General features: G+C 39.3%; 1 long non-coding RNA gene across 2 annotated transcripts; it reads left to right on the top strand.

Annotated features, from left to right (window-relative positions):
- The first annotated feature begins 17,165 nt into the window (after positions 1–17,165).
- On the top strand, positions 17,166–97,689 carry LOC109145017. 2 transcript variants are annotated; one of them, XR_002046140.3, is made up of 4 exons: positions 17,166–17,342; positions 79,286–79,365; positions 95,074–96,594; positions 97,570–97,689. It is a non-coding gene; the product is annotated as an uncharacterized LOC109145017 (long non-coding RNA). The 2 variants fall into 2 exon arrangements; XR_002046139.3 differs by lacking the exon at positions 17,166–17,342 and adding an exon at positions 72,331–72,967.
- Positions 97,690–128,246: the final 30,557 nt, after the last annotated feature.

Below are 128,246 nucleotides of genomic sequence, written 5' to 3'. Positions count from 1 at the left end.
TTATTTTGGTGTAGAACCATAATAATCAGTGTTGCTTGGGGCTGAAACAGATGCCCAGTATGATCATCAAGGATATGTTTATGCATACCTTTTGAAAGAAAACCCCAGAGACGAGGACACGGCAGGATTCCATAGCCAGCAGTTCTTCTGAGCAGGTAAGGGACAAGAATGGCATTGCTCACCTCCTCCCTTTTGACGAACAATACTTTAAGGAATAAAACTCCACACTAACAGCAGGAATCCAGCTGATAGGTATTGGTCTGAATGTGCTGCTCAGTCACAGCAGAAGCACCACTTTAGGTAGATTCAGTGCTCCATTTTTCCTCCTGATAGTTGTATCATTAAGATTTTGCTTGAATTTCAAATGTTAAGTGTACTATTGGTACAAGAACACAAAATGATTAATGGCCCATCCCAGGAAACATGTCATGTCAATAAAACTGGTTTTTAATAGCACTGCTGCAATTCCCCAGTTGAAAGAATTTCAAGAGTCAGTTAAGACAAAACCTATTTTTCTTTATCAGAATTCCTTAGGAGTTCTGTACCTGAGCACAGAGGACAGAATGGGCTCAGTAACTACACAGAGGATTATTGCCACTCTGCTCCCATTCTCTCACTCCTTATCAGGGAAGAGAACAAAAAAAAACCTACTGCTTGCAGCTCCTTTCCTATATCTCCCACCAACCCAGCAGCCAAACTAACCTGTGTCGCAGAAAAAGGGCTGGGAACACCCTTACTTCAAGCTACCAGGGAGCTGTGTGCCCAAAAACATTCATTGGAATAGTCAAAAAAGTTGGTTTTCCTTAGTGATTTTTTGTGTGACCAGCAGTAGAAGGCTCTGGGTTCCTTTATTAGACCTTGTCGACTTCTCTTGGGTGTCTTTCACCTGGTCATAGATTGGATTGCAGGTGATGACAACTTCCAGTTTTTGCATTACCCCAATGCTCATTTCTTTAGCCACAGTTTGTGCCCCCAGGAAGGCAGATGCAGCCTTCTAGTGTCGTGTAGACCTGCTGAAGAGAGAATAGTTAATAAAAGGGAAAAACAAAACAAAAAGCTCTAGATCTCGGGAAACGCTGCTGAAAAGCCCCAAAATTATAATACTCAAACTGATTGCATGAAATTTCCAGCTGTTAAAAGCTGATCTTGATTCCTCCTTTAATCACTCTGAACACATAATACATGTCTAAAATTAAAGGTCATCCACTCACCCAGGGCCCTACAAACGTGCTTTGACATTAAAAGGTTTACAATTAAAATCCTCCAGGGCTGGGAGGTTCCAGCAGGGCTGTAGGGATGCAGCAAGGCTCTTCCTGGGGCAGTGAACACTTTTTATTCCGTGTTGGGGCTGAGGGAGAGGGGCTGGCTGGGATCAGGCAGGGGGACCCCATCCTGCTGCTCCTGGGGGTGCTGGCAGCTCCGACCAGCGGAGTGGCCGAGCTCAGGAGCAGGGGCAGGGACGCTGCCCACGGCCAGCCGAGCCTGCAGAGCTGGGGCAGCTCCGAGGAGAGCTGGGAAGCCGGAGCCGTGTCCTGGAGCAGCCGGGGATCGCTGGGACCGCGGTCAGGCACAGCCCCAGCTGTGGCACAGCTGGGAGCATCCAGGCTGCAGCCCAACGGGACAGCGGCAACTGCGCAGCAGCAGCGGGGCTCAGCCCCGGCTCGGGGCACCCAGCTGAGCTGGCTGGGCTCGGACACAGCCCAGAGCTGCCCTACAGCTGTCCCCGAGCCCTGGAAGAAGAGCAGAGCTCTCAAGGCTATTACACTTTGATGCATTAATGTTTAGGAGAAATATGGCTGTTTCTCTACTTAAAATTATTTCTTTACCAGCAGAGCGGAGACGCTCTTTTTCTTTACATTTCTGTCAAAAAACAATTGGTGTGTCAGGTTGCATTATGCCACATCATTTGGTGAAACATGAGCTGACATACTGGAACTGAAAGGTATTTGAACATATCATGTCAGAAACTGGAAGCAGAAATACAGGCTCTTGCTCTCTCTCTCTTGGCAGAAGTTCTTCTTTTCCACTCTTGTTTTAATTCCTCTTGATTGCCAATTAAAAAAAAAAAAATCACTGCGAAGACAAGTGTCCAGTTTTGCTGCCTGTGCTCAATGCCCCTTTAATCTTTCCTTCTGTTCTTTGAGAAAATGCAACAAAGCCATGAAAGCAGAAGAAATCTACCCAGGTGAGAGAATTTGCTTACAAAAATCACCTGTGAGACTCGACAACCTGAAGAAAGATTAATTAAACAGAAATTTGAAAATTAAAGAAACCAAAAACCCCCAAGGAATCAATATGTCAGTGTGTAAGAAACCACAGAAACCTGATGCCAGTCATCATCATTTTATGGGATGATACATGTCAAAGATTGAAGCTGAGAGATTGGCAGGTTTTTTTTCAAGGAGAAATCCAGGGCTGCTGTGTCAGTGTGACAGGATTAGAAACCAGCCCTAGGCATCCTCTTGCTCTTGGTCAATCTGAATTTTTGTGCCCCGACCTCTACTGATATCTCACCCAATTTATATACTCATTCATTCATTTAATTGTGTGCTTTTTCATTGATGTTTTTCCAGAAACTGAAGAAAAGGGAATACAACCTCATTGGTGTTTGCTCTCCTTTCCACCACTTTGTTATGCACTCTCTTTTCTGTCACTGCTGGGTGCTTTCTTCTCTTTTCTGTCTTTCTTCCTTGGTTCTGTTCTTCCCTTTCATAACTTCTCAGCACATTGCACTTTTCCTCACTTTCAGCCTTCCCCTTTCCTGTGTTTCTCCAATCACCTTATGAAACTCCATCCTTTTCCTGTATTATTTTACGTTCTTTCTCACTGGAATTGTCTTCTCTTGTCTTGCTCGGGAGTTGAATTTTGCTGGGAAGGGCTTTCAAAAAGCTGCTGCTTCCCCAGTTTTCTTCTGCTGTGATAGTTACCCGAGATGAGACTGCTTTGGCCTGCATTAATATTTAGAGACTTGTTTTATGAATCTGAAGATTGATTTAGCATGAGAGTAATGCAGGGAAACAGATGAACCATGGAAATGGTAAGGTCTACTTTGCTAAGATTCATAAATCTAAAAGCCGTGCTGAGGTGAACAGCTTTCAGAAGAGCAAAACCTAATGACAAAATCATTGAGTGTCTAAAGTCTTAAACAAGCTCAAAACTTATCTTTCACAGGCAGCAAAAAATGATCTTTAATGGTTAAATACATTCTCCAAACTCTTACAGAATTACAGCCTTTTTCTTTAAAATGCACAAAGTCTAAGGAGTTCAAGTAACAGTAGTTTTCCTAGGCAGTCAGGTGATAAATGTGCTATTTGCTAACATCATGTATGCACTTTCTTACAAAAGCACAGCATATCTTAAAATGTTCTTTGTACTGCCATCCTTTTCTTTTCAAAAATTATGGGCTTTTTTTGCCACTGAGGTTTTTTGTCTTCTAGATACCAAACCCAAACACTTTTCAAGGTCAAACCATGCAGTACAGATTTAATTTCAGCATGGACATGTGAAATTGTAATCAATGCATACTTATTATTAACTTCAACAAAATATTCCCATTACAAGTGAAACATGGAATGACTTTTACCACCCCTCGCTACAGAACTACTGTGCTTTTAGACCAGCCAGTAGAAAGGAACATTTTGAATAAAATGGGATATCCAGAGGTGGGACTGTTGCGTCTCTGATGCACAATAAGTTCTACAATGGAAGCACTACAGCAGAGGATTGAACACATTTACTGCCCTGCTGACAGGGGCAGACAGGGACGAGCTCAGTGTCCGTCACACAAACTTGGTGTTTGAGAATGAGACACGTTCTTCCTCTGGCAACTCTGGAGCAGTGGGAGGGAAGACATCTGAGAAAGGTACCTTGCAATAGTCAAGAAGTTTGCTTTCTCTTTGTGCTGTGTGTTGTCTTGTGCTAGAAGAAGCAAGTTGAGCTCCAGGGTTAGCCTGATGTGTACTTGTGTAATCTATACACAGACACTGCTTTTTACCTGTAAATTCATTTTACTTTAAGACAAGCAGAATAAGCCTTTTTCCTTGAACCACTGAACTCTCCAAACTCTGCCAGTGAGACTTCCCTAAACCAATCAGATTATTTTGATATTTTCTACACTTTGTTTTATGTATTGTGAACACTTCTCCTCAGTTTAGGGATAAAAGCTTGACTTGTAGAACCAAAGCTCATTATAAAAAAGAAAAATCAAAAGCAACACAGAGTGTGCAATTAAAGAGTAAAACTGCAAGGCAGTTCTGCTTTCAAGAGGGTTTTTTCCTATCAACCCATCATGTAAAGTGATGCTTATATGGCTGGTGTGGGTCTCTCACGTGTGCAATATCCACATCACAAAAATAGACATTTTGGAAAACAAAGTGGCATCTATTCAAGATGGAAATGTACGGGAGAAGTCACTGCAGAGAAAAACCAAAAAGACCTGTGGGCACCTGCCCTGGATTTTGAATAAAACTGTGAAACTGGGCACAAAGTATGAAGAGGACTTGCAGCAGCTACACGTGGCCTCAAGCACTGAGGGAAATTCAGCATTAATGAACCATTTTCTAGCTTCATACATTGTTCTCTTGGGAAAATGTGGTGCTTCAGTGGTACTTGCTTCTTGATAAAATTGTGTGCTTCTCTGTTGTTTGTGTTTTGGCAAATAAACCCACCTGCATTCCAGAGCTCTGCAGCCGTGGGCTCTCTGCTGAGCCACACTGCAACACCTGGCACAGCCTCTGAGCACTTTCCGAGTACTGAGAGCCAAGCAAGGAAGTTAGAGTTGTAAAGCTTGGTGAAAAAAACCCACCCAAACCCCAAAACACCGTGAGTACTCTTTGGTTTTGTATTTGTTCTAGATTCATGACTCTGATGGGTAAGTTCTAAGATAGAGCAGGAGGTGCAAATGGTGTATGTGAACACAGAGGTTTTCAAAAGTGTCCTGAACATCACTAAAGAATCCATACTACCAGGAGAGTCTGATCATTCCATGTTTGGTTGTTTTTTCCCTGTTGCAAAATCTATAGTCTTTATCAATATTTGAAGAGTCAAACCATTCCCCTCAAATGATTAATAGAATCCCCTAACATATAGGGAAAAATGTTTAAATTGGATTTTTTTTTAAAAGTAATCTAAGATTAAATTGTTTTCATATAGATTTTTTTCTGAACCTATATTGAAGCATTTGAATTGTGCTCATGGAGCTACATTTATAAGAAAAAGTATTATCTTTTATTAGATCACACAGTATATCTTGAAAAAGAAGCATCTCAGGCTCACAAATGCTTTCTTGGCCCCTCTGTAGGGATATGGAAAATAATCTTGCTGGGAGGAAGAGAGCTCAAGGGAGAATATAGATGTCCTGTTAATCAGGACATAAAAAAGAAAGGAGAAGCTGTGATGTGACAGTGACTGGTGGGAGAAAATCTGGCAAACAGCAGAGAGAAGATTGGGAGATATGACAATTTGGGAAATGTATGTATAATTTGTAAATCCAGACTTATTTTATCAATTTCATGTAGCACTCTTGCTCGGTCTGTATTTAATCTGCCACTTGCTGGCTGGGGCTGTGCCATAGATCACACACTCTGTGAGAGCAGATACAAGAGTGATCTGGCAAGAGGTAACAGGATATGATTTTTGCTCAGCAAAGCACTGGCTATGCTAAATAGACTGGTTAAACTAAAGGAAACTGATGGTCTCAGGTTGTCTTCTAAATTAGAACAATGGAAACTGCCTAGTGAGGGAACAGATGAGGAAACCTGGTCTGTGAGCCGGGGAGCTGTTGGAACTGCAGGCTGATCAGAGGGGCACTGAGGCTTTAATACCACAGAAGAACTGTCCAAAACTCCAAGGTCTTGCAGGGTTACAATGGTCCTGGAGAGAAGGTTTTGATTTTCTGGATTTTCGTTTGCTTTTTTGCTTTTTATTTTGGGAGCTGTAAGCCTGGGTGCTTTCTCTATTAACATGGCCTGGATAATAATATAAATTTATAGACTCCACTTTGTAAGTGCTGTAGGGTCTCACAAGATGAAGCTGTAAGCTGCAGTATTTTGTGTCTGGAGTGGGAGGTTCTCATTCTCCTCGCTCCCGCTGTTCAGACTTTGGTTACTTCCTGCTCATTTTACTGATCCAAAAAGTTCAGGTTTGCCTTTCCATCAGTGTGTGCTTACTAGCAGCACTTTGGCACAATCACCTTCCCTTCCTCCTCCCCAGGTATTACAGCCTTGAAGAACTTTTAAGTGAGGACTGAGCACAAGTTTCCGTTTGTGTCATCTTGTCCTGGAAAGGAAAAATGTTTGGCAGAGCGCTCCAACCCAACCAGCAGCTGCAAAGGAAGCAGGGTATCCTCTCCACACCAGCACAGGTCAGCATATAGATGTTGTTGTTTTCCTGTCTTCTTTGAAAGGTAAATACTGTCATAAGTTTAAAATGTGGGGTTTTTTTTCTCTAACAGGTCTTTAAGCATTCAGGGTCACCAAGGTCCTGCCCCGGTGATCTCAAGTTGCTGTTAGAATACAAATATCTTCCAACATAAATGCAGCACAACTGTTCTGACAAAAATGTGTGCACTGAGTGCCCAGCCTGGCCTGGAGTGACCACCACCAAGGGGGAGGCTACAGCCCAGATTCTCCTTGGTGGCAATGGTCAACCAATTAATGCAAATACAGGATTTTTTTCCATCTCATTATATTTGATAAGATTTTATACATAATTAAATATTCAATTACAATAAAATGACTCTCTTTTTCCCTCTGAGCAGTTACAACCTGCTTGTGTGAGGAAGAGGAGGGGCAGGCTCTGGTCTCTTCTCCTTCATAACCAGTGACAGGACCTGAGGGAACATCATGAAGGTGACTCAGGGGAGGTTTAGGTTGGACATTAGGAAAAATTCTTCATCCAGAGGGTGGTCAGACACTGGAACAGGCTCCTCAGGGAAGGGATCACTGCCCCAAGGGTTCAGGAAGTGTTTGGACAGCACCCTCAGACACACAATGTGACTTTTAGGTTGTTCTGTGCAGGGCCAGGAGTTGGACTTTGATGATGCTTGTGGCTCCCTTCCAACTCAAAATGGTCTGTGATTCCAGCTGTTTTGTGCTGGTTGTATTCACTCTCCACATAGCTTGCCTCAAACAGCCCTTCACAAAATCAGAATTATCTGTATGAAAACTGTTCCTTCGTTGGGGGCCCCTCCTCAGAGGCGCCAGCCCGAGGTGTTTCTGTGCTGCTGCACTGGGAACAAATGGCTTTATGGGACAAGACAGGTTTGTCAGGACAAAAAGAAACCAGATATTCCCAGTATCTGGGGAGAAAACACCCAAAAAGGAATTTTTAAAGGACAGTCTATATTGTGTAGTTGCCCCATATAGGTATGTAGGTAACATTTGGTATTTACCAGATAATTTTAAAATGCCTGGTGAGTTTGGCCTTAACTTCAGAAACAGAACCGCTGTGCTGAAGAGTGAATAAAGTTTTCTAGTAGATGTTGGACTCACTAGTGGTTTTTGAAATGCATCCTCTAAATCTACAGCTGAGCACGGCTCTTCTTCCTACAGTCAATCCTAACTCCCACCTGTGCCAACCGCAAAAGGTATGACAGAGGAACAATGTGCTAATTTTGACAGAAGTGTCAAATTTGTCTTAAATTTTTTTCATTTACCATGTAACATGACTGAAGGAAGCACATAGGAAATACTTTAGAATTGCTTTTCAAAAACAAGTTCTTCTGGCAAATCAAGAGACTTTTGTTCAAACAGTTATTTGCTATTTTTAGTTTCTGTTGTCATATCCACTTTTCTAATTGCCTTTTTTTTTTGTAACAGAAGGAATAATAGAGTCTTTGAATGAAAAAAATTGATATCTGAGGCTAGTCTTGGTTCTTAGAGCTAATCTTACTCAGTTTGTACTACTTTTTGTTTGTTTGTTTATAACAAGAAGTCTTCTCATGCAAAGCAAACATTTATGAAAATGCGTAAACATTTCCTTTGGAAATCGAGGCTTTTAAACCAGTTTCAGTGAAATTATGCTTACATTGATGTGTCAGAGCAGAAATAGCACACTGCATGTCTTGCTTAGACTGGGATATACAACTGCACTTTGGGGCAGCCTCGCTGATTTAATTGTTTCAATCTGAAGGTCTCTTTATTTAATTTTTGTCTTGATTTTTTCAAATTATGCTGGAAGGTGTCTTTACATAGATTCCATTCTAATGAATGTTCAATTTGCATGTTTTGAAAATAATTTTTTCTTTATTTGGAATCTGAAAACTAAACAGGAGAAGTATCAGGCAAAATGCAGAAAGGATCCCTTTAGGTAATCCAGGTGGGCATGTTCCTCAGTACCTGACTGCTCCAATTCCAGAACTCCACTGGACAGGAAAGAAGCAGTTTTGGGAAGTGCTTTATAGTTGTACAAGTACATGGTAGGGGGGCAGTCCAAGGACTCCTAACTCATATCTCATTTTAGTTCTTACCAGCGTGTTAATGAAGTACTGCTGCATTCTTGTAGCTGGTTTCAACGTGGAACACTACAAACCAATATATATTTATGAGATCTCTTTTCTGACATCATAAATCTGTTAAATTCCTGTCTTTTCCATATCTATCTATAATAAAAACAGGCAGATGATTATTATTGTGTCTCACCAATAGGTGTGTAAATTTAAGAGAGACATAAACAGTTTCCTGCTTTTGACTTAGAAATCTAGCTCTGATTGAATTTTTTAAAAGGCTTTATGAGAATGCAGGGAGTCCTGGCTGCCTGCAGCCGTGTCCATTTTCATCTGATGTTGTGCCTGTTAATTGCTTGGCCCACCTCACTGGGGCAGAGCTGCCAAGCCACTATAGCTCCATACAGGCACTTTGCATAAGGTGAAGGGCATCATTTGCAGCTGGAAGAGCCATCCCAGGGAGGTCCTCAAAGTCCTTTGGAACACTGAAGCTCACCTGGTGCCCTTGCTGTGCCAAATGTGACTCCGGGTGGTGCAGGGAAGGCAGGCATGGAAAGCAGGATTTCTCCAGCCAGAAGGGGCCATCTCCACTGCAGCTGGCAGCTTGGGCCTCTTGTACTCCATCTAACAGGAAGACACTGCCTGATTGTGGCTGGAGAGGGAAAATTAAACCACCCAAGACAGAGACTCTGACCTTACTCTGAGGAATCGGCTGATCCTGACACAGAGTGCAGGAGAAGAAACATTGTTGAGTCCAGGTGGTGCCATGAACATCTGGAACTCCTGAGCCTGTGTGGAAGGTCTGTCTCTTCCTCCTGTGTTAGGATTTGGCTTTGCCTTTCCTTTCATCGTGGCCAAGATCTTCTGAGCAAAGTATCTTTTTCCTGAACAAAATTGGAGTGCACTCCTGCTGCAGCACTCAACATCAGGGCACCACCAGATCCTGACAGCAGCCCAAGATGATGTGTACTGAGAAATCACATGACTCAGTTCTCAATGGATGCTTGACAGGTGCTGTAGGCAAATGTTGCTTTAGCTACCAAAAATTGCATTTGAAAGAGTCTTTGGCCTAAGGGATATGTAAGCCTCTGCATCGACATATTTCACTTCAGTATAGAGCAGATGCATTGCTTAGGACATTTTATGTCCTGTTCTATTATATGTTTGTCCATTTATATTAACTCTGGAAATTTTAGAAGTGGGAGAACGTCCTGTGTATTTCTCAATGTAATAAGTGAATTCTGGAGTCAATATGTAATACATATTTTATTTTTTCTTGCGTCTATGCTATCTGCCGACCCCCTTCTGTCTGATACCCATCTCCTACCAGTGCACGTCTCGCAAATGTTTTCTCTTCCAAGCAGAACACCTTCCTCCTGCTCTTTCTGCGAGGTTTCTTTCTCAATGCAGCTGAGTCTCTACTGGAGCTCTGAGCCAGTTCTGAGGCAGCAGTGTCCTCTTGGATCAGGCAGCAACATCATACAGGAAATACCAACAGGGATCAAGAGTAGCTTGTCAACCAGAGAAACACCATCTCGAGATAAAGGGAAGTTTCTAGCTGGTTCTTTTCCACAGTGACCACACACCCTCTGTTCCACTTGGTTTAGTGCTCGATCATCTGGAAACAAGAGGGTGGAGAAAGATCTTTCTTGACTTAAGTGCAACTTTCATTTTACATCTCAGGCTTTCTAGCAATAAACATAAAGAAAGTAAAACACCTGAAAAGAAAACAACATTCTCAGGAACCTCTTGAGAACACCCAGCCCAAACCCCTGCTCAAACAGGGTTAGACAGAGCAGGTTGCTCAGGATTGAGTCCGTTCAGGTTTGAGTATCTCCCAGGGTCATTAAGGAGGTGTTAACACGACTGAGCAGCTGCTACAACCAAAAAGCAATTACTGGTGCAGCAGGACATGGTTTGCTTAACAAGGGCCTTCCCCTTCTTCCTAAGGACTGCTGGAACAGAGGAAGAATTTAGGAGGAGCAGAAGAAACAGAATCTGACTCTTGAAATAATTACGAACTTCTTTATCCCATGTGGTGCCTGCACAATGTGGAACCTGGTGATGGAGCAAGTTCTCAGAAAAGATTTGGGTAAATCTTAAGTCTGGCGATAAGCAACCAGTGCAAAATCTTCCCCCCAAAATGAAATTCAACCATTAAACTCACACCGAGCACTGCAACGTTTGGCACGGAAGAGCAGACGTCCATTTCTGCTCCAAAGGCAGCACGTGAAGCAGCACTTGCTGTTGGATTTGTAACTGTGCATTGTTTGCTTGGGGAGCTGTGAATACATGTTTTCTGTTATTAGAGATAACAAATATCTCTTAATATTGAATTAAATTTCGGTCTTTGCATATTTAACAATCGTATGCACTTAAAAATGCAAATAATAACACTTAATTTGTTCTGAATTTACTTCATCACTAAAATATTTGTACTCCAAACCTGGGATATTTTACAGGTTCTTAGATTAACTTTGCAGACAGCTTGTCAGTGAGTGGGGGTTACATGCGTGGCCTGGTGACATGTTTTTGACAATCTGTTGCCAGAATATCTGTCTATCAATAAGTTTATCAGTAGACTTCATTTATTAAAGAGAAAATTAGTAGCTGGCTTTGTTTTTCTTTTCTGCTTAAGTAAGGATATAAATTGCCAGTTGGCTTGTTTTGTTGTTGTATTTTTCCCCTGTGTGTTTGTGGTGGGGGCTTTTTCACTGCAGTATTTGCAGTTTGATTTGAATTACCTGCAGGAATAAATTCCTTTTTCAGTGACGAGGATTAAAAGAGAGCACCGAGGTATTACTGTAGTCAGGCAACATTGCACAGTGTCCTATATTAAGCATTCCCTGAAAGTAAAGATTTGCATGTTCCACGTTAATTATCCCACCTCTAATTGTACCCCCTTGCCATAATACCCTAATGAAAGTGCTATTTATATTAATAAAGCATTACACTCATAAGAGCAACCCATCACACTGGGCTTCACTCCACATATAAACCATCTAAAATTAAAAAGGAAAAAAAATGAGCTCTACCCCAAGCAGAAAGCAAGTGAGTGTGTCTGGCAGCTTATGGAAACACAGCACATCCACAATCACATCTGACTGCAGACTGAGGGGCATATCATACCTCAGACAACCTCTTTTTCTCCCTCAGGGATATTAATTCTCTTTATCTACTCAATTAGCATGTAAAATTAACACTGTTCCTGAGAATATTAGTGATCAGAATTTTAGTAATGCTCATATCAGTGTTCATCTCACTGCATTTTCCATGACAATTAAGGTGATAGTAGAATTATATTGTAAGAGTCCTGTGACATCCCTATTTGTCAAATATTTGTCCTCTGCTCTTGTACAGGAGACTTTTAAAAAAAGCCCAGACCATTCCACTTTAGAGGGAGAAATTTATTTTTTGCCTTTTCTTAGTGGGCTTACTGTGGTAGTTGACACTTATCAGTAATATTTAATCACGGTGTGGAGTTGATTCAGAGTGACTTATCTGAAACATCTTAGCCTATCTCTTTAAAATAAATCTGTCACATATTCATAAACACATATAGAGGTCAGATAATGTTAGCTGTCAGCTCTGACTATGTCCTGGCTTTTATTTGAAAGTGTAGAGAGACCAATCTTAATAAGAGAACAGCACTGCTGCATTTGAATTACATGCTTTTTGTCCTTTTCTTATTTGAAAATCCTGCCTGCTTAATTTGGCAATAAATTAAGCACCGCTGTTAAAACTGGATTTTCACTGAGACTGAAGGAACAACGTCCCTGCTAAGAGGAAATGATTGCAATGAAGAGGTCTGGTTCATTCATCCCCACCTTAATTGAGCTGTAGGACTCTGGATTTAGATTCCAGCCGGTCTCTTCCTGGCAAGGATCAGTCTCAACAAACAACGTGATTTTAGGATCCTATGAAAAGATGGCTTAATCTGGGTATTCCCCTTCTCCCTTGCTCCTTTCCTACCACTGGGCTGACATGTCTTACCCATGCTGCCCTCTCTTCTGTGGTCCTCCTGTATAAAGTCGGTGGCCTGGCTCTAAAGGAAAAAAAGATATTTATATTAAAAAAAAATATATATACATATATATCTCCATCTATAAAATGAGATATATGTATAATATATCAAGCAATTTTTAATACTCAGAATTAATTTCTTAACAGGAAAGTAAAATTATCTAATAATATACTTTACTAAAGCTGTTCCATGGCAGTGAGCATGATTAAGAAAGAGCAGTTTTCATCCTATAAATTATATTTTAAAATTAAGTTTTAATAACGCAGTAATGCTGTCATTCATGGTTCCTATATTTTTAATAAGTAAATTGGTTACCTTTCAAGTCTTCTATAAAACTGGATTTCTGTCCTATGACAAAACTGAAAGTAGTGCTTTTCCCAAATTAATAAATTATAGAAATTAAAGGGAAATTCCTGAGAGGTTTAATTTTCACTCCACATCTAATCTTCCCATTTGTGTTTATAGAGGTTTTCTCTGGTTCTTGTTTCTAAAATGTACCTCCTGGTGAATATTCATTACTGCTGAACCCATAGAAGCAGACATTTATTGACACTGTTAAAATAAACTCAGTCTCTACAAAAGAGAGCTTGGTTATACATTTTAATATGTCTGCTTATCTTTGTATTTCTGTCCGAGTCAGTAAACAACCTGAACAGCTCTCTTTTATAGCCTGTAGTGACTTGAGCGGAAGAGCTTTGCAATTATTTAATTAATTCTATTGAATATTAGTGCGTATGGTTGCCAAGATATTTATGAACTGGTTCAGTTCACTCATCTTCTGGAGCTCACTCATATTGGAAACCCCTTCTCTCTTTAAGATCAGTGCCTTCCCCTGAAAAATACTTATATTTGTGGTTTATTTTGCTTTTTTGCCATGTGGCAGGAGGAGGAGTTTGTGTCTTTTCCTGCCTACCTGCCTTTTTAAACAGAATTCCTGCAGTCTGGAGCAGTGTGTTATGTGGATCCTTTACTGCATTTAGGAGAGCAAGCACGGCACCACGATTGAGGGGTGTTTCCCAGCATGGGACACTGTTGGATTATCCCAGTTTCAGAGGAATTACAGACAACCACAACTTTCTGAAGCCCCCATCCATCCCAGACAGGGGTGAGCAAGGCACAGCTCGTTGTGCCCTGAGCAGAAATATCACCAGGGGCAGAGCTTGTATTAAACTGTATTCAGCCACTGTTAAATTCTCTTTAGTTTCTACTGATGTCAAACAAGCTGTCCACTGAGGAGCTCTCATTTGTGCAGAATTAACTTCTAGAAGAAGGGCCCTAAGTTGACAGAATGTAAAATATCATCAGAATATCATTCTCAGGGGCACAAACCTCACTGCCCTGTAATCCTCTGACTTCCACAGCACTAGGGTTTGGTTCTCAACCAAAACAAGAAGGACATTCAATTATTTTTATAAGTGGGTAGGAACACTATACAGGACTGTAATTCTTTGAACCTTTGTCCAGGAAAAAAATCCATCCAAAATCAGGTATGTGCAAGGAATTGCCCCTTGTGGGTGAGCTGTGCACAAGGTGCAAATGCTAGAATAAAATGTTCTCTTAAACATGATTTACTCTATATTAGTGCTACTATGGTACAGTCCTGGTCTGAAAATGCATCATGCAAACTCTAAATAGCTCCTTTGGAAACCAGAAAAACTTAGAAAAGGATCTGATATCGATAATTTCTTCCCCATGGCATTCAAAAAGCAGAAAGTGGAGCAGAAGAAAACCCAGGTGTTCAAAAAGTGACCACATATGGTTACTAACAAATCTTATAAGCTCAAATTTGGATAATTCTGAAGAAAAACATCTAAACAAAGTGTAAAGAAAAATTTTGAAAAAAAGAATCCATGGAAATGGTGTCACTGGAATGTGTGCAATTATTTGGACATTGCAGAGCAAAGGTTAAACTTCTGCTGGCAGGAGGTTGGAGAAAGGTAAGACCAGATCAGCTGTTTCATTTGCTAATTTCAATTAGTTGATTTTATAAGTACAGGCTGATTGAGGAGATTGCAACAGCCTAAATATTATTTACTACTTGGATCTGTAAGTTTCATAGCTGCTAATAAATATCGCATTTTATCAACGGTTCACTGTCTTAGAAATCCTGCCAGTGGTGTGTTCTTCTGGAAAGTGAGTTTAGATTGTCAAGAATCTTGGAGCAACAACCCTGAATCAGCTGTAGGAATGGGGTGGGTTTTTTGTAGGCCACCCAGTCAGTCTGTTTTTGTCTTTCCTTCTAGGTTTGCAGACACAATTTAGTCTCTCTGCCAGCTCACCCCTTGACCTTCTGCTGAGAATGACATTATAACACCAGTTCTGATGACAGTTTGGGATGAGGATATTTATCCACTGAAGCTCTGGACCAAACCCATCAATTCACTGCATACAGAGGACAAATTTGTGCCACTGGGCAGCTCTGACTTTCAGCCTTTGCTGTCTGGGGTCAGGAGGGAACTGATGACCTTTCTGTGAACGACACCATGGCCTGTCAGAGAACTCTCATTTAAAATACTACTCTAAAATAGATAAAGATACACCCTAATCACTAATCAAAGAAGAGCTTTAATGCCTCAAAAATGTCGAGCAATTTACAGGCAACAGAATGAATTACAACTGAGTTTGAGCAGTCATTGAAGAAAAGGTTCAGGGGCCATGACAGAAAGAGACCTTGGGACGGGCTGATCCATTATTAATTCAGTCTGCCAGGTCAGGTCCTGGCCATGTATATTTGCAGTGAGTTCAAAATGCCTATTAAACATTTACTATTTTGAAATGTTATTTATACTGCTAAGCCACACTTAGCATGGATTGACACATTTTAGCAAGTTGCTAAAATGCAACTGTATGGCACATGATTAGGATGTGTGTGAACACACATTTGGACATATGTATGTGTACAAACACAGAACTGTGTGCCTAGAGACAGAGCATCTGGAGGTGGTTTTTTTGCCTTTTCTGTTTTACCATCCCTTGCATTACTTTTCTCCCCTTCTGCTTTCACTGAGCCTTGCCAAGGGTAGACCCTGAGGCAAAATACCTACAAGTTTGCCTGCCATTTTGACACTGCAAATAATTCAGGAGGAATACCATGGACTAGTTTTTTCCATTCTCTTTCCTTACTCCCCTTCCACCTTCCTTGCAGTTTTGTTGCCTTTATTAAGGATAAACAGTAAAAAAACACTCTTTGAATTCTCGATTTAAAAAGCCAAACAAAATAGCTCCTTTTTGGAACAACGGCTTTGGGGGAATGACCATGATGTGAAGAAAGACATGAAAAGTAGTTTTTACTTCACTGTTAATTTTAGCCTATGGTTTTGAGGTCAGTGTCATGTGGTCTTAAGCAGATAAATGCAGCTGATGCACAGCAGAGTTGCCAGAGTTTGCCATGGTGCACTTTTCATACTTCCATGTACCAGTGTTTACCTTCATGGAAGTAAAACCTCAGTATTTGCTGGCATTCCAGGTAATCAGTGAAATAAAATGGCAGAGATCCCAAAATTACTTCTTTTTTGTCATTGTTCACCTTGCAAAAGTAAATCTTTCTCTTAAAACACAGACAGTTTTCAGAGTTCTTGTAGAGTTTTCTTCTCTAAAAATAGAAATCCTTATTTGTAAGAATTAAACTATCATACATTAAAGAAAATTATTACACCAAACATAACCTTTCCTTGCAGATAAAAAAAAAATGCTTTACAGCTACAGGTTCAGTTAGTTTATTCATGCATATAAATCTTCCCAAGGATGTGTGCATTTTCAGAAACTTTTTAATGCTTTAATTTGCAGCTTATTCCAGAGTGCCTTTGTTAGAAAAACCCATGCAATATCTTGAGAATCTGGATTTGTGGCATTAAAATAGTAAAAAATTAAAACCAGGGCTTTGTGATTCGGCTTCCACCTGGTGTTACCTGGGAGCAGTGAGAGGAAATGTCACTTCATCTCTAGAAAGTGCACGTGTGACTGAGGGAATTGGCTGCACAGGCAACATGCTCATAAAATGCCCTGGACTTCATTAAGCTGGATTGGCTATCAACGGGTTCCTGAAGGAAGAAAGTGTGGTTGGTATGTGAATGTGTTATCTGTGGAAGACTTTTTTCATTTAACAAGTAATTCACTGTAATTAAAATAAAAATGAAATGGCTTTCACTGTAATATCCTCAGAGAGTTTACCAAAGTGATATCCTAACCCCATAAAGGCAGAGGTAATTTTTCATCCATAAGGTTTTTATGGAAATATGTCTATTCTTTCCCAAAGCAGAAAATGATGCATTTTATTTAAATTACATTTTCTAGGCAGGAAGATTTTTTGTAATAGAATTCTTTACACACTGCATAATTTATGGACTCTGGGAACAGGTGATTAAAATGTTGTTCTCAGTGGAGAAGGTCCAAAGGAACCTTTGACACACCTTAAGATCACTCATATTTACAGTATATTTTTGATAATTTTAAACAGACATGCTCACATGGAGCTTTCACAGGGTGAGAAAGAACAACACTGGCTGGGTCTATTTGTGTTTGTAAGTCTATTCGGTGTTTACAGAGCAGTTTATTTTATGTTCTGCTTTAAAAAAAAGAAAATCAATATGGGCTGTTTTGAAAACAAGCAAACTGTAATTAAAGGCATTGATGGATAGTTACATTAACAGCTCTTCACCAGCTAATCTGGGACCATCTGTTCTGCAGTGGTCTGAAAAGGTTAACAGCGTATGGATGCCTCCACTTGCCACAGCTCCGACACAGCCCTGCCAGGCTGGGGAATGGTGTGAGAGTGCTGGCCTTCTGGAAAAGCACACTGTGCTCCAGCTCAGTTCCTGCTGCCAAAAGTGGCCACACAGGACACGGCTTTGCCAGGCAGGCACATCATTGACTAGTGTAAGTATTATTATTTTTACTTTTTTGGCAATGTGGATCAAGCAGGCTGAATCAGCAAGTGGGTGTGTGTGGAGCTCAGAGGCAGCTAATGGGTGTTATTGAGGTTTTGGGCTTTTTGTTGATGAGAACTCTTGGTTAAAAAGAAAAGTCAAAAAAGAAGACGTTTCAAAAAAATCACCTGAAGGCACTGAATATATTTAGAAAAACCCAGAAATGAATAATGCATTATTTATCTTCTACACATAACGGATTTTTTAAAATTATGCTGCTCTTGATCAGTTTCCAATATATGGTCATGGAATGACCAGCTCAGGCTCTGGGGCAGAGCTGTGGTGTTTGTGTGGGGTCTGGCACAAGCAGCTGTGGTTCCCAGTTAAGCCATGCCCAGCTGTTCCTGGGAGGTGCCAAGGTCAGGGTGCAGCTGTGCCTGTGCCCAGCTGTGGGTGCTGCTGCTCTGGGCTGTCCCGAGGGCAGCCTGGCCTGGGACACGGCTCCTCGCTGGGGATGCTGCAGGAGAAGTGACCCTGTAAGTTCCCTTCTTAGCTTGTTTCTTTATCATCAGCATAGCTTTCATCACAGGGCAGAGAAAAGAATCATGGGAGAGGTAATAGTTTTATCCTTTTAGATACAGTATATAGTTCTTTAATGGCACAGTTCTTAAATTACAGCTAATAGTTCACGAACTCTTCAGAGTAAAATGAAATTGTTTTGGTTATTTCAAGTGTCATGGGGAAAGGTTTCTCATTCTTGCGAGTATCTGGGTAGTGGCATAGCCATGAAGAAAAGTGAATTGGGAAGGAGGTAAACCGTGGTAAAAGCAGGGAAACTGAAAATGCATTGAAGGGATAATTGACAAGTCATCACCCCTGTTATTGATTTCCTCACAGCAGAGAAAGCTTTGTAGCAGATGAAAGCCTGGCTCTTCATTCTCCCACCTTGAAGAAAAGTGATTGTAGGAGAGCATTTGGTTATTGCTCTCAACTGGGTAAAATACTTGAGGGCTTTGTTTGGCTGAGCTTACCTGTTTGACTCTAATATAGGCAGATTCACTGAAAGGGGGAAAATTGTTTAGGAAGCTGAAGAGGTGAACTGTGTGGCAGTGGCTATGCTTTTATCAGTCTATAAGAGGCAGCTAAAATGTGTCAAGAATATTCTGCAGTCCTCCTGTAGGACTCTTCATCCTCTGCAGTAAAAGCATGAACCTGTCACAGCATTTGAACACCTGAGCTAATCAATCTCCATCTCCTATGGAGGCTGACGTGGGACTCGGGCTGCATCTCAGTGATGTAGGAGCTGCTCTGCCTGCACTGCTCTCACATCCTCAGCACAGATCTCTCTGAGGGCCAAAACCAGCCAGGGAACTCCTCACAGGGTAGAAAATGCCATGTATTCGAATGTATTATCACAGGATGAAGCAGAGTCAAAGTCATTTAACAATGAATCATCAAAAACATCTCTGGCCAATTTAAAAAAAAAAATCACTGAAGTATTTCTGAGTGGCTGAGTAACCTCTAGAGCAAGAAATAACACTTGTAACTGTGAAAAGAACCAAGTGAAGAGGGATTATAAATTAGAGAACTTTATTCATAATAATGTCATAAGAGGAACAAGTAGAAGAATAATATTGCTCTATCAAATATCTTGTGTGTCTGGATCCCTATGAAAAACATAAGAAAGCAATTGAAAAATATATACAATGAGAGAGAGGAACTGGAGGTCTCAGCACAGTGTCAAACTTATGATGTAGTTGGTGTACAGAGACTTGAAGGAATAATTCACATAGTATAAATCCTAAATGGAATTTGAATTTTACAGGAGTATGTCTTGCAAAAAAAAAAACCAAAACCAAACGAACCAAAAATGCAAAGTGAGGGGATATTCCCTTACTATAAGAACATCAACAGGGATTAAGTGTCTGTAGAAGTAGGGAAAAAATAGTAAAATCCCTTTGATTTCTTCAACCTGATACAGATCCCAGATATGGAACCCTGGGTTTTAGGGATTTTTTGTGAACATTCATTAAACTGCAGGTTTGTTAGCTCAGTTTAATTTTTTCAGTGTATATAATTAAAATATAGACTATGTTGATTTTTACAGGTTAAGGCTTTTTTTAAAAAAAATCCAAACCAAAACACCAGATAAAGGCATAAATTAAAATTACATATGGGATTGGAGAAGTAAAGAAAGGGAAGGGAAATTGGGACACGAGAGAAATCACCTGGGAGGAACTCGTTGAGAATGTGCTGGTGGGGCACAAAATTGGAAACTGCATCACAAAACAACAGTGTGTGCTCTTTAGGAAAGAAACGAAGATAATGAAAAAAACAATTGATTTCAATAAAATTCAGTGAGTGTTGAGCTGTGCTTCGTGTGAACCCAGATGGGGTGAAATAAGGTTAAAGACACTGTGAAGAAACAATAGCTTTTATTGGTTTTAATTCTTTTAATGGAGGAAGGAGAAGAAAGAGGCACAGAAAGGGTAGCAGGAGGCCAATTTGGATAAATCAGGAGTTGTTAAATCATCCTAAAACTGAAGTAAGGAAGAGTCAAGGTTACCAAGGGTGAAGGCATAGGTACAGAAATAGGAAGGTGAGTGTACAAAAAGGGATGCAGTTCTGTAAAATATTCAGACATTATTTCTGTCTGCTACCACTAAGGAAAACATTTTTTTTAAAATCACATTGAAAAATGAGAAGTTATTGAGTGAGAAATCTCAGATGTACAAGTGTTTGATATGTTTTTCCTGAACTAAAAAGGCCAACTGTGATTTCTTGAATGAAGCAGTTAATTTTAATGCCAAAAGGGCAAAATAGGCCCTAATAGGAGAAGATAGAAGAGCTGGGTTATACATTTTCAAGATAGTTGGGCCGTATTAAATTAACCCAACAGGCTGAATCAATCTCACAGCCATTCACAAAGATCTTAGAGACGCTGGAGGACAGGTGAGGCTGTGAAGACTGAGAGTGGTGTCTGGGATTTTTTTACAACATAAGAGCAGGAGAATTAAAGGTGAGGCAGCTTAATTTCAATTTTGGGAAAACCAGCAAACCGAACATACCCCTGGTTTTTCTTTCCACTTTTCTTGCTCTAGTCCCCAAGCAAATGTCTCATTGAAAGTGTCCAGATGGACAACTCCAATAAGTAGAAGAACTCCTTACAATTAATACTTAGGAAAGTTGTCCTGCACCTTCTCCTTCCCCTTCCCACCCCATGGACAGCCCTGTGTGCTAGCTGGCTTTAATTGCAAATATCACCCCATTTTTATCCTCATGCCTTGGGTTTGCTGCACTGCAGGTCCTCTGGTATGTTTTGAAGTAAACTCTGCTACTGATACATTATTAAGTGGATATGGGGTTAGTGCAGCCTTAGAGAAAATTTTTTCCAAGGGCTGTAATTTCTTCAGCGAGAGGCAGGTTCTGTTTGATTCCAGACACTCTGTAGATAAATATTCTGCAGGGTGAATTTCCAAGTGCTGTCCAGTACCTGGGCTGACTTATGTGCCCAGAGTGAAAGTTCTGTTTGCATCAAGAGAAAGACACATCCTGGTATCCCTGCACAAGCAGCACCATCATATTTTGCGCTCTCTTCTAGGAGGGAAAAAAGGAAATCATATTGTTCCAGTGACAAATCCTTCCCGTCTCAACTAGAAACTAAAGCAGTGCCCTGCAGGAACCTGCCCTGCAGGAAAGTTCCAGCTTTAGTCCCAAGCCAACACAGCTTGTCAGCTTCCTACCCAAAGTTTCTTTGGTCATCAGTGAGAAAGCCCAGGAAGTCTGGGATAAACTTGCACCTTAAATGTGAGCACAGTGCCCTGTGAGTGACATTTGGAGGAGTTTTGCTGCATCTTGTCATTTTAACTTAAATCTTTGACAGCCTTGTTGTGTGGACCCCGAATCAGTGGTTTGGTTTCCTTCCCAAAGGATTTGCTGTGTTTTATTTTTAAAATGCATAAACATTTTTATATAATTAATTATTTAAATGACCAGAAAATGTAAACCTCGCTGTTCAGCTTTTAAATTGTAACACCAAGTTGTCGTGGGTGTGTTTGCTTGTTCCTTCTTCTGTTGGTTTTGCTCTGTTTGGTTCTTCTTTTAACCAAAAGTAGGTCATGGTCTCTGTCCAAACCCCTCCATCCATCAAATTCTGAGGGAAGCTCAGATCTGGATTTTTCATACTTTGAAAATCAAATTAGTCTTCAATTATTTAGGGACTTCAATTTTCCTTATGAATGCAAATTCCTAAAGACTTTTCTTACCCAGAAGAGTGTCTTCCTCATAGATTAACACTACCAAAGTTACTTTAGAGTTTAATTACTGTTTTGTGTAAGGTTTAAAATCAATAATCTTGCAGGAGCTTCTGCACTGAGAACTGAAATTTACAGTGTCTGTATGGGAGGTATGCAGCAATATTTGTATCTTATAAGTTTTTTCTGAACTTGAAATGCCGCATGAATGCCTTCAGCATTGCAGCAGGCCAGAAAAAGCAATCTAACAGAAATATGTCCTGGCCTATGAAAGTCTTTACAACTTTGATTTAAGTACGTTCATCACAATTACAGCAACCCAGCCTCCCGGACTCGTTGCAGATGTTTCTAATTTATAAGCCTTGGGCTCATTTTTCATATGGAGTTTTTAAGGTTGTTTGATTTACTTTTTTTTTTTTTGTTAATAGATTGGTCATCCTCATATCTTAATAAAACAAAAATTGAATTATATGCACCACTAAGCAAGCATGACAGGACTTTTGCTAGCAGATGTAAAGTGTGAAAACCTGTGGGAAAATCCTATTCATTTTAGGTTCCACTTGAGAACGCTGCAGTGCACTGCAAATGGATTCAGTCTGAAAGAGACAGAAGCCAGGGAACAATGGAAATCAATGATTTGAACCTAATTAAAAAGACCTGATAAAAATTCTGGAGAGCCAGATGGCAAAGTCAATTTCTCAGTATAATATCTGTGCAGATAAAGAATATGATTAGCTGTTGACATTCTGCAAGGGTAGAATGATCTTATCAGCGGGATGTCAGAGTATTTCTTTAACAGTATTAGACTGTGCTTTTATGACTATTGTACACCTGACTTAATGGAAATCATTTTTCTTCCAGGAAGTATGAGACATAATGTTTTTCTCAGATGTCACAGTGCAAAACTCACGAGTTGGTTATCTTGATAAAAGCTTTACACTCTGACCGCTGAAGGCAGACACATACATGACTTGAACATTAAAGCTGGAATCAAAGTGCAATTATAGGTGCTGGTGAGCACTTTTGTGAGTATTTCTCTCTACCTTTGTGTTTATAGTCTCCAGCTAATTCTGTTGAATTAGGAGTAAATTTTGGAAAAGGAAGTTTCCTGTACATATGTGTAGTGAAGCAAATGTTTCAGTGCCTTCAGCTGAGATGTTCAGTTTTTGTGCAAAATGCTTAAAAAGACAAAATGAATAAATTATGTGATGGCTCCATAGCTAAAACAGTCACGCTGGAGAAAAGATTTCTGCTATATTTTACCTCCTCCTCCACTTTATAGACTGGGAACAGCAAAGTGTAGACTAAAAAGGGGTGATCTGAGACTTTTCCTGGGAGGAAGAAGGGCCAAATCGAAATGCTTTTACAGGAAGAATTAAATCTAGGTCCTGGATATGCCAGGCAAGAGTGGTCTGATCACATATCTACTGAGTAAAACAGAACTTACGATCATACACCATTATTTTCTCATTGTCTTCCCTTGAGGTGTTGGCTGTAACCATTTGTAATAAAGGTTTCCGTGTTAATTTACTGCTGTATTCAGAGATCTAGAAGGAATGTGGGTGCTAGCAGGATTATGAGCCATTTAATTTTGGTTTAAAAACCAGTCACCTGGGTGTTGTTGATGTTAGGTTTGGGGTAAAGATGACTTGAAAGCTTTGCTTGTTCCTGAATTAAGCAGGCAGTGGCTGGTTCACTGCGGGATGTTCCAAACCCCAGGGAGCTGATGACTGGTGTGAGCTCTTGTCCCCTTCAGAAGTTCTCTTGCCATAGCTCCTGTCTGTATTCTCAAGACAAGAGTTGCAGCATGGGTGGAAAATTAGGAAAAGAAGCGTTTGCTAATTGAAAAGATGTCTGTGTTAAGTGGTCTGGATTTCAAGGGCTGGTGATCAGGTCAGCTGGGGCTGCTGGCTGGTGCTGTTTCACTCTAGGTCCTGGACACCTGAGTGTGTCCAAACTGCTGTTAAGGGTAGTTTTGTGGTCAGCCCACATTGCATTCTTTCCCCTCTCCCTGTGCTTGGTGAGCCATCCTTCATTGTGCAGAGCAGCAGAGACATGTCACATTTAACTTTCCTGGAGTGTTGCTAAATGTATGTCTGTATGTGACTTCCTTATTTTTTTCATCCATAAAAAGAAGCAATCTGCATTAACTGCCTGTATTTCATGCATTACTACATTTTATTACATGCATCAAACCAATACCCACTTCTGTGTTCATAAATATTAGTGTCTCTAACATAACCATTACACATTTATTCTTTTGAATTCAGACAATGTGAAACATAAGTTACAGCTCTTTAAAAAAGCCTCAATAATTATGGACAGCCTGTGATGCAAGCAGCTCAGGTATAAATTTTAGAACAGATGAATCTTCCTTAAACTACACTAATTAAAGTTGCTTCAAAAATCTGGGCTAAGGATAAAGCAGATAATGCTTTACACAAGTAAAACACAAGACTCTCTGACAAGGCTTGCCTGGCACACAGTGCAGGGGGAACAGTTCTGAGTAATTGAGCGTTGAAATCTTCTTTCTTTATAGTTTTCAGATAAAATCAGAAGCAGAACTGCTGACTAGCAATTGGCAAACAGCAATATTCAGATCCTGACTTTAAAGCAACCTAAATTACTCTGTTTCACTTGCATATTTTAATTTAAACACCTTTTAAACACCATCTGAACCCTTTAATACTTTGACTATGTCTCCCCTGGGAATTCTAAAGGACTGGCTGAATATAGGACGTGGCTCATGGCAGTCATTGACTCATGCCCTTTATTGAGATATTAGACTTCATTATGCTAATGTCAGAATTTGTCTCTGTCCATGCTGAACACTGAAAGAGGAGTAACACTTCTTATTAAGTGATAATTGATGAGGTGACACAGATGAGGAGTCTCTCTGCAACAAGATGCAGCTTGGGATAATCAGGGTTCCAATAACTGATCACCAACTGGCTGCTGTGCATAGGAGCTGTCACTAATGCATTATTCTATAGATAAATGCAGTTCCCATTGTCACAGTGTAAAAAGTCACTGTATTGACAGTCCTTTCTCTATCCTTAAAACAATTTAGAGGCCTGGAAATCCTCCTACTGTGGAAACAAAAAGTGTAGCAGAATTTATCTGCTGCCTGATGACTTTCATAACTAAGAGTGAAACTAATAAATTCTCTCTTAAAAACTATACCTGTATTTCCTTCATGATATAGTTCAATGAGGTAGTTCATAGGTGATTGGACCCCATCTAATCTTCCAGGATTTGGAAAGCTCAATTTTTCCTTTTAATCTGTGTTTTGTACTGCATAGATATCAAGATAACATTTGTAATGCAAATGACTTATGCAATTTGTATTTTTGAAGTTGAAATTGTAATAATCATTTAGTCCTCAGAGTGAAAGTCATTTTCCAGCCTTTATTTCTTCACCCTTATGTTCCCCAGTAACTTTATGTGTGTGGTTGTTCTAGATCTGCATTTCTTGATGCTGTAGTTAGTTCTGTTTTATTGTACAGCCCATCTGCAGCACTGCTGGGAGTATATCTGATGATCTCATTACTGGATCAAAGCTTCAGTCTCTTGGGTCACAACCCTGCCTAATGTTCTTGTGCAGACCCCTCCAGACTTCCACTAAAAACAACACTTTGTGCTCATAAAAGCAATTGCTCAGGACATAAGCAGCCAGAAAAGAAAAAAAAATAAAGCACTATAAAAAGTACTTGAGGCTTTTGAGTAAAAAAAAAAAAAAAAAAAGTGGTTTACAGTATCAACTTTTCATTCTATCTACTTGCCACATTGGTCTGTCATGACCAAAAATAAGTCATTTATTATTTTATGAAGTGAAAACATAGAAAAAAATGAAGCTTGAAGACCGTATTTTAAAAACATAATTTATGATCCTGGAATGAGACTCAAGAACATTTTTATTTTTCAGATGCTGTTCTCTTTCTTTTACCTACATTAGATGAACATGGCACTATTTTATGAATTGTAAAAGCTTCCTATCATTAAGCTGTGATGGAATATAATGAGAAAAAATATGGAATCTTTTTTTCCTGTTCAATGGGAAGACTTTTCCAACTCAGCCAGCTGACAGCAGAGGAGCAATCCGTTGTGGAAAGAGGCATCCCTGGGAATAGATAAGCAGGGGCAGCCTTGAGATAATGCAAGCTGAGGTCTCACCTGCACGCAGGAGTGACAGCAGTGCCTACAACCTCGGGTAACTCAAGTAGAGAGCCAGTGCTCCCCACTCCAGGTGAGACTCAAGCAGGATGGGTGTCCCTGCAGCAGCCCAGGCTGGCTGGGGAGTGCTGGGGGAAGGAGCTGTCCCAGGGCACAGGGATTTCTGTGGGACGCAGGAATGGTCACTCCCAAGGGATCCATCACTTCTGGGGCTTTGGGGCCGGCTGTGTTTCAGTGTCCCCCCACTGAGCGCTTCTGTAAAATGATGGATGGAACCCCTGTGTTCCCCAGGAGTGCAAAGTTCAAATATTCTGTCATGGGAGCTGCAGGTAACTCCAAATGAGAACTGGAGTGCAGCCATAGCTTGTGTTAGGACGTGGGATATATTCACACATCTAACAATAACTAGCAGTGTACATCAGTTGGTCATTCTAACAGTAACCTTTGCAAAGATGCCAATAGAAACAGTCTGAGAGTGCTAGGTACTGCCTTGTGAGGAAAGCTAGGCCATCACTGAAATTTGATAGAACCTTCTGGAAATCTGCCTGATGGGAAGAGCACAAAACCATCTGTGTTCCTCCTCAAGGCAGGAACCTGCTGCAATTTTTGAAGGTTTTAGCATTGCAGGACAAAAGGTATTTTTCCTGAAAGTTTGTCTTTGCATTTAGGTGCCTCTTCTACTCTTGCCAGTACAAATATCTACCTGCATTTCCTTACCCTGCATAATCCCTCATTTGGAAAAAAAAAAAGAAGGGAGGAAGGCATGAGAGAGAAAGGGTTTGCAGATCCTCTAGCAAAGAAGATTTTAAAGCTTAAGTAACTGCAATGTGAACTTATTGCCACATGTAATATTGCTTCTTGATTTATCACCTTGGAAACAGCCTGAAGTCTTTGTTTTGTGTAGTTGCTCTACCGTGATTTAAAAGCAGAGGATGAGTGAGACATAGATCTTATAAGATTTAACTCTTCCATGGTAAGAACCTATAATGAGATATATTAATTGCTTGGTTCTGGCCATAGTTTCTGAAATAGAAAGGCGTCCCATGTGAATTAACAGAGAACTTATCACTATATCAAGTTTCCTCTTCATACCAGTAAATTTGCTCTTCTGCCTTTTAAACAGACAATAAAATAAACATGTTAGGATCAACATTTTCACATTTCAGAAATTTTGGATAAAGAAGCTTCTACTGCTTTTCTGAAAATATGTATAACTGGCACTCCTAAAACTAACCTGGTATGGTGCTGTTGGCTCAGAGGGCTGCAAGGGGAGTATCAAAACCAGCTTAAGTAGCTTGTGCCAAGCTAATGGCTGCATGCTTGTGTTTGTGTGCCTGTCTGTTAGAGAAGTGCTTATTAAATAACCCCAAATAACACACTTCTGTGCAGATAGATGGACTCGGAATTTTCCCTGAGTGATGGTATAGGAATCCTATTACCCAGCCTGAGTGACTCTGAATGAACTGGGGGAATCACAGCACATGTCGTTTAATGCTCTCCTATTTTTCCTCCTGATAATTTGTGCAGAAGGAGGATTGATGTTTCTCACAGTAGTCTCTCTTTCGTGTTGCTTTTGTAATCTTTACTGATATGAATTAATATTTAGCCACTTCTCTTTTTACTAAATTTTGTTACAAGTGGGTAGTATCAGCACTCCCCTTAAGCACAATCCTTCTCAGTGCAAAGCACCACATAGCTGTAATTCCTCTGGTTTTCTCTGTGAGCTCAGCCCAGTCAGTGCTTTCAAAGACTGTTCTTTAATTTTGCAAAGCCTCGAATTTAATATTATTTTGACCTTTTTAATATTCTGGGTTTAGAGTGTTCTCCAGGCTACAGTATTTCACCAAGTGAATGAGTGACTACAATTTAGGATTTGAATTGGGGATTTAGGTAGGACCAAAATAAATTTCCTTAATCTGTAGATGAGATAGTTTAAATAATCATGGTTTCCAGGCTGTAATTTTCTGGTTTTCCTCAACAACTCTTGCTGCTACAGTTTCTTCCTGTAAATCAGAGTTTTTATTTAATCGAAACTGTGCATGGAAGTTCTGTTGAGTTGCTTTTTTACCTCTCTGTCCATCACAGTCTGAGTGGTGGGAGGAACTGACACTGACACTGGGGTAAATTCTTCACATCACTGAAACAAACATTCTGTCTTCTTAGATTTTTAGACTGGGGAGAGTTTTGATTTCTCTCAGCTCACTGAGCATTATTTGATTTGGTTGTTCTTCAGATTTCTTCGAATTTGCATGCATTTATCTTTGTGTTTTCTGGAATGCTGTATTGCAAGATAAAGTGAATTATAGATTAACATGCAAGTGGACAATGCAAAATAACTAGAGTATACAAAACATAAGGAAAATTTAAACAGCTCTTGGTGGTTGGAGGGGTCAGGAAAATATTTACCTCAGAATAAGTACCTTTGCAGCAGACATGTGTAAATTAACCATTTCAATTGGTACTGACTTTTCCGCCCCCACTGTGACACATGCACGGGGATTCGGGGGTCAGCAGCTCTTAGGGAGTCCCTAGAAACTGTTTGCTGACTGATCAATGTGTAATTAGGGAACAAATTGGAGGAGGTCACTGAAAAGGGCAGTCCTAATATCAGAGACTGAAGGGGATTATCTCATCTGCCTCATTGCTGAATCAATCTTATCCCCTTTCCAACCAACAAAATTCAATTAACTTTTATGAATTATTTAGCCACACTGAAGCCTTAGATAGTATTAATATTTGTGTTTCAGCCTGTTTTGTGCAAGGAATATAAAATATTGCTTCTTTAACATTAATCAAACTGCAATGTAAAATGTAATTTTCTATTTCACTGTTTTAAGAAATACCTTCTTAATCATGCCTGATGCTGACTGAAAAATGTTACACGGTAGCTTTTGCTTATGTTTAGATTATGAATTGCCTCAGGAGAATATCAGGGATTCTATGTAACTTAAATTATAGATTTCTATTTTTTTTTTTACTCAACGACAGCTTTTTAAACAAAAACTTTTAGAACTTTGATGCTACCAGACAAATTGCAATCTGCTACCACAACCCAAGAAGGAAGGGTTCGAACAATGTTGCTACAGTATTTATTAGTCTTTGACTAAAGAGTTTAGTTCTTATCTGAGAAATTGTGCTCCAGAGAAGCTAAGAATAAAACAGGATTGACTTGTAGACAGGAAAGGCTTATTTTGTGTCTCAAAAAATGAAAGATTGTCAGTCCTTCACTCACTTCCTGCACTGTTCTTAGTATTATAGCAATGATCTAGTCATCAAAACGGAGAAATTAGGAATTTGAAAGCTTGACAAGCCAATCACAACAATGAGAATGTCTCTTGCAAGTACTCAGTGAAATAACAGACGGGCTTGGAGGGGGCAGAGCGAGACTGCTCGAGTGCTGGTGGAGCCACTCGTGTCCATATTGCTGTGAAGGCGTAAAAAATCCTGCACAACTCATTCCCCCAGCTGGTTATTCAAACTCCTGGGGGAGAACTGGAGTCTGCAGTAACTTCGTGTTGCTACCCCACCAGTGGCACTCCCTCCTGAGCTGGTGGCTTAAACTGGTGGGAGGATGTGTGCAAAAAACAGAGTCAGAGCAGGGAAAGTGTGAACTGCAGCTCTAGACCTTAAATAATTTACCTTGGGAGTTTTCTTCTCAAGCTTTGTGGCCACTGCAGTCAGCACTTGTGCATGTAAATGAGTTATCCAGCAGCTGTGTGCTCTGCTTTTGTTTGGGCTGGGACAATATTGCATGACATCCCCTCTCCTTGAACTATCATAACCTTCACCATCCATCAGGCATTTTATCAGTCCCCTCTGTTTTCTCTTGAATTTCCTTTGGCTGATTTAATATTAAATTTTACTCTGATTTTCTACTGCATCTTTTCCATTTACTTTAATTAAATGTCTGAGCCTTGTGGATCAAGATAACTTTTATTAAAGTTAATAAATGGATGGTCCTTATTTGTAGTTCCTTGCAGTTTCTCCTAGGTTCATCGAAGCCAAAGATTTTAAAGATAGAACAAGGTTATAAGAGAGATGGCAAATCTGAATACTGAGGAATTTATGACATGAATTTCAAATGCAAGTAGCTAATTTTTCCTTAAGAAAGCACAAGTAGAGCGTTACCAATGAAGCTGGAGAGATACCTTTGTGAAACATCGCAGTCAATCGCACGTCAAACACGATTGGCTGGGATAAAAATTTACTTACAAAGCACCGAGGTTTCCACTGAAATTTGGCATGTTGATTGTAGATGGTGAATAATTTACAATCTCAGCAGTGCTGCCAACGCCAGTAAGAAATGCTAATTCTTGTACAGGAATGTGCTGCTCAGTAACTTCGATTTTACTCTCTGCTCTTACAAGTGTCTCACCTTTCCAGTGAAGGGAGCTCAGAACTTATTTTTCTCAGTGTCAAAGCTGTGTGTGATAGAATGGCAGCATTTATCACACTGATGGGCTGCTGCTGGAAGCTGTTTGTGTTGTACAATCCTATAAGTTTAGCTCCAAAATGTGATGTAGAAAGATGCATCTGCTTTATCTTCTTCCCTTTCAGTTGTTCTCTTGCATTATATAAACAAGAGTTGGGGAGGAGAAATTGTTTGAAAATCATTTTTTTCAGTTGCTTGGGGATTTCTCACTGTCAGTGTCAATAGAAATAATAGCATTGATATTAGCTATCAAAACCAGAGCTGTACAGGATTTTTTTTATTAATTGCTGTAGACTGTGGTCTTGCTGCTAAAGCACACTGAAGTCAGGCTGCTCCCTTTTTCTCAGCATCCTCCCAACAGTTTACAACTAATGCCTGTTCAACAATATAAATGCTATGCAGATATAATTTGCACATCACTGTTAATTCTTTGATTAGTTCAAGAGGAATATTAATGTTCATTATTAGTGTAGAACTCAATTAAGATTTCTGCTGTTGCTTATAATAGTTTACCAGGTTTTCTGGAATGTACACAAACTGATTGAGATGTGTGTGTGTATATATATATAAATAGAATGTTGGTTCTATTAACCTGCTGATATTTTGGTTTTCTTTTGGCATACTCGTGACAATTTCTGGTAAAAAAATAGAAATAAATTGAAGATTTATAAAGATAAATTTTTATGAATTTATTTTTTATAAATTTATTTTTTATAAATTTATATTTTTGTAAATATAATTTATAAAGATAAATTGAAGAAATGCAGGACTATAGAGAAGTCAGAGGCAACTGTAAGGGATAAACAAGAGAAAACACCATTTTCCACTGCTTATGGAGTTGTCCATTCAGAAATGTAGCTCAGTAGCACTAAGCCAGCCTTGCAATAAAATCCAGGGAATTCAGGCTTCTCGTTAGCACTTAAAAATCTGTCTAGACTTTATGCCACTGCCAAATTTCCTTATGCAAATGCTCACAAACACGTTAATATTGTGCACCTGGCCTTATGGGATGTGTAATTACCCTGACAAAACTGAGGATAGCTTCAAAGTCAAGTATTTGCTTAATTTCAGCAACTGCTGAACCTGATTTATACCTTCAGCAAGTGACAGCCTGTTGAGTTTTAATGGAGGTTTCCACTTAAATAAAGGGAACTGGACTTCCTATACACCCTGCAGAAACAGTGAATAAATGTCCTTTAAGTGGATAGAAGAGTTCTGTGGGAAATATGAACGTTTACAAACTTAAGTTTACATCTGAATCAAAGTTTTTCCCTTTGAATGTGTGGCATTGAGTATTTGTCAGGACTTTATTGTACGTGGCATCGCAGTGCTTAGGACTGAGCAGGCTGCAGAGCCCTCTGCCATCTACCAATATCAGCAAAAGTCATATTTATTAGGCTACTAACTGTACTTGAGCCTAATGCCAGTAATGTTGATGTTTTTAAATCCAGAGAGCGTGAAAATAATTTAAAATTAATTTCCAGATCTTTCAGGCAGAACTCAATACCACAGTGCAGGTCTCCACAATAGCAAAGAAAACTGTTTAAGCCCAGTTAAGGATCTTACAAAAGACTTGTTTGTGGATGAAATATTTTCTGGTAATGGTGGTTGGGCAGTCCAACTTCCCGACTGAATAAGTGGTACTGACCCTAAGCACTTTAAAGTTTGAAAAAATTAATGAAAAATAAGGCTAGAAAACCTGATTAAGAAAGTTTTAAGCCTGCTCCTATAAAATAGGTCTGTTTGAATAAAAACTTTTAAAATGCTGTACAAATAGCAGCAGATACGGCAAATTTTCACAAGATCCTATCTAGAGAGTGATAAGGGTTATAAGATTGCCCTGGTGCAACAAATAACAGTCAAAATTTCCACGTTTCTAAGCAGTTTGCTGCAAAGCAGCTAAAAGCAATTATATAATTTTGATATCTATAAATGCTATAAATCTGGGGAACATGGCACTGATCCAGATCCAGAGCTCTATTTCCATCTGAGCTAAGCAGGTTACAGCATGAGTGCCATTCCCTTTTCCCCTCACTCCTCTGAATGGTGGATTTTCTGTGCCTGTCCTTAGCACATGAAGATGAATAGGAGCACTCTGACTGCAAGAGTGGTGTCTTTCCCTCACATAACCAATGCTTTGAAACCTGAAACCAATAAAGAAGCTTCTCTCAAGGAACAGGAGCAGATTTCAAAGGGGAATATATTTTTTAAGTGTAACTTTTGGAGTAGAATGTTTTGTCCTATTGAGGAGCTTTCAACAGTCCACCAAGGTTTGTTCTCATGGGCACTGCAGCCTGGGCTGCCTGGAGACGGGGGGCTGTGGAAACCTCAGGGAGTTCAACAAGGTCCTGCTCTGGAGCCAGGCTGGGACTGCTGGGGGTGTTCACCTGGAGGTGGGGAAGGTTCCAGGGAGACCTGGCACCTTCCAGCACCTAAAGGGGCTCCAAGAGAGCTGGAGAGGGACTTGGGATAAGGACATGGAGTGATAGGATGAAGGGGAATGGCTTCAAACTGACAGGTTTAGATGGGATATCAAGAAGAAATTGTTCCCTGGGAGAGTGGGCAGGCCCTGGCACAGGGTGCCCAGAGCAGCTGGGGCTGCCCCTGGATCCCTGGCAGTGCCCAAGGCCAGGATGGACAGGGCTTGGAGCAACCTGGGACAGTGGAAGGTGTCCCTGCCCATGGCTGGGTAGGCGGAATGAGAGGATCTTTGAGGTTCCTCCCAACCCAAACTATTCTATGATTCTAAATGGTAAAAGACAAACTGTTAGATTCCAACATGGGATTTTCCCCTAACGTTTCTGGAATTTCTCTAGGTTTGTTTTGTGTTGTTTTACCATTGTAGTGAGATCAGTACAAACCTTCCAAAATCAACACAGTAACCTGTGGAGGAGGAGGGAAATGATTTCCATTCAGGTCCTTTCTGCACACAGATGTAAGCATAAGAGAGGTGACTGAAAGGTAACTCTATTTACTGTAGCTTTATTATAATCCTCGGGGAATTCATTAGCATCCCTCTCAAATGCCAGTGTTCAAATCCTGCTAGAAGAGAGCAAATAAGAAAGGTAACAGAAATGATTTAGGAGAAGATATTTTCCCAGGTTATGCAAATGCAGCTAAAGAGATTCGGCTTTGCTCTGGGTTTCCCTGATTCACAGTAGTAAAGATGTATTATTCGGGTTCCCCTCTTGAAGAATCATTTATCAGGGTGACAGGTGAATAATGAATGCAATTCACTAATATTGCACCATCTCCTCATCGGGGATTAGAGCGAACAGGAAGGAAGATAACTCTTAACGGGGTTAGGAAGGGATCAGGTGAACCACAGGTTTGTGTCTCCTTGTAAATTCCATTTCAACAAGACAATGAGGATGGCTGCTGTTGCTAATAAAGGAAACAAAGGCCGACAATTCAGTTCCTAAATTGCCCCTGATAAGGTGGTCATGCTTGCCTAAGTTTTCTGTGTTTGCAGTAAACCATCAGCAGTGGTGGCTGCTCAGGGGTGTGTATGTCCTGGATGCTGGATAGAAAATCTATAAACAATGCTGCAAATGCTTTTTCAGCTGAAAAATACTCTTTACACTCATCCCTTATCACTCTTTTAAAGTTTTGCTTTTAAAGCCAAGATTCCTTATGACATAATTGTTTGTTGTAACTATTGCTCGTGTATATATGCACATTTTATTTGCACTCAGAGGAAAGAACTCGGGTAGAATGTGTCTCTCTCTTTTAACTGACCACCACTGAAAATTTGGTTTTCTCCAGAGTAATACGAAGGCAATTAATGCTTCGTCCTGGTACTCCTACAAGTTTGCTTTCTCTTACTCTTTGTGCTGGTCTGCAATACTCACCTGCAAATGTCAATGTCTCTGGTGTGGGAACTGTGTTGGGATGTGCTCACCTGAAGTAAGAGATCTCATACAACGCTTAATCCTTGGGCTTTACGAACCCCATGAAATGCAGAGCTTCCAGAACTTTACTGGGTCTGCTCTGAGATCTAAACCCCGCTTTATTCATTGCCACAGCATAAAACAAGAATTCTGTAAGTTACAGATGGTCATCAAATTGACAATGTGTTTGCTGAAGCATGAATTTCCAACCCAATGAAACTCTGCTCCCCATGTGCTCAGGGGGCTCCTGGGATAACACAAAGTGACAATGTGCACGGGTATGCAGGCGAGCACAGGCTGCACACAGCATATGTTAGGTCTTGGTTTCACGTGGAGCTGAAGGGAATTGAGAGAGAAAACATCATGATCTTAGCAAAAGACCTCTTTGGTACAATCAAACCCCTTTCTCAGTTCCCATGGGATGGCCTGGAGATGCAGCTGTCCAGGTCTCTGGTTCCTGTGAAACACCCCATAATTCTGGCCACGTACATGGTGGAGGTTCTGCAGCTCCCACACATCTACCTGTGACCACAGCCCAAGACTAAGACCAGGCCTTTTGTTCATGGCTATAACTCCTGCAGTTCTGTTCTAAATAATGAAATTCTAGGCTTCTGACAGGTTGCTTTAAATTTTACAAGTGTGTGCTTACCCTACAAATGTAAATTCACATTTACATGGTGCATATGGAACTGGGAGATTCTCAGTGGACTGGAAATGAGAACATATGGCTCCTAAAGCCAGGGCAGGTAAGGGAATGTTTGACTTCATAACATCAGAATAGCCTGCAAGTCCATTCAGAGAACCAACACACAAACCTGGGATGTGAGAAGTGCACCCACTCTCGTGTGTTTATATAAACACACACACACACCCCAGTGGTGCCACTTTCTTATTAATGTGAACGTATGTTTCTGAGTTTTACATTCAGCTATTTATTTTTGCTATTCCTCTGGAACATACCTTAGAAACTTGGACTCTGCTGAAAATTTGGTGCTTGACCATCTGGTTTTAGTTGTCTTGTTTTTTAATGGGCATCACTAGGTTATTTTTCCAGCAGTTATTTTCTTACACACGTTCTTTGATGTCAGGGTTGAGGTGTAAGGACAGCAAGGGAATGGATCAGGTGCCTGAATGCAGCTGCAAATAGAATACAAGGAAATTAGGGAAAGTTGCCCAGTTCTGTATCTTTTGCTAACCTGTGATTCTTCAGAATGACAAACTAACTCAAGAATCTTTTTTTCTAAAACTGAGAAGAAACATTTCAAATTTGAGTCTAACCTTCCATTGCCTCAAAACTATCTGGGCCAAAACCACTGAACAATTTCTGAAACTGTTCAGAAAAGCAGCTTTCTGAAAGCTCCTTTTTGTCTTAGACACAGCATTATCAGAAAAAGAGGTATCCTTTCTCTTTCCCAGGGAGATCAGCAGTAATAGCTCTCACCAAGATGTGAGAGACCCAAGCCCAGTTCTCAGGAGGATGGAGAGTCATTATCTATCCAAATCCTTGTCCAAATCCCCTCTCTGAACCTGCTGGAGAGTGGATTTTTAGGTGTATATTCCCCTACCCAGTTAAAGAAGTTGTGAGTAATTTCAAATGGATTTTTCTGAATTTTTATAGCTGGAGCCAGCAAATATATTTGTATGAAATATTTATATAATCTCCAAGCCAGAGAGGGAATAAGCCACTAACTTGGTAACTCACCTAGGAAAATGGGGCACAGAGCTATCAGTCTCTTCTCCAGGCCTTAAAGATTCATGCAGGGTGGAATAACTCCATATAAGATAACAAGAAAAGCATGCATCAATAGCCCACCTAGGGCAGTGTCTCCAGAAACAGTAAATGTGAGCTCAGATCAGTGCAGGCAGAGCCTGCTCTCCCTCACAGGCTGTGGAATCCCCCTGTGGAGTGAGGGGACAGAAAAGCCCTGCCAATATCACATTTATCAATTTAGTCCTGGGTTTTCTTTTCGAACAGGTGCTCAAAAGCTGTTTTTTCATTTCGGTCCTGACAGAATGTTTGAATTTACCTAATTTCTTTTCATTTAAAATCCTCCTTTGACAGGATTCTTTCCTTATTTGACTTTATTTAAGCATTTGTTGCCCTTCTGGTTTATCTGTGAAAAATGAGTATGAAATCAGTTTACCCTTTGGAAAGAATGGCCTCAAGCTCACCTATTTTTAGGACAGCAAGTGAAGACTGCAAATTTGGATGGATATTGTCCCGATTAACAAATACTCTGCTCTTTGTGTCTGGTGGTTTTAAAAAGAAAAGCTTTTAGGGAGATGAAGGAAGAATGGAGTCTGTTTCTTGTGTTCAGCAGTAAGTGATGGTGAAGCCAGTAGAACTCCTTGCCTCCTTCTCATTTCTAATTACCACTTATAACAGAGGAAAGAAGAGAGAACCAAACAAAATCATGGGAGTTTTCTGACTCTCTAATTGCTTTTCAAACTGCAGTGCAAGTGCTTCCTAATTATAAATAATGAATCAGTGGCAATAACAAGATACACCTTGTGCTGGAACAGACATGGCATAACTCTAACCCTTCATAGTCAAGGCAAGGCTCCAGTCTCTCTGGAATTGCCAGGCCTTTGGATCATCTGGCAGAATGTGCTGTAGGAGAAGCACAGCTGGGTCTTTTTCTCTCAGGAGAATCCAATGAAATACCCTGGTGTCAGACTCAGCTGGCTGAAAAAAGCTGCATGCCCCGAGTTGTCTCCCAGTTGCCTGCAAAATGCCTTTTTTCATCTGTCTTGCACTAACTGGAATTAGTTCAGCATTTCAGATTGATTAATAAGTATTTTAATAATATTCAGAGCAAACATCAGTCCCAAAGAAATACAGAGATGTCATGAAAATTGCCATTGGAAATATCAGACCCTTAAAGGTGAAGAATGCTAACTATTTTAAAAATAACAGTATGACAAACTACAGTAGTTACCATAATTTCTATTTTATTATTGGAACAACAAATATTTTAAGCTTTCATTGAAATGATACAGAAAATATTAAAATACAAAAATTAACATTAGCATTTCAAATTTAAAATAAAAAGGGGAAAACTTGGCCTGTCTGACTGCTAGATGGCTTCTGTAGTCCCTGGTCTTGCAAATATATGCACGAGTTTTTAACTTTGTGTTGGTGACTGGTACTGCTGAAGGCTAAGAGAAAGTCTGACTCAAAATTCAGAGAAAAGCCCATGGTGGACTCATCTAGCTTAACTTCTTTTTTCTTAGTTGGGTTAACTTGATCTTCTATTCCTCTGAAACAGTCTGATAATTTTGTGGCAGTACAGCACTCACAATGTGTCATTTTGTAATTGTTTTGACTGGTAGACACGCAGTTTTCACAGGTGCTGAGTATTACCTCTAAAAAACACGGTTTCTAATTGTTGGGCTGTTAATCCAGTTAGTTCAGTGACATAGAGATGGTACTGGCCATACTTCATCATGTAATAATGTACATTATACACTTGGATGACTGTAAAAACTCCAGGCCCCAAACTGTCACTCTTCTGATGTCTTTATCTGGCTTTCAGTAAATCATAAATATTCAGTGTCTATGGATAGGCTTGTAGAACAAATTGATATTTTTTTTAAAGGTGAATTTTCAGCTCTGAAATTGTAGGTATGACTTCCAAAGCCCTGTACAAGGATTAGGTGAAACAGCCTGGATAGAGGCAGATGTTCACCATCATCTTCTTCCATCTGCTCTGAGGTCTGGTCAGCTGGGAAGTCTCTGGACAGCTGATTTTGTAGAGTGAGTCTTCAGATGTAGGTGCCAAGATGCAACTCTGCATCTCCTCCTGTGCTCGTGGCATGTTACTGAGACTGGCTAAACACTTCTGACTGGATTTGATGGGGTTTGTGTGTGGTGTTTGTTGTTTTTCCTAGTACAGTGAAAATGGCAGAGCCTATGAGGAAATTAGCCATGTCAAGTAATAATTTCTAAATATATTTTTTATGGAAATTTTAGTTGCTCAGTGCTGAAATTCAATTACTGCTCAAAATAGCAAATTGAAATCAATTGTGTCACCTCATTCCACAAAGCTTCGTAAAATGAAAGCAGGAATTGAGATCTAGTATGTGTTTAGGAAATATATCAGGGAAATCCATGCAGATTTCCCTACTGCAGCTGGTTCTGAAACCTCTCTGCTCAGAGCACATGTTCTCTCTTACATCTCAGCATCAGGAAAAAACCAAAGCCAGAAAAACTGTGCCATGTAACTATTTGCTTTTGTGAGGGCAAGAACACTCGAGGAGCATCAGGAGCTAAAGGTAGATGAGGAAACTGGAAAAAAAGTACACAATAATGGATTCATTCTGCATTTGAAATGTACACTGATTCCTTTAAAATAAATCCTCACCTTTGCTGTATCGTGTATTGAAAAGGTCTCAAACTAAACTGCACAACTGAAAATAAATTGCAAGAATTCAGAGCTGGAACAGAGCAAAGAAGGCAACTACCCTGGTAAGCAATAGTTTTGGTCTGAGGATAATTACCTCCTTGGGTTGGAATGAATATTTTATGCCAATGAATTTCCAGTATGAACTTCAGGTTTGATTTGGACTGGAAAGCTTTAGAAGTCACTTGGAATAGGAGCTTGCTCCCATTGGTAACTCCAAGGCAGTGTGGGAGTGGGAGCTGTGAGTTTCCAGGCTCCCCAGAGGAAAGGAGCTCAAACTCTGGCTGGATTGTTCCCTTGCATCTTATTGCAAAACACTCTGTTCTGAAGAGTTTTGACATTTTTGCTATCTCGACAAAAAGCAGTCTTTTGGTTTTGTTTCAAAAGTGTATTCATCATTTTTCATCTTTCATTAAATTATTTTTTGTTTACATCAGAAAAGACACCCAATCGTTTATCGAACCATGAAGTTTACCTTTTCCTTTACTTACCCTAGTCACGTGAAGTTGTGAAGGATTTTATCCTGTAGTCACGTATTTGGTATTATCTAGCAAAGCACAAGTTGCAATAAACTCTCTCATTGAAATTAGCTGGTATTTTACTTTATGGAAACATGAACACATTGACTCAAACTCATCATGAAAATACATCAGGCATGAACTAAGCTTTTCAAACCCTTCCAGGGCTTTTAAGAAAATATGTAAAATAACTTTGTCCTAAACCAAACTTAATTTAATGTGCTTCTTCCTCTGAGAACTCCATTTTTATAGAACATATTCTGATATAGCCTTTTGTTGAAATAGAATAACACTGGGAGATACCTGGGAACATATCTCACTGCAGTCATATCAGCTGTAATATATGGGAATATATTTGAGTATTTTCTATATTAATAAACACAAGATTATTGCTGAGAATATGTGGTTAACCATCCTGACATTCACTCTGGAAATATTTGTCCAGGGTATTCATTCCCAAAGAATATTAGCACTGCTTTGAAACAGACCATTGGAGATTCAGCTGTGATTATTCTTTAGATGGGTTTGGTTTCAGGATTACTGTGTCAGTGCCATTTTATCTCATTTTATCATGATGAAACTGTCACATGAAACCTTCAGATTCCCTCTTCTTTCCCAGTTCCTTCCCTTTCAAACATTATTTTTTCTAATATTGCTCAGAATGATAAGAGAGTTTTTTGTGTGTACCTGACTGTACAAAATGCTCCCGGTAATGCAGGTCCCAAAGCTCCCAGACACAGGAGGCATTCCTGGTTTGGAGCCACCTGAAGCCTTTCATGCAGGGCACAGGGAATGGTCTGATGAGAGTTCCTAGAGGTGAAAATCTGGGGATGTCCCACTCACATCACAGCACATCCGTGGCTTTCTCTGGAGGACTAAGGGAGAAAGATGATGGTCCCTGTGAATTGCTCTGATGAGCTGTGCCCAGCCTGGTGGTTCTGAATGGACTCAATTTCAATGAAATGCACACACATTTCCCAACAAGTGAGGAACATGATTAATACAATTATTTACATTTACAAAAAATCACCATTTTCCCTAAGGTATAAAATCTATATTGTCCAGCTCGTTCAGATCCGTTTTGGGAAACTCACCTGCCGTTAAACTTCTTTAGGAACCAAGCAGGGCTCTTTCCTAGCCCTGGTTGCACACTGCCTTGGGTACATTCTAGCTCATTAATTTTTTCACTGAAAGGGTTGCCAAGCACTGGAAGAGGCTGCCCAGAGGGATGATGGAGTCACCTCCCCTGGAAGTGCTCTGGAAACCACTGGATGTGGCATGCAGGGCTCTGGTCTGGTTTGCAACGTGAGGATGGGTCAAAGGTTGGACTCCACAATCCTGGAGGTCTTTTCCAACCTTAGTAATTCTATGATTTGTCTATTTGCATTCACAGAGATTTCCTCTAGAGGCTCTACGGTCTTTGTTCAGTTGTTTCTCTCTCAAATGAATGAAAATGTTACCAAATATTTTTGTCTTATTCAGTTACCAAATCTAATTAATACATCCAAACCCTGTACATTTTTACATATTTTAACCCAGTTATTCCAAGGAAAATAGGTTTGACTGATAATTTTTTGGTTGGTTGGTTGATGGGTTTCAGGGGTTTTTTTGGTGCCTGTGTGTGTTTCTGCAACCACGCCTCACATTTTAGTTCAGAGAAGAATATCACAAGAGGCTGAGAGCCTTAAGTATATCAGATTCCTACAGGTTTAGTGAACAGCAGTTGGGTGGAGGAGATCCCATTATTCCTGCAGGTCACAGAAACCTGGAGTTTCAACCAGAGGCTCTCCACAGGACAGGGCTGCTGTGAGCTGACAGTGCTCCAGCCCTGCACTCTGTGCTGCTCCCGTGCAGAAAGGCTTTATTTAGAACCCATTAGAGATCAAACAATCTCACCAGACACGAGTCTGGATGAGAGCAGGCTTCCCGTGGGTCCACAGTGTGCAGAACAAGCTGTCATTTAGTTCTGTTTGGCTTCTTTAGTGCAGTTTCTATCTCCAGCAATCAAAGCATGCATTAGAGTCATTATCAGTTCTGCTGCTTTCCTTGTACCTGATTTTCAAATTGTCAGAACAACGTCTTTTGTTCTATAATAAATTAATTGTATTTGAATCTTCCAGGATTGGCAGCTGGACTTCTTTGTTTAAATATAAATATGAAGATGCTGGTTTATTTGGATTCCTGAACACAGATTGTATGATAATTGTATCTTCTTGTGAATAATTGAATTATTTTCATATTACGTTAATTGCATTTCCCTTAAAGCCTGCCTGAAAATCAAACTGACTTATTTACAAGTATAGGTGAATACTAATCTAGAATGATCTATTTTTAGACTGAAAAAACTGTTTGCAAAATTCTCCCGTATGCTTTTATGATTGGTGGTGCTGGTAAAAGCACTGCAAATGCAGCTGCAAGAAGTAACATTTTCCCAAAACAACAGCTCATGCTGGGTATGCTGCTGCAATTCTACAGTGCTGGTATTTTATGAATAAATAAATAAAAAACAGGAAAGGACTAGAAATGAGGATTAGGCCCACAGTATACATTTATACATATTGTGCAAAATATGTGCTTATCTAAGAGGGTTTTTAATGGTCAGTAACCTTGGCTGGTGCTACCTATTGGTTGCATCCAAGTCATGGAATATGTTGCAGGAAACCTCCATCAATTTCACAGGCTGAATCCTGTAATGGGAAAAAAGGAAACACAATTCATGCTTGAAGCTGAAATTTTATTATTAGCTGAATTGAAGTCTTGACACTCTAAAAGTATCATTAATTGTGTTATGATGATGCTAATTGTGCAAATTTTATACAGTTAAAATAAACACAAATATTCCAGTACCTCCCACTTTACCTCCAGGTCCTGAGGTCAACAGTTTCACTTGTGGCATGAGCACAGGGTACAGAAAATCAATAGTGCCCTGTGACCTTTGCTGGGACAATTAGGATATTGATACTTTCTTCTTTGCTATGGTAAATTCTGCATCGGTTCATTTTTAATATGTTTATTAAAATGCTGTATATGTTGATATTTCTTCTTTGGTGTGGAATTCCACTTTACATCCAAATTTGCTGCATGTGGTTTGGGTTACATGCATTGGACTCTTGCTGTTTTCCTCTCTCTTATTCCTAAAACTGGCTGCAAGGCTACACTGGCAAAATTTAATCCAGAATTCAAAACCTACACATCTTTTTCATTTTTCATCTGGGAAAAGATCATCTGAATACAAACTCCTTGTGTATCACTTATGTAGTATTGATATGTTTTGACCAGAGAAATTAATGACCTTTCTCCAGTTGGAATATCAGTAAACATAAATTTGTTATGTTGCTGAATACCAGCAGTGTTCATCACTTTTGCTACTTCATGCTATACAAAATAATTCGTATGAGAAGTGGGAATATATTGATGATTAATGCTTATACTTGGTCCTATTAAGTGAAATCTGTAGCATTTGACATAATTTTGAGGTCCAAAGAAGCCTATTGGAGTCTGAGTGGTGGGAAGTGTGTTCCAAGCTCAGTGTGGTAGTAGTAAAATATTTGAAAAGAGAAGGACGTGGGTTGGCATGGCAACACTGCTTAACTCATATTTGTCAAGGCCACTACAATTACTTAGCTGAAGCCACAGGTCACAGGAAGAATGTTATCAGAAGCAAAATTGTTCAATCTTGTCCTCAACTTCCAGGCCAGAGGTTTTTAGATAAATCAAGAAGTGCAGTTTGACTGGAGGAACTCGCTCTCTCTTGCCTTGGCCTCAGCAAAAGCTCATATAAGCACTCTTTTGGTCCTGTGTGTTCTGGATGTGAATTGCAGATTATTTTGGTGGAAGCATCTTTCTCTTGTTGACATGATGAAATGTCTGGATAGGAAAAGTGGATTTTTTACTTGTTTGAGGTGTCACTTTTGAATGTGTTTCAGAAATCACTACTCAATGTTTGAGACCAACCCCGTGCGACAGCGGGCATAAGAATACAAATTTAGTGTATCAAAAAATGGGGTTTGGGGAGAGATCATTCAGTACAGAGCACTGTACTGCATTTATACAGAAAGGTGGAAGGAATACCTGTTCATTTGGGGGCTGAAAGGATTTGATGTTGTAGAACTGGAAGGTGAGCAGAACAGGGTGGCCACTGGATTGCTGCAAGGCTTGTGTTAGATCGTGGTTTAACTCCTCTTAAAACCATGAGCTGCGGTCTCCCATCGTCACTGCTACATCTAAAAATTGGTTTTGTCAGCACAGGGGTTGGATTTTTTGATCAAAGTTTAAATTAACTGATAGCATTAAAGACAGTTCATTGAAAATAAAGGTTGAGAATTTGCTCTCGCAGTTGCCATGATTTTCAGTAGCAGAATTCAGTGGTTGTTAATATTTCTGCCTCTCCAAATCCATTTAGCTTGCTTACAAATACGGAGCAGTAAAGCTTCATAGATTAAACAGTGATAATTAATTAAAATTCTAGTTAAAATAATTAAAATTCTAGTTGATGTTTAAATTTAATTTTATATTTTTTTTCTTTCATTTCCTGAAGTTGTGCACATGGTGTTGTAAAATTTCGCATGTAGAATTTCGCATGTGGGTTATAAGACACACTGTTCCTGAAAAATGGCTTGTAAAAGAAAGGCATTATGGATTTTAATGCTATTTAAGCTTTATTTCTATTTTCTTCTTGGATTTATAATGTGCTTCTTCTATTGATTCATACCATTAATGCCGAGACATGCTACATTTCTTTTTGGAGATTGATCATGCTGAGCATGGTTTGTTGGCTTTAACTGGGATAGGCATAAGGAGAGGACTCTGAGCAGAAGGAACAGATTTTTTCAATGAAAAATTCCTGGGGAATGTTTCTGTTATAGTATAGATTTTAGATACTACTTTGAATTATCAATAAAGATAGAGCCCAGAGGGAAAATTTTGCCTTGTTTTACATGAATAGATTCTCAGTTGGTAGAAATAGGCCTAACTCTTTCCATTTCAATAGACTTACACCACTTCACAGTGTCAGTGTGGGGGAAAAAATATCACTTCCATCAGCCTTCCAGGTAAACAATCCAGTAATTTATCCAAATAGCGTTCTCAAAACAAAAATGTAGAAATGTTCTTGTTGGAGCAGAAAAACAGAATAGCAAGGTTTTCTGAGTTCACACCTTGCTGAGGCTACTAATTGAAAGTGAAAAATCAAAACAATTTACAAGAAAGCAAAAGCAATTAGCAAAAGAATATGACAACAGTGAAGTTTATCACTTGGAAATGATCATGTTTTGTTTCTCAGAAATCTTTATGAATGAAATTTCCTTGGAAGTGCTTCTTTTGCAATTGACTCGTTGAGTTATCTGTTAGTTTTTGGTGGTAATATTTCATTTTGCTCAATTTGCTTAAAATAAGGTCCCAAGGATTTTGGCCTTTTGTGGTCAGGCTGTGGAACCTGCAAGGAATGGGTGCAGCCTGTGGGACACCTGGCTGGAGTCAGCCCTGTGGCACCTCGTGCAGTTCTCCACGGGCACCGTGGTTTGAGGGGCAGCACCTCCAAAGGCCCCTCTATTCCCATTGCCATGCCCCTGCCATCTCCTGCCTGAACTCTGCACAAGGACTTCAATCCACTGCATGAAAATCAGAGCAGATCTGAAATAGTTAATGAGAAAAATGGGGGGAAAGAAGCACCCCCTGCAGTGTGTTTGAACAAATAAAACGTTATCTTCGAACCTTCAGCTCAAAGGTTTGAAGCCACATCCCCCATCCCGTGCATTGTGCTGCTGGTGATTGCCTGGAGATTCTCAGTCAGTTCCAGGAAAAATCTGGGCTTTTGGGCTTATTTGTTTTCTCTGTTGTTCCTAAAATGCTCTGCTGTTTTCAGTATTTATGGCTTGATGTCTGTTTGACTGTCATCATTATCAAGACTTGTGGCTTATTGCTATTGATATAAAAATTTGATTTTCACATTGGGATAATTTAAACTGGGAGAGGTTCGGGAGCAAGGCTGAGTGAATGCTCCATTCTGAAAGAATGCAGTTATCCCATTAAAATATGGGTGCCTCTTAGCACTGAGGACCTAGCTGACCTTTGACTGGACTATTTTCAGTGGCTACACATGCCACTGCTTTTGTGGCAATGGATTGTTTCCTGCTAGAAGTGCCTTTTAATTAAAGATCTAATCACTAATAGCTTACTGGAACGCTCTTGTTCTGCTCTTCTTCTTGAGGTTGCAAATCTTATTTCAGAAGACCAAGGTGTCTGTAACTTTCATTGTACATTATGTTATTAAAAAAATTTACTCCTACTAATGTTTAGCATTTAAAGTTGCATTGACTAAGTAGAACTACGTTGTCTCAAAGCAGTTGGACATCCCTTAAATTTCTTACTTAGTTGTGATGCTGTCAAGTAATAGGTAAGAATTGAGTCTTCCTGACTCAAGACTTCCACTGAGTTGTACCCATTTTGTAGCTGAGATTCCCAGCAGAGGAGGATGAAAACACAGGGTTTAGAATGTACCTGGGGATTTCAGAGATCCACATCTTGGTAGCAAAGAATTAAATACAGAGTTCATAGGGTACAGAGCTTAAATTCCCCTGCTGCTATTTTTTTGTCTAAATGTATCTTCTATTTGCTCTGTGTCAGAGAGAGGAAGAGAGTGGCCTCTCCTGGGAGGTGGGAAGTAAAGGTTTAGACCTTTTTCAGTAAGGCAGAGCTCAAAATTAGGCCTTTGAGTCTTTAAAACTCTCTCTAACCCCCATAACTGCACTGCTTCTACCAGCATTTCCCTTCCCTGAATCTGTGTCCTGTTAGCTCATTTCTCCAAAGCTCCTCTCTGTCTTTAAAGAGGCTTCTGAGCAGAATTGTGCATTTGTACCACAAGCCCAGGGGCAGGATCTGAGCCTCTTCATCTCCTAGGGCTGATCCAGCTGTGGGTCCTGACAGTACTGGGGAGTTTTTAATCCTGAGGTGCTGTTTCTGCCCTGTAAAGGGCCGTGCACATGTCACCCCCTGCTCAGGACTGCGATTTTCAGGCATTGCACTGAAAATTGGTGATGCAACAGAGTGAATAATTGTAGTGTTTGTGCCCTTTATCTGCCAGTTGGCCTTCCTGTGCCTTCATTGTCAAAAAAGCTGATATTTTCTAGCTCGGCACTAAATACCACGATGTGTTTGGCATTAGAACAATACTGCCACTATAAACTCATTATCTACATGTACATTGTGATGAACTCAGCTGAACTTTTATTCACCACTCTGATCATGGGCTTTTAAAAGAAATCACTTCAAGCTGGAATAGGTACAAAGAAGAGCTACTAATATGATTAGAAAATAATTGAATATGAAATTTTTTGGGGGGAAAGTTTCTTGTTCACATCCCAGTTCCTTGCACATACCAGAAAACTTCAGGTGTTTTAAGCAGTGTGTTTTCTTTCCAACATGCACATGAAATTACTGTAATAGATGTGCATTTTTTTCTCCTACAATTCCTTTTATACCTGTTATTACTTATCTCACAGTAGCACTGGTAAACAACAGAGCAGTGTGGGATAGGTGTGATACCTCCTGTAATTATTGCACTCCTACACAAGTCATTTTAGGGTGTGCAAAACTTGTTCCTCTTATTACCTCATCTAAATCAATACTGTAATCTGTTTTGGATGAGAGACAAAGGGCATAATCCTGGTTATTGTAGAGTGTGGGGAATTTATCCAGAGATTTAATAAATATCGCACAAAATTAAATTTAATGCAAAGGTAGAATTCAAACTTGACATTGTTATTGAATATATACCTCCATGTCAAGTGGAATGAGATTTGTCTGGAAGAGAAGAAAATAGGAACCAGCTTTGTGGACAGGGAGAATTTGGGGTTAGCATTTCAGTGAGACACAAAAGCATTATTCAGCTCTTGACTGGGCCTGCCCTTTGAAAGAATCTAGAGAAGCTTTGGATATCTCTCTCTGTGGACAAACTAGTGTTGGGGAAGATGAAGCAGGAAAGCCTTATAAATATGATTGCCTGACAAAAGATTTTGGGAATATGAAAACTATAAGCGACCTCGAAACGAAGGCCACCTTTGAGATACCAAGTCTTAGTTACTGAACAACTGGAAAACAATGGTATGGCCGACTGAAGGTAATCCCCTCTTGATGGAACAATACCCTCTGCTTGCAGGCAGGTCCAAGGGTCAGAGCAGACCCTACTAGCTCAGCAGAAGGGGTCCAAAGAGTAGTTTTTAGGAGTTAAGATGTAACACTCTATGGTAATATAAGAACTCTTATAGGCTGTATGTAAATGCTATAGGATTTGTATCTTGTATTAGATTGGTTAGTGGAAATTAGAATATTCAGTACAGAAGATGATTTATTGTATTGTAACCAGGACTTCTCCATCCACTCTGCTTACTCCCTTACCCGCTTACTCTCTTACTTACCTCCTCTTCACTCACTCTTACTCCACTCTTACCTACTTGCTCTTCCTTTTACTCTCTTGCTCTCCTGGGCCTGCTCCGAGCTGAGTCTGGCAGCTCTAAGCAGTGCCCCTGTACCCACGCCCTTTGCAATAAACCGCATGTTCCAAGATCTGACTTCAGAGATCTCTTGTCTCCGTCCGTCCCGACCGTCCAACCCACCCAAGCTCCTACAAACTAGAAAAGGTTTATTCAGTTCTTTTTGGGGCAAAGTAAATGAATTGCAATCAAGAGATCGTATTTGCCATAGTTGTACTGTGACTTACATGGAAACTGCCAAGTGCTTCGCTGATCTCTGTTTTAAAGAATAGGGGGTTACAGTAATAATTGCATTAATTCAGACATATTCTGTATAATTATGGCATACATAGGAGGTGAGAAAAGATGTTATCCCTACTTCACAACGAATGTGAGTCATAAAATGATGAAGATCATGAAGGCCAAATTTGCCCTGAAACAATTGGGAATTAGTTACCCATGAATGTTCCATGTCTGAACCTGACTTTGTTGCTGAGCAGGGAAAGGAAAACTGTGCAGTACCCAAAGTATCTCAAATTGTAGATTAGCAGTCTGATGGATAAACTGCCCATTGTGGAACAGGTAAAATTTTCTGTCTGTAGATTTACTGTGCCATCACTGCAGGTATTTCATTGGCCTAGGAGGATTCTCCCTACAGAAGTCTCTATTAACAAAAGATCTCCGTGGCTTAATGCTCATTGCCATTTATCAAACCACTAATGGAATTAATTACAGATAACATCATTATATTTCTGCTTTGTGATGTGTGGTTTAGTAGAGAATCATATCTTTTATTTTTGTTTGTTTGATTTTAAAGAAACCTTGCAAAGTGCATCTTAAACACCACATTTTTCCTCATGGCTAATCCATTATTTGCTCCAGCTGCCACTAGCCAAAATTTGGCTTCTGTGGCTGATAGCAAACAAAAAAGAAATGTCAACTTTGAGTCAGAATTGAGAGAAAACAATTTTGAAGGCATAAGGTTTTTGGCAGTGAATCTTCAGAGGTTGTCATGTTTTCCTGGTGAAGTCTTAATAGGAATCTGTTTTTAGAGGCAAACAAGTGGGTCAGCAGCCCAGGCTGGCACAGATAGGTCATCCAGAATGCCTTGAGGGAAAGTATCAGTTTTGGTGTCAATACTTACATGAAGAACAGATACATTTTTAGGATCTCTCTCTATGTTAATTACATTAATTCTGTCTTCTTTGTGGTTTTATTCTAAAATATTTTCTTTTTTAAATAAGTCATTCTAAGGGCAATTCTTTCCAGGCTCACTGTGTATTACATAATATATTATGGGTTTGGCTTTTACAGTTCCAATCTGAACTTGGGAAGCTCTTAAGAAAAAAAAAATTTTCTTGCCTTGTGTTGGGAAGTCTCCTGTCCCTCTTTCCTGCTCAGTTGTACATGCTTCATGCCTCTTAATCTGTCATTACAGCTCATAGAATTTGACACTTCCTTAATCTGACCTCAAAATAAATTTTTTTTTCTTGGTTTTTATTTTTATCTCAAAAGCTCCTGTCTTTTTTTTTTTTTTTTTTTTTTGGTATAAATTTGTAAATTAGCTTTCTAAAGGAAAAATCCCCAGCGATGTTTTGTTTCCTTGATTGAGCAGGATCAGATGGGACAAGGGGAGGGAGCAATAAGGGCTGTGTTCCGAAGTGACAAATGCAAATCCTTCTGTTACCTTGCATTGAAAAGGGCTCCCCTGAAGGGTAACTCGAACAGTGGCTGCATTACAGTGTCAAGTGCAAAACCTTTAATGGAGAGAAATTGCCTCGACTAATCTATTTGTCAGTAGGGAGGGGAAGTAGAAAACTATATATAACTTAGAAGCTGAAAGGTTTTGCCCTTCTCCAAAAGAATAAAATAATATAGCACTGAATAATGGGTTTGATTCCAGTTTTAAATTAGAAATCCAATTTGTTCTTATGAGCTCCCTACTCCATTTCTTACTACTCTCTCAATTCTTCTGGGTGACATTGGGAGATAAAGCAGAATTTGCAAGATTGAAATAGGTAAATTTTTCTTAAAGGTAGACTGAAACATGTCCAGAATGATGTAATATAAATTGTATTGCATTTATTAATAAATGCCAAGTATCCCCAGATAAGATAATTTTTATGCTTAGAGATGTGTTAAATGTGGATGCCAAATCAATTCTTCTCATAATTAGTTGTACCTCTTGTAGGAGCTGAAAAATGGGATTTTTTAAGCTCTCTGAACACAGTCTTGTGTTATGACCACATGAACACAGGGAGAGGAAACAGAACTGTCAGGGGGAAAAGGGCTCTTAAAAGAAGTGATTTATATCATTTGGAACCACTCTCAGAAAATGGTCTCCTATAGAAGTGCTTTTTAATAATTTATCTCTGTTTAAATTGGGATTTGTCTGCTGTGTTGCGTGCTCATCATGCCCTGGGGTGGGAGGGATGAAATGAGTCAGGGCACTACTTAGGTTATGACAAACTGTGCCAAATGGCACTTCCACAGTTTAACTTTATTGAAGTAGAGATCTTCTCAAGAGTGAGATAAGTAAAATTTATTACCTTCTTTTGAAATTATTTTTTAAAGGAAACAATAGAGAAAGAGAGCCCAGGTTTCCGTCTTCCTGTTCTGAAAAATCCCATTTGCATTCAGAGAACTGTAAACTTGGATGGAAGCTGAAAAGTCAAGTGCAAACGGTAGAGACTGGCATCAAAACATAATTGGTACAGAAGCATTTATTGCCTCTATGAAAAGGAAAGTATTTATAGGGAATATTCTAGAGGAATTGTATTTTTTAAGTTTTGCATTATCAGTGCTCTCTTGCTCACAGGACCCCAGAGTCCTTCATTACCTGCTATCTATAAATCATTCTCGCATTTGGTAACACAAGTTAAATGGATTCCTTTTTCTCTTCTGCCTCGTACAACTTTCACCCTCTTCTCATTGTCTAAAATTTCCAATTTGAAAAAAGATCGTTTCAAAATATGAATTGTATGAAGATATAATTGAGTCTGCACTACTTTTTATCAAAGACTTCAGCATTTATTATGGCTCTAATGTTTTCTTTATCATGTAGAGTACAGTACTACAGGGACAGCAGCAAAAACATGGGGACAATGACAGGAACACTGCCTGTGGGGGTCCCTGTAAGCACTTTCCAAGTACCAGCCATCAGTTCTTGAGGCATTTCCTGAGCCAGAGCCGAGTTTTTGTAAATTTCTGGGGGGGAAAAAAAAAAGTTTAAACTTAAATATTTACTTCCCTGCATGGGAAACTGTTTTGCTATTAATATGCAGGAATTGTCACTGAAGGATGTTCCAGATGATGCAGACCAGCATTCAATGACAGAACACACATTTAATCTTCCAGAGGACAAAGTCTACTCTGTACATGAAATTGCAGAATGTTATAGTTCAACAGGATGTTAGTTTAAAAACTGAGGTGAATAGAGGGGTTGGATGAGAACCTCTCCATGTTTTTATTTAAAACATCTTTTGTCTAATAGCACAGTCTGTACTCCAGATACCTGTTCCTAGTGACAGGAGAGGGAAGGATGTCATTCCCAGGGTAAACAGGGACAGTGTTCTTGAGCAGTGTATGGAAAAGCTTAGGAGGGAATTCCTGGGTGATTCAGGATGTCTCTGCAAGGCCAGGGATGGGCAAATGCAGGCAATATGTGTCTGAGAAGAAATATTTTGGGGCCTTAGCAAAAGGCTATTTATTTTCTTTCTCTTGATGTAAGAATACCTACACTAAATTTTTTCTCATCTCCTCAAAACTGATAAGTAAGCAAAGCACTACAACAAAAGCTGTGTGACTCAGGAACTTGGCAAGTGTGATGTACTCACCTTTTAGCCAGTGTGAGTGCGAAGTCTTTCTCCGGGCTGCACAAAAGAGCCAGAAACTCCTGCCTTTGTCCCTGAGCACCGAGTCAGACCCCAGGCTGAACATCAGTCCAGGGGGGACCAGCAGCTCCTGCCAGCTTTCCCATTGCCTTTCCAAAGGCTTGCTGTTTTCCTCTGCACTCTGAGATCAGCCTGGAGGCTGGCATAAGGACATGCCATAAGGAAAGAGACTTCATTGAAGAAATGCTCCTTTTTTCAAGATAGAATTTAATTAAGCCAGTTACAATCCTGCATCCTGTGTCATCCTCCCCATGAGAGCCATTTGGCACTCGCCAGGAGGGTTTGCATTCATGGAATCCCAGAAGCCCAGAATGGTTTGGGCTGGAAGGGACCTTAAACCTCCTCCAGTTCAAGCCCTGCCATGGGCATTGCATCCTCATGTATTTCGCTGTCTGTTTGGAGAATTTCCCATTGGTGCCTTTGCTCCTGCACATGAATTGTCCTCTTTGCCTCACTTTCATCACATGTGGGTAAATTCTCCTCCTAACATCCCTAATATGACATCCTTGCTAATATCTGCTGTGCTTAGATATGTCCCTAATGTAAATTATTAGCCTCTAAGTGCTGGCAGTGTTAGCATATTGTTGCTGTAGGCTAAGTGTAATTCTTTTAATCTCGATGGTAATTTCCTGGTTAAATATTTTAAATAAATACATTTAAATAAATAACTTTGTACAAGGAATATTAATCATATCACTTTAGCAGTATATTTGGATATTCAGTTATTTCTGACTCTCTAGTTTTTAACTTTTATGTCTGGAGTCTAATTTGGCAAAGAAGAAGTGCCTTGTTAGCAATTGTGTATCTTGATCAGCATGTTTGGTTTCTATTGGTATCAGTGCACAGAGTGAAAAATAAGGCACGGTTTGGAATTTTGTTCTTCTCAGCTGTAATCTACAGGCACTGTGGGACGAGAGGGGACTTTCTACTCTGCTCTCTGGTTTCGGAATATTTTAAAACACAAAACTGGGGCAGAAATGCAGGTTTTATGCCAATGCCTTTCACCTGTTAAAAATGAAGGTGAATTGATCAGTGTAGCTAAGATATTATTTACATTCTTGTGTACTGCAATTGTAGCACAAAAGCTTTCATTATATCCAGGATGCTCCTGAAACAAGGGGAGTTCATCTCAGTTTATGCCAGTATTCACAGAAACTTGCTTTGATGATTCCTGGCACATTCACATTAATTTAAGCGCAGGTCAAAGAAAACCAAACAGGTTTTAAGCAAAGAGCCAGCTAGAGTGGATGATTGCTTTGTCACAAACAGTGATAAATCAGCTTTTAAGTGGTCATGAGACAATCAAGGGATGGAATCTGTATTTGTGGCCTTGGCATAGAGGACTTCATAAAGGGTGGCGTGAGGAGTTATGGGTGAGGGGCTTTTCATTTTACCTTGGGTTTTTGATGTTAATGCAGATCTGCTGTGGTTGCTTTTCCTGTTCTCTTCACGAACTCCTCATGTTTTTAAGGCTGACCTGCAAAATGTGAAGTCGTTCCTGCTTTGAAAGATTTCCTGTGCAGAAATGGTTTCTTTATACTCGTTTTAGAGTTTTAAGGAGAAAAATAATAGGAACCGTAGGATTTCCTTGGAAAATTTCTGGATTTTGCTCCTTTGTACCTCACCTTTGAGTGCCTCTCTGAGGCTGGCTCAGTTTGAGTCCCACCACAGCCAGGGTCATGTGGAGCGCTGTAAAATCTGTGTTTGCAGAGTCATTTGTGCTGTTTTTCCTCATTTAATGCTGTCCTTATGAAACCTGGTAGAGCCCAGGTTGCTACAACTGAGTTAAACTGGGACACCATAGAGATAGTTTCTTTTTATGGTGCCATTGCCCAGATATGGAACAACTCAACAGTTTAAGGTTTATTTTTTCACATAACAAAATGCTAAATTTCCCTGAATGTCACAAAAAAGGAGAGAAAAAATCCTCCTCCTACTGGTGGAATTAAACACATACATTGTGTATTTTTATAGATTCCATAGCATTTTGCTATTTCCTCTGGCTTAATTTGATGTCCTTTTCATCGTTCTGTCCTATTTTTCTGGCTTCTCTTTTTGCCTTGCGCCTTTGTAATAATGTCATTTGAATTTCTAGTACCCTTCCAGTGAATGTTTCAGAAAAGCCCTACACTTTGTAAGGTCATAATGGAAATTCTTTAAAAGTTAATTTTAGAAAACCAATTTGTTTCAATCAGTTCTGTATAGACGAAAATTTCCCTGGCTCCGTATCTGGTTTACAAATATTCATATACAATTATGAGCACTTAGAGATTTCAAATAATATTTGTTCTCCTTGCCCCTGTTCCTGCTACATGGGAAGTCTGAACCTTCCTGTTTGAGAAAGCTTTTATTCAGGACTAATTCCCCAATCCAGCTGAAAGCGCAGAAGAATAGCAGACGAAAATACACTTTGAGTGAGAAACAGAACCGAGAACCTTTCAGGAACTGTGAAGAACAACTGGAGAAGGTTTGCACAGCATGTCATTCCAAGCAGTGGATGCCTTCCAGAAAGAAAATTCTGGCTCCAAGCTCTGTTTTTCAGTTTTCAGTTAAATCGAGGGAAGTAAGCCAATAATGCTTCTTTTTATAAAACTTTGAGAGTGTTGAGTAGTGCAGAGAAATGAATTGAAAGAAACATCTCACTTAGGATAAAAACAGAGAGGGAGAGCAGTGGGGAACTTAAAAAAGCTGTTGAGCCTGAGCCTGGGACAGCTCCAGGGGAGAGGAATAACGAGAGGCCAAGGGAATCCTGCGGCATTTCTGTCACGCTGGGATTGACTCCTGGCAAGATCAGTGGGAATCCCGGAGTTAACAGAATTTGCCCAACAGATTCTGTCCAGAGTGAAGCCAGTGTGGATGGTGACAACCCCAACAGCTCCACCCAGAGAAGGGGTGGAACTATTTTAATTCCACAGCAGCACCCTGGGTCATATTTACCTCATTTCTGGATATTTTGGGGCATTGCAATGGGTCTGTGCCGTGCTCTCAGGACTTTTGTCCTGGCTGGCACCTGCTCTGCCAGGATCCAACTCCACCAGACCTCAGAGGGAAACTGCTGCTGCATATGAAACAGGGAATTGTTATGAAACAGATTAATTCAAGAAATGCAGGCTGTACTGGTGCTGTTTAACAGGATTCTGGGTACACCAGCATTAATTAGATGCTGTCATTAGGCTGCTGTCCCTTGCCAACAGTCTGACAGCAGAATTGGAGCAGATCAGAATATGGTGACATCAAAAAGCATTTGGATACAGAATTATTTAGTTTTAAAAAGCAAATGAGTTTTGGTAAAGCACATTTAAACCCAACCAAACCATATCTGCAGAAGTGATTTAAAGTCTGTATGAGACTTTTCGCATTAATTTTTCATGAGACAGGCAAAGTGGATGAATTATCTTCAAATTGGGATTTAGTTGTCTAAGTAACTTGTTACTTACTCAAACTTTTAATTAACTAAACTGTTCTCTTTATAATTCATATTGAACAATTTCCTGCAGCAGTATTTTACAGGTGAAAATCCATGGATTGCTGATTTACTGAATGAGAAATAAAACATGAAGAGAATGACTTGTAAGAAGATTTTAATTTATTGTTTTTTCATTTCACTTGAGCATGCTCTTACTTCTGTCTGTGCAATTCCAATTTTTCTTAAAAGCATTATTTGATGAAAAAATTGACATGTATACCCTCACTTTTTCAAGGTGTGAAATTATTTTTAAGAATTTCAGGATGTTCTTCATGGAAAAAAACACTACTCAAGCATCGGTTTTAAGGTTTTTATTAAGATACCCAAAAGAAATATTTTAGTAAAAATAACACAAATATTAAAAAAAAAAAAATCCAGAAGGAAATCCTTGAAAGAACAAAAGCTTGAGGAAGTCTTGTAATGCCCCCAAAAGAACTGTTGGTTTTTTGAAGGGGTGTATCAAAGCATCTCTTCTTGTGATAACCTGTATTTTCCTCTTATTTGTTTTATCATTAGAGATGCATTTCTACTGGATTATATTGTATTTCAAATGTAGTTTATATATGCAAGAGAACCTGAAAATTTTCTCTGAAATGGCTTTTGAGATCCATCTGAATTTCTCTCGTTCTTGTGACAACCTCAAAAGAAATGAACTCAAATTGCCATGAACAGGGAAATTTCCATCATGTTGCTATAAATTTTAATACCCATTTTGTTTCTTAGAGTGATATTAAAAATGGTCAGCATTTTATCATTCCAGTAAGAGAAAATTATTCATTTTTGCCACCTATTCCTGCATTGCCAATCTAACCCTTCCTCAGTTCCTTTACAAACATACACTTAAAGTAGGTCTAGCTGGATTCTTTGGTGGTTTCCTTTTTAAAGGGCTGACATTTCTTTATGTAATTTAGTTTAGACTGCCTCCAGTTTTTTATCACTTTGTAAATGTCAGATTTGCAAAATGCATACAGAGATTTATAGAAATGTGAAAAATTTGTGTCGTCTAATAATTCTATCATTCTTCCATACTTCAGTCTTGGGGTTTTCCTACTGTCTGTATTTCAACCCTTCTGGTTTTCCCATTGCTCCTTTCATCCTCCTATTCACTGAACTTGAATTTAATATACATGGCATTTTCCCAGACACCCCTCTTTGTCACATTTAATTTGAAGCCAGAGGAGAATTTGGATGAGAAGGAATCACCAGAGGTCTCCAGACACAACCTGAACCTGCACTGAAAAGTCCATGAGGAGAAACACAAGATCTTTGTTTCTTGTGGAAATGATGATTTTTAGCAATAGGGAAATTGAAATTAATCACATTAATCTTGTAATAAATGCTGCCTGGAGATTGAAAATTTGGGATTAATTGAAATAATTTTTGATATATTACTTAATTTAGAGTTAGAAAACCAGGCAAATAGGACATTATAATGATAAAGAAATAGTAAATAAAACATTGTTCTGTGTCAATTAAAAGACTATGTAACATTCTGAATTGCTAATAATGAACCATAATGCAAATGGAGTAGACTTTTAAAAATTATTCTCCAAATTCTCTCTCTGTACAAACTGAAGAACAGATAATGGCAACATCAAATATATTTTCTTTTTTTTTTCCCTTAATGCACTTACTACTGTAATGTATGAACATTTATGCATTTAGAGGTAATATATAACTTTCATAGAAAGATGGAGCTTGCACTTCAAAGTGGCATTTTTTAAGCAAATAAATATATTTTTGTGCTTGCTTTATTATCTAAATGCCTCTTTATTTATTATATACCTGACATGCCATTTACTGCTACGTTATTGATAATTGTATAGACATTTTTATAATGACACAGAAAAAAACACGATTGGGCAGAGTTTGCAAGGGGCTGGTGCAACATAAAACATATGAGGAGCTAAGGGATTCAAATTCATCACTGAATTAGTGAGGAAAAAATAAAGACAAAGAGACTGGGAAGAAGACAGGATAGTGAGAAATGCCATAAAACTGTGCTTCTTTTCATGCTGGAAAGGCTGTGGAGGAAGGAGCATCAATTTTCAGATGTTCATGTCCTTTGTGTTTGTTTCTCTTTGAGGACTTTGTTCTTCCTGCAGAAGTTTTTCTCTGGCCCCACTCTTTGCTCAGAGAGAACTCGTTTCAGACAGCACAATGGTGAATTTTGAGCAACAAAGTCCTATTTCAAAAAGGGAAGAGATGTAAAGATGTAAATAGATGTAAGGATGTAAAGGGAATAGACGTAAGGGAAATAGATGGGGGGTGTGCTATTTTTCTTTCACAATTAACTAAATATAACCATTCTAAGTGCTTGGTATTTGTGTAGCTTTAAAGTATGTTGGTTTATGCTTCTTCTGAAATGCCAGTAGATGAAGAATTACTTTTAAGATATCAGGAAAGTGGTTTGGACCGAAAAATTGACTAAAAGCTGATGCTATCTGTGACATGTAAGAAATAGGATGGATTTTGGTGCTGTGCCTCATCAGCAGACACATTTTCTTCTTCCAGTTGTTACCCACCTCTGTATTTTAATAATTATGAGTAGGAAGGCAGAAAAATTTTGATTTTCCTTTTGTACTCTGAGCTTTCAAATTCTTTTTGCCCCAGGCAAAACTTTCCTTGCCTTAGTTTCTGGTGAATATACTGTGCTATCAAAACACCAAAGAATAAAGTGCAGCTGGGGGTCAAGAAATTAAAGCAAACGTGTTTGTGGGTTGTTCCAGTGACTCCTGATGTCCTGATTTCCCTGTCAGCACACCCAGAGCAGCTTGGGCCAGGGACTGAAATCCTACTCTCATTCCCGTATCCAAACTCCAGCACCTTTCACTAGAGCTGCAATGAAAGAGCTTGATTAAACCTTCTTAGAATTCTATTTCAAGTCTACAGCTCTGAAAGCTGAGTAATAATATAATGAGTAATTAAACATATGAATTAAAAGGTGAACCTCACGCCTTGGGCTGAATCTGTTCAGGTTTTGCAGATCATTTGAGAGGGAAAGGTCATTTATTAGCAAGCTCTTTTTTTTTCTCTGCTAGGTTTCAAAAATTAAATACCAACCTAAGAAAGAGGTAATTTTATAACTCACTTCTAGAATGAAAACTGCCTTTTTCTATTGTACCCAAAATGATTTCAGTAGTAACTGTAATCACAGTCATCTCCATAGGCATTTTGTACAGGTTGGAGTGTCTAGAAAAGTGTTTATGTTGATAAGGGAAAATAAATGCCACATCCTACAATGGTAATATTTCATCCAGATAAAATATAATAATGGGAACAACACAGGACAAAAAATATCAAAAACTGCACCTTCATTATGACAATCTTGAGGGTACAAAAAAAAAGCATTTTGAAAACACTGTCTCCCCTGGTTTGCTGCAGTGTGTCGTCCTTCACAGTGGCACAGTTTGAGGGTTTGAAAGTTTCATGTGCTCCCTTAAAACTGCTTTTATTTTTTTCCTCTTTCCTCTCCCACCCCCCCCCCCCCCCCCCCGGACTTTTTTTGCAGGAAAGAAAATAGCTAGAAGGACAAAACCAAGGTATTGTTTCTGCAGGTCCTGGCCGCTCGGTTTGACCTCCACAGTGTGTTTTTGTAAGGGCATTACAGTAAAATCCCACATATGGGTGGCATTAACCTTTACCGTATCTTTTCTCAGGGGTAAATTCCTTCAGTGGCACATGGGAGAGCTGTGGAACCCTGGGAATACCAATGGAATGATGGAATCTTTCCTCTGTCAATAGAAACTCTGTCAAAATTCTCCTCATGAAAATTCCTTTATACTTCATGCATTTCACTTGTAGGTGGGATCTCCATGACCCTGAAATTCTCTCCTCATATTCACATTCATGCTTATTGCAAATACCAGAGGGACACAAGGCATAAGATGTTCTGATTTTCACCTTTGTATTTATATAAATTAAGGATACTTTTTAATACCAAATTTTGATAAGAAAAATCCAGCAACAAGAACTTTCTGTGTGTGAAAAGAATTCCTGTACCTTGAAAATGCTCAGTATCTTACAAAAGAAATAGAAAAGTTGCATATGAATGAGTCCCAAATTTAGGAAGTGTTGTGACAGCTGAGGTCCAAGTGAATATGAGGACTTTTTATTTTGCTTTAATTTTTGTTATGGATTAACCCCACCTGGCAACAAAGCCCCACACAGCCTTGCAGGATCTTCTTTCCTATAAATTTGGGAAGCTTTGCTTTGCATACGAGGGATTATGTGTGTGTGGTGGTTGCACTGTGACTATGACCAAACTGCTCCTAGTCACTGAGTGATCCAGGTAAATCATTACATTCTGTGCTGAAATTGTAGCTTAGAATTAAGTTAACAACCCATTATTCAGAGCTCGCTCTGCCAAATGCACAAAGTCAATTTGGCACTGAAGACAGCAAACATTATGACTGGGTGTCAGAGAAATTTGGCTCCACAACAGAGAGGTTCCTGCAGCTCGGCTTCACAGCTCAGGCCAGTAGCTGTAGCTGGAAGAATTGAAAATCTGCTCCCTGTTTGGTGAGACAATCTGCAATTTCCCATTCAGTTCCAGGCAGTTTTATGTCTAAAGCCACAAGAACCCAGTCTTCAATCAGTTTATCAAATAGGAATGAAATTAATCTTTAATGAGTTTTGATAGTGGTGATGACTCAGAACATCTGGCAGTTAATTGGAGCGATGAGTTCAGTGTATTTTGAAATAACTTTTAATGTGATTTCTCATACAACATCTGGATTTGGAGTGCAATTTCTGTGGTGTAACCGGGATCTCATTCATAAAACATCCATGAGGGATATCAGTGAGCATAGGAAATTAAAACTCTGATAACTTCTTTTATGTTGTTTTAAGCTTCCACTTTTTATGGATGGGACAGTTTGTATTTTAATAATTTTAGTTTAGCATCAGATTTCTACATGGTCAATCACTTCTGAAAATGAAGGGTAGACTGGTGTGTGGTATTCTTGGAAAACTTCCTTCTCAAGCTTTGCTTTTTCATATAATCTCTTCTAATTCAAGATTACAATACCCCAACAGGAAGTATGAGAGTTTAACTCTCTGCAGGCATTGATTTTTCAATAGCTCTAAATTCAGCTAATGAGGTAAATAAGTCATATTTTTTTGTGATAATAATAAATACAAAATCATCCAGCAACATTTTTAGCCCCGTCACAATCTAGTGATGACTTCCTACATTAATTCTTTCATCTGTGTTACTAGTATTGTTGTTAGTGAATAAAATATTATTAATTCAATCCAATACAAAATTTATCCATCCTTACAAAAATACAGCTCATTTCCTCTTTGGCCTTCCATGTGTAGAACAGGTTTAGTCTTCACAGAAACACTTGTGTGAAAAGAAAAGCCTTCTCCAGTCTAGGAAATGGTTGGCTAGGAGCACTGTTAGAAACAAAACCAATTTCTCAAATGGCCCAGCTGTTCACTGTACGTTAATAACGATCCTTTTTATTTGGGTGCTGTTTGGTATTTGTAGCTAATTAACTCTCTTTTACACCACCCAGCAATCTGCCTTTAGAGAACAGAGAAAACTGATACAGATTGAATTAGAAGCTGTTAAATACATAGGAAAAAAAGTCAGTTAATTTACTGTAGAGCAGTTATTAGCAAAGCACTGAGAGGTGCTTTCAGGTGTTTTTTTCTGTTACTGTGTCTTTATTTTTTAAAATTTTACCTAAAGTGGTGAGTATAAAAACTTTCACAAGTTACAGAAACTCCAGAAATATCCTCAGTTGATTATTAACTTTGAAGAAATGGAGTATTTTCAAGGTCAGATTAAGAAACAGTTTCCACTATTAATGCTGGAGTGTTGATATACAGGGAATGGTTTGTAGCACATGCATTAAACATTTCAAGTACAGGAAATCCTTTGCTGTTTTTCCTCTTCCCTTCCTTTGAAGGGAGTAATTTTTGTTTCAGAAAAGGACAACTGTGGCATTGTCACTTAAATGTAGTGAAATGAGGAATGATGGTTTAGGAAATAGCCTTCCACGGGAGATGGAAATAATTTGGAAATGATTTGCTGAATGTTTGTTCACAGAGCACAGGTCCCAGTTGAATTCCATGGTAATATTCTGTACATGCCTTCCCACCACAGGTTTTGGAATTCAGGTTATACAATTTTAAAATGTCGATTACTACCTGTTTGGGAGGACACTACCAAGTGAAGGAAATGAAGAGAACCTTTTTAGGTTTTCTCATAGGTATAAACCCCAGATAATTTGGATGCTTGAGTAGTTCTAAACCACTTTTTTTCCCCCCTTTTCCTTCCAGTAACTTTTTGGACCAAAATGTTATTTCAGTTTGATGCTTCCAAAGTATTTTTTTTCCAGAAATTGCCATCTGGGGGGGACTAATATAAAATTTTACTTTGATGTGGTTATTTTGGACTGACGGATTTTCTGCTTCTTTTTATTCTTAGTGCTCACTTGCTGCACATCCTTAGAAGAGGCACTTTAGGGTAAATGTTCTACAGCAATTGCATACATTTATACAATCTTGTAAAATGATGTCTTACAGTCTTCCCATTTGTAAAATGTGTGATAGAGCTGCTCATATAAGTATTTTGGAACGTTATTGTTTGAAAGGTTTGTTAATCTTTAGAGGAGTCTTTCCTGCCGTAACAGATAACAGATGTAAGGGACAGGAGGCCTTGGTACCGATTTGGTTTATCTGCAATGAGCCTCTTTCAAAACCAATTTTTGAAGAACACATATGTGATTGCTTCTGTTGTGATATCTCTGGGCAGCTGAGGTGGGCGTGGGAAACCAAAGCAGGAGAGAGAAATCCGAGGCTGGGAGATTCCTGCCCCTGGCTGGCCCCACCCTTCAGCTGTGCACTGATGGTCCCTGGTGGGAATGTCCGGGTGGGCTGAGAGGGATTTGCCTCACAGGGCTGGAGCCTGCCCCTCTGTCCTTGGGTAGAAGGGGAAAGCCTGTGTGTCTTGTATTTGGGAAAGAGTAAATTTCATGGACTCCTGGAATGTTTTGGGCTGGAAGGGACCTTAAAACCATCTCGTTCCAACCTCCCTGCCATGGCAGGGACACCTCCCACTATCCCAGAGTGCTCCAGCCCCGTCCAGCCTGGCCTTGGGCACTTGAGCTTTCCCACAGCTGCTCTGGGAAAATTTCCACCTTTCTGTCCTGCCCTCAGTCAGTGAGACAGCACTAGCAGGAAAATTAGTCCTTGTCATCCCCAGTGTCCCCTGAATGTACCAAAATGCTTTTAAGCCAAACACAGTCCTTTTAGCTCTGCTTACCAGCAAGAAAATATTCAAATGTTATTCCAGTATTCAAATGACAGGTTGTTTGTTTGTGTATTATTTAATTCTCACTGACTTTAGGGCAAGATAATGTTTCTATCTTGGAAGTTTAATAGCACAAGTGGGTGTTAATTCTGATAGAGTTCAGGAGCAATAAAATGCTGCCAGAATTTCACTAAATAGCAAACTGCTGGAAATTTTAGTAATACAGTGCTAGTATCAAACAGAACGAGCAGCCAGGCTGCAGATGAGAGATGGAAACCACTTTGAACACATCTCAATTGGCAATCATTAAAGAGGCATTTTTACTGATATTGCATCTGGTATTCAGAAAGAATTCCTAGTTCTGAAAATGTGTAAAATAAATGGTGTCTATAAGGTAGACAGTCTATTGCATTTTGACTGTAACTTCAGTTAAAAACTCTTATCAAGAATATAAGCATGAAGAAAAATGTATTATCTCTATAATTCTCTGTGAAAACACATCTCAATGCGAATTTGTAAACATTGAGCTACCCAGAAGTCAATGGAAAATGCTCTGCAGATTTCAAATACCTCATTACTTTTATTTCAGGGCTGATATTTTATTTTACTGGGCTTCAAGGTTTCTACTCTCTGACCAAAGTATCAACCCAGGGAACCACTGAAAATGTCATCCTAACGTGGAGAATGACACATTTTACTTAGAAATGTACCTTTCAGCATGTACTTGAGTCCTACTTGTGTGACTCAAGTGAGTATCACACAGGAAGGAATTGAGGTTAAATTCAAATACCTGTCTGAAAGAAACCTTGAGATGGAAGGGGGAGGGGGTTTGCTTTCCATTTAGCAATTTGGAAGTGTGGAGAACTATGAAAAAAATGAATACAGGAAAACAAATACCAAGAAGTGTTTTTTCTTTTCATTCTCTTTTAAACTGTGTCTGAGTGGATTTATGTTACTTGTGAATCAGACACTGACTGTGTGTGTGCTGTCTAAAAAAGAGCCAGTATTTTTTCTTGCTTTTTCTACATATTATACAACCTTTTCCTTGGCTTCCTGATCACTATTATTTGTTCCTCATCCTTTTAATCCATTGACTTTGATGTTTGTTGGCCAATTCCAGCCACATTTGACAAGATATAGATCTGAGGCATGGGGTCCTGTGGAGGTCTGAACGACAGGCTCGGCCATGAGCTGACTCAAAAGCTGTTTATTTTCCTTGCCATTAATTTGGAGGTGATACCTCTCCTGAATCACGAAGCAGCAGCCAGCTAAACAGTCAATGTGTGTGAAGCTGCAAACTAAACCAGAGCAGATGCCACTCAGCAGGCTAAAAAGAAATTGTTCATACACGTGGAATGGGCTGGGAGTCTAGGAAAAAGAAGAGAGAGGGAATGAGGCAGCTGGAGATTGAGGAATTATAAAGGGATGGGTTGTAGATGTGAGGGGCCAGAATAAATCAGGAGTGATGCATAAACTCACAAAAGGCCGGCTTTTGTTACTTCTGCTGCTCAGAGTATTAATTGCTTGTCTTTCCTTTGCTGCTCTTCACAAGAAAACAGAAGTAAGAAACAATCACTACATTTCAACTCAGCTGGGAGACAAAAAATAATTCTTAAGCAGCTCATTCCTTATATTTAATGTATCTCCAAATAGTATTCACTAGAGATTGTTTATTGCCCCGTGTTCTTACACAATTTGGAAAAAACAACCAAATAAAGTGTCTTAAAACTGCTACTTCCAAAGCAGTTTTGAGGTGTCTCTTTCTGGGGGAGATGTTTAGAGTGCAGGTTGCTTACATGTCCTGTGTTAGCTCCTTCTTTGTGAATTAATTTGGTTGATACAGAAACATCAAAACAGATTAAGAAAACCTGCCAAGGTTTTTCCCTCCAGACTTTACGACCCTTGCTTGGTAGGAAGTTCTGTGTAGGTTTTAAGATATGTCTGTGGATTTCAGCATATCCATATTTTTAAGGCTTTGCATCAGATGGAGGAAAAGCAGGCAGTGACAAGATTTGCTGGGTGTATAGTGTATATAATCTGACATTTTCAGGACACGGATTTTAACTAATTTACACCATCAAGCCACACTACTTCAATTCGTGACAGCAAACCATCTTCAAATTTTATATATTAATGTCTTCGTTTTACAGATCTGAGATCCATCAGTTTGGTTCTGAAGAACTTAATCTTCTTTCCTCCTTCCACATTACAACTGAGGATCACTACTGTAGCCACTGCTAGTCCCACCTTTACCCTTCCCCGTGTCCAAGAGCTCACCTGCTGCTCTCAGGCCCTGGCCCCTCCCTTTCACAGAAAGTCCACAAATTAGCCATGGATGGATTCAACCCTTACCTCTGGCACTGTGTGTATCTAATTTGGCCCCTGCTATCTTTTCCAAAGCTGTGAGGGCTTTGTCTCACTCTATGGCACTTTCAGGATGAGGAGGAGGTGTCAATAAAAGCGTGGCAAGTAATTGTTGGTGAGAGGAGACTTTGGCAACAGATTTATTCATGGTAAGTAGTTGCTGTTCCAGAGGGAGGGAGCAGGATCTCTTGACTCAGTATCTCTTGTTGTAGCATATGAGGGCAGTCAAGGGAAAATAAAGCATTTTGTGGGATTACAGAACTGTCTTCAGGTTTCTCAGGTTTGTAGCTAAGCTCTGGTCTCTCTCATTATTATACTCCTTGGCTATGGCCATACCCCAAGCCCTAATGTCAACTGAAGAACAAAATACATCAGAGCAGAAAACACTGAATTCTATTGTGGAGCAGAGAGAGTTGTGTCCAGAATAATTCAAAATGGGAACAGCTGGCTTTGGTCAAGAACAGATTAGTTGGTGAGTTGGTATAAGAATTACTGTGGATCAAAATTTGCACATAATTTCAAATAATAAAAATCCAGCAAGTGTTAAAGATGTGAAATCTCAATAATTACTTGAAGTTTCTGAAATATGCCTTTATAGTTTTATAATTAAAAAACAAAACCAAACCCCTTTAGGAATACATCTGTTTCCTGTAACTTAAATATCACCCCTCCAAAGGACTCTACTTGGATTTTTTCCTTAATGTGAAATTGCCTTCCAGCTTTATAATCTGTTTTATTTATACTCCTGTTGTTTTATTGGTGAATATTTTAATTGCCATGCTGACTAAGCAGGACCAATATCTGACTTTGCTGCTACACTGAAATTGTCCCACATTTAGAGCAGCTGTTCCTCATCAACTCCTGGATGACACTTTTCCAGTGGCCTGGGTATGGAGCTGTCCACTTCCACACGTCTCCTGTGCCATCCCAGCCTCCATCCTGGGCTGCAGTTTAACACTAGCAGTGCCAGGAGCTTTGCTCTCATTGGGTTTGTATGAAAACCTCTGAATCAAGCCAACTCTTTCTGTTTATTATTTCATTGGGAAATACAGCTTCACTTAATGTGGGTAGTTTATAACTTGTATAGGCTAGAGGAAAAAATGTTATCAGGTGCTGCATGGATTAGCTGGGCTAACACAAGCAAGGTTTTGTTCCTCACAAGTTCCATGCTAAAATGACAAGCCTTCCCTGAGATGTGCTGAAGAACGAACTGCACTTTAGGGCATTAATTTAAAAAGATTCCTCCCATGCTTTCATAATATTATATAATGTCATGATTAAAATCTTCCTGCTTGTCAGAGAAAATAAAATTATATTTTATTTAATCTAAGAGTAAACACTTGAGCTGAAATGTTGAGGCAGACAAACAGGCACACAAAACTACCCCAAGCTCTCCAACACTGAAAAATCCCCAAGTGCTCAGCTGGCTCAGTGTCTTTCCTGTGTTATCCCTGTAAATCCCCTCCTTAGCACAGGATGCAGGCAGGCTGGGGGCTACGGGCACTGTGACTGATGTGCACTGGGTTTGTGCAGAGTCACGCACAGCGAAGCAGAGCCACAGGAAGCCACACCAGGTACTGCTGATAAAAGCTGCTCAGTGGCTCAGAACAGCTGGAGCAGACTCAGGTAGCTCTGGCATTAAGGGACTCCAAACATAATGGGACAGTTTCTCTCCCTTTAATTTTGTGGAAAATAAATTGCACTCTGTACGAGCGAGGTGACAGGTGAGCTGAGTTTCCCAGATAAACTCTGGACACCTGAGGCATGGTGAGGATTTAAGTGGTGTTAACCATGGTGGGCTCAAGTTGTCTGCTCAGAATCGTGTGTGAGATGCTCTCGAGAACATCCCCGCTCAGAGCAGAGACTCCTGCTCTGGCAGCAGGATCCCGGAGTGCATCCTTCCAAGGAGATTCCCACCTTTATCCCAGGCTGCCTGTTCTGGGGCAGCAGAAATTGTTGGTGAGGGCAGCATCTCCCACTGCACACTGTCTCCTGTTTGGAACCATCCCCACACTGATCAGTGGTTTCTGCTGCTCCCTGCTCAGGGCCGGCGTCAGCAGAGCAAAAATGGGAGTGCAGAGGAAACTATTTGCAGTGCAAACACATTTTGGGTAATTAAGCTGGAATTGTTTACTGCTGATTTTATTCTGAGGGAGAATACGGATGAAACAAATGTGAGATGATCTCAGTTGTTGAACAGCAACTGGGTACTGCTTAATTCCAGACAAAAAATTATGCATGATTATTGAAGGTAATTGTAATTTTGGATTAAATATGCCTGGGGGAATAAAAAAAAAAAAAAGAAAAAGAAAAAGAAAAAAAAAGAAAAAAAAAAAGGCAATATACAATTAAAGGTGGAAAAGGCATATACTTAAAAGCTATCACACAGCAAAATTAATGTTTCCAGAACAATCTTGTTTGGGCTTCCTTGTGTGAGTGGATTCTGTGCAATTACACACACAGAGGCAATCTTTAACACAAAACCTATGCTTTGTCTTGGACACCAAGATAATGTAATTCACCCAATGAGCAGAGGTTCAATATTTCATTTAATTCTCACTGTTAATTGCTGTTTGTCTGCCTGGCTTACTGGATCCCAGAGGGCTTTGGTGTGGGGAAGGAACTGTTCATCACTCCATTGTCTGTGACGTAGCTCTCATCAATACAATGCAGAGGTGTTTCTCAGCATTCCTTTGATTTATACCTTCTCATACTGCTCCTTGGAGACAGAAGTCTCCTATTTCCACTTCACAGATAAGAAAGTCAAAACCAAAGACACTGAGAACAAAAGCTTTTGCTAATTTCAGAAAACTTGAATTTTATGTGTTTAAATCAATGCTCTGAATTTTCACAGAAACCAAGTCCAGGCCCTGGGGGAAAAACCCATCACCACAGAGCTACTGATTTCCTGTGGGGAAGGCTGCTTAAAGAAGTCTCACAGACTCTGGTTCCCATGTGCTGCTTTTTCCCCACAACACCCTACATCATTTACTGTGTGTCTTTCAGCTCATTCTGTAAATGAAATGGAAATCTTGGGGACAAAATGAACAAAGTATCAAATAAGTAACAGGGGATGAAAATCTCCACTTCTGTAATTCTGCAGAGTTCACTGAAGTTAATTAAAGAAAGTCTCAGACTTCTGGATTTCCTGAATGCTTTGATGGAACCATAAAAAAGTTGGATTTCTCAGGTACTTTTGTCTTCTATAACACCTTTCTTCCCAGTACCTGAATCTGCTTTTAAGTAATCAATTAATATTTGTTGCAGCTTTGGGGAATTTTTCAGATCAATATTAACTGCTGAATAACTAACACTGTAGGAAGGTTAGAAAGAAGAAAAACTGTGGAGAAAAAAAAAGATTTTAGCTAAACTCTTTTAGGTTTCTGTCTGCATATGTTTAGTTACTGAATTGGAATTCTAAATCCATTTCTATAATTCTGGTTTTTGAACTACTAGGTGAAGGTTTTGAACTCATTTAACTTGGTGACAAAGTAAAACAAACTGTCTTGAGGGATATATCAAGAAGGAATTTGCAACTCAGGTTATTATCTTTCACCTTTTATTTATAGCCCAGAAAACTGTAATGGCATTTCCTGAAAAATGAAAGCGTCTCCCTTCTCAGCCCCAAAACTTACATAAATAGTGTGATTTGAACATGAGAGCTGTTTATGAACTGAGCTGAACAGACAGAGCCCCAGAAAATGAAATTGAGGATTGCATTTATGGATTGCATCAACAGTAGATCAACATAAGAATGTCAGGTAGAGTAAATTGTGGCTCAAATGAAGCTGGTGTGGTTTTGGACCTGGCAGTTTAATCGTCCTTGTGGTGTCCAGTATTGGCCAAAGCAGCATTCCTCTGTTTTGGATGTGCTGTATGCTGCTGAAGGTGCAGACTAGCAAATAAAATTAAAATAAAAGAGTAAATAAAATGCTGAATGAGGAGGGGAAAAGGAAATTTATGCTGTTTGATATATCTGATTTTGCACGGTCCATTATTTATTTACCTGTGCAGGTGCTCTCTCCTCCTCCATTTTTCCCCTTCAGTTCCCTGCCTTCTCCCCCTAGCATTATTCATACAGAGATAAATAGATAGATACAGAATTTCTATTATTACTATTATCATTGTTTATATAGATCTCACAGTGTTTCCCCTCTGCCTCACTAAATATTTGTGTTTGAGGCTTCTGGAATAGCAGTGATTCTGGCTCTTTTGAGAACCCAAATTCCGAAAGTAATCCTTCAGAAAGAAAATATTTAGAGTTTAAAGCTTTGCTTTGCTCTTGATCAGATCCCTGGAGAGTGGTGGTGATTGGTTTGGGTTGTTTACTTCATTGTCTTGTTTTGTGGGGGTTGAAAGTCTTTTCTTGGTGCATGAGCAGGGAGCAGCTTTCCAAATCCAGGGGATGTTGCAGCAGTTGGTGCCAATGGTGCTGCCTGGGCATCCCAGTGCCAGGTTTGGTGTGAGCTGGGAAAGGCTTCTGTGAGAATGACCTTGCTGGAATAATTAATGCCATTCATTATTAATAGTTAGAATTAGAATGTGGGTAAATTGTGGTGGATCTTTAGGCCAAGATACTTCTGGCAATGATTGGCTCAGCCCAAAGAAACACTTTTTGCTGTTTTCTGTTCCCTCTGGGAACGTTGCTGCCAATGGAGGCACTAAGGACTGGTACAGCTCTGCCCTCCACTTAAACTCTTATGATACCTGTGAAGGAAGGGCTGGGGCAAAACCCAGCAAACTTCAGAAAAAAAAAGGAATGTGGAAGGCAGGGTGTGAATAAAAGGAAATAAATAGAAGCGTGGAGGCAGAGAAACAAAACTACAAATGCCCAAAAAATCAGAATTGGCAATAAAACATCCAATCTTTTTCACACTTATAAAATCAAAATTTTTTGGGTAAGTTTGCCTTCAACTTTGCATCCATAAGGAACCAGGAGGAACTTAACTTGCATGGTTTCAGACTGGCTGTGTTGCAATAAACACAGATACAGGCTCTTTTCCAGATGATCTGTTATCATTCTTAGATCACAAGTGAGATAAGGAGACTTGCTCCTTTCCAGGCTGCACAGCCTGTATGTCACTTTAAACACCAGGCTTAACCCTAATTTCTCTGTTTCATTTATGTTTTCTGGGTTACATTCAGTCAATCCGCACCAAGAACAAACACCTTCAGGGTCTTTGTTCAAAACAGTGTGAAGGAATTCTGCTTGCATATTTATTCCACTAGCAAATTACCTCAAAAACCAAGAGAATTGTTGCTGAGACATTCCCACAATCATATACAAGGTCTGTTACACAGGAAAGCTGAGAAATCAACATAATGCCTGGTTTTTGTCCTCACTGTGAATACGCCTCTGTCACCTGTTGGCAGCCCAAAAGACAGAATTCTGCAGAATCTTTTCAAAGTCTAGAATCTGAACTTTTGGAGTGTTTGTTAAAGGGAAAACAACACTCTGTTCATGTTTTTTTTTTGTCTAAATACTTTCCCAAATCACAAAATTTATAAACCTTTTATGTATTAATAATTTTTGTCAACGTGCTTAGAAATGGCAAGAAAAGAATCCTTGACAAACGAATTTCTTAGGCATGACAGTGCAGGTCTTAATTAAAAATATAATTCAGAGAACAAGAAGCTGTAGACAGCCAGTGGAACAATTTTTCATTGAGAGAATGAGAACAAAACTAGTCAGTGATATCATTTGAGCTTTTCTAACTCTTATTACTACACAGTCTGATTCTTAATTTTAGATGAATAGAGTATTTTAAGGATCTACAAAGCCTGCTCTCTCCTTCTTCTTTGTCCACCTTTGTTGAAGTTTTAAATTATATATTATCTTTTTAAAATGTAACATTTCCTCCTAATTAAACTCTTCCAAAGGTAAGGAGGTATTCTTGTTTTTATAGATCATAACAATTGATTGGGGGACTGGGCTAAATGTGGTTTTGTAAAATATCAGATTGTCTTCAGGCCACAGGGGAGTCTGTTCTGCTTTACCTCTACATATGAAAAAGAAACCCAAAAGAACCCCAGCTTTACAAATCAGAGTTCAAAATTTCACAATATGTCAATACACAGGGGAAATGGGACAATCAGGCCCCTCTCCCAGGCATTCCTTTTGGTATGATTTCTGTAGCTATGAATTTTGGAGTGTTTGCAGCCTTTATATTTAAAAAAAAAAAAAAAATCGCCAGCCCTGTGTTACTATCCCAACAGGTTTTCATCCCAGCAGGCACATCAGCAAAGGCAAGCAGTCACTAATGAATGACTATCCACAGAACTGTCATGGAGCACCTTGCCCATGGTTGCACAGTAAAATGCTTTGTTTAAGTCACCATGGAGATGGCTCAAATCACTGGATTTTCATTTGAAATTGTTATTCAGGATCTATATAATTTATTAATGTAGCTTGTTTGATAGGTGGTGACTTATGGAGAGAGGATAATGCAGTCATTTCCAAGGATGTGACTGTTCCATTAAAGCTGCTCAGCCAAATGATGAAAACTGAGCCTTAAAATTGGGTAAATAGTGCTGGAGAGAAATGATTGCAGAACTTCTTTTGTCGTATTTGCTCAGACCTTAGATAATCTGAGAGTGATGCTGTAGTTACACAACTATCAGAGAAGTCAGCTCCTCCCTTAAAACACTGCATGAAATCCTTTTGTCGTTGCCTTGCATTGAGTCCAGGACTTGGGAGGTAACGTCTCGCATGTTTGCTCAGATGTAAATTATTATGAGTGCATGTGCAAAATTCCTCAGCTGATTTGAAATAACAGAATCTCCACAATCCAAGTGAGCAGCTGATATTCCAGTGATCATTATCTTCTACCCAGTTGCCTACTGTGAATTTGAAAATCTTCATTGGTGACATACCTATTTATAGAAAGGCAGAGAAATAACGAGTAAGTATCTTTGCTTTTTTTTAAATTCTCTTTCCTAATTTCTCTAGAACTTAGGGTCAAGAGTCCCTTTGTGATGGTCGTAATAGAGACTTACATATGGCTTCCTTTGATAGGAATGTGCATACTTCCCTCTATTTTCTTTCTAAGCCAAAATGAAAAAAACCTCAAACAAAAACAAACAAACAAACCCACACCTAACCCACACTTTTTTCTCTTTTGTGCATGGAAAGGGTAAAAACTTCCCTGATTGTTACAACAGAGGTTTTATTTGAGTTATTCATTAAGACTCGTGTGCATCTCCACTCAATCTTCTCTTCCTAAAACAGAATAAACAATCACAGGCTTGACAATTCTTCCCGGGCTGAAACCCAGGATGTAAATAAACAACTGCTTTAGGTGATTTGATGGTGGCTTTTCCAGAAATGTGCCAAGTGTCACAGGTAAGTTATTTTGCCTCTGGGGATAGGAAATAATAAAGCTTTAGATAAGAGTTCGAGGGAAAGGTTACACTAAACTCACATATTTATATTTGTATCAAATACATAATTGATAAAAATGCATTTCCCAAGTCCTACAGGAGCTTGGACAGTATTCTGCTATTGCTAAATTCTGCTTATCATTAAACATAGATGAAGCTTTGTCACATCTTCCAACAACAGATCCTGGGAAGGCTGGGAAAGTTTAATGGAGACCACTGCCCAAATAAACACAGCAATTTCCTGGACAGGATATTTTTGTTTGAGATGGAGAAAGCACTGCAGTTAAACTCATCACTGAGCTTCTTTCTCCCTCTAAACCAGGTCTGTAGTCCCCTTCTGGCTGTGTTTGTGGACAGCATCAGAATGTGTGACACAGCAGTGCACAAACCTCCAAGTACTGGAAGAAATTAATACTGTGTACCAGGAACATTTCCATAATTACACTGAAAGCACCCAGTAATTAAAGACACTCTATTAATAATGTTACCAAAATACACTTAAAGACTTCTAAAGAAATTTCAGACTGGTTTAAAATTTCCAAATCCCCAAAGAGATGAGGAAGCAGCTAAATCTGCATTTGATAAAAGTCCAAAACAATCTCGCTGCTGCATAGTCAATCTTTAAATTCATTAAGAAACCCCTTGTTTTAATTAAAGTTACACCACATAAAAATGAATCTAAAAAACTCATCGGGTAACAAAGACCTCTTCCTTGTTTGCTCATAAGACACAAACTTCAATGCATATTTTTGACAGAATTGCAGAATTCCTCCCTCTGCATTTTTAGATGTCATAGAAGCCTTTCATAGCAAAAGACTGTAACATCTTGACACCAAAAATTGCATTCTATTAATGCTTTTCTGAATGGACCCAGACTCTTGGTGATTTTGTGCAAAAACCAGACTGATTTTTACTTGATGCTTTCAGCAGTTCTATTGGTATGTTGTTCATTGCTCCAGGGTTTGTTTCTCAGTTTTTTTCTTCTTTTCTTTTTCCCCCTCCTTTATTTCTGCTGGTTTCAGCTTTGATCTTAACTGGGAAAAGTTTCTGGTTCACTCAGATTTCCATGGAACTTTGATAGCCATTGGATGTGCAGAAGAGCTCTTCACAGACTTCCTTGCAGCAATAAAGGTGGATATTTCCCACTCCCTTGATTTAACAAATTTGCGTTTGGGTTGGGTGAGTGTTGGTAGAAGCACCCCCATGTCAAAAGAGTTGTTCTTCCTACCTGGAACTCGCAGGGCTCTTCACTGCAGGCTCTCTGAGGGGGGCAGTGCCTTTGTCCCCTCCTGACGTTGGCTGCTCTGACCCAGCCAACAGAGCCCGAGTGCTCCCTTGGGAGGATCAGAGCTCTTTGTATCCTCTATCCCCAGGAACTGACCTCACCTGGCTGCTGCTTTGCACTGTGGAAGTTTAGAAAACTTTATTCTCAGAAAACTTTTTTCCACCTTTCTCTCTGCATCCTTTTTTCTTTTTCAAGTCCTTTCTCTTTTTGGTAATTTCAGCAGGTCAGGCTGAAGTTTGTTGGTCTCAGACTTTGATCAATACATTTCCCTACCAAATATAAGCTAGCTTTTCTTCTATTTTCAAATCAATACCCTAAAGTCTGAAAAGTAGTCAAACAAGATCAAAACCATGGCATTTAAACAATCCTACCATAACAGACTTTTGTTCGAGTTTAGAGATAAAGCTGCTGCTCACCTTGATTCTGAGTTCAGGGGCCTTTATTTCAAATGCAGTTCCTTCAATAAGTTTACCCAACATTTACAAAAATTAAAATGCTGCTGGTTTGTTTTCTTTTAAACCTGTCTTTATATAAGCTACTTTTTTTCCACTTTTTACTTTTTGCTTCAAGTATAGAAAACACTTTCAAAGTCACCCCAGGGAAAGCTCTAAGCCAGAGGACATACAGCATTTTCACTTTTTTTGTGCTTCAGGCTAAGATAGTTTGACTGTTTCATCATCTGAGTAGTAGGCAAAGTATAAATCATGTATGAAAATGTCAGCTGAAATGTTAGTGCACCTTCATGTCATTAATTGCATTTTTTTAATCTTCTGTCTGTATCATCTTCAGAAATTCCCCAACATAAACACAGTTGCAAGTACTAAATACTCCAGAGGGTTTGTTTTGGTTTGGTTGTAGTTGCTTTTGTTGTTTTGTTTGTTTCTTTCTCTTTTGGAGAGGGAATGTTTGTGGATTTTTGTTTGTTTGGGTTTCTCAGTGGTACAAAACTTGAAGAGATACATACTAGGGTTTTTTACAACTGCTTTGCAAGGTCTGGTCAAAATCTCATCCTCTAGACAAGAAAATCTAGGTAAGATTCCTGAAGTACAAAGGAATTCCTGCGGAATTTCACCGTCCAGCAGAACTTGGCCACTATTTTTAATTAGGCAACATGGCACGTCTTCCCTCAGAACTATTTAAATTCCTGTAAATTATACATGTATCTCTAAAGATACTCCAGTCCTGATTGAAATAAATGTAGTATTTGATCTTCCTCCTTTGTGTGTGAGAGGACAGAGAAACCAGGAAAGAAACTAAACTTATGCTATGGAATTCAGAGATTTAATGTCTTCGGAGAATGTGGAGCCCGGTTGGGTTTGGCTGCATGACAGAAGCTGGTGTGTTTTATAAACATGACACAGCAGACTTGCCTTGCTATTGAACATTTTACTGCTGCAAGTTGGGAACTAAAATGAAACTCTCTCTCTCTCTGCTGGGACTAATGCAGGGGTTTTGTCTGGAAAATCACCTGAATTCCCATATTTCTCTAGATATGTTGTCACTGGATGGACTCTTTCTCTGTGACCTAACGTCTGCCAATTTCAACTATGGAGCCAAAATGTCCTCAGTATTGTCTTTTGTAGTTATATTTGTCCTCTTTCTTGTCTCTTGCTTTTATTAATATTCAATGTAACATAAATTCATTGCTACTTCAGAATCCCCGAAATTGAATTTACTGTTCCAATATTAATACAATTATTAACTTCCTTCTGGAAACTCTTCATCTTAAATCCAAGTTACTGTTGCATATTCCTCTGGCCATGATGCCCTCCTGTTCATTTGCTATTAATATAGAAGTTTTTATGCTTTTTCTTTACCTATGTACTTTTCAGAGAAATGTAACTTTTTTCTAATGAAATTCTCAGACTAGAGAATTTATTATTATTTTTATTCTTCTTCCCACTTGCCTTGGGAAAGCAGAGACTTTGTGAGCAAACTCTGTTTCATTTTTTCATTGCACGAACACATTCATTGACCTGCACTCTGCTGAACTATGTTAATTTTTCTTATCAGTCTGCCATAGAAAGATAAACTGAGGTGTTTATCAAAATAAAATTTTGTGAAGGTTACATTTCTGCATCCTCAGCTCCCTAACTTTATCCCTTCACACAAAATGAAGCAATCTTCAAGTCCACAGGTTAAAGCAGAATAGTGGCCCTTTCTCACTGCCAAAGATTTTCAGAATAAATAAGAGTTATTCCTGGTCTTTGTATCCTCTGGTTCTCTGGAATGCTGCTATTCCTACATTACATCTTGCTATTTGTTTAAATATGTCATTTTAATTGAATCCATAAGCACAGCAGTAACCTTTTCTGATTTTGTGGGTGTTTCAAAAACACTAATTTTATTGACCCTCAGGCCTTTAGTTACCTGGCTCTTTTTTCCACTCCAGTTCATTTTCTTGATAAGAATTAAAATACTTTCTGTTTCTACAGATGATAAATTTTCTTATTAAAAAACACTAAGAGGCTGAATTCCTTCTTAAAACCATAAGTCGTTCTATCAATCAAATAGATTAAAACTGATTAAAATAAGCTTGAGGGGAAAAAGAAAATAAGACTCAAACCTATCATTTTTGAAAATTTAGCCTCCTATTTTGAATTATATCAGAGAACAAACATAGTGACTTTCCACATACTTTGATAAAAAGGCAGCTCAATACATTTAAAGGATATTCCTAAAGTCTGTCGTTCCGAGAAGCAAAAAGCAAAGGAGATTGGAATCACAAACCAATGGTTTTTTCACTCTCAGGAATTGAACAGCTGATCAATTCTCCTTAAACAAAACTGAAATCACATTTTCAATCTGATTTTTATTTTTTAACTGCTATTTAAGAGCATTTGCCATAATTATGTTGAAAAAACATTATTATCCATCAAAAATGCAGAATTTTTCCAGAAAAATATTTTAATTTCTGATTTTAAGATGGAAAAATAAAATCTGTGCTTTCATTTGCTATTTTTCTTCTTAAATCACTTTTATGTATGTTAGAGAGCATATTTGTCTTTCCTTTAATTATCAAATGATTAATTTGTCCAAGTAGTCTGCAATATTTCTTAGTCCAAAATAATAAATTCACAGATTATTGAGCAGGCAAGGCAGCTGCAGATGCTTTTTTTTCAGAATAGTTCTCAGCCATTTAAAGACTCAATAGCTGGGCTGAACTTCTATTGTAATTCCATCACAGTTATTTAGCTAAAAGAAGCAATTCCAGAATTTTCAGGCAAACCCATGATAGCAATTTATAATCCTTAAAATTGTGACACTGATATTACTTTAGACCTTTTTATGGCAAGATTAAAAGGGCTTTAATACCTTTCTCTCACAAAGTGGTGTGGAAATACTGTCTTCTCTGTTTTCTGAAATAGCTGCTCAGACTTGCAATAATTTAAAAATATTATCTTGGGAGTTTTCAGGGCACAAAGTTAAAAGATAAATTCTGCTGCTCGTCCAAATGTTAGGATATGCATGCTAATCTGACATTTCTGAGCAAGGGATGGAATAAAAACTTCCTGGAGTAGGATAGAGGCTGTTGGACAATAGTTGGGATTACTCTTCATGCTGCTCATGAGGAAAACACCAGCATGTGATTAAGAACTACAGATACCTATAACGTCTTTAGAGCTCAGGTTTTGTTTAAGAATCAGGAGAAATTCATGTGCACATGTAATGACTCTCATATAGAAAGTCACAATAGTGCAGACTCTCCTAATACTTTCATTTCTCCTAATACATCTCATTTTATCTCAACATTTGGATTCAATTGCAGTGATTTTATTCTATTGTTTTCTGCTATATTCTTGGCATAAAATTCTTCTCAAATCCAGTAGCATCCTTGATATCAGATGATCCAAACTGACTTGGGTCAGGTATTAAGAATGGACTCAGTAACATCTCATTGGAGATTAGGATGCTCTCATTGAGAGATTGTCGTTTCAGGAATACGTAAAGAAAAGATATAGGGAACTTCTTGTTGGCTGTATGATGAGAATGTCATGGGTGGCAAGGATGGGAGACACGTGTTCATGCCACACATGTTGGAAATTAAGGGAAAGAGGAACATTACAGCACTGGCAAGAGGCACAGCATGCAGTATTCCCTGAAATGCAGGAAAAATTATGGTAAAATATTCACTAGTGAGTACATATGGCAACTCAGACCTGGTGATATACCAGTGGCATACCTGGGGATGTTTTTTAAAAAGCTCCCTGGTATCCTTTTGCAGCACAGCCAACTGCATCATACTGATCTTAGTCTATTAAATTCAGGCAGATAACAGGGTCAGAGCATTCCATCTGTTACAGAGCCTCCAAAAAGTCTGGAGCCCAAATCCAATTCTTACACATTTACAGTATCTCCTGTATAGCCACTGGATAAATTGAGCTTTATCAATTGCTCTCCTCTTTCGTACCTGGCAGTCATTTGTAGTCTGTGTTAATGAGTACCAAAATGCCACTCTCACTAACTGGTTTTATATCATGTTGAATTTCATGGAGAATCTTCCCAGCTTGGGCAGCAGGAATCCAGGAAACCTGTTTGCTGTGTCTCAAGTGCAGTTTCAGAGACTGAAAGGATGGAAAGATAAATATTCAGAGGGACACTCTATTAAGGCTTACACTTTTCTTTTTTGGTTTTGGTTATGTAGAGATTTTTGCAATTACTTCTGATGAACAACATGTACTGACACTTAGCAACGGAACAGCTGAACCTCTCCATCCTTCAGAAGTGGGGAAGGGAAGGATGAATTCACCTTTTCTTTGGGAATCTGCACCCCACCAAAAAAAAAGAAAAAAAACAAGACAAATATTTTCTTTTCAGGAGAATGCAAAACTATGGGGTTTTAAAGTATGTACTGTCCATGAGGATTCAGAAAGAGATGTTCTTTCCCTGTCTTTTGGCTGAGTATCCAAGGGAAGCGAGTTGCTCTAATAAAAAGGCAATTCCAAGCAATTTAAGTTTACCCCTTGCCTGTTGGGTACTGCTTGATACTGAATTTTGCCTAAAGCTAATGAGTCTTGGGATTACACTAGACCATCTTTTTCCAGTTTTTTTCCAATTTACTGTTTATTTGAATATATTTTAATTAAATTAAACATTGCAGTTTCTTCCTATGGTACTTTGGAAACTCCACATTTGGGCACGTTTGCTCCAGGCCCTTGCAGGTATCCCTGGCAGCTGCTCTCACAGATCAACATATCACAGTACTGAATATAGAAATTGCATTAGTTTGCCATGAGTTGTTTAAATATTCTGGCTGGTAAGATAATGATGTTCTGTATCAGAATTCAGTCATCTCCTCAGTGTATTCTTCTCAACAACTGCCGGGCTATCATTGAATATTGAAGGAAAGGAAAGAATTCTAGGATTTTTATTGCTGCTTCTTCAGTTGTGTCAGGTTGTGGAAGTACTCTTTATATCAGTCAGGACAGGGTTTAGCTCTTGATGGGAATCAACAGTAGTTGCCATCACTTCTTTGGCGATCCCTTTGAAAGTCTCATGTACATTTTAGGTCTGATACGATCATCTCTGTGTCTTGGAAGTCAGTTAAGGCACAGAAAATCTTGCTGCAAGTCGCTCCACAGCAAAAGCGCTGATCTTGTCTGACTGCTGATCGTTTACTGAAGAAAACTCCTCTCCCCAGCCTGACAAGTATCAGAAATCGTTGTGTTCTGTAAGTCAGAGATCCATTGTAGATAAAGCTGCAGGTTCTCTGTAGATCATCCCTGTGCTCATCAGGGCACTCATCATCCATGTGATGGTACTCATCAAGAATCCCCAAAATGCAAAAACATTTGTGAGGAGAGGGAATCCTCCAAAGCCAGAGGAGCGCTGCTGTTGTGTAGATGAACCCACACCTGCCTGAGAAAGGAGCTGAGACTGCACAGCCTGAGCCCTTCTGGCCCTGCTCTCTTGCACGTGGTGCCCCACAGATCTCTGCCAGGCCCTTGGTTTTTCCTAAAAGCAATTTATCCTTGTTGGCCGTGCACTGAGTGAGGGATCAAGATTCCTGTACCCCTAAGGCTGACTGGATTCTCTGCACCAGGTTATCAAAGGATTCATTTGACCCATGAGGTAACAAAGCTGTTTGAATACCGGTCTAAATGATATTCTCAAAATGTGGTTTCAGAAATGCTCTTTCTCATTCTTTTTTTTTCTTTTTCCAGCCTGCAAATGGATAGTAAATGGAAGTGCAAAAGCAGAATGCAGCAGCTTATACACAGCAGAACTGGGGAATCTTTTCTGGGTAGGTATTAAAAGCTGTTAGGTCAGTATTCGTGGCATCTTATCCTATTTACTCCCAGTTGATAACTCAGCTGGATGCTGGAGTTTTACTTGATTTCCAGCAACCAAATCAACATTTGAATACAAGTCTGACTTAAATAGACAGAAAATAATTATATTTAATAAGCATGTGTTAAATGAGATGTTGAATGTTCTGAACATGAGAACACAAACAAACTCTTGAGAGAACAATTGCAGAATTGAGTGTTCACTGCCATGATCAGCAACCTCCCATCTGGAACTCTGCCACTGATCTCATTCAGAGAAAAGGTAAGCCCAAAATTAGGAGGAGCTTTTTAAAAAGCTTGTATTACTTTAATTAACCTTTGCTCTTCTCTAGTTTTTCACCATGACAAGAAGATGTAGCAGCTATGCTGTCAGAAAATACTGTCAATAAAGTGTCCAGTGTTGTTGCTCTTGTTTAATAAAGCATTTTTTTTCTGTTTGAATTTTAAGTGTTTAACAGTTTAAAATACTTTCCCAGTGAAGTACACGCAGATTAATATTTCATTACAAGAATTTTATTACACCACGTTCTATCTTTTAGAAAAAATCCCCCAAAAAAGGATGCAGATTTTCTCTCCATCCTCTGTAAAAACAGAAACAGCAGAAATTAGGGCTCTCTAACCCAGGGTCTAGCTGAGAACAAGGGTCTGTTGAGCTGCCAAGTGGAGGCCAGTAGGAAGCATGTGGAGAAATGGATTTATCAGTAATGTGGTGATACTCTACCATCCTCTAACCATCCTCACCAAAGGAAGGGCTCTGTTCCACAGTGCTGGTAGATTTTTTTGACTTGTTCCTCTAATCAGTGCTGTAACTCCCATTGTCTTAACACTCCCTGAGTCTGGAAGCAACAAGTTTCATTGTTAAACTTTGTGTTTTATTGAGAGCTATGTGCCAAATGAAGAATTACCTCTTTTTGCTTGTTTCAAAGCCATCGGTTGTTGGGGTTTTTTTGATGCACTCTGGTTCTTGTGTTCCAGCAATGCTGAAATGTAACTCTTGTTCACTGACTCCATGCCACTCATGACTTACAGGCCTTGATAAAAACCTGGAGGCTTTTGTGCCCACTGGAAAAAGAACTTCTTCAGTTTAGCTGTAAGGAAATACTTCCCCACATTTTTACTTTTCTATGCTACTATATCTTGTACTGTTTTACTGTTTTACTTTTTCTATATGAATAACCTGTAATGCACAAAGGATTCAAAAGCATAGAATGGATTCCTGTCCTAAAACAATGATGTTTTCAATTTTGTTCTCTCTCCATTTTCTAAAAATTCAATTGCTTTCTGTTTGCCTCTGAGCTGATGTGTTTGCAGAATTGTCTATCATAATTCCAGCAACATATTTCTATGCAGCTTGGTCAGAGCCCAACACTGTAGATGCAAATTAAGATTTTTTTTCCCTCATTGTGCATTGTTTTTATGTCTATCAACATCATATTTTAGCTGACATTTTATTGCCACTTTCTCAAATTTGCAATAAAATCTCGTTTTATTGACATCAATAGATGAGAAACAGAAAACCTTGTAACTTAGTGAAGTTTTATTTCCATTTTTTTCTGAATATAGGATCCAGTACAACCATCCTCCACCGTAAAAGCTAACCTAGACCCCCAAACAACTGAATTTATTTAGAAACCTTTAGCAAGGGATGTTTCCAAAGCCCTTTGGCATGGTGTTGTTAATCACAACATCTTCTCTTCTCCTCTGTCCGTCTTATCCGGACTTGTTTCAATTTTTGCCTCCTTTTAGATAATCCCATGGTAAATGATCAGCTCTTCCTCCACTTCCCTTCCTGCAGTTGTGGTTCAACCCCAGCAGCAGCTCAGCCCCACACAGGCACCAACTCACTCCCCCAGAGTGGGATGGGGGAGAGAACCGGAGGGGTAAATGTGAGAAGACTCGTGGGGTGAGATAAAGCAGTTTAAGAGGTGAAGCAAGAGCCAAGGAATTAATTCAGCTCTTCCCATGGGCAGGCAGGTGCTGAGCCATCCCCAGGAAAGCAGGACTCCATCAGGTGTGACATCAAACCAGCACACCACCACCTGCCTCACACCAGACGTGCAGAAAGCAACTGGTCTGGGGAGCAGGAGCTAAAAGTGGAGTCTGGTTTCTTTTGGTTTTCTGTGTTTTGTTCTCTAAATACTCCTCCTCACAACCCACTGACCTCGGCCGTTCCCTCTCCCCTACGGCATCCTCATCAGACACAACCAGCAAAGGAATAGGCCCATATTCCTCTCTCTTCTGAGGCAAAATCTGCTGACTGGACAACACTTTTATGTCAGCAAGTTAGCAAAAATATTCGAGTGGTGATGTGCTAGATCCTGTAAGTGTGAATCTAGTGCAGTGCACAGCACCAAATCATATGGGAGGCTTAGGAACAGAAGTTGCCACATGTAAAATGCACCATTGCAAAAAACCCTACAGGAAGCAAGTAAAAATCTAATCTAAGTAGCTTTGTTTACTGAGGAAGAGTATGTTTTGCAAACAAGAACAGTCTAAAGATAATTATAGAAAAGTAAGAATAACAACATTTAGGTTAACATTTACCATAAAAGAACAGAAGCATATTACTATTGAAAAGGCTTGGAAAACACCTCATGAGAATGTGCCATTGTGGTTTTATACTGAAAGTTCTATAGGTTATCCTTTTTTTCCTGAGCCAAGTGGAAGAAAGATTTCTCTAAGAGTTTGTGTGCCTTTCCATATGCCACAGTTTAACAGACACTAGCAGGTCTGTTTATATCATCATTTTTCTCTCTTAAAAAAAGGAAAAAAATTGCTCTTTGCTAGTTTTCATATGTTCCCTAAAGATTTTCATCTTGCAAATAAAAGAGCTTAATTATTTCTATAATGAAAGGATTAGTGTTCCCATGAGCAGACTCTTTCTGTTCAAAAATCATTGTAGGTGTAATAAAATGCAAGTAGTTCATGACCAATGCAGCTGCTTCACAAATTACTGGAGTTAAAAAAGTAAGGAAATAATAAAAAAAACCCACCCAACCAAAACCCAACCAAACAACAAGAGAAAAGAGATGTTTAAAAGAGAGGATTAAAAATAAAACTAAAGACTAGTGCCATTAATGGATAGGGGCAATCAGGTCAAGACCACGGAGAATAAATTAGTTGAGAAAAGTGTAATACAATAGCTGACACCTAAACAACCCTCAATGTTTTTGTGGCTTTTCACTATACTTTTGCAAGAGAGTTGTAGGGGTGTATAACAGCTGCCAAGAGAATTTCCATATATTGCAGCTAAAGAACATTAAATGCCTTTGTATGTCTGTTATATTTTATTATATATTGACAAATTAACTTGGGTTTCTGTGTTCTCATTTACACTGGTGTAGCTATTGACTTCAGCTGGTTCAGGTTTTACCCCTCTGAATGAATGAGGGTCAGTGTCTAGCTCATGGACAAAAGTCACCTAATGAGTATGGCATCAAAACACTGCAGCAGCTCTGGTTGCCTTCAAAGCTTTGTGCTTGGTTTAAAGGAAAAGCCTGACGGGTTCAAGTCAGTGAAGAAGAGGAGTTCCCAGAGCTCCCTTGTGGAGCAGAGCTCTACCACACAGGTGAAGTTGGCTTCCATCTGTCCCTGCCTGACTGCAGGGCTCTGCTGCAACAACAGGCTGAGGAGACAAAGCACTTAGTGTGGGGACTGCAGAGCTTTCCTCTCCTTCCCTTTATTGTTTTACAATCCTTTCCTGCTAATGCAGGAAGTCTCTTTATGGCTGTGAGACTCTCACAGCTCTAAACTGCTCTTGTGTTTTCTGGGGACTTCACAAGTTCCCAGAACAATTTAAACTCAGTACGGTAAAGGAGATTTAAAAGTTCTCTTCCTTTTTCTTACCTTTCAGGAAGTAGCATCAAACTGTCCTTTAAAAATGAGTCTACATTTATGATTCAATGCAGTGCAGCAGCCCAAGGGCCAGCCCAGAAAAGCTGCTATAAATCATTCAAAGCAGGGAGATAATAACACTCTTATTTAAGATCTCGTTTTATACTATGCATGTTTATAAAACAGAAATAAGTGTCTCTGACTGAGCACTAACATCCCAACCTATTTTCAAAACTCTTTTCTGTGACTTATGTAGTCTTTGATCAATTTTCATCACTATTCAGTGAACAACTTTATGTTTACTTATCTGAAGGGGTTTTTAGAAGTATTTATAATTAAAGTAAATCCAGTATGTTTTAACAGTAGACTTGTGTCTTGCCATTGTGGAAACACTACTTTAAAATGCTGAATTTTGTCTTATGAAACTATAAATCTATACCTAAAGGGCTGGTTTATGCTTTATCTCACCCAATTTAACTGATACAAGAAGATGCAATCCTGTCACCAGTTCCTCCTGTCCCTCTCTTTCCTCTATTACATTCTATTTAGCAGTCATGTAAAACATGAAATGTAGAAAAAACTGAAAACTGATTTAACAACCCTCCCCCCATATACTGGTTTTCCATCGGATGAGTGAACTGAACTGACTTAATCTTTAACATTGAATGTAATGCACTGCAAGCATCAGGGGAAAAAAGAAACTCTGTCTTTCCATGGAAGTTTCCAGCTACTTGAGTTTGTATACGCTGCAATCACGCTCTAAATTACTGGATTGCTAGCAGGCTTCTGACTCCCACTTACTGTGTATTTTAAACTATTCTCTTTAAAAGGTAGAATGCAATTAGAACAGCTTAGTGAAATCTTTGTATTGCCACGTTTAACCTTTCCAGAAACCTTGGTAGTACGCTGTGTTTTTGTGAAGTATTAGTGCTGGCATTAGGAGCAATTCCTGATTTATTATTATGTGTCAGTTTAATTAACATGCTGTTTCACTCCCTCTTCCAGATTGTTAATGAAGATGTTAAATAAACAGGACCAAACAGTGATCCCTGCAGAGCCCCACCAGACACCTCCCACCAGCTTGATACATTGCCATTTTTCATTACCCTTTATTTGCACTCAGCCAGCCATTTTTAAATCCAAGTGACAGTACTCCATGTCCAAGCCAATTTGAATTAATTTTGCAAGTAGAGATTTTGTAAGACACTACATCAAGTGTTTTACTCAGACCAGATATATTACACATGCTTTCATCCACTAATTTTCTAAAGCTATCAGAAAAAGCAATCAAGCTTTGAAGATTACTAGTGCACCCAGCCAGCTTTTTGCTGGTTTATTCACTTACAAAACCAATCTTGGCATTATTAAAGATTTGCCACTCCTTCAGCTGATGACTGATTTAAAACAATGCATCTTTCTAATCCATTACCTTCCCAAAATAACATATAGTCCTGATTATTCCTCCTAAGTGTTATTTTAGGGCTGTATGGCATGTGAGTTTAAATTGTGATTGGCAGACAGATATTTTTCTTTAAAAGGATCCGCGATTTCAGTAGCTTAGCTTATGTTTATTTTACATGCTTCCAGCTGTTAGCTTGTATCAGCAGTTATTCCTTATTCCCAGTATGAAAGCAAGTAGGTCCTATGACATCTCTTTAATTATATCAGTGAAGGAACAGCAGACTGGCAGCAGAGGCAAAAAATACAGTATAGCAGGATTAGTTCTCACAAAACCAGATTTATTTCTTACAGCAGAGGAACATGCCAGTCAAAATAAACTTTCTCTCCCTATTTAATATATTCCTTCCCTCTCTGTTTTATTGCCTACTCATGCTATAAATTGTAATACTTAAGACTTCTAGTCAGAATTGGGGGGTTTTTTTCCCTCTTTTGGCATGTCCATTCCTTATTCTTCTGTCTCCCTAAAGCTGGAACCATTTATTCAATACGTGTTCCCTTCCCAACAACCTCCTGTGGTAGGGAAGTGCTGTGTTTGTTTTCCAGGTGTGGTTTGGGGCACAGAGAAACATGGTGCCTTCAAGTTGCTATAGACTCTTTAGTAAAATTGGGAAGGTTTCAGGCATTTTTTCCTCCCAAAGCCTGGCCAATATCCTGGCTACTAAACCAGGCTTTTTTACAGCTGGCCCTACTGAAACACTTTCCCATTCTTGCCAGTGTCATACAAACACAGTTCTTGGTTATTCCCTTACCTGGGGCTCTGTTCTGCCTCTACTTTGTTGATGGTGTTTTTACTGAAATGAGTCCAAAACATTTACTGCTACATTTCTCTAAATTTTTCATGCTGTTAAGTCAGCTTGTTCAGGGTAAAATTTTCAAGCTGAAATGTCACACTCAGAAGAATGCTGAGAGTTTTGCTGACTTTTGTGAGTTTCGATCACTAGGATCCTACAATCGGTGTATTCTTACTGAATGCGGTTTTTCTTTATTCCTTTACTTAATTTTATTTATCAAAATTAATGGTCTCTTGATTCAAGTCTTTCAGCTCACAGTGGAATGACTGCATCAGAATACCCAGTGCTTAACTCCTTTGCATGTATGCACGTGTGCATGAAGGCAAAAAGGCACATTGATTTTCTTCCCAATGATAAGAGAAACAAAGGTCATAGCTCCTCACACTCTAATTTACGCAAGAGTAATGCACAGAATACAGCAGAGTTCACTTAATGAGGATGGAACATGCAGATAAGTGAAAAAGTGTATCACTTTCAGTTTTTATTTCCCAGCAGAAAGAATACAAAATAATACAATAATATATCTTTTAAAAGTATCTCTGATTAAGACATAAGCAGAGTGTATAATCCTCTTTTGAGCTGGAAACAAGGAACTCAGGCCTCATTTTCCTTTGCTCATCCTTTGGAATATCCTGCATTAAATGCTTCCATGCTTGTGAAAAACTGGGCACATGCCTTGGGCTCCTGCCTTGCTGAGGTTGCACTTGTGGGACGATGCTGTTTCACAGAAATACTCCTGTGCTAATGTGCTGCTGCCTGCTCTGATCTTCCCTTCCCCCTCCCCAAGACAAGCCAGGACTTGTCCCAGCCATGTGCTCTGAGATCCTTTGTTCCAAGCATGGGCAAAGCCAAATGTTACCCAAACTCTTTAGCAGTGTCTGACTGGCCGGTCACCCCGGGTCCGCCCCCAGTCCGCCCCTTTCCCCTTCTCCCAATAAAGGAAGGGCCTGCGACGGGGCCCGCCCTCTTTGGCTTTGCAATCCTTCTGTGAATATCTGTGTGTTTCTGTTTGAAAGCTTCTAATTGTAGGAATTAGCCAAACCGAAGGCTATATTTCTCCCTCTTTGCTTCTGCTGGTGGTATCAGCTTTGCAGCTACCATTTGCCTCTTTCACAGCTACTGAAATGCTGGATTGCCCGTGCTACCTCTGTGGGCTGCTCGAGGCTTTCTAAGGCGTTGAACTACGAGCCTAGCCGGTAAAAAGCTGTGCGTATTCCACACTAATGTGCTTTCATGGCTCTGGAGGCAGACTGCTGGAGAAAAACCAGAGGTTTGTGCTAATCAGTGTCTGTAATCCTTAAAAACAGAGAAATTGCTGATTAACTCAAAGTGATAAGAAATGTCTGGTGTCTACAGCAAACTGCCTGGAGTTAAAAGTCTCTCCACTGAATGACCTTCTGGAACTTGAAATGTGCATTTACACTCATACTCAGCAGTGGTTTTCTAGTTTAAGATTATGTTGTCAGTTGTCTTCCAAGACTGCTTTTTAGTTCCTCTGCTGCTCTGCAGAGCTTTTCCTTAGCCCGGTGTTAGTGACAGAGACACAGAACAGACAAGGCAAAGGACAGAGATAAAAAAAGAACATTGATATTACTGCAGCGAAGAAGTCATGAACAGTGTCTATTTAGAACATTCAAATTTGTATAGTCTGTTGTTGAAAATGAAAGTTCTGCTCTTTGGAAGGGATTTATTGTATCTAAATGGACAGGTATGGATTTACTGTAGGCTTGAAAGGCTAAAATGAGTTTTGCTCCTGTGCATTCACATGTCTGGGTTTGTGTCTTATCTTCATTGGTGACCTGCCTCATATCTGAGTCCCTGTTCTGTCAGCTCCTTCTGAGCCACTCACATAATTAATAGGCAACAAGTACAGAAAAGTTCAGCCATTATTTCTCTCCTTGAAACTGTAACGGAGGCTTTGGAAGCAACTTAATTTTCAACAATGGGGTGCAACTTGCACTCAAAGCAGAAATAAAAATGCCCATTTCACTCTATAATTGAATTTAATCTCCAAATTTGGCACAGTAACTCCTGAGAGGTTAACTGAATTTTCAGTTCACCAAACAGAAGTCTTTAAAATGTTTATTGGAATTTTGCTCAGATTTTCTCATGTTTCATGGATTTTCTGAAATAGTTCAGCCCGATGTGAAGTTTTAAACATCTGCCAAGCATCTGAGAAATAGAAAACTTTTGAACATTCAGTAGTAGCTGCGCAAGTGTATTTCTCTGCATTCATCATGATCTAGTGAGTTTAGACGATTGTTCATAGACACCCACTGAATGTTGTTTTCTGAAGCTTCTAGACATATTTTGATGAAAAAATAATCCACAACTCTGCCTCTCTTTTTAAAACGAAAACATCACAGTTGTTTTTTCTGTGCTCTCTCCTCATCTATGATCAGAGCAAACCACAGGGTCAAGGTAGGGCCTTGTGTGAAAAGTTTGAAGTGAGAAAATAAAGTTGTGATGAGGCATATAGATGGTGGGAATATAAAATTGGAGATGGTGAACACTGAAGGTTATGAACTGGGGATGATGCAGCTGCATTAACATCATTAGCAGATAACACTTTAGGAAGGGACATTTCTATTTGCAATTCTTTAAAGGAATCATGACTATGGTGTTCTAAAGACAGAAATAACTTCACTTGTTTGTATTTGGTCATTACTGTTTAACTCTTACGTTTCACTATTTTTGTCCCAGATATTAGAGTTGGCTAGAAACTTAATCTAAAAAATTCAGCATATCACACCTCCAACCAAACTGAAATTCTTACATATTAGTGTCATTTCAGGAGCTGGAATTGCCTGAAAAAAATACAAAATGAGAAACAGGCAAAAAAATCCTAAAAGCTGCCCACATGTGTGAATGTTAAATCATTCGGGTGTTTAGCCTATGGCATTCTGTGGTGAAAGGACGGTGCCTCTGCCTTCCTGTCCTGCTTTTCTGTCCGGTGGGGTAAGAGATCTGTTTTCACTTAAATTTTGTATGCATTTGCTATCTGCTGTATAAATGGCTAAATGCTGAAAGCAGGTAGACATGGGAGAATCTTTATCATGAGAGTTTTTGTTGGAAGAGGAATGTCTGCATTCCCTTTTCTTCATATGGCCATTTGGACCCAGTTCCATGTTCTCCCTCAAAAGCTCTGCAGTGTGCTCCCAAGTCTTTTGTCTAAAGTTCCTGGAGTAACTTCCCATTAGACTGGGAGGAAGAAATGTCATTCACAGCTTTATTAAAAATATGCAATGCCTATTACTTAATTAAAATCAAGCCTGATATAAACTTAGATTGCATCTGCCTGATAAGAGACGGTCTACAATTCTCTTATCATAGAAACTGTTGTGTTTGACTGTGTTTTCCCTCTATTTTAGAAATGAAATGTTGAATTAATGAGCTTCTTCCTCCCCTTGGAGTCCCAAAAGCAAAGAAGAAAACAATATCCATACCCAAGAATTTCCCGCAGTACTGAAATATATTTGTGCTGTGTTGGCTTTTCTGTATTTTTCATGCTTCTCTTTTGTTTCTAACAAAACTGGTTGCTTACCCAAAATCTTATGATAACTTCTAGCCTACAATCTATTTCCAGCGTCTTTATGAAAGAAAAGCTCTGTCATTATGTTCCCAAAGGGATGTACTAGTAAACCTGAAGTCTGGGGAATAAAATTGGAAGATTACTGTTTCTTGTCATATATTTCTGTTTTATGGTGTTGAGTATGCTGGAATGGCTTAGTGGGGAGAAAAAACAACAGCAGCGAAGGGAAGTAGCTATTAATGTCCTATCAGAGCTTGATGGGGCTTGATATAATTAAAAAAAACAAACTTGTGATATCTCCAGCAATTGTAATTTCAATTATTTGCTAGCTAAAGGCAACTTTCACCGCTCCAAGTTAGGAAATCATGTAAATAGACTAATTAATATAATTTGCCTTGTGCTCCACTAAGAGAACAAAACCAAATATTTCATTCTTTAAGAGAAAAAAAACCCATGGTGTAAACCAAATATTATAAATATTCAGCCCATTCATAAAGCAAACATTCCATATTACAAGCCATCCTCAGCATTTCTAAGGAATTCAGCACTATTTAATGAAATTATGATGGCTTGCTTCAGCTTTCCAACTGCATGACAATGAAAGGGAAGTGCTCCTTTGTGTGGATTAGAGCGAGCTCTTTTACAAAACGCTCTGGAACACATGTACAGCGGGGGGCCAGCAGAGAGAAAGGAGGTTTCATCATCTTGTATCTGCAGCCCTTTAATATCAAGGGACTTCCACAAAACTTAAAATAAGTCTTTGAACTATTCCATGCTGTGGTGGTAGAAAGGTACAATAAATAATATTTCTCTTTTTCCTCGTGTGGAATGAAGAGATAAAGCTATTTATAAAACTGTAAAGACTTACAAAGAATTCTAACAGGTTGTCATATGTTAATGTCAGTGAGAATTTAATCACCCAAAGTAAAAAAATCTATGTTATTTTTCTCCAATCCTATCTTATTTTCATAACTCTTTCTATTGACAGATTCTCTTGTGATGGTAAATTAAAGGAGTGCCCAAGACCACAAAAATGTAAAATCAGAAAAAATACAGGGACTGACCCAGTCAGTTGTTTTTAAACCATGTGGCAGTTTTATTTTTTGTTCTTGTAGCATTTACAGGATCTAATGAGGAGTCATTGTGCTCAGCACTGTACACCTGCTTAACAAGAAAATAAAGAGGTAACAAATCTGTGAAGATCAGATTTATATAACAAGTAGCAGGATTTCTGTATAAACTCTTTTGTGGAGTTGTTGGTTCAGGAATAAGCAGCCTTGCTTAGGAGCAGAACAATTTTATTCATCAATTTGTTAATAAAGACTTTTATGACAGCTGCTTACCCAAAAAGATGTTCAGTGATGGGTTCAGTTTGCCATCTGGGATTGGAGTGCCCTGAATTCTTTGGCTTTTAGCCACTTTCACTCCTGTTAGAAGGAGATGCATCCATGGGCTTGCCAGGTGATCCCATAGTGAATTAGACTTTATCCTCGGAACCAAAGAGGAGTTTTAGAGAACAGTGAAGACATGCATGATTTTTAGATTTGTAATTTTATAATTTTCTCTCAGTAAATCCAGCAGTGGTCAGGTTCTTGTCCAGAGGAGACTGGACATCCAGCATTCCTTGGCAGCCTTTATCCTGCATCCAAACTGAAGTGAGGAAGGCTTATGCCAAGCTTGCCATGCTTTTTGTCATGGTAAGTATTAGAAAAACGAATCCTAAAAATCACCCTACTCTCTCACTCAAAATAATTTTATGCTGTTGATTGAACTGATGGCTCTAGTTGTCTTTTTCGTAGCATATGAGCCATACACAAAATTGAAATGTGAAATTTGACTCCCTCTATTTCCCTTGATCCTGTAAAGCCCTTCTTTGGGTCAGTGACAGGTTGCCACTGCAGAAACCCCTGTCCTGAGTGATGATAAAATGTGAAAATGTCCTCAGATCTGTCTGCCAGCCAAGGAGCAGAGCCCTGTGTGCTGCCTCCCAGTCCAGTCATGTGGGAGAGAAGCTGTAAAGTTTCCTTTCTATTCCTAGAGGTGGCCTGCTGCAATTGAAAATGGAGAGAATAAAACCTCAAACACATAAACTGAGCACAGTGGGTCTGAACCCTTTTGTTTGTGCTGAGGACATTCATCTCTCCCTGGGTTTTTAGAATATGATTTTCATTTCCCTCTCCCTACATTTCACAATGTAGGGTTTCTTTCCAAGCCTTTTAAAATGAGGTTTTTTGCCTATTAGAAATACAGAGGTTGATTTATATTCCTGGGCTCCCTGATGAAAGGCTGGCTGTCTAATGGCGTGGGTTTGGTAGCTGTGGTACAGTGCAGAGTGTTAAGGCCGTAATAGGAAATCAAATAGTTCATTTCACAGCCATCAAGTACATGCTGGGCTGCCTGACTGGTTTATGCTGCTTTATCTTTGAGGACATAAAACCTATCCTTACTTTATGAAAACATACTTCGTGTTGGATAATCATTTCATTTACATATAAAGGTTACACTTAATAAAAATATATGAACCAAAATTGCAACAAAGATACAACATCATAAACCACCTTTTTTAAAGTGTGCTGGTTTTTCCCCTTGAAAGGCTTCATTGCTTTTAAGACAGGAGATATTGCTTCAGAACTAAAGATTTAAAGCTTTTTTCTTCTGCCTGTAGTAAAAGTAATAAAGCTTTTTATTGTACAAAGACTGTAAATATATTTAGCAATAATTTCAACAGCTGGAAGTGTCTAGATGTCTGTAGTGGAAATACAAGGATCATATTTACCTAGACTTGGCCTTGAAATTTCTATAACCCCTTTCTTTCCACCTGAGCAGCACGGAACAGTTATTGTCTGTTATCTTGTAAACACTGCCAGACAATCTCATGGAGGAAATGACTCCTTGCAGTCAGAAATAAGATACTGCTGGAGCAAGGGTGTTGTGGGTATTTTCTGTTGTCATTGTTGGTGACAACTGTTTCCTGCAAAGAGGCATCGTTCCTGCAGCCTGGCACCAAACCCAAAGCTCCGCCAGGGCTCCACAGAGCAGAGTCTGATGGCAGAGAATTCCGTGCCCTGGAACATGCCCCATGAAACGTGACATCCTAAAGTAATGGATATTGCTTTGAGAATCCATGGCAAGAACCACAGAGAATGTGAGGAGAATGGTCTTTATCATTGCTTTTGTTATTCTAAATGCATGAGGTACTTTGGGTCTGGTAGAGTAGCAGATTTAGGGGACAGGTAAAGTTCACTGTCTTTCGAAACAGAGAAAGTTGAGAAGCAAACTTGTATCTATTTTCATTCCTGCCAACACCTCATTGCCTTTCTCAGTAAATATCTCAGCACTGTCAGGGTTTCATCCCTAAATCAGGATTAATATATTTCCATTCTTTCAGTTTCATATGGTACTTCTGTTGACCCAAGAATACAAACATGCTTTCAACTCCTAAGCCTTATTATCCTCTGAGGAATGTGTACAGAGAGACCAAGGTACTCTGTAAGCAGTGGAGCAGTGTGTCTTTCGACTCCATCTATGAAGTAATTACAATTCTTCTATCTTTGTATGATGGGAAGTATAACCAATTATTGCACAGTTATAATCACGAAATAGAAACAAAATGCGTGCACTGGCACTCATTCCTTGTGGGAAGAGCAGGAAGCAGTAGTAAGTTTTGATGAGTGCAGTTAGAATGTCTGTTGAAATTTCTTTGTATCTGAAGGATAAGTACTTGCAGAGTTTCCAGGAAAAGACTTTAAAAATTCCAAAATTTTAGTTAGCTCTTCTGAAGTTGTTCTTTTGGGGATTTTTTCAACCTAGGCCTTTCAATCACTCAGATTTTTCTGGACATAATCTTTTATCCTAGCATGTAGAATGTTTCTTGTGATGTCCAACCAGTGCAAAATCTACTCTTCCTGGTGAGTTTCAGAACATCAGAAACTTGACAGAATTGGGTGCAGTGCGCAGAAAGAGTCATTGCACAGCCCTTTATGAGGAGCCCAGCGTGTCTGGGCTGTGGTGGAGCTGCAGCAAGGGAATTTCTGCAGCCCCCAGCTCAGGGACACTGAGATGGACACATTGGGATCGGTCCACTGATGGAATCCCAGACTGGCTGGACGAGCAATTCCCAGTGTCAGTGCTGTGCCTTGGGAGTGCCATGTGGAAGGTCTGGGTTCCACTCTGTGGAAAGGAACTGTGCTCAGTGGAGCACAGGTGTGGGTGATTCTTGGGTGGTGAGGAAGTGGGTGACCTAAAACGTTTGTTTATTCTCCTACTGAATGGTTTTGATGACCTCCTGTTAGAGATTTCTCTCCTCCTCAGCTGACCTCTGCTCTGCCTTTTGTACCCTGAGATTGAAAAGACTGTCCTGAAACAGAGAAACTCTGATGAACAGAACAAGCATTTCACTCGAGAAATTTTAAATTTTGACTTGTAATACTTCACAGTCCCAAACAGCATGAAAAAATGATATTTTTATGTCTCAAAAGGTTTTGAGACAATACTGAAACATCCAGGTTTTGACAGCATCTTGCCAGCTACTTGAATTTGAAACAGGAGAAAAGTCTGTAGAGAATACAGGAAGAGTGATGATAGTAAGAAGGAAATGGATTGTGTATTGTTAAAAAAACGGATCCATGCAAACGTGCAAGAGTAATGGAAGGTATCAAATCAAGACAAGTGTAATTGTATTGATAATAAGTTAGGTTAAGACACTAAAGTTTCCTAACAAGGCTGGAGGGGGAGACACCTTTCTGATGGATGAGAAGACCACCGAAGTGAAGAAAAACATCTGTAAAATAACACATCTCTCATTTTTTAACAATAGCCATTTTAAAAATTATTATTGAAACAGATTTGAGCAACATCTCTTGGTATCAGTGCTAAATTTTTTTGTAATAGGACCAAAATCTGTATGCCAAGAATTTTTAAATTAAGATATTCAGTGGTACACTTCAGTAGAAAGTAGAAAAGCATTTAAAAAGTAGACATCAGTAGTGATTAGATATGTCAATTAACATAGTGTAAACAAGCATGAGCTTGTGTATTTCTGTGAAATTAAATCATACTGTCTCAGCAGTGGATAAAGTTACTTTATTTACCTCTGAAAGGTAACTGTTCCATGGCTGCTAGATCTGCAGGTGATCTATTACACAAGCTATCAGATATAGACAATTACATTATCAATTACATTTTCAATTTATATCTTAAATCTGTGTAGGATTTACGGAATTTGATTTTAGGAAGCATACACTTGACAAGACCATTTTTCTGGTATCCTTTGGGGATGGCAACCGAGTTTTGGTTTTGTAAAACACAATCACATGTTCAGCTGATAGAAATTGAGGGTGATATTAATGCAATTAGATCTGGTTTATCAAGATTTTATGCTTCTGAGTCTAAAATGCATCAGTAAGTCTAATGTCCACCTGGCTTGTCTTGAAATAATTCAATATATTATATAATACCAGATTTAGGTCTCCAATTTGGGTAATTAAAATCATAAAGATACTATCCCCTAGGAACACAGACCTCTATTGATGAAATATTGATGAAAGATGACAAAATATCAAGAGGAGCTGAAAGCATCTGCACAGGAAGATTTGTTTGATAAGCAGAGACGACTTTGCAGGAGGTTGCAGCAGTGCAGAAGGCTGTAGCACTCACAAGAGCTTGGGCTTGGGTTGCAGGGAATAAACTGCTGAAAGTGTGGCACTGAACAACCACAGCCACCCTAGCACACAGGAGCAGTGGACTGGGGAAGGAATGAAGCAGGTTTAAAAAAAATATTGCAGGCAGGTCCTGCTGCCCCCTGGGAAGGAGTTCGGTGTGATGGGGCTTCATAAATAGATGTGGCTACTTAGATGCAGACTGTTAAAATTGCATAACTTTGTACTTCCTTTAAGGCTTTTAATCCTTCCCTCATCAAAGCAAATTAAAGTTAAAAAGTATAGCAGCTGAAGAGGAATTACCACTGAATAAGGCTGATTGTTGAAGCTGAATGGGTTGCATAAGAATGACCTAAAATACTCTTTCTTTTTTGTTTCCATACCCAGGATAACATGGAATGAGCATTTCTGTGCGTGTTTCCTGCAGAGGACTTTGCTCGCTCCTGCACCTTCGTGCCACAGACAAATCTTCCAGCTCACAGAATGGGGATAATTAGAATGGAAGAAATTTTTATGGTTTGCAAGGAATTGGATCAATCAGTTTTGACTTGGAGACTTTCATTGCCATTTATTTGATAGTTAGAAGCATCAGCATCTCAGAAGTTAATGATCTGCCTAAATAATGGGGATTGTAGAAGACTGAATGTTACTAAATTAATAAATATAATAAATATTAACTATTTCACTGCAAGTATATGCTCCCTCTGAAATTAAAGATGAGAATAATGCTGGATTTTCAGTTCAGAAGTAATGGTTTCATATATTCCTAAGATCCATTCTTTATTTATGATATTGATATTCAGAACAGAGCTGTGTATTATATTCATAATGCCCATCTGGGCTGTGCTTTTATGTTAATTGAGAGACATTAATTGTGCCTCTTAAAGTGGAAATGGTCTCTGTCTTCAGGTTTGGGTTTGTTTAGCAAGTTTAGGACAGTCTGATAAATGTGGAGAAAATATTTGCTCCTTATGTTTATGGTGAAACAGTGAAAGTTTACCATCTCCCCAGGTAATTAGCTTTCGATGCAGGAAATATTTGGGGATGATATAGGATTTACTGAACAAAATGGAAAGTATGATGAGAGATGAAATGAATTATAGACAAGTGAAGGAAATGGGGAAAGTTTTAAGAGAAATTGTTTTATATAGAATAGTTATTATAACACTTAGTCATTAAAACAGCAGTAATAAAATTATATTTATAGCTGAATAAGGAGTCTCAGTGTGATTAAGATATGGAAGTAGCTAATTGGACTGCTGAAATATTAGGATATTGAAGTGATGAAAAGTATACAAATGAAAATAAAAGTGCATAAAAATTAATGAGGAGACTGAAATAGGAAATGGAATAAAGGAAAATAACAAATGAAGCAATGTATAATGAATAAACACACAGCTGGTAGACAAGGAGACAATAAGGACATTGGAAAAGTGAAGGGATATTCAGTGCCTCAGAGCTCCTACTTTTGCAGAGCCCTTGCTCAAGTTCAGCGTTTGGGTTTCTGTGTGTAGAGAAGGATGATTTCTCCCATTCCATAGGATCAGGTTACTCAGTGCTCCCCATCCACCTTGGCCTGGAGCACTGCCAGGGGTGAGACAGCCCCAGCTGCTCTGGGCCGCCTCTCCCAGGGCTCCTCACAACCTTCGCAGCGAAGATTTTCTTCCTAAAGTCTTGTCTAACCCTGCCCCTTTTCAGTCTGAAGCCATTCCCTGTGTCCTGTCGCCCCAGGCTCTTGCACAAATCCCTCCCCAGCTCTCCTGGAGCTCCTTTAGGCACTGGAAGGGGCTCTGAGCTCTTCCTGGGGCTTTCTCTTCCCCAGGATGAACAACCTCCGTTCTCAGCCTGTCTTCACAGGAGAGGTGCTCCAGCCCTTTGAGCATCTGTTTGCTCTTTCTCAGTGGCGAGGTAAGAAAAGCAGTTCTCAGAATATAGTATATTGAAAGGTTTGTGGGTAAGATTATTGTAAATTCTTTGACTTGTGTTTCAATTCTTTCAAGATTCTTATAATAATTTTTTTGAATGTATTTTCCAAGCTTGGAAGATTTGGAAAAATACTAACAATTTGGAAAACATATAAAACATTTACTACGAGAATTATGAGATTTGCTGCACACTTCTATCTGTGGCTTTGCAGTGATAAATTCAATAGAATTGTTACTGCAATTATACACAAAGTTTATGCTTGCACATAAATATGAGATGAACTCTCCTGCCAAGCACTTTAAGTAGCAGCTGATGTTTCATTATATCCCTGATTTATACCAACGAGGTAAGATATTTACTGTTAACTAACTCTGTAAATAATTTTGGCCTCTGAGATACCTTGATGTGAAATATGGTCAGGAATGAAAAGCAAAACAAGGTATTTGGATTAAAAATACTCTTTTATTGCAAGCAAACAGCTTTACCTATATTAATCCATTTAAACTGAACCCTGTTTTATACAGAATTATCTGATTCTCTTCACTATATGTAACTAGAAGGGCTAAGCCCCAAAGCTCCATTCTTACTGCATGTTGTGTTAAACAGACATGGTTTCAGCAATTTCCATTCCTTGCAGGAAAACGTGGAATTTAGATTTAGATGGCCACAGGATCTTTAGTTTTAGATGACTTTTTTTCCCCTGAGAACTACAGTTTTTATCATGACCGGTGTGATATTGTCCAGAAGGAAAAAGTGTCCTACCTGTCAGAAAGCCAGATTACTGCTCTCAAATGTGTGTTAGGAAGTTAGAGAGTACAGAAAACTGGATTCCAGCAGGTGCTGCTGCAGTGTCTGGGAACTGCCAGTGCAAAAGCAGCCTGGCTGTGGTTGTAGGACTGTGTAACACCGTGATGAATTCTGTGCACCCTCACTGTCTGCTGCTCTGTTGTGTTTCAGGTACTCACAGTGCTGGGTATTTGTGAACAGCACCGAAAATTGGGTATTCACTGGTGATATAAATAAAGTCAGCAACTGAACACGGCTCTGAGAGCGAGTGAAATAAACCACGGAACCAGATGTGTATCGACTTCCTTTCTTTCTGATTGTGTAGTGCTGCACTGGAAGGGACATGAAGAGGTCATTTAGTGCAGCTCTCCTTGCTACAACAAGCTGAACAGATCTGTGTCATTTCTGAAAGGTTCTCGTCCAGTTTGCTACTAGGGAAACTATCAGAGCAGTCCTTTGGATTAGCCTTGCTATTAGGATGGTGGTGCTATTAGGATATTTTTCCTCTAATGTCCAGCTTTGAGCTTCCTTATGCCTTTTAAACCTATTGCTTATTCACTGTGGCCATGAGGAACAGATAATTCCATTCCCCTTTGCAACAGCTTTTCATTTTCCTGATGACTGCTATAATGTTGTGTCATTTTTCTGTCTTTAGGCAAACTACTGCAATTCAATTATTGTTTTGGCACAGGTGCTATTGATTATTCCTAAGTATTCTTGTCCCTAGCACTTTTGCCATTTAAACTATCTTCTGTTTTAAGAGCTAATCTCTACCTCAATAAATTTGTCATGTGGAAGTTTAAGAAAACACAAGTATTTTTTTCATGCAACGTGTAAATAAATGATGGAAGACTTTGCACTTTGGCATTGCAGAGGCCAAATTATAAATGGGTTCAAAAAAGGATTATACGCAGCCCTTATGGAAGAATGGTCCACTGGGAGCAGCTGGAAATAATTTTCTAAAGCAACCTGTAGCACAGGGATTCCAAAATTATGGATTGTACCTGGGAGGGATGAACGAGGAAAGGGTGGTTCTCTGCTTGCCCTGTTTCTCGTCTCCTTTCTCTAAGCATCTGTTACAGGATGTTTCAGTTATGACCTTCTTTTGTGGGATTGCTTCCTCTTTAATAAGCTTAGGATGCACTGGTTTGCATATGCATTTTGTAAATTTGTTGGCTTATTATTTCTGATAAAACCCATAAAAGGATTATGGGCCTCTTATCTCCTACCAGATTAATTGTGAGCTAAAACAGCAAAGGTTAAGAGGCTTGCCATTTCCTTTTTTCTCCCCTTGCAAATGGCTGCCTGAGTCTCTCTAAAAACATTTATCCTTCATCTTGTTCATTAGTTGTTGACCTATACCTTGTAATACAATCTTCACTCCTTTTTGAGATAAAGGAAAAACATTATGTAATTATGGAGATGGTCTCATTCTTTGAAATGTCTAATTATTTTTTTGAACTGTCCTTATTTCTTGGTTTAACTTAATTTTTAAGACAGGGACCTCCAATTTTGAATTAGTCAAGAAAAAAAATCATACTGCTTGTTTTTAAGTAGCATCATTTTGGTTTTATTTGTTTCCCTCTTCTTCTTCCCTTTATTTTATTATTAAGAAATTTGGTTGAGATTGGTCCTTGGAGGACAGTAAATTGATTCTGTACAACCTGGATATTATTAGTAGGTGGTGGAAGAGTCAATTAATTTAAAGCCAGGGCTAATATCTCTCCCTTTTCCAGCTTCTGTTTTCTGACTCATTTTGTAATTTCTTAGTAACGCTCATCTTTACCTGGCTTTCAATGTTGTGACATGACCACAGAATATTATTTTTCTTTTATCTGCTCTGGAAAAAGATTGTGCATTTTGATCTGTAATCTCAGCCTTCCCAGGGTGGGCTGCAGATGGAAACAAATGAAAAACTTCAGCTGGAGCAGATTTCCAGTTATGTGACGGTGTGGCACGAGGAGACTGCTTAGTCACTATTCATTAGCTGCTGCTTCCCTCTGCAATGGAATGGAGATTGGTTTGTGTTTCTGTGCTCCTACCTTTGGGAAATAAAGACTCCCAGTGGGGGTTTGAATGTGGTGGTAGGTGTTGATTGCCCTGACCTGCCCCAGCTGGGGCATTGCCCTCCCAGCCCAGCCCAGCCCAGCCCAGCCCAGCCCAACCCAACCCAACCCAACCCAACCATGGCACTCTATGCCCATTTCCCAAACCCATCTCCACTTCCTGCCTTGGCTCTGCCTCATCCCGCCGGGTTTGCCAGAGGATCTGGGCTCTTGCTGGAGCTGCTGCCCTCTCTTCCCTCTGCAGAGCAGGTACGGTGTGAGGGGTTCCAGCTGTGTGGCCACCCTCGGTGTGAGGGGTTCTGCGGTGTGGTCACCTCTGGGAGCCCATCCTTACCCTGCCCTTCTGCCCCTCTCAGCCTTGCCCTCGGAGCTGGGATGAGAGGGGTACAGGGGCTACGTCCTGGGAGTACCTGGATGAGTTTGTGGGGGGTTGCAGGTGCTTTGTCCTGCAGCTTGCGTGGTCCTTTGGCATTTGAGGGTTGGCACAATGTTTGTTTCCTTATTGAAAACTTCTCTAAAGAACTGTTTTGAAAAAAAATGGATTTGGGGTATAGCTTATGGATGTTAATGCCAGCTTCAGTTCATCATTATGTGTTAGATTAACAACTGAGTTGCTCTAGTTTACATTCCTTGTTGTTGCTGATGGGTTGGCAGTAATCTTGGAGAGGGGCAGTGTAGGCAGCTGAGGATGATAATGTTTGAGCTATTTTCGATTAATCTACTTACAAATGTGAGTTAGCTTCCTGAATCACAGGCAGTTAATATTTTTCACTGGCCTTCACTTTGACTTTATTTTATGTTGCTCACCTGCTATGATTTCGAAAAGGGAATATAAATGTTACTCTGGCACTGAAGAGTGGTGAGATGGCTGTGGAATTTTACTTGTTAATAAAAGCTGAAAATCTTCAGTGTAAATTCATAGAAGTGGCTGAAGAGCATGTAGCTAAAATCCCACAATTTATAATTACTCTGTTCTTACACCAGATCATATTATCTGCTTGCAGGAGCCTCAAGCTTTGCTGAGGCTTGATCCATCCATTAATGACCACAATAAAAACACAGTGCAAGTACCTGACTTTAATTTTGTTTTGAGGTGCATTGAAATTAGGGACTTTTGAAAGCAAAACCAAAATACTTGTGCATGAGGTCAAAATGGAGTAGGAAGACTGACTTCTTTGAATAAATGTTGTCGTCCTTGATTTTTTTTTTTTTAACTGATTGCTCTCCTTTTCCCCTGGAGCCGAAAGGGTCTATTTTTTCCTTCATAGTGTAACTCTGTCACAGATATGTAGCAAAGAAAAATGATAACTGATGTATATGATCTGATTCCTTGTGGAGAAAATTCTGCACGCTAAACATAATGCACAAAAATAACACTAATTGAGCGATACATCTTAAAATTAAATGAGTTCTTTTCTTAATTCTTAACAATTACTAAGCATTTTTGTGAGTCAGATTGTCATTCCTTGCTTTCCACAGTAAGTTTTGTAATTAACAATGGAAATAAGTAGCTTCAGGCAAGATCTTCGTTCGTATTTATATATATATTATATCTATATATATGTATGTATGAGACAGTTTCTCACTTACTGCAAAGGAATTTATCAGAGTTGCATATTTTTGCTTTGGCAGGACCTTTATTGCCTTTTATAAAGTTTTTAATATCTTGAGCACAGCAGTAACTTTTCTCAATTGTTTGTGAGCTCATCTCATTTACACTTTACTTGTTAACTGAAGGCAGCGTTGCTGGAGAAAATAAAATGGACATTTCCGAATGGGAATGTGTGTGAAGTTGTATCATCTGGTTTTTTGAAGATAATAAAAATTAAAATAACTAAATGCAAAAGAACAAAATTAATGATAGCTGATCTTATGTAGTGGAATGTTCCTCTCCTAAAAACTTTCAATAGAGACAAAAGTTACAAATTGTGTTGGAAAGCAAAGTCAGGCTTTAAAGTGTACAAGAGGCAGCTCCATGGTCATTACACTCGCTGAACAAGCGTGCAGGCAAACATCACATGTTTCAAAAGATGCAAGAATGCATTTGAAAGGCATCCAGTTCTATCAGACAAATAGCTCTGGATGGAGACTCCAGCTGAGAACAAATTAACAATCGGCCTGGAATGTGGCTGGTGCTTTTGGTTTAATCTAGTACTGAGCTTTTAATGTCAATAGATGGGCTTCATCAAAAAAGTCGGGTTGGGATACTTCCTGTGGATTCCATCATAGAATAACCCTTTGGATGCTGTTACTGTGCAGTGTTTGATGGGAGAAGATGACTGAAACACTGAGCAGCAAATGCAAACATGACACATCCTGACAAAGCCAAGAGGCTCTGGCACCAGATAGCAGAACTAATCTTTCACTGGAATTTATAGTTATTTTATCTTCTTTTTTTTCAATGTGTGGCATTTTCAGAGCTCTTCTGAATGAATCAATATTAGAATGCAAACCAGGGCATATTTCCCCATTATTTTTATCACCAGTGGACTTCACTCAGTAAGCAGTTTGTTACATGATATTTTGTAGATGAAGGTTGCTATTAATAATCTGTGCATCTGAAAATTCTGAAACTGTTAGGTGACAGTAAGAGAACGCACTCATGGATAGGTTTGGTGAATGCACTTGGTTTATATAATTCAGAAATGCAAAAATGTTTGTAAGGCAGTGTGATTCTTTGCTTGAGACTGGGTTCAGCAAGCCCTCACTCTATTTTTTTCCCCTGGAGTGCTGGTTTGCACCCTGGTGTGTAGCAGTTATACATTATGGACTGCCCACCATCCTCAGCCCGTGGGTGATATTTTGGTATGAAAGTTGTTCCTTTGTTTGATTTTGTATCCAAATGAAAGGCATTAGTCCCTTGATGTTGTAGTGCACAGAGCTGGGCACTAATGAAGGGGCTGATACTGAAGATTTTTTTTATCCCCACTGCTGTTTTATCAAATAAACTGTTGTACAATATGTTTGAGTAATGAATATAACATAACAAATGTTGTTACAGTTTCTATTTTGTTGCCAGAAGATGGGTCTCGTGGGAAAGGTTAAATCTTAACAATATGATCACTCGGTGGCTTAAGCACTCTACTGAATCAAGGCCTTCTTTATTCTAATTAGAGAGCTTCAAAATAATCCCTGTGTAAGGATGCAGTGGAAACTTGCAGGATTACAAATGGGCAACCAGCAGGAATTTCTGACAAGCGTTCAGAAAATGTCTTATGGCTGCTTTAAAAGATGAGGGGAATCTTCATGTTCAAGACCAACTATTTCCCTGAAATTAAGGTCATACTTAGAAAGAAATGCCCCTCAAAAAACTCCAAACCTTTGATATCTTCCCTCTTTTTCATAACCAAAACACCATTTTTTGTTGCTTTTCTTATACTTGCCTTATATAAAATCTATATTTTTTTTTCTTTTGGAAAATACGCTGTTTAAATTGGCAAAATACCAAACAGAGCTTATTATCAAAATTAATTAACTTCATATCCTTTGATCTTCAAAAAGACGTCTTCAAGATTGAAAGAAAGAAAATATTTGTTATTACTTTTGCCTAAAATATTTTAAAAATATAATTGCAAATGCTGACCCATGCAGCTTTAGTGGGTGTGTCTCACTGTGAGAGAACTTTAGTTTACCTTTTATTTTACGTGCAGCTAGTACATAGTTCTTGAAATCAGAATTGCTCTTCCACTGTTCTTAAATCTTCAGTGTTTTGAGAGTGAGGATTTGTTCCAGGCTATTTTATTTCCTTTCTGTCCTGATATTATTGAGGAGATGCTGGGAATGTGTGACCCAAGCAGGGGATCTGACTGTACAGCTGTTTACAATACACTTTTTCTGACTCCTACTACTGTTTGTGAAATAAGGGATGAAAGACTTTTAAGAGAAGTTCAGAGCACTGAAAAATCAGCTATCACTTCCCAGAGCCTTTGGGACACGCTCAGGGCAGATGGCAATTTGCCACCAAAGCACTCAAACTTTTGCTGTTATTTAACACTGTTGAGCAAGTCACAGACAAAGTTCTAATTGATTTCTGGTTATTCTTCTGGCTATTATATTAAATGGGCGAAGCTTAAGTGAGGTTTACCCTGGAGAACAGTAGAAATAATGATGCCTTGCTGGAAATACAGAAATAAGGAATCTGTTGGCTTTAAAAACTTTTTACTAAGTATCTCTTGGCACATGACACCAGCTGAGAGAAAAGAGCTATATCCCATTTTCCAGGTGTAAAATCTGCAGTCCTTTCTTTCCCTCTTGAGGAAAGCATTCACGATGTCGTTGGAACTTCCTCCTGTCCATTACAGAAAAAATCATTAGGAGCTAATTAAGGATACTTATTACCAACCTTGGTTCTAGGTATTCGAATTCCTGCATCAGCCTGGATGCTGTGCACAGCACAGAAAGTGCCACATGGAAACACCAGTCTGGGCCCCACAGATGGTTTTTGCTGTTCTGTTCAAACTCATAAGCCTCTTTTGGGAAAGAATCTATGAAATGTAACAGCTCTGTATAGACACACGGTCACTTACATCCTGTAGTTTGTAGTGGGCTGTTTGGATGGAGAAGATGCAAATGGAGCTTATATTAACTTTATTTATGGCTGCTTTTTGTCCTGGACAATGTCACAGAGTAGGAGATTATCCCAAATAGACCTTTTATTTCCAGCAGTACCTGTTCTTCTGTGAGTTTTACTGAGCATGTTTGTTAAGTATTTTTAAGTTTTGAGCAGTAATATGGGAAAGGATAATCTTCCAGACTTTCTCAGCACCATGGATGACAGTTTTGATCAACATCCAGCTGCTCAAACTTCTTAGTGGCTTTAATTTCTCTTTTTTTCTGTTAAAAAAAAAAAAAAAAAGTAAAAAAAAAAAAAAGGATAGAAGACCCAAATACACAAAAAAGGCTCCTTAGTGTTCTGTTAAATTCCATAATATCTAGTTCCGATTCTATTACAAGGTTGAGTTTTCTGGCTTTAAAGTTTGTTCCCCTTATAATGGACCTCCTCAGCATAAGTATCTTGAGCATCTTTTTGCACTGGATGAAGAGCACGCTCCCAACAATTGAGCTGCACATTTCCCCTTCAGGTGGGGGGAGTTGCATTGTCCTTGTTTTTACTCAGTGAATGACAAATCTGCCTGGTTCCTCATTGTTGTGCCACTGGTTAGTGCTAGAAGTATACCTAGTTGTGGATTAAGAAACAGTATTTCTATAAAATATCAAGTAAATGTTGAGTTCCATGTCTTTAATTTGCAAAAGCCAATAGTCTGAGTGGGAGCTACCTAAAATGGGCACTCTGAAGAGCCAAGGAAAAGCTCAAGGGGTCAGCTGGGCAGACTCTTAGCTGATTACTGTGGGTAATTCTACAGAACAAAACAGTTTGAACAAATCTCTTCAAGAAAAACTTGAAAATCCAGTCAGTTTATTCCTGGAGAATGACCTAAGTGTGAAAGAGCTGAGTCAAAACACGTCCTTAAATGAGTCTGATAGAAGTGGTGAAAATAGATACCCTCCTTGCTGAGTGTCTTCAAGGGGCTGTCGAACAGGCAGACACACATGCTGGCCAAACAGCTCCCAAATGTTTCCCTCCTCTTGTGCTGATAATCTATATAAAACTCCATTTCTTCAGCCAAATTTTTATTTTATGAGAATATTTGACAAAATGGGCCTTGCAAGGGAGGAACTCATAGTTTAAGAGTTTCCTTGTGCCTAGGAGTAGACTAGAGCATAGACCAGATGAGAGAATGGGAGATTTCTCAAGCAGTAGAGCTTGGTGATTACCTGACACTGCTGCTGGGAGATTCCAGTGTCTAAAGTGATTCCCAGGCTAAACTTCTGTGATTTGTACAGGTGGTGCACTGGGAGGGACACTGGGAACGTGGTGAAATAGCAGTGGAGATCTGCAACAGCTGTGTTGCTGTGTGGGTGCCTTCATCATGAGCTGGGGGTCACTTCTGTGAGGACCAAGGGGCTTGAAATGAAGGCTGCAAAGACTTTCTTTCTTCTGCATTTTTGTTGAGGATTTGCACTTGGTGCTGGGTGAGGTCAAATAGAATAGATGGATCTGCCCAGCAGACCTTCTCCTTTTTTGGGGTAGGGGGACGTGCTCTTTTCTGCTTTGGTTTGGTTCTTTTTGTGGCTGGCGTTTGTTCTTGCCTTTGAGGCTGGATTAACTGGACATCTGGTGCTGGAGATTTTCTCCTCTTCGTTAAAGAGACATGAGTTGCTTCCATGCCAGTCTTCTGATGTCTGTCCAGAAGATTCCGCAGGCACTGAGACATGCTGAGTTGTGAGTTTAATTATCCTGGCAGGTTGTTAGAGACAAAACAAAGATGGGAATTGCCACTCTGATAACAGAAGCCTGTACAGAAAATTCTCGAAGGAATACATAAAAATGCAAACTGTTTAGTAATATGGCACTTTTTCTGCTCGGGAGCTGCCTAAATGTGTTCCACATGTTTCTGGAAATTCCAGAGTTGTGATTGTGTTTACTTTTAATGCTTAATAGATGCTATAAAATGACTGTTTATGGGGTGAAAATAAAATAAAGCATTTGCATTTGTTGATATTTTCTGTCTGGAAAGCAGGGGATTGTTAACTGATGCCAATCAAATTTGGCATTGGGTTCTATTGAGTTTGATACAGTTATTGGCCATAATATGTTTCAACATCTATTTTATATGTTAAATATTAGTATACAGTTAAATAACCCAGTATTTTAAATATAGTTCATATTATTGCCTATAATTAACCCTGCATCGATAACTTGCCATGGTTAAGCAAGTTGTGGAGGACTTCAAGACTGTCTAAAACTGCAAACTATTGAATTTAGAAGACTTAGACATGATTTTATTAATTTTTTTTTTTTTGAGATTTAATAACTTTCCATGCAGTCAAAATGCCAATGTCTTTTATGGAATTGGGCCGTGCATTACAGGGAACTATTTGATACCACAAAGGAGATGCTGCAGTACAGCCCCTGGTAGCAGCACGCTCTGATTTCAGCTTGCCTCTCACATTCTGTGCAGTCTAGCATTGGCTGTATTGGCTGGGGAACCATTTTCACACAGATCTAAAAACACGAGTAAAGAAATAACTGCTTTTGTTAGTCTTGTATTTCCTTCAGAGCAGAATTACTCTTCCAGGAAGACGAAGTATGATGAATGTATTTATTGTGAAATGCTGGCAAATGCACCTGCAAAGCACATTTGAAGTCTGATAGGTAATGATGTGAAAAGTATGTGCCTGAGTAAAATGTCATGGTTTTCCCCACATTCATTCCAGGTATCCTGGACAGCCCTAAATTTATAAACAAAAATTACAGTTTCCAAAACAAGGTCTTGATATTTCTGATGGCTTATGGAAATAATGGAGAAGAGTGGTTAAAATCCAGGAAGACAGAATGTTAGGAAATTGATAGAGAGGGGAAATAACGTGATTATCTCCTACATGGGCATCTCATAGTGTCTGCTGATTTATCTTTGTCTCAGGGTGTAGTAGAACTGCAGAAGATCTAGAAAAGAGTGCTGCACGATAATCAGCAGAATGGAACTTTTGTTTTTAAGCAGCTCGTGCTGGGAGCTTTTAGGCTGAGCAAAAGAAAACAGAGAGGAAGTATGAATTAGCTGGAGAAAGAGAACAGGGAGAGTTGTCTCTTCCAGTATGAGAATTAAGATCTATCAAGCCCAGCAAGTGGTTGGCTCAGTATGATTAAAGAAAACAGTTCCTCACCCAGCATGGAGTTAAGCTGTGGAAGTTGTTGATCCAGTGCATTGTGTGTAGATAATAAAATTTGTGTGGGTTCAAAGCAGTTGGACAGGAGGTAACAAATTCAAATTATTAAGAGTTATTGTATTCAAAAAAGATTATTTCTCTTCAAGAAGTTCTTGACCCCTGGTTCTTTGGATTATAGAACATTCCCACAGAACAGTGTGTACACTCTGTCCCTGGATCCTTGTCGTGTTCCCACAAGCTTCCTCAGTCATCTCCTGTTGGCAGCTGCTGGAGTATTGAACTGGAGGGATCTTTGGTTTGACCCCGTATTTCTGTTCTTGCAAATTAGATTACTCATGTGTATCTGCTTCAAAAAAATAAGTAACAAACTTTTAAAAACATGAAAGGGGAAAGGGCTTACATCTACTTCCAAATATAAATAGAAATTAGTAACTAAAATCATAGTACATCTTGTGATTCCTTGTTTCTGACTTCTTGGGCAAAATGAAGGCTGCAGCTCAGACTGGGGTGCCACAGTAGATTAACTGGGAGCACTGGCCTCACTTAAGTGGTTTTGTTTTTCTGACAGAACCTGAGAACTCTGTGATAATCTCTAATCAAGACAAATCAAAGAGCAGACAATGTAACACATTTACCATGTGCTTTATTTACACTTATGGAATTGTGGTGTATCAGGGCAAGTGGTACCAAGGTCTCTGATGAGGAGCATGATCTATTTCACGCAGCCTTATACATGTGTGTGTCTTACAAGTCAGTCTTTTTGATTAACAAAGATGTTGAGCTCTTGTGTAAAATTAGAGTTTACAGTTTTCAGACCTGTGAAAGAGATAATTTTTCTCTATGTTCTCTATGGAACAGTTCTGAATATAAGAGTGTCTGTAGCACTGTTTAGCATTTGATTGTATATTCAGCACTTTCCTGGGAAGAGGAAGATCTCTTGCTGTCTACAGAGGTATTCAAAAGGCTTTCTTTCACCATTCTTCAAAAGACCTTGAGGCTATTGTATTTGCCTTCCTATGCAGGAATAGCAAAACAGTCTCTGAAAGTTCATGAAGCAAAGTTTTGAAGAGATGGGAGAAGGGGGTGAACTTTATGGTGCATTTTATTTGTTCATATCCCCCTGACAAACGGCCTTTAAAGTTCAGGGTTTAGGACCCGACGGATCAGCAGCAACTCCTGCACTGGCTCTGCCCATGCCGTGCATGTCCAGGGTAGGAGAGGGTCAGGAGAAAAGGGGCCACGTGCCAGAGCCTTCCCTGTCAGCCTGTTTGGGTTCCTGCCGCTGCCCCCAGGGACTGGGAGCTGCCCAGCTCCGAGCAGGTGTGAGAGTGAGAGCAGCCCCTGAGCTCGCCCATCTCCAGCACTCAGACCCGGGGAACACACCTGTCAGTACTGCATGGCTTTCCCTCATCTTGAGTTGCAAATACCTGTTCTCCTTGAGATGTTTAAGAAGAGAAGTGCCTTGCGACGTAAGGGAATTGATGTCACTATTTCTGTTTATTTTTAGTTTCCATTGCATTGATTTGTGGCTACCACTGTGGGCAGAGGGAACATAAACCCCCAAACCTCAAACCAAACCCTCCCTTGCTCACCCCCAAATAGCTCCTCAATATATGAGAAGGCTACAAAATCAGATTCCTTCATCAGGAATTTGTACAATTTTCATTGGCTTTTTCCTTCCTTTTATGCCAAACCCTTATACAGTAATCTTTTTCTTCATCTATTTTTTTAATACAGTTTCTACCACCATTGACTCCTAACAGGTTTCTACATAGTTTATTCTATTATACATTACAGTAAAATGTGCAGAGCCAAAAGCCATGGGAGTTTAGTACAACCACTAATGGAACATATATCTAATTTGGAAATCATAGAATATTTTTTACTGAAACTCTTGGGAACTGGTTTTTTGCATCAGCTTCTTAATAAATTTTTAGATTATTGTTAATTCATATTTCTTAGAGCTGGAGCTGTTGATCACATTGCTTCACTGTTCTGTTCTTTAATTCACTGAAATATTTTATTTTTTCTTTTTTTCAGAAAATAGTAATTAGTATAATACCTAAAAAATTCATTCTTTCTACTCTTGAATAAAGTCAGTGATAAATGGCCTTTGTCAACTTAGATAATGTTTTGTGTACTTTTTCTAGCCAGCTAAAATTTAAATAAGGAATTACAAAAAATCATAGCTGCATTGTTGTTAGTGTTGTACCTCTGAAAGATATTAAACACATCCTTTGAATGGTACTAAATTTCTGTAATGTAACTTGATGATAAAAGAAAAAAATACACAACTTTACAACAGTTGTTGCTAGGAATTGGCAGCATTTGCAAATTACCAGAACAAGTCAAGACCTCTGGAATAAGAACCCAGAAAAAAAAAATGTTTCAGGCACATTAGGAGAATGTGAGTAGAATTCTCATGATAGATGAGAAGTTTTTAATAAAAGGAGAACCAAGAAGTTTAATGCCCTTAAGTTATTATAACTATTTTCTTTCAACAAGCAGACCAAAGTTGTACAGCAGCCACAGAAATATAGGAAAAAGGTATATAGGTCTTCTATACTGTAGAATGAATTTGATTATTGTATTCTGAATGGAAATTACCATTCACTTGATTTTTTCCCCCAGATTGTCTTTTCTGTTTGACAGAGCCAAACACAGCACCCAGTAAGGAAGGTTGTTTGTCAGTGAGTGTCCACAACACTCTAAATGGACTAGAATTCTATTGCTTTCCAGTTTAAGTCTTAATTTGCATCTTTAGTAATTGTGGTTTCATGCAGATTTATGGCTTTTCTGTTGGATTCTCCAAGAGTGATTTTCGTTATTACATGGTGAGAAGCACGCTAGATTAGGTATATTTTTCTATGATATATTAAATAGTGAAGCAATAACCTGCTTTGCCATAACTTATTTTGTCTTTGTGACCAGATCCCACTGAATTGTTGATGTATTTTTGGGTGAGAAGACTGACTTGTCCTTTTGGTCACAGAAAGAACGTTCATGGCTTTAACTGTACTCAGTAACTGGGCATTAATCCTGCTCTCTCTTCTTTAACGAGTTCTTTTTAAAACCTTTAATACCTCTTTCACAATGAGTGGTGAGTGCTTGTTTAGGGACTAAATATTTCCTCTATTCTCAGTTCTGTGGGGAGTTTTTTGGGTGTCAGTGATGGTGGGGAGGGTGTGTATGGTGGTTTGTGATGAAACAAATGAAGCAAGTGGATTTTTTGGTGGCGTATCGTCCATACACAGAGTCAGAAATACAGTAATAGCCCATAAAAACCATCCTAGACACGCAAACTGACAAATCTGCATGCTTCTTACTTGGAAAATGTTTTGAACAGTTATTTGAACCGACCCAGTTAGAAAATTGTTATAATAGTTTTGCAGTGAAAATTGCCAGCTGAAGGCTAGTTTGTAAAAAGGATTGAAGCCTGTTGAATTACTTTCCCAGTGTAGTAGGTGGGAACTCTTCTGGCTCTCCCCAAACTGCGAGGTAGAGCTGTAAATGTGATGGCTGCATGTGAACTAGTGCAGCAGGCTGCTTGTTTAGCTCTGTTAATATCAGGCTTCTGTGTAATCAGCCTGCCTTTGAAAGAGGAAAGGGATTGCTGGTGACAGGAACCCCTCAGCACAGAGTGGCTCAGCAGGAGGAGAAACCCACCCAACAGTGGCCTGGAGGTGCTGAGTGCGGATTTGGCCACGTGTGTGTATCAAGCTGTCAGACACGTCACATTTGAACTTTTCTGTGCTGTTGTAGCCACAGTAGTAATTCATGACTTGGGCTTTTGGAATCTCTGGAAATAGGAAGTTGGGAAAGTTGCTCTCTGCTCATTCTGCTTTTCTGTAGCCTCTGAAAGTAGACGTTTTACTCTCAGTTTTGTCAACGTGAGCATGTGGAACATGAAGTACTCTTAAGTGTAAGTGAGGTAAGTGGTAAGAGACTGATCCCAGATACAAGTGGAAGGAATCATAGTGTTTTCAAGGTGAACCTTTCTCTTTGAAATTCTCATCTCCTGCTTCATCCACTGTTGTTTGCTTTCAATTCATGCACAGCCTTTTGGAAATGTGTCTATCAAACCTGAGTACAGCAACCCTGAGGAATAAGGATTCCACCAGCAACTCCTGCTCATGCTTTCTCTAATCAGCTGAAGTACTAATGAGTAATCAACAGCAGTGGAAAAATTTACAGCAGGTCTGCGTTCCATGTGCAGCGTGGTGAGCAATATTTTGCTGCTGTTAGGTCCCAGCTTGACATCTGGTGATATATCTCAGATGTTTGAGACAAGCTGAGAGTAGAGAGATGGGCATCTGGGGTGCAGTTTGCTGGTTTAGAAGCCTGGCGTGAGGAAACCTCGGCACCTGGAAGGGAACATTTCCATTGTCTTCAAAGTACAGTGTGAACCCTGGTGTTTTACTATGATGGCAAATGACACCAGCTTTATTTCTTGTTATAAATTCAGATTTTGAGAGCTGATGTGTGACTGAGAATATGGCTGCAGAGTTAGAAGGAATAAAAAGAACTTTCCTGTAAATGTTTAGCCTTAATTTAATCTTCCTAGTGTAAACAATGAACCTGTTCCCTTAGTACATAATTTCAGTAAATATTCTTGCAGACTGCAGTCATCCAAAATAGTTTTGGTACTGATACAGCCAGTAGACCACTAACTCCTAAGCTTGGAAAAAGGGCAGTAAACACTTCAGCATCCAAGAATGTGGATTTTAACAGAAAATGAATAGCTCAAAAGTGTATGCTTTGGCTTTGATGTAGCTAAATATGTTGAACCACAGAGACTTGAAAGAATTTGATAAATGCTCTAAAAGAAAATCAACTTCCTCCAAGCAGCCCAATAAATAATTTTCCCCACTCTCTTTCGACTTGTTTTGCAGAGGAGTGGCATAGAAAGGCTACTAGAAAACATTAAATGTCAAAAACTGAGCCAAAAAAAGCCACGTGAGCTTGAAGCCTTCCCAGAGAGAGACGGAAGATTCTAGACACAATCCAATCCCTTAGTAATCTACATTCTTAATCTCTTTCCTGCTGCCATTGCAGTGCTTCAGCATTGCAGTGTGTGATTTATCAGTGCCAGAAATGGCTGTACAGCATTACAGGAGATATCAGCTACTGGGATTTCCAGATGGATGATATAACACGAGATGAGAAATGATGTAATAGTGGTGAATGTAGAAACTGTGGATAAAAGGGAATTCTGGATTCCTACACAGTGGGGGTTTCTTTGTTGTTGTTGAGACACTGAAAATAGAGTTTGGTTTCAGTTTTGGTGTGAGCCTGTCTACCATTGCCCCTCACTGGAGAATTGGCCTCTGATTCCCACTGCTTTAGCTCCTCTTGTTGCTGATACTGCAGACATTTGTAGTTCAGAGGGAATTCAACCTGCAGGAAGGCAGGGGGGACCATTGCAAGGCCGCAGGAAAAGGTGCCAAGAACTGGAAGCAGGTGCTCCTAATGCACCTTCCTTGGCCAAAAATTGTGTGTGCTATTAAAGGAAATGAGATTTGCTTTGGTTGTACCATTGCTCAGTGGTACCATGGCAAGCAGTTCTCTGGACAACTCTCACAAAGGGCCAGCCATTGCTCAGTGTTGTGTCATTATGAATGTCAGCATGGGAACGTTTCTGTATTTCAAACACTGAGCTCACAGCTGACATGAGAGCTGACTTTCAAATTAATACAGCACAGTAGAGGATTTAGATTCTTAAAAATGATGGTACTCAGGATCTGACACTACGCTCTTAGATCACTCTGCAGGGCCAACCAGCATATAAAAGAAGGCTACAAATGTGAGATTTTTTTTTCCTAAAGTCCTAGAATGCTGAAACAGATACACTTTTTAAATCCACGTGTCAAACACAATACAATAATGGGACTAATACTGAATGAGAAATTGACTTTGTGGTCCCTGATACCCTTCTACTCAGGGTTCTGCAGAACTTTGTTCAAGAGGAATATTTGGAATACTGACCATTAGGGACAGAAGAGCATTTACAATAATTCTGTGATTACCTCTACATGGGGCATGATTTTCTTGTGTTCAGTTACTCCTTCCTGATTAGGTTGTACAGTAAATTTTTGACTTTGGCAAATGTTCATAGTAAACTTGTTATGTGCACCTGAATCAACAAATGAGACATCAAGAATCAAGACAAAGCAAAGACTTCACATTTAAATGTTCAGACAGAAAGCAAAATTGACCAGCATCTCAAGGAAGAATGTTTTCAGGTAGTAGAGTATCACAAGCAGGTAACACGCAGGCTGGAAAATGCACTTATTAGCAAATACTTGGCTAAAAGTTTCTGTAGTATTATCAGCTTTGAAATCTGTCCCTTATTGGTCACAAGTAGCACGTTTGGAGGATTCAGCAGACTCTGAGGTGCTGCTTTAGTCTGTACAAGTGTAAATAACTTGAAGAGTGAATGTTGTGTAGGCAGAGAGATGTGTAAAGCCTTCATTGGATCTAATCAGTGGTCTTCATGGTAATAATTTTTAGGTATTCTGGTACAAGTGGCTTTCATCTCAAGAATTCTTGCATATTACAGATGGATTTAGATTCTGGAACAACCCAGAAGTTTCTAAAAGCAAAGGTCTTGCTACCTGTTCAGAACAAATTGTAAGTATATAACACTCTTAGTTCAGTAGCCACACATGCACTTCAGACTTAAGAGTTAGCATTTGCAGTGATTGTCATATAAAAAGGTTTACTTGGGCATAGGAGTAATTACTGATGATGGATGCCAATGGTTTTAGGTTTCAGTGCATAGAACTTAGCTCTGCTTGTAGGATTTTGTTAACACCTATCACTGAAGATTAACCTGATCTCTGTAGCACAGGAAATTAAAAATCCTTTGACAGTCATCTTCAGATTATGAGTGGGAAGGCAAGATGAAGTGTCTCTTAGCCCCTTAGCATGCACCTTTCTCTTCTATTTCCTAGAGAGAGGTAGGAAAAGTTGTAGGGATTAAAAAGAAAAAGCCAATGGTACTGACAAGCAACACATCTTTCATCTGGGTTATGGTGCTTTTCACGTCTCTGTGTGTTATTCAAGTAGCTGAAAGTGCTTTTATGTTTATAATTCAGCTTTCAAAAATTGTACCTGAGAGTAGGGTAAGTTATTGTAGTTTTTCAAGTGTTTTAATCCTTGGGTAGTGCCCATAAATATTTAACAGTGGCTACTACAACCCTTAGTCTTACTGATGGACATGGGCATTACTGCAATGCAGGTAAGAAATGTAAAACTGGGGGGAGTAAAGAACCTTAATATATTTCTTCCTAATTTTCTGTCTCGCAAAACTTGGTTTTGTGGGACTAAGCCCCATCACAACAAAACTATTGAGGTAGGTTTCTTTCTGTGCTGCTTCTTTGCCTTATCCCAGCATTCTTTCTTACAAAATGGGGTGGCCAGAGGACTTTTGGAACGGAGTGGGCAGGACATGCTGTCAGGGATCACTGGAATGGTGCTGGAGTTTTTTGTCTGGGATACCTTTCTGCTGGTTTAATCAAGAGCCAGTTTGCCTCTGTGACTTTCAAGAATTAAAATGAAGTTGTTTCTTTTATAGTTGCAGATGGAAAGCCTCTTCCTTCCACTTTGTTTGTAAATCCTTGGAAATAATTTTGCCAAGAGCTGGCTTTGTTGCCCTGGTGGCATTGGATGTAGACAAGGTTTATAGGTGCAGGTGAGGCTTAAGTTCACTGTGTGCTTTGTGCCCACTCCTCAGGGCCATGGATATTCTCATTTTGTTTTAATTCAGTGAATTAGAAGCTGCATCAGCTTTTTATGCGTGGAGTATTATGCCTAAAACCTGACTTGTGTGAAGGCTGCATCTGTGCTTTTCCAAAACACAAAGAGCCCCAGGAAAGGGTTCCCCTCACAAAATCACAGAGTGGTTCAGGTTGGAAGGGACCCCTGGAGGTCACCTGGACCAACCTCCCTGCTCCAGCTGCAGGAGCTCACTTTGGGGAAAGAATGGAGTCCCTAAGTTCTGCTTTCAATTGCTGAGCTTTGCAAGCAGAGGTAGAAAGCCTTCAAGGTAAAGGGAGAAGTGTTAAAAGAGAGAAAAAGAAGACAGAAGAGAGTTAGGACTCAGTGCCTTTTGTCACTTCTCTCAAGTCTAAATATTGGATGTTAATGGCTACTAACTTTTGGGTTTAATATGCCTGTATTTTCTTTGTGGTGTTTCCTAGTTCTTCACTTTTATCCGGCTCATAAAAGTAAAACAGTTCTGTGGTGGGTTTAGAGTACTTTGAAAGAAGCTAAGATAATGGAGTGTGCTGTAAATTTCTAATGGAAGGTACTCAGGGCTGTAGGTGTAAAAATGAAGAGGTTTGTTGTCATTAGTCCTTTTGGGTACAAATAAAAAGCATCTGCCAGCTCTTGCTCCTGTAGGTGTGACTGCCAGGATCGCTGTGAGCAAAGCCTGGGCAGAAATGACACTGTAATATTTGGATGGGTGAATTTAGAGAGAAGTGTGCATCTCCTAAGCTGAGTAGTGCCAGAGGACGTATTCAGACACCTGCTTCAAAGTCATGCACCTTCTTCTTTCATCCAGCTTAGAGGCAAATCACTTCCTTGGTAGAAAAATCAAAAGCCTAAAAGGCAAACTGCCCCCTCTGCTGATAAGGGCACTTAGAGCAAAACTCCCTTTGATTTCCTAATGTTTAAAGCTATTTGATACTAGGCTTATTCATTTTCAGAATCCTTTGACTGTAATATGTATATTTTAGTCATAGCCTGTGTCACTAAATCATGAGTTTGGATCTGAATTCTCAGTAATTTTGGAGACTCAAAAGCTAGTGTGGGCTGGCTGTGTTTTCATCCCTCCTGTTTGCCTCTAGTTTTGCTATTGGAATTGCATTCCAGATGGGAACGGGAAGTACTTAAATTCTCCCAAGAAGTAATGGCAAGTGGGTGGCTAAAGGCACTTCCTGACACCTGTAGTATCTTCTGTGCTTCTGCTTCAGGTAGAAAAGCTCCTTTTCAGTGATTATTTGTCCAGTTTCACGATAGGAAGTTCCTGTAATTCATCATGGGCCTGGTTTATATTGTCTTGATTCAGCATGCCAAACAAACCAACCCAAACCACAACAGAAAGCTGCCTGAAATCAGCAGCATCAGAAGAGATGCCATTCCCTTCTTCCTAAATTCTACAACTCTTTCCCTCACACGTGAGGTGCAATTAAATGGAACGAGGCAGGATGAGTATTGCCTTAGAAGCTTAGGAATGCCAAATTCGACTCCAGTCAGCTGCTGTGAAATCACAGAGGGTACAGCAAGCAGCAGGAGTTGGAGAGATAACTGGTGCTGGTTTAAAATAAATAAATACGGGAAAATTTTATTAACTTGAAAGAATTTTGTTTAAGCATCACCTGGCAGCATATGCATCAGATGAGATGAAAATACAGAGTAGAACAAATGGAGAAAAATAAAGGTCTGTGTTATGGTAGTTCTCTACTTTGATGTACAGTGTGTGCTTATGAGATAGTTAATAACTGTTAAACAAGAAGGAACAGAAAAAAATCAGGCTCAAAAGGAAATTAATTTTGAAGGCCACGTTCTTGAATGTCAGAAATCAGATAGATAAGGAGAAAATTCTAGTGTCAACTGTTAGGGGTTTTGTACATGATCTAACTTCAGATTTCCCTGAGTTAATATAAAACTCCTTTATTTGTCATCCAGTACTATTTCAAATGATCTGCTTCTTTATTTCATACCACAGAAAAAGTATGAAAGGAGGAAGAAAATAATTCTGATGAACGAGACAGGAGCAGTTTAACCTTTCCTTTGACATTTCTATAAGAAATCCACTAAAGTTTATTTTATCCAAAAAGTTGTAGAAAGGAAGTTGAAGCTTTGGGAGACAATGAAGGGAGGGGAACAGTCCTGAAGCACGAAAATTTGCCCAAATCTTCTCTTAAATGAGCAGGCTTTGTTGTCTTTAATTGGCTAAGTTAGGAAGAGCCAAGGACAAGTCAGTGTGAAGAGCCCTGTGCCTGAAAGCTCTGGAAATGGAAATCAGAACAGAGTGTGCCAGGGCAAGCCTGACACTGTGTGGACTGGAATCTTCTGCTTCTTGGACCCAGACACTTCTGCAGCAGGGCTGGGGATTTTATCTCTGCCCTTTGGCCACTTGGTGCATTTTAATTTTTTTTTCTAAGCAGAAGTGGACTTCAGCAAACACCCTGTTTTTGAAGAACTTACAGCAGCAAACATTTGAAACCTGACTCGTGGTCCATCATGCAGGCAACGAGCCTGACAATTACAGAATGTAGCATTTATAGCTGACCCAAAACGTTATTAAATTGGAAATCTGGGCAACTATTTCCAAGGTGTATGAAAATCAGATTGAGACACTTTCACTCGGGCCTGACTTTCTGGTTTTGAACAGATTGGAGCTGTAATGACATCACAGATGGCAGCTGAAAATATATTCATTCTCATGAGATATTCTTATCTAGAATTTTGAGAGGCCTGGTTTCTATCCGAAGTGTCATATAAATATATGACTAAGTGGAAAAATGCTTTTAACTACTGAATGTGATCTTTCTTGTTTGGCTCTCACAATTTAAAAAGAAGCTGGCCATGCTGTCAGTCTCTCTATACTTTGGGAATGTTCTTCAGTGCGAGCAGTCACATCTATTTTGCATTGTCTGTGAGAATTTAGCAGCAAAGGTCGATTTTAGTTTGACCAGGCACGTTTAAGGATTTTTTCATTAGTCGCAGATTTTCTTAGGCAGCAGCATGTTTTTTGAATGAACTTTCTGCATTAAGAACAAATCAACTTTCTGCAAGTGACACCAGAAGAAATGATTTTCAACATAAGCTTCTTCTCCAGTCTTTATGAGATGATTCATGTGCAAGGCAGCCAATGATTTGTTCATGGAACCAATAAACTCAATTATGTGATTTTGCAAACACAAACACATTTTGGTGTCAAAACCATGGAAAAATGTACCCTAACCCAAAAACTGTAGAGGTGATTCCGGGATGAGGATCAGAGCCCCCTGCTCTGAGCCACTGGCAGCTGAAGCAGTGTCACAGCCTCAGTTCTGAGCCAGACTGTCTACACTGAAAATCTCTGTCTTGAGCATCTGTCTTTTCTTCATGCTGAGGAAGGCAATCTTTGCTCATCCATGTCCTGGCAGGACCTTTCAGCTAAGGAAGATTGAGAAGTTATTTCCCTTTTTTGCCCTTTGTCTGACTTTCATCTAAGAGGGAATGTCAGAAGAAGGGAAGAGATTGATATTATGCAAAATCCAAGTTAGAAGGTAAAGCAACCATTTCCATGGAAAATTAGGTTACCAAAAAAAGTATAAACAATCTTGTCCAATTTTATTCAGGGATTCTACAAATGGAATTATGTGGGAAGCTTCAGAAAAATAATTATCAATCTTAGTATGATTCTGGCATTTCTGTAGAACTCCACAGAGTAATTATTTCAATAGGATTCAAGTTGCACTGTATTAACACAATTTCAGTTCTAGATTAACTGAAATATGTGTCTGTGAAGCCGGTGTCAGAATATTTAACACTTCAGGCAAATGTCTTCATTTCCTTTATCAAAATCAAGGATTCCCATCTTTTTCAGCCACTGTTTTATGTCTTTTATAGTAGTCTCAAAGCAAATGATACAGGTTGAATTTTTCTACTGTGTCTACAAATGATGAGGTTTTTCAGCACCTGTTAAGTCATGTAAGTGGGGCAGTTTTGGCCAGGGGAAGGCTTTGTTTCTATTGCCTCTTTTCTGCCTGCTCAGTAGCTGTTTAATAAGAGTTTGGTTTCATTTGTGGTTAAATCAATATTGTTAATGATCATATGTGATGGTTATTAAAAAAAAACTCATCAAAGAATCATTTAGGGGGGGAAAAAACCACAACCAAATGAAGACAATTTCACTCATGTCCAAGTAGTGTCTCATTTCATGCATGTTTCAAGGCTCCAGAGAATCTTACAATTCTCTTATTAAGTAAAAAGAGAAGAGGTAAAAGGGAGTTCAGTTGGTGCATGCAGAGTGTTGGCACCTCTGCTAATTGAAGGAGGAGATAAAATAAACGTGTGAAGAAATTATTTCTACCAGTTTTCATCTCTGAGATCATTGAAAGCAGGTTATAAATCCCTGTCTGAAGTTCAGCAATAGTTCACCTTTGAGCACCTGTGTGGAACTTAGGCAGCCACTACTTTAACCATAAGGAGAAAGGGGGGGAATTCCATATTCAATCGTGAGTGACCCAAGGAAATTGGGAAATATTCCTCAGGTGATTTCTTCATATGGAACTGGATTTCCATCTCTTGCCACCCTTTGACAGCAAAAGGAGCAGGGGAGGCACAGGGCTTGTGTTTCCTGTTTAGGCCATGTTTTCCATCCCACCTCCTCCTGGATCCTTGCAGTGGGCCAGGTTCATGTTTGCTGTCATTAATTTCAATTTGGCTGTGTTGATTTACAGTAACAGAGAGTTTGGCTTGGATTTTTAAAAGCTGGCTAACTGGAAGGAAATATCAGTACATATTCAAAGGCTCTTTTATAACCACCATGGAGTAATTGTGAGTATTTTGGTTGCTTCAAAAAAGTAGAAACTCACTGAGGGAATTAAATTAGGCTAATGAAAGAAAGCCTTTTATTTAGAACCAATAAAACATATTAGACTTTGCAATAATCTGTCTGAAGTGGTTTTGAAGCCCTTTGCCTTGATTTTATTTGAAGCTGAATTGGGCAGTACATTTAACATACTGTGGGAAACAATCTTGAACTGGTGTGGGGAACTATTAAATTGGATGTTAGATCTCTCGTTCACTCAACTCTTGCAACCACAGAGGAATTCCTAGAGTCTGAAGAAAAGATGTCCCTGAATGTTCAGGCTTGGCCTGGCTGAGATATATTGACTTTTGTAGGGGGAGGGTGGGGGGAAATATGAAACAAAACAGCTTGTGGGTGATTTCCCAGTTTGGGATCATGAGAGTGATGCCTGGTGGGGAGACCCTTTGCGTGTTCTCTGCCCTGGGTCCAGGTGTGTCCTGGCCGTTGTTAGTGAGATCTGGATCTAAACGGATCATTGACCTCACTTTTTGCATGGTAACTCCTGTGATCTGTGTGTTTTCTTTTCCTTTTTTTCTTCCCTTTAAAAGATTTTAATGCAAAACAACATTGAAAGTGTCCTGTTCGAGTATTAATGAATATTTCATAGAGGACTGTGATGCTGCTTGACTTCAGATTTCCTTTCTCATTCCCCTGTGTCTTTTTCTCTGCCTACAAATAACCTGGCAATCAAAATAAGAAACAAATAATATAAAAAGAAGGTTCTTTAGAACCTAACATTTTGATACCTTTCTGTTGTTAAGATCACCTTTCATTTCAAAAATGATTACAAAATTTTTACAACTTTGTGTGCTTTAAGTGTTTAGTGACTTCTTGGATTTAAGCTACCATTTTGTGTCATCATAATAGATTGACAAAAACTCCTGTAGAAGAATGGCATCCATTATTAAAAATTTCCCCAGGAAGCTTCTAGCAGACAAAAAATTTGCTAGCTATAGCTATTCCTCCTTTGTTCTTTTTAGCTGCGCTTATCACAATACCAAAAATTCATTCTTCGTAATTGGAATAACCATAACTTACCTCCAGTAGTTCAATGTAAAATACTGTCTCAGTGCATTTATTTCATAACCTGTTAAGGTGCTCTGCCTGCCTGAAGGCTGTTTCTGTCATGTCTTTTCTATGAGCAGAAGGCAGAAGATTGGGTTTTGCGTTGTCAGAGTGTTTATTTCTCATTTAATGTGTCACACAGCTTTTTCTCGTGGTCACAACAGGCTCCAAGGACAGTTTGCCTCTAAATTCCATGTTTTTTGCGCTGTTGTACAGAGATTGTCCCCAAACCCAAGGAGGCTTCTCATAACCTCCCTGCCTCCTTCAAGGAAAATGCTTATCTGCTGAGTTTTACTTAGCATTGTTTGATGCTTAAACTCACATTTGCAGATTTCTGTTGAAACAAATTAGGAACAGAAAGTTTCCTGGTAACCACCACCTCCTTCAAGTTCTATCTAACAGATAAAGAGAGAGATGTTTGTTCTGGTGTGCCTGTGGCTTATCAATGCTGTTGTCAGAAAGCAGGCATATTATCAAGCGGACTACAGGTGGTGTTGACATTTATGGATCCCATTTTCTCTAAATAGGCTGCTTTAGAATCAAAGTCATATTCAAAAGCTGCCTTTCAAAACAGTGCTATTTCTCTTTTAAGAGAGAGTTTTGTGAGTTCAGACAATTAGCATTTTTAACAGCTTGCACCTTAGAAAGAAGGTAAGAAAGTCAGCACCCACAGGTCTCCATGAGGGATTAAGTAACTTTTAAACTGGAAGCATGCTCAGCTCTCTGTAATTAGCTCTCCAATAAAACTTTGCTTTAAAACGGCACAAACTTCACCTGGTTTTTGTGCAAAACCCAACCCTCGCTGCAATGCTCCACTGCTCTGAGTTTGGAGGAATATCATTAAATATGAAAGATGACATTGCTTTTGAAAAATATTTTTAGTGATAATTATTACATGCCAAAACAGACAAAACTTTTCTCCCTAGTTCTAAAGGCCTCATTTTCCTGCCAGTCATCCCTGTACAGCTGTGCCTTTAGCAGCAGCCTTGACAGTGCTGCATCATCTCTGTGAAGAGGGTTTGAAACCCTCTCTGGGATTTCACTCAGGGCGTTTATGTGAGAATTCGTGGAGCAATGGAATCTGCAGATGGTCTGAGTGGATGGGATGAAGGTGATGGGATGATGATACCTTTTTAAAATGACAGGATTTTTTAAATGGAGATGTATCCATTAAATTTTTAACTTCTCTCAGCTGTGTGTTTTCTACTGATGTGGTGGCTGAAAGAAAGTGATGAGGCAGGCCCCAGGATTAGTAAACGCTGAAGGGCTGTCAGGACTGCATGAATACTGCCCTGGCCATTTAATGGTTCTCCAGGTGCTGCCTGGCTGGGGTTCTGGTGCCTGCTCGGTGTAAATCAGGAGCCTGTGACCATAAATCTCAGTACCCAGCACCTCTGTGGGACAGATTTCAGTAAAAGCAGCAATTTTCTGGGCTTTGGCTGCCCTGCAGTGACTGCTGGTCCCACAGGGCTCTGGGAAACGCAGTGTATGTGCTGCAGCGTGCCTTTTATGTTTTCTGTTCAAGGACAGCTGAGATTATTGAATTGCAATTAGGGCAGATCTTTTTAAAGAGAATAATAAGAGACAGTGACTACTACTTCCCTTTATTTTGCACCTTTTCTTTCCTCTTGGGAAAATGGACTTCCTGCACTAATTGCAAAGGACCAGATTTGCTTTGAGGATCAGGGCACCCAAAACGATCTCAATATCCTTGTCCATGGAAGTGATTCAATACAAAATACTGGACTGACCTTACATTTTATTTCCACTTCATTATTTCTCTGCTTAAAAACCACTTTTTTCACTGTGCCAGGCACATGTTGCTATTTCAAACATCCTTTTAAGGCATATTAATTTGGAAACCACATCTGAGGCACAATCTAATAGCTGAAACATTTTATTTACTTATGTTTCTAACACTTAGGTAACTCTGTGAATTGCGTGGGTTTTTTCCCACCCCATTTAAAAAGAAATTGCATCTGGGTCAGAGTATAAGCTGAAGAGATTTTAGCCCAGCTGGTGTATTGTGGTTCTTGTTTGTTTCCCCTCTGCAAAGTAATAAGTGAGGAATCATCTTGAGAATTTCTGAAATCGTTTCCTATACGATACCATGATTTTTAAAAAAGTGAAGCTGTGTCTTGCTCAGTTATAAACCCTAACATGAATAAAAGAGAAACAAAACTCATCTACAATGTTATCACATGCCTCAAGCAGCTGGAGAGTCATTTTCCTCTTAATAAAGAAATTGCTTGTTTACAAATAGTAAAGACAGAAGACACTTCACATTATAATGGGAATCGTTGTTAAACTGATTCTTTAAATATGAAAATCTACTTTTAATACCAGGGATTGAGAACCTCCAGAATTCTCTCTGGACGATCAAAGAAGACTTATTTAAATTCCAGTTGTTTGAAATGTATTGCAATTTGTAAACCTGCGATATGAATTTGCACTTCTATTAAAAAATACCAAAGTCACCTCCCAAGGCTCTTCAGGTGATAATATATTTCTTTTAGATGGGCAAACTAAGGCATGGAATAATTAATTAGTTGCTCCAGGTCAGCTAGCTTAGGCCAAAACTATAATAAAAATTCCCAACTGTCCACTATACAGCAGAAGTCAGTAAACAAACAGCTTCCTCCACTCTCTGCTTTGAAACCATGTATAAACTTTTTGAGATCTTGATGAAGAAAAAGATAATTCTGCATTTCACTAATGCATGACAGACTCAAATGCTGAAATTTTGAATAGATACTTTATTGTTTCTCCCTTTTCTTTCTCTTTCTTTCCTTGACCAAGAACAGAAGCAGAGTAATGATGGGGTTTTGCCAGAGAGGCCATTTGAGCAATAATTAACCAGAGCTCGATGGCTGACAGCTGCCATCCTCCTGTGTGAGGGCCAGTGCCTGTTCTCCTTTACATTGCATTATTATACTGGGATCATAGGTGGTTTATTCTGCACAGAATAAGTATTTGTTATTACCATCAAAGAGTTACAGAAATATATCTAATAATAGAAGTAACACCACAATTTAGGTGGTGGTCTTCAGACAATTGCTGTAGCTTAACAGTCAAAACCGGGGGGTTTTTTTTAGTCAGTCCAACACAGATCAGACAAAACCCAAGACCTTTGTTAACTTAACACACAGTCCTCTTACAGGAGCAGCCATGATATGTTCATTGGGCTCCATAGTTCTGGCCATACCCTGACCGTGAAAACTTTGATTTAATTTAAGTCACTGGTTCATTTTCATCAGTGCAGCATTCAATGGTAAATAAGAAGAAAATGAACAAAGGAAAAATAAACCATACATATCTATGTATAATTTCTTTTGCCATTAATCATACATATTACATTATTTTTGTATTTCCAATCAATCTGTTTACACTGGTTTTGTGCCTAGAAGTGAGATGAAGAACATAACATACTAGCTCCACTTGCACTACATCACCTCACTACATCCTTGCTTAATTAAAAAGCAGAAGGTATTAATTGCAGATTTGTCGCAGCTTTCAGAGCAATCACAACTCTACAGTGTTTTTAGCAAATATTTCCAAATGTATTATGAGAGTCCTTGGAAGTGCCTTTCATGTTGCCCCTCACAGGTATTGCTGGGCAGCAGCCTTTGGACCCCCTTTACTGAACTGGTCCATCCCTGGCCACTCCTTTATATGGAATAATTGTTCCTGTGCCAGGTCAGCGCTGCTCCATCTGCTGCTGCTCTTTGCACCCTCACAGCTGTGCCTCACAGGAAGGCACGGGATGGAGGGGTTTGTTCTTCCTCCCTGCTCCCTGCACGCCCTCGCTGGGGTTTGGAAAAGGTTGCCCCTCATTTTCAAGTCCTTCCTTTCATGTGGAAAATGCATTTCCACAGTTGGTGCTCTGTTGAATTTCTGTACTGCTGCCTAAAGGTCGAGCAACACAGCCTGTTCCAGAATTGCAGGGGATTCTCAGGAAAAAAGGATGTATTTTTTCTTACTGTTTTACAGTTTTCTTCTAAACAAACAAACCAGACAAGTACAAGGGGGAAGAAAACAGCAGACTAGATCTGAAATCTTGTTACTTCTAATTCTTCCCCCAAAATCTGTAGCCTGGTACTGATCCAGCCTATGTTAAAAGTTCATACGCTGCCTAGAGAAACAGACATAATTGTTTCATTAATTTCAAGATTATAATTAAGTCATCTTCAATGTTTTCAATCCTTTTCTCACAATGTCTCTATGAATAAAACATCTCCCAATGGTATATTGTCTATTTTTTAAACATCCTTCTGGATTTCTGTCTAAACTCATTCTAAATGAAGATACCATCTTGAACAGTACAGTAGGTCAATTTGCTTTTTACAAATTAGGATTTCTGCTATTAATTGGACAGTTTCTAAAGTATGGCAAATCAAGGATTCATAATTGTGTCTTAAAAGACTTGTACAAATACATGAATGAATTTTTCATGCATTCTTGATTTGTTAAAATGTGTTCGTTTCTCAGTGGAGAGAGAATAATAGGCAAGATACTAAAAAAGGCCTTAATTTGTGGGCAGAGGAGTGAGAAAAAGCTTAAAAAGGTATTACTACAGTCGGAGGGGGATCTTCAGGTGAGAGGGAGAAAGCCTGGGTGCAGTGAAGTGGTTCACAGAGGGGGGATTTCACAGGGTTGGAGTGGGGAGATCTCAGACATGGGCTCTGAAGGAAGAGAAGAGGAAATTTAAGAGGCAAAAAGGGAACCACAGAGAGAGCAATGACTGGAGCAGGTGGAGGTGCAGGAGAGAGAAAGGAAGGAGGGAAAGCAAAAAGTATTTTGTAACTCAGTTGGAAGAACTACATTTGGTGCTAATCAAGAGCAGCTGCATTTAGCAAAGGAACTGGCCCCAGATTCAAGAGCCCTTAGTAGGGATTAAGGTCAAGCAGTTTAACACTTGTGGGTGTCACGTCAAGAGACTGAGCTGAGTGTCCTTAATCAGCAGCCCAGGCTCTGCATGCACAGAGCGAGCAGCACTTATCTGCTGAGTGCTGCTGGAACCAAGAGGGTGGTCCAGGGGCTGGATAATTTGACAGCAGGAAATTCCCATGAAAGGAGAAATTTGGTTTGAAAAAAAGGAGAGCTGGCAAATCTTCTGCTGAGAAGTACAGCTTGATATTTTGCAGCTTTGGGAGGCTGTGGAACGAATGCCTGTGCTCTCTGAAATCTTTCTCATGTGTGTAACTCTTCCTCCTTGGCTACCTGTATGTGAAACCCACTAATTTATCACCAGAAGCTACAGCACTTGCTGTCCACCTCTTTCTGGCAGTTGGTTTTGTGTTTAAGTTTGAGGTTTGGTTTTTTAACCATGAAAATTTAATTGTAATAGAGATCTTGCTTTTCCATTCTAGAAGTCAGATTTGTATTTACAATTGCCTGAGAAAGCTTCAAATTCATAGTAACTGTGTGGACGATCTCAACACTTATTTTTAATTCAAAAGAAGACAACTAATCAATAATACATGTTTTCTCTGTTTGCTATTGGTAGGTTGAAAAAACCAGAAGTCTGCTTTTGCATGTAAAGTACAGCATCATCATTAAATAAACCGTTTACTCCTTTGGCTTTCTGCTTTATAATACACATCAGTATCAAAGACAGACGGGAGTTTTTTTGGGTTTTTTTAGATAAAATACTTTTCCTTTATTATTTATGGTGATTCAGATTTAAGCTATGTCATCTTTTACACACTTTGAGTCAAGATCCTGTTGAAAGTGCCACTTTCTGTTGTAATGATTTTTGTTTCATTTCTGTTTTGTAAGGACACTAGCTGGGAAAAAAGCAAATATCTTTGTTTTCCTGGTTTTAATAACAAGTGGCTTAGGAACTCTGAAACAGCTCTTTAGTTGGGCTGCTGGAAGTGGATATAGATATCTTAAAGAAGGGATCATGCAGGGTGGGCAGCATGCTGCTGCACACAGCATGTGCTTTCACTGCTCCAGTGGGCTTGGGACTCACTTCACCAGCAGCCAAACTTCACAGAGCCCGTTGGAATTAAATAATCTCTTAAAACTTTGTCAAAATTAATTTACTGATTCCAAAACTGTATTGGGACATGAAGTACTGGCAGGCAGGCAGATGGAGAATGTCACTGCTTAATTGGCATTTCCTCTGGAAACAAAACTTAAAATAACATGCAACTGTGTGTATTTATTGGATCAGACCAACCTGTGTCTGGTACAGCGTGCTGTGGATGGCAAAGAGGAGTGTAAGGATGAAATGGACTGCAGAGCTGTTTCTCCATAATACTTTTTAATTTCAGTAACTTTAGGCTTCAGGACTTACTTACTTAGAGGTTTTGCATTTGTATTTAATAGCCCTTAATGGAAAATATACAGAAGGAAAAAGGCAGTTGAGCCCATGTAAGCTTTTTAGCAGCTACACAACTGTGTGCTGAAGTATTTAATTAAATACTTTATTTAAAGTTGTGTGAAGAATCAAATATTTCGGTTATTTTGAGCAAGACTGCCTGCCTGTTTTGAACTTTATCTGAGGCTATTACTGCTTTGACAAGTAGGAAGAGAAAGAAATTCCACATAAGGGACCGGATTTTCGATGGAAGGAGGGATTGAGAGGCATAGGGTGTGCTGGATTAGTTAAAATCATAGAATATTCTGAGTTGGAAGAGACTCATAAGGATCATCAAAGTGCAAGACTTGGCCCTGCACAGGACAGCCCCAAAAACCACATCGTGTGCCTGAGAGTGTTTTCCAAACACTCCTGGAGTTTGGTCAGGCAGTTGGTAAAGAGGGATTCTGGAGGATGGAAAAGCAAAATATTTGAATGAAATTGAGGTAGAGGATGACTGGAAACAAAAACCTGTTTGCAACAGGGAACAGAGTAAGTAGGACACAAAAAATGCTGTTCATAGTGGAAGAGAAGAAAGGGGAAAAACAATCTGGCAGGGAAGGAGGAGGAGAAGGGAGAGATTATGGCTAAAGGAGGAAACGAAAGACTGGCACAGGAGAATATTTCAGGGCTGTCTGCTGGCACGTTCTCACGTGCTGTGATGGGAAGGCTGGAAAACAGGGATGCAGTTGTGGCCCAGAGATAACTGGACCTGAGCCTTGGACAGATGACAGTCCCTTTGGGAACTTCTGTTGACACTTAACAGAAACCAGGAGGTTTTCTTTAAGCAGACCCTTCTTCCAGTTTATGCTTACTGAGATGAGTGAGAGAGCGAGCGAGCGTGGTTGCTGGCGATGTATGTCAGCCTTATGATTTCTTACAATTTATAATTTCCTTATGATTTCCCCCTCAGTTCTGCAGAGGCTGCATGCTGCATTCTGAAACCACCTTTATGTGCATACTTAGGTGACCTTTCAGCAATGCCCTTTTCTTACACAGTTTACTGCGGCCATGAAGTCGCAAATGCTGGGAGACT

Source organism: Corvus cornix, chromosome 4A, assembly GCF_000738735.6.
Source record: "Corvus cornix cornix isolate S_Up_H32 chromosome 4A, ASM73873v5, whole genome shotgun sequence".
In the NCBI taxonomy this organism is placed as follows: Eukaryota; Metazoa; Chordata; class Aves; order Passeriformes; family Corvidae; genus Corvus; species Corvus cornix.
Note: the sequence above shows the minus strand (reverse complement) of the source record. Positions and strands in the feature narration are given on the sequence as shown.